The sequence below is a fragment of the Gymnoscopelus microlampas genome (assembly GCF_963454915.1).
Source record: "Gymnoscopelus microlampas genome assembly, chromosome: 9".
Classification (NCBI taxonomy): domain Eukaryota; kingdom Metazoa; phylum Chordata; class Actinopteri; order Myctophiformes; family Myctophidae; genus Gymnoscopelus; species Gymnoscopelus microlampas.
In genome coordinates this window covers 30,074,088-30,218,266 of record NC_139946.1, presented here as the reverse complement: position 1 = coordinate 30,218,266, position 144,179 = coordinate 30,074,088, and the positions used below count along the sequence as shown (strand labels likewise).

The 144,179-nt window shown below is 41.2% G+C and overlaps 2 protein-coding genes and 1 long non-coding RNA gene across 3 annotated transcripts; all 3 read right to left on the bottom strand.

The window, feature by feature from the left end:
• Positions 1 to 33,879: 33,879 nt before the first annotated feature.
• Positions 33,880 to 37,920, bottom strand: LOC311051999 (uncharacterized protein). The gene is made up of 5 exons (XM_084066747.1): positions 36,751 to 37,920; positions 35,475 to 35,544; positions 35,206 to 35,343; positions 34,942 to 35,095; positions 33,880 to 34,335 (listed from the first exon to the last, which is right to left on the bottom strand). The coding sequence occupies exons 1-4, from the start codon at positions 37,255 to 37,257 to the stop codon at positions 35,022 to 35,024; spliced, it is 789 nt and encodes a 262-aa protein (XP_083922873.1). The 5' UTR covers positions 37,258 to 37,920; the 3' UTR covers positions 33,880 to 34,335; positions 34,942 to 35,021.
• Positions 37,921 to 67,442: 29,522 nt separating this feature from the next.
• Positions 67,443 to 98,975, bottom strand: rhpn1 (rhophilin, Rho GTPase binding protein 1). Its single transcript, XM_084066892.1, has 16 exons — positions 98,781 to 98,975; positions 97,943 to 98,051; positions 91,397 to 91,512; positions 83,925 to 84,053; positions 80,372 to 80,447; positions 78,584 to 78,661; positions 78,010 to 78,134; positions 77,227 to 77,393; positions 76,280 to 76,467; positions 75,885 to 76,041; positions 75,542 to 75,673; positions 74,406 to 74,600; positions 73,582 to 73,658; positions 73,319 to 73,465; positions 72,726 to 72,878; positions 67,443 to 69,953 (listed from the first exon to the last, which is right to left on the bottom strand). Exons 1-16 carry the CDS (start codon positions 98,804 to 98,806, stop codon positions 69,741 to 69,743), a joined length of 2,088 nt encoding a protein of 695 aa, XP_083923018.1. The 5' UTR covers positions 98,807 to 98,975; the 3' UTR covers positions 67,443 to 69,740.
• Positions 98,976 to 135,901: 36,926 nt separating this feature from the next.
• On the bottom strand, positions 135,902 to 137,834 carry LOC311052127. The gene is made up of 4 exons (XR_014601473.1): positions 137,702 to 137,834; positions 137,292 to 137,351; positions 137,138 to 137,206; positions 135,902 to 136,922 (listed from the first exon to the last, which is right to left on the bottom strand). It is a non-coding gene; the product is annotated as an uncharacterized lncRNA (long non-coding RNA).
• Between the last annotated feature and the right edge of the window lie 6,345 nt (positions 137,835 to 144,179).

Genomic DNA, 144,179 nt, shown 5'->3' with positions numbered 1-144,179 from the left:
TCTGTCTGGATCATGTGACTCGCGGGGTTGTGTGCGAGTATGAAAAGGCATGGGCAGTGGGGGGAAGGGATATAATAATGATATCAATATAAATTCAATACAAATTAAAAGGTCCCCAGCATGATAGTCTCTCTCATAGACAGCAAGATATTTTTGCATCTATAGACTGGTCCCATAGACTCTATGGGACCAGCCCTCTACCTTCTGTTTTGCAAACCATACAATATAAACATTGGTTGCTGTTTTAATTTGCATCAAGTAATAGTCTGATCCAGTGCCTATAAAACTTTTCCAACCTGTTCCTGATGAGTGTTTGTACTTCTCCCAGCCTGTCAGACTACAGTATATATTACATCCTGGATTGGCAGAAAATTGGGGGAGTGTCTTCCTTGGCCAACTCCAAGCATGCACAAAAAGGTTGTCGCTGATTGGTCCAGGAGTTTGTCAGATCATTCTTGAACACACAGAGACAGACACTGACACAGGATGAAAACTCCATCCCCGGTTTCGACTGGCAGAGATAACAAGATGACTGGAGTTAAAACAGGATAAAAGAGAAAATGGCTTGTGTTTTTGGGTTCCAAGACAGAAAAACAAAACAGCTTGGCTACTTTTTGCAGTAGCCTATGTTATTGCTGGCATATCCACCATGGACTATAGAAAACATATCTACCATGCTGCTTCTGAAATAATTAAGTTTTCTTCTAAAAATTATCGTCTGTGGAAGGTAAACACAGCAGCACTCTTCAACATAAGGTCAACACACATCTCAGAACATTTACGGCCAGAATAGTCTGGCAGTGTGTGCGCGTGCGCGCGAGTGCATGCGTGTGCGTGCGTACTGTGTATGCAAGGGGCTGCACAGTGGAATACACATGGGTCGATTTATGCATGGTGAAGAGGAGGGGGGAGCATTAGTGACTCAGGACCACAGCCTTATTACCTTATTTATTTATCTGAAGCCTGAAGGTGTGTTAGTGGTGGAGAATCGAGATAGACAGACCCGATGACCTGGGAAATCAGATACCACTGTCCTCTAGTCATAGCAACTTTCTAGAAAAGGTTATGGTGACCCCTATTGGTCACAACATGCAAAGGCAACAGCATTCACCCAATGATTAGTAATTATTTGTTTTTTTTTAATGCCGCTTTTCTTTTTTGAATCCACCAGGCTCGACGGCTGAAGAAGAAGGCCGGAGGCTATATTTTAGTCCCTGTCCGTCCGTCCACGCGCGTCCGTGTGTGTCTGTGAACAGCTAATCTCCGGCGCGTTGGACCGATGAAACGCGTGAAACTTTGCACACACACTCCCAATAGGCCAAGGCAGAACCGCTGCCCCAAATTTTAAAATCAACCTAATGGTGGCGCTAATAGGGTCCTTCACATTTTAGCCTATAGCTCTTGAACCGTATGTTGTACAATCAAACATTATTTTTTCCCTAGAATTTGTCCTATTTCTGTAGCCTCTGGGCCGATGATGTGCATGACTGCCGAGTTTACCAGACTCTGGTCAACAAACCAATAAGTGTATACATTCCGACAGATACAGAGATCTCCACATATGGGCACAAATACGACACAGACAGATGGGTACTCTGACAACGGCTACAATGGGGATTACCAGATGAGGAATTGTTCCCGGTTAGACCGGTTCCTGGTCGACACCTATCTCCCCAATTAGGAAACACCCATAGCATCAACAGCGTTGTAAACATCACCAGTGTCGTAAAATTGTGCATCACAGACCAGGGGCCCGTTTCACAAAGGCAGAATTAAATCATCCTGGATGTAAGATAGATCCAGGTTTGACCAAGTCTACTCAGTGCAGCCTGTTTTTTCCACCACGACCAAGCCAAGCCAGGCTGACAAGGAGCGATTAGGACTAGGTTGAGCCAGACTTGGTCAAGCGAAGCTGAATGCGTGTTCACATCTTCCCCAGTGACCATGAGGTCGAGCACAGATTTATTCAACAGCCCGCAAGTTCAATCACAGATTTACTGATCCAGAAATGGAGAACAAGAGTTTACAAGCTTTTAAAATAAATACTGCTGGAAATACTGCTGCTGTAATAAAACAGAGAGAATACTTGGGGCACAATGGTGGATAGATTGAATGTGTAAATACCCCCAAAATATAGGCTACATATAGGCTACCGCTGCTTTTAACTTAAACTTCGTCATATAAATAAATAAATACATAAGTATTCATATTTAGGCCACAGAAATGTGATTCTCCTCACTTGAACCCCAGCAAACCTATTCTGGGGAACATTCACCAAAAAAAATTAAGAGACTGTGTCTCAATGTGTTTTTACTGGTTAAATAAAGGTTAAATAAAATAAAATAAAATAAAAAATAGCCGATCTATAAGCTCACAAAGCATCACGTTTCAACACACTGTGAGCTTGTAGATCGGCTAGAACGGCTGTAGGTGTAAAGTGATAAAAGTACATTTGTATGGTGAGTTTTACTAATCAAAGAGGGTTTAAGTGGTATGCATGCAATTCAAATTATATTGAATTGCTTGCTTTGAAAAATCTAATCAAAGTACTAACAATCAAGTTCTGAAGATCAAGCCTAGTTTTGTATAAATCTATTTGAATAGATCACTCTGACATGCACAGTCCAAACATACAGTAGTTCATTAAATTCAAGTGACATCTCCGCGACGCTCAATAATTGCACTTACTGTAGCCTACAGGCACGCATCCATAAGCGTCTCCACGTGTTCATAAGTCAATTCAAAAGTAATCCAATAACTCATCAGGATAGATCAATAAAGAATCCATAGTCCAGGAAATAATCTGATAGAAACTAATCCACAACTCGGCTCATTGGTAGATATTGCTGTGTGTAATAATCTCCAGTGATTGTGCCATGCATAATATATTCCACAGATAGGTCTAGGCTAGGCCTAGCAAAATAGATTGCCAAAAAAATCAAACATTTCAAATATTCAAAGCTTAAAGGTCATTCACACCAAGCACTACAACACCAATTATAACTATCATTCACCATTATCTGTTGTACTTGTGGTCTGAACGCTGCCATACACTTTTTAAAAGGACATCTTTAATTATTGTAACCCAGGTCCAGAAAATGGGTTAAAATGGATTGATTCACCCTTTACAATAAATAGATGAATATAATGGGTTAAATCATCCTTCAATATAAATAAATAACTTAAAAGGTCCTCAAGTGACAATTAATTAATTCAGTCATATTCCCTCACTACAATAAAAGATGCACAGAAAACCCCTAAAATGAGTTCATCCAACCATTTCATCAAATCAGCTTGATTGACAGCAATCTGTGGCGGCCCAATCAGATGAGAGACACCACCCCAAACCTGTCTGCACAAGACCCTGTTGCCTGTGTGAGCAGAGACAGCAGGTGGAACTAGTCCAGTCAATAAGAGTGAGATCAGAGAGTAGCCACTTCAGAAAACTTCAGCCTGTGAACCCTCTCGTTTTCTCTTGCACCAGAAAACTTAAGTTTAAAGGGATTGTAGGCAACATTAAGCCTAAATTTCAGCCACTATATAATGATGCTGGGGTGTTTTCCTGCATTGAAAACAGTCCTATTTCTGAAATCCGTATTTTCCCTACTGTTTATGTTTATGTTACGTTTGTCCGGGTCGTAAATTAACGCACGCATGTGCGCGTCCGTGCCCGTGTGAACTTTTTACTTTCGGTTTTAAAACGCTCTCTTTGAGGCACAGAATTTACTTTAAAAAAATCGTTTGGATAGAATTTTGTTGTTTAACTTCATATATGTGGTCAATTTATCATGAAAGAGCCTATTTAAAAATAAAAATTCAGAGAACCGTAGGGGCGGGCAGTTCCGCGAATTGTATCCGCATAAGGCAACCTATTTTGGGCATGACCCATTTAAAAAGTCCCCCCTGCGTCACCCCCTGGTGGTCGGGGAAAATAACTGCTGGAGGGGCGGTGTTTGACAACAGTTTTTTTCTTTGATTATGTCTGAACTCGCCTACAATCCCTAAGAAAACTTTAGAATGATAATGTCCGTTGTGTACATCAAAGCACAGCATTAATGACTTAAACCTGTTGTGCAACATCGAGTCATGTAGACAGTACTGATGTGCTGATGATGCTGATTTCATTTGCAAACCTTGGTGAGTGACAAACAGTGTCTGGATGCATTAGCTGCTAGGTGGCTAACATGTGCTAAGAGTGAAGTCCCAGCACTGCTGGTGACTAGGCTGTTTGTTCAATTTAGAATTGAGTAGTGAAACAGTTTGTTTTGTGTTAAAGGTAGGGTAAGTGATTTACTTTGGTTAAAATGAGTGTTAAATAGCTATATTCTGATAGTACTCGTTGCTATAGAGTGTTTGTTCAGTAAAAGGAGTCTCATAGGAGTCTCATGTCTCTTAATAAAACAGAAAAGGTATTTTCAGTGCTCTCTCCTGATAGGCTTAAAATGTGTCACCTACCTGAAAATGTACTATATTCTGTTTACTAAAGAGCTGGAGAGACCCCTGTGAGCGAACAAACGCTCTGTAGCAATGATTACTATCAGAATATAGTACTTTAACCTTTTTAACAAAAAAGAAAAATACCCCAAAATATCACTTACCCTACCTAAGTTAATAAACGCTTTTGCACCAAGTGTATTATAATTTCATTTGATCAAAAGAATGTGTTCTCAATATCACTCATATTTATTTGCAGTGTCTCACTCACATGGTTATTTTTGGGACCCTGCGACCCTGCCATTGAAATGTGAGTGTAAGTGATATAGCATCATCGGTGAGAGGAAGATTTATTGTATTTTGTTTTATCTGTTGTTTAATTGTTATATTAATGTGAATTTGAATGGTTGAATGTACTGTATTTATTGCCAATAAGTATTTGAATTGAAACCTTATGCAATATTGTGTATACAGTGGTATTGTTTTAGACATTAACACAGAGATGCCTCTGGCCTTGCTTTAGAGAGAGAACATGCAAACTCCACACAGAGGCATTTTGCCAACCCCACCTAGGGTATGGGCACTGATTACACGGAGGAGAGAACATGCCCCCAGCGCTCACCGACTGTGCCACCATGCCCCCAGTCTTTGAAAGTATTGAAAAATGTTGCAATTTCTTGGTTGCAAAAGGTTGTGCAAATTATTAACCTGTATGTGAAGCACTACATTTTCAGTGAAATTATGTTTCAAACACTTCAGTGCTGGTCCCTCCTTATTTCTCTACACTTTTTTCTTCTTCTGCCGTTTTTTGCAGTTCTGGCTTAACCGTGCAGTCACTTTTTATGAAACTCTAGTAGTGCGTCATGGAAAACGGTCAAGAAATGAATCTCAGTCATTCGTCAAAGGGTGGCGCTATAGCACTCAATTGAAAATGCTAACTTTGAACTGATATACCTCACGCCCTGTTTGAGCTATCGCCATGAAACTTTTACACACATGCGTCTCCCAGTGGCGCCGGAGCCTGTTTAATTAAAGGACAATTTGTCCCCCCAACTTTTCAGTCCAGCCCAAAAAAAAAGAAGTTTTTAGCGGTGCCAGCCGCTCTACCTTTGACTATGTCCGTCCGTATGTCCGTATGTCCGTTTGTCCGTTTGTCCGTTTGAGCACGGGCTTTAAACAGCTATAACTCCAGTTCGCAGCATGCCAGCAAGTCCAAATTTGGTATGTGGACTTTGACCACCAATAGGGACGAGCATTGATTGCTGAAGCCCCGCCCCGCCCTATTATAGCGCCACCAGGAGGCCACTGGCTTTAAACAGCTATAACTCCAGTTTGCAGCATGCCACCAAGTCCAAATTTGGTATGTGGACTTACACCACCAATAGGGACGAGCATTAATTGCTGAAGCCCCGCCCCGCCCTATTATAGCGCCACCAGGAGGCCACTCATCAAAGGCACCGCTTCCTTCACACAGGGTGCGATTTTTTTTAAATTATTAGCGGTGCCAACCGCTCTAAGCTTGACTTTGTCCGTCCGTATGTCCGTTTGAGCACGGGCTTTAAACAGCTATAACTCCAGTTCGCAGCATGCCAGCAAGTCCAAATTTGGTATGTGGACTTAGACCACCAATAGGGACGAGCATTGACTGCTGAAGCCCCGCCCCGCCCTATTATAGCGCCACCAGGAGGCCACTGGCTTTAAACAGCTATAACTCCAGTTTGCAGCATGCCACCAAGTCCAAATTTGGTATGTGGACTTACACCACCAATAGGGACGAGCATTAATTGCTTAAGCCCCGCCCCGCCCTATTATAGCGCCACCAGGAGGCCACTCATCAAAGGCACCGCTTCCTTCACACAGGGTGTGATATTTTTTATAAATAATAAAATCAGTCCAGTCCCCCGCACCTCGCAACCACCGCGCGCGCGAGGCGAACCGAATTAACCGAAATAACCGCATTATTTCAGTATTTTGAAAAACACTTAAAGGGACATTTCGCCGATTTTGCATTTAACCCATATTTTTATGTCTAGGACCCATAAACATGATCCTGGTGTGTTTTTTGTGTTTTGTCTGTGTTTTTAGATTTTTATCCATGAGACATGCAACGATGACGTCAAATGACGCCTTCGTTGCATGTCTCACCTTATGTCCGCGCTACATGACTGCAGGTGACTACAGGTGTAGTTCAAATCCAAACCAACCCCCATAGCTCAAAGGACCGTCCCCGAAGGTGTCGCCCTAACATTTTGTTCAACCTTCTTTCCCCACTCGGCCACTCCCATTAGCTGCGACCGATGCTGCTGCTCATGCAGCCTGCGGGCAGCCCCCCCGCCTAAGTCGCAAGCTTCTTCCATTTGGCGAAGTCAGGTTACCCCGCGCCGGGGATTATAGACAGAACAGAAAACAGCCCAAACTGCGCATTTGTTCGCGCGGACCGGCATGCTTTGGTTTTGTTCGGATGGAATACCAAAACTCAGAAGACAGTTCACTGGCAGTCAATGACTGGCTGGTGGCTGCTATTTATGTTATCAAATCACTACATAAGGTTTGCCCTAAATGGCGAGATATTAACAAGGGAAGGATGATTTAAAAAATCATTATGTGTGGATTGGCCTTGATGTCTGTATAAGAAATGACTTTGTACAGGTGGAAAACTTTAGTTAAATGTGCAGAGTGACGCATTACTTTACCTGAGTTACATCTTCTGATAGTTGAAATAATAATCCTGTTTAGTGTTTCATAAGCACAAGCGTGAAAGATTCCAAATACAGCGTGGAGCGACGGCACTGGTAAACAAACACTGTTGAAAGGTTAGGATCACAATACCAAGGATTCGACAGTTATGTCACTACTATGCTACACGGAAGTAGAACGGCATAAAGATTCCAAGGATTTATCAGTGATGTGACATCACTAACGAATCCTTGGGACATGAAGGATGAGATGGACGCTTCTGACTTCCAGTGTTGCCAGGTATTGACAGAAATAAGAAACCATGTCTATGAAAACAAGCCCAAAAGAAGATAAATAGCCCAAGAGCACTTTAAACCTAGACAGTCCAGGGGCCAACACTGATATTTTCACAAATTGGTACCACCTAAGGTGACCGTAAAGTTTTTGTATTTTTGTCTTCCTACATGTCTCTAGTTTATATGTTTGTATGATAACCCTTCCAATCTTGTAGCTTAATGGAAGTTATCACTACCTACCCCTATAGGAAAATGTGATGTATGTGAATCATTTATGACTTACTTACTTACTTTTTGGAAAGCAATGGTCGTATAAACAGTTGGCCCTAGGGTCATTTTACCAGTAGAATCCATTTCTGCTGAGGACATTTTGGTATTGTGCATATTTAATGAGATAATTTGCATATTTGAACACATTTGTGGAAATAAATACATGATAAATACAATTACAGCTAGATACTAGATACAAAAGTGTGATATATATGTGAGAAAAAAGTAATGGAGATACGTCTGTGACCTACTGGCAATGTGCACAAGCAATTTGGTGCGGATCGGCCCAATGGTTTGCGAGATTAGCTAGGACAAACTGCTACAAACTGTAGTTGTAATAGCTGAGAGGGAATATGTAAAACATAAAGATTGTGCAATTAGTGACAAGTTTTAGATTTTTGGCATGGTGTTAGTTGAGGGTGTAAGGTTTTCAAAAAACACCACATACAAGTTGGGCTGGCCCACTAGTGGCCGGTATGTATGCAGAAACTCCAATATTAGACGGGTCAGTATGGTTGAACCCCAAATAATTGATAAAAAAATATTTTTTCAATGGATTATGTTACTATTGGGCATACTAAACAATCTAGGAAATGTTAAATTCCAGAAAGGCGCCATTTTCAAGATGGCGTCCACGACGGCTGCCGGGAGCTTAAAATGGCTATATCTCAATTACTATTCAACTTAAAAAGGTGGTTTTGATGTCTAACCCTAGCTCAAGGAATGCAACTGAATCTGTGAAATTACCAACAGTTAATTATTTATAGCCAAATCCAAGGTGGCGTCCCAAGGTGGTTCTACTAAATTACTCAAAAACAACAAATTAACCTTTCTTATTTTTATTTTGTTATTGAAAATGAACATTATAACTCAAATTCAATATAGTCAAGTAGAGGTAAATGTTTTTGGAAGCATATTTCTATTACTAACCACAAAGTCATCAAGTAATCCAGTAAGCCAGGCCATTATGCAGTAAGCACTTGTGTTATGCAGTCACTATTTATCATCATTCTCTGACTCCTCTGGAAGAAACTATCGTGGAATCGTCACATTCCTAAAGTTGACACAGTCCACAGACAAGTAGTGCAATTCAGAGAAGTTGTGTCCAAAGACCAGCTGATGGCAGTTTTAAAGTGTATAACATGGACCATTTAAAATAAATCCTCAGACATATCAAGTGTTCTCAGGGGATATTCATCCATGCTGTGACTGGTTGCGACACAATTTCTCAGATTTTTGGTTTTTGCAAAAAGACTGCTTTCCATAAGCTTGTAAAAGTTGACCCTCCTTCGGTCTAGGGTGGTCATAGCTGATGGGTAGAGAGTCCCCCCGGGAAACTTTAAGTCACAGGTTTGATTCCTGGCCCCAGCTATGTGTTGAGTTGTCCATGAGCAAGACACTTAACCCCTAACTGCTCCCCAGAACCAGTCCCGGCAGCCATCGGCTGGGTGAAGCTGAAATCAATAATGAATGCTGCTCCAGAAGCATTCATTCAAGATCATTCATTGTAATCTGCACTGCTTACAAGACACCCTGCTGCTTTTGTAGAATATATGGACAACCATGTAGGCCTACTACTATCTGTGGACTGTGTCAACTTGAGGAATGTCTCAATTCCACATAAAAAAGGAGTCAGAGGATGATGATGAATACAAGCTCCTATAATGGGCTTGTACCTGCTTACTGGATTACTTGACAACAGTGTGGTTATTTAAGTAATTTTGTAAGTAAGTAATAGATATATCTTATCTTACTTTACCCTTTCTAAGTTGAATAGTAATATAACCATTATAAGCTCCATCGTGGACGGCGTCTTGAAAATGACGCCTTTCTGGTTTTTACATTTACCTAGATTGTTAGTATGCTATTTAGCATGCCCAATAGTAACATAATCCATTGAAAAAAGATGTTTGAATCAATTATTTGGGGGTTCAACCATACTGACCCGTCTATTATTGGAGCTTCTGCATACAGGCCACTAGTGGGCCAGCCCAACTTGTATGCGTGTTTTTTGAAAACCTTACACCCTCAACTAACACCATGCCAAAAATCTAAAACTTGTCACTAATTGCCCAATCTTTATGATGTTTTACATATTCCCTGTCAGCTATTACAACTGCAGTTTGTAGCAGTTTGTCCTAACTAATCTCGCAAACCATTGGGCCGATCCGCACCAAATTGCTTGTGCACATTGCCAGTAGGTCACAGACGTATCTCCACTATTTTTTTCTCACATATATATCACACCTTTTGAAGTATCTAGCTGTAATTGTATACATCATGTATTTACATTTACATACATCACATTTTCCTATAGGGGTAGGTAGTGATAACTGCCATTAAGCTACAAGATTGGAAGGGTTATCATACCAAAATATAAACTAGAGACATGTAGGAAGACAAAAATACAAACACTTTACGGTCACCTTAGGTGGTACAAAAATCTGGCTTGGCCCACTGGACTAAATTATAATTTCAGATGGGGGTCCGTGGAAAAATACATGAACATGTTTGAGAACCACTGGTTTAAACAACAATCAAAACATTTGGATACAAGCCCAAATATCAACTACATTTTAGAAATCAGCCGCTTATAATAAGCAGACATGGCAACACTGTCGAACACTGGTACACATGTTGTGTGTTGTTGTTGAAGATCACACCCACATGCAGCCTCCACGCCCCACAAGGAGGGGCAGTGCACCAAAGCATTATGGTCATTGTAGTATTGCAGCAGCCCAGACAAACCCTATAGTCCATGGGCCCAGGTCAGAATTTTCACTAATCAGGGACACTCAAGGTGGCAAATTCTAGTTTGGTATTTTGAAAAGGTCTATATCCCTAGATAATATTTCAACATGATAACCCTTCCCAAGTAGTAGCTTAGTCCTAGTTATCAGCCTTCAATGACACCAACCATAGATCCAAAGAATGAAAAAATCGCCTAACCTTTTTTGAATAGAACATGTCATACAGAGGGAAAAAAACATTATTCAATCTCTTACATTCACTTATTTAACCACATGAACCCTAGCATGCCTATTCTGGGGCAAACATTCAGCAAATGGCATGTCTACAAGCTCACAACACTTCACGTTGTGATACGATGTGAACAGCATTTTCACTAATCGGGGTCACTCAAGTGCAACATTTTGCAAAATCTAGTTTTGTATTTTGAATAGGTCTATATCCCTAGATGATATTTGATCATGATAGCCTTTCCCAAGTGGTAGCTCAGTCACAGTTATCAGTCTTCAAAGACACCAACCATATACTCAAATAATGAAGAAAGCGTGCCACTTTTTTTGAACAGAACATGTGATACAGAGGGGGGGGGGGGGGGGGGGGAGAATAATTTTCTCTCTTTCATTCACTTTAATAATAATAAAATAATAATAATAATAGTAGCTTGAATGTATATGGCACCTTTCAAAAACAATGAACAACCAACAGCCAAACTAACAAAACAACAAACAACTATATGCCATAAGCCTGAGAGAATAGGTGTCTTTTCAAGACACACAGCCTTAAGAGTCCAGTGTTGCATGAGCATGGAGCAGGAGCATGACCAATCCCTATTGGGAGAGAGTTCCACAGGGTGGGGCCTGCCACACTGAAGGCTCTGTCCCCGACAGAGCCTTCAGAACAAGGTTCAGAACATGGTTCACTTGTTTGCCTTAGGGACAGAGAGGAGGTCCAAGTCTGTGGACCACAGGGTCCGTGACAGAGTCGGTTTATGGAGTAGGCTTGAGAGGTACTTTAATCAATGATCATCATCACCACCATCATCATCATCATAACTGTCATACCAATATCAATTCTTCATCGTCATCATTATCATCATCATAATCAATCAGTTCCACTTCATATTCCTCCTCTTCCTTCTGATTGCTGCAGGTTTGTAGCTTGCACATTTCTGTGCACTTTAATTTGTTGGCAAGGCAGGAAAAGTCTGGAAGCTTGCAGGTCCGTACACACTTGCAGGCCATAGGTTCCAGGACAGCCATTGGTGCTGAGGCTGACAGGCTGGTGGTAAATGCTAAATGGTGCATTTATATAGCGTTTTTATCCAAATCGCTTTACATAGATTGTACATTACATTCACCCACCGATGGCGGAGGAAACCATGCAAGGCACCAAACTGCTCAGAGAAATTAGGGGTTCAATGTCTTGCTCAAGGACACTTCGACACTAACTCTGGGGGAGCCCGGGATCGAACTAGGAACCTTGCGGTTTCCAGTTCACTCTACCCAGCCACTTTACCCCTGAGCCACTGCCGCCCCATGGTGGTGCATGTGTAGTGGGCTGTTCATGTGAAACAGTGCAAGAGAGTTGTCATAGTCTCCAATGACACACACACACCTTCACATTACTGCTATACTACACCCCATATACTTACTTCCAAGCACTGAGGATGAAGGAGATCTGGCAGCAGTATGGCACTGGTGAGAAGCGGCGCATTCTCCCACTGCATCAAGCAGTCTCTCATCTTGGAGCACCACTAGCCAAGACAGTGATCAAGGCACACATCCTGACTGGAGATGACTGCATGAGTAAGGTGGGGACCAAACATGCAGATATGGCTTTTGACCCAGTGCAATATCTGACAATCTTTGGAGAGGCAGACACCTTGACCGAACAAGACACCGCGTTGACAGAGAAGTACTTGGTGCGTGTCTGGGCAGGGTCCAGTTCAAGTACAACATTTGATGACCTCAGGGTAGAAAACTATACCTGTGCCAGTGCTGGAATGGATGCTCTCCCTCCCACAAGTAGTGTGATCAGAGGTAGTCTGGGACCAGACGAATCTGCGAGTGCAAAAAGAAATTGCACTCTGGGATTTGGGTCTGGCACCGCTCCATAGAGAATCCATTTCCTGTCCCAGAAGACGTGGGGCACCAATCAGGGCCCAGTATTCGAATATGGGCGACTGTAATTGGTAGTTGGTTGTAGGTCTAACCAATTGCGTCGAGGGACATTGTTTTGATCCCGCCCCTTGGGAAACAAAACGTCCTCATGGAAGCACCAGACTCATATCCACACAGTGATATAGTCTAGCTACGCCAGGCTAGATCAGAGGCCACATCCAAGGTGTCTTTCTGGCGCATAAGGCTTGCGACCTGTTGCGACAGCCAAGGAACCTCAGGCAAGACTAGCACCAATGGAACATGGATGGGAGGAGCACTTTGGTACACTCCTGCCATCTAAGTGTCTGAAGGCCTTACCACCAAGTCTGCTCACAGCATGCAAGTATACAGGCAAGTGTGACACTCGCCGATGTGGGTGCCGTGCTGCTGGAGTTCCATGCATCATATTCTGCCATGGAAACATTTAAAATCCATCCTGTAAAAGTCCATCACACTAACCAGCATGCACACATATAGTGCACTTTGAGAGGAATTGTTATTTGATTTTGAGTTACGATTTTATTTGTATGTCTTTTGTTAGAAATAAAACAAATCATTATTGGAAAAAAAATACGATGAAAGTTATTGAGTAATTGAGTTAAAAATTGCATACATATTTTTATTTTTATTACATATTTCAATGACAAGATGCTCCTTAATGGTCAAAACAATATCAGAAAGGAATTATAAATGCCAGAATTAGTTTAATTAGTCTTATTACACCTGTTTTTAGTCCTAACAATGGCCATGTTATGGCCAAGGTCTTCGAAATAGCAAGATGACCTTGACCATGACCTTTCAAGGTCAACATCACCCAAAGTGGTCATAACAGAAATGAATTCCCCACCCCACAATTAGTCAACATGGAGGTATTGCATGTGTATATACACTCAGAAACAAAAAAAGTTGGATTTTCATCATCTGTAGGTGATGGCGGCCATTTTTGATTTGGCCATTGCGCCATTCGTGGCACTATGGCGGATGAGAACTAGGGATGGGCAATATTATCGATTTCGCGATATATCGCGATATTTTATCTCGCGATACTGTATCGATATTCCAGTATCGATATCGCGATTTTTTTTTTTTTTTTGCTTTTTCAGACACAGGTTTTATGAAAAACATTCAAAAAACCTATCACAGATCTGCAGCTACCCAATATGTAGTGTATATATAAACAATATGTAGTTGTGATATATGTATATATCGCAATATATCGCAGTATATCGCAATATATTGCAATATATCGCAATATATCACAATATATCGCAATATATCGCAATATATCGCAATATCGTGATACGACCCAAGTATCGGGATACGTATCGCAATATAATCGTATCGTGACCCAAGTATCGTGATACGTATCGTATCGTGAGATTGTTGCCAATACCCATCCCTAATGAGAACCTCTGTGATTTTTCATGTCTAGGTACCCATTGACTCAGTTCAAGTGAGAAATTCTCCTAACACCAAATCGCGAACGGTTCTATTGGCCAGGTACAGAACTACTGTGCAGATAATGTGGGGAGATAATGGCAAAAACATGAATGTCCTAAAAAAGTATTAAAGCTACTCATTTGAAAAGGTTATCATGTTTCAAAGTACTTATATGGACCCTACAAACAAAATGGTGCCAAAGAGATTTTGCCACCTTACGTGTCCCTGACTTCTCGTCTGGCCCATGGACTACTAGTCAAACACACAGATTTCATTATTTTTCTGGCCATAGGGTGCAAATTTTAAATTGTTCTGCCTCACCTCATGCAGGCTACATTTCAATTGCAAAAAACAAGACTGCATCAATTAATGCACGAGCAATTTTTATAGATAACATGAAATGCTTATTTGAGAGTTTTTGTATGACATGTATGACATGTATGTGAAAATAGCCGATTTACAAGCTCACAACGTTTTGGATAGCAACGTTTTGTGAGCTTGTAGATCGGCTACTTTCACTAGTTTAGGTTCAGAGGAGACATACAATTTCTCCATTGGTAAATGGTTTGTGAACCCGATCTTAGTGTTAGTGAAACAGGGGCTTGGTTCATGACAGAAGGCAAGAGTTTGTGATCTTCAACAGACACCATCAGGCTGGACAAAGCTATACGTAGCTCAATTGGCAGTGTGGCAGCCTGTGAGTCTTAAGGTCAAGGGTTTGATTCCTGTCTCTGGCCATGGGTTGAAGTGTCCATGAGTGAGGTTCTTAACCCTGGATTGCTCCCATGTATGCAGCGATGACCGGGCCCTCACATCAGGATCTCCATATATGGGCATAAACAGGGCATGGACAGTCAGATATAGAGATATATATATTGATTTTTCGCTACCTCTCTCCGTCTCTCTCTCTCTCTCTCTCTCTCTCTCTCTCTCTCTCCCCCTCCGTCTCTCTCCCTCTCTCTCCCCCTCCCTCTTCCTCTCCCTCTCTCTCTCTCTCTCTCTCTCTCTCTCTCTCTCTCTCTCTCCCTCCGTCTCTCTCTCTCTCTCCCTCCCTCGCGAGAACCCGAGACAAACGGTACCGATTCCAAACCGGACCTATTTCGGGGGTCGGGCTAACCTGACAACCTCTATTATATACCCATATATAGACATCTGGAAAGTCGGCAGTTCTAGAAAACAAAATTTCCGACAGACTCGACACCAGGCACCACTATCCCTCAGGTCCTCGGTGACACGTGCGCCGAGTTTGAAGTCCATGGGACCGACATTTCTTGAGATACGAGAACTTCAGTCACACTCGACACCGGCATGCCCATGTATGTGTATATAGGTCGGATCAGCGTTTCTGAACAACCAGATCTCCATATTGCCTATATATATATATATATAGGGATATCGGTCAAGATCAGCGGTCCTGGACAACAGCGTATGAGACAGACTTCAAGCCAAGTTTGAAGTGAGTCAGTTCGGATGCATTGATGGCAGAACCAACATCAGCGTGCGCGTGCGTCACCGTCGACCCGAGGGAATGCCGTGCAATAGGCGTTTGTACAGAAACACAGACCCGACTGATATGCCCATATATGGGTATACCCATAAATGGATGGACGGCAATACATCAAAGTGCCCAAATATGGAGATTCAATGACATCTCTCTACACTCTACTAGACATAGCACTGACATCATAGATGTCTGACATCACAGACTGGCCTCCAATAAAATACATCACATACAAAATAAGACTCATTCTTTTACAGAGCAGTTTTGTGGCAGATCAGATTATATTTAGTGTGTTGGTGGTCTGTAAAATGTTGCAATGGACAGTGAAGGTGAGACAAGGATCAGATAATGGACGTATTCAAGCTGCAGTAGCAGTGGGGCACAAGGTGTACTCCTTTGGAGGTTTTGATACGCAACCTCATATGGATCCGATGAATGTGTACATCTTCAACACACTGTCTCTGCAATGGATGAAGTTACCTCCAGTGACAAGGAAGAGGAAGAAAGGAGAATGTCACCTTGATGCTCCTTGCTTTTGCAATGAGCACACTGCGGTGTTGATAGAACATATCATCTACATCTGGGGGGGATATCATGCACGTTATGAGCTGTGCAATAATGGGCTTTTTGCATTTGATGTCACCACCCACAAATGGTTCAAGCCCAAGGTTACTGGTACTATTCCAGAGGGGAGGGCCTGCCACTCAGCCTGTGTCTTGGGGAAGGTCATGTTTATCCATGGAGGATACACCGAGCAGGATAACCAGGATATAGCCACTAATCACATGTACAAGTTGGACACCACCACAATGGTCTGGTCCTTAATTGACACCAGAGACACTCCACCACCTGCTTCAATTGGGCACTCTGCCACCATCATCGGGACAAAGATGTTTGTATTTGGGGGTTGGGAGGGCCTGCAGTGCTACAACAACATCAGAGTGTTTGACACAGAGACCGACTGCTGGCTGAGCACACCTTCTGCACAGCCTCTTCCAGAAGGACGCCTTAAGCATTCAGCCTTTGTCTACAATGGAGAGCTGTACATATTTGGTGGCGGGAACCTGGATGCCGGCGGCAAGGAGCATACCTTCAATGATTCGTGGAAATTCAATCCAGAGGCCTTTTCCTGGAAGAAGGTTGAGCCTAAGGGGAATGGCATGTTAAAGATGGTTTATGCATGCTGTTGTATGGTGGGAGATTGTATCATCTTCTTTGGAGGATTCTATGCAGACTACCTGTATATCTTAGACTTAAGTCCTAGTCTGAAAACATTATGCAAACTAGCAGTTATTCAGTACGGTCTGGAGCAGTCTGAACTCCCACACGACATCAGGTGGGAACTGGCAGCCATGACTGATTTAAAATATAAAAAATATAAAAAAATATATTAAACCAAACAGATCTGTCGGATTTTTCATATACCATCATGAACATTTGTAAACAACAAAATATAATATAAATATATGTAATTTACAAATAACATGATTGCAGTATAAAAATACAAATCTACAACATGATTGATGATACTGTGACGGCCCTGCCCCTCTGCCTCACTGTAGGCTAGCCGGCAGCCTTGGTTATTGCCAGAGTGGAGCAGGCCGTCAGGCCAACTTGCTACACCTGGGGTTATGGGTGTGGCAGAGTATATAAGGTCCTCTCCTTGAAACCTTTGGATCTCTCTCCATATCCTCTCTAGAGCCTGTCTTGAGTGCCACCTGGCCTGAGTGGGCTCAGCCCTTTTGTTTAGTTTTGCACTTTCTATACAACACGCACACAGCACACTCCACACATTCACACACTGCATACATAACTGACTACTGACTTATTCACACCTCATTCCATTCATTTTGTTTATTGCTTTATTTCTTAAGTTATAGTCAAATAAATATAAATTAAAATGTTTGCATCATGTGTGGACTCCCTTATTTTGCCATGTAACCCTAGTGCATGACAAAATGGGGGCTCGTCTTAAAGTTCATTTGGTTTGAATTTGGAAACTCCAGTGAAATTTGGAAATTTTGTTTTGTTGGGAGTTTCACACATGAGTTTGGTCTTGATTTCCTGAGAGTTGAAAATGGAGCAGCATTTTGGCCCCAGAGAGCAGATTATCAGGTAAGTGTTGGAACTTGGGTGTTACAGGGGTAGGTTGGGGTAGTTTTTTTTAGGAACAAATCCCTGAGAGACTGGTGCCGAAAGGGTATCAGTTTTTTTTCTTCTTTAATATACCCTTAGTGTGGTGGTGTGTAGCGGCAGATTCTGAGGGTCACAATAGGTGGCTGGAGGGGAGAAATCCTCATGCTCAGTGGCCGACCGTAGGCTTGATCTAGGTAGGTAGATAGGACAAATTAGGTAGATTAGGGTGGGGTTTGTTCCACTTGGTTAAACTGCCCTATACTTGCCTTGTACCTCATAGCCCCAACACTATACTTTTGGTAATCTGCATACAAACATGAGTTCCGTCCAAGATTTTGTTAAATCTACATCAGTGGAGCTGTTGGACCTGTGTACCAAGGAACAGTTACTGTTGATAGCCGCTCAATATGAAATTCCAGTGACAGAAAAGCTCAAAGCACCTATGAAGGACAGTCTAAGGAGAGGTTTAGTGGCGAAGGGGATCCTTCAGCCAGTTGAGGAGAAAGTTGAGGAGGAAGATGATGAGGAAGATGAGGCTAAGGAGGAATCTGGTTTAGGTTTTAAGCAACAAAGGGAGCTTTTGGTTTTGAAGCAGCAACATGTGTTGGAGTTGGAAAAACTTAAACAAAGAACTGAGATTACCAGGTTAGAGTTGGAGTACAAGAAATTAGAGTTGATCCAACAGGGCAAATTGTCAGCAGCATCACTGAGCACTGACAAAGGATCAGCTAAAGCTTGTGCACATGGTTCATCTTTTGATATTGGCACTAATCTGAAGCTACTTCCAAAGTTTAATGAGAAGGATCCGGATACCTTCTTTTTATTATTTGAGAGGGTAGCAGATGCAAGAAATTGGCCAAATGAAGATTGTGCTTGAATGTTACAGTGTGTACTGACCGGTAAAGCACAGGAAGCGTTTGCTGCTTTGAGTCCTATTGATTGTAGGAATTATGAGAAGGTGAAATCTGCAGTGCTTAAAATATATGAGCTTGTGCCAGAGGCATATAGACAGCGGTTCCGTAGCTGGAGGAAACGTGATGGTCAGTCTCATGTTGAGTTTGTGCGAGATTTTTAACTACACAGTTTTCTCGTTGGTGTTCATCGTCAGAGGTCAATACATTTGAAGAACTGTTTAACCTGGTGGTCTTGGAGCAATTCAAAAACACTGTACCTTGTAATGTTGCCACATACATAACTGAGAACAAGGTAAAGACTCCAGGTGAAGCAGCAGTCTTGGGTGACGAGTACATGTTGGTTCACAAAAGCAACTTCAGTGGTCAGAGCACACACAAAAGTTACAGGGATACATTTTCTCATGTAACAAGTGGTTCTGAGTTCCATGGCCACAAGGCTGACCATGGAGTGACACCAAGCATGCAGGAGAACTCAGTTGGTGTTTGTCATTACTGCAAAGGTAATGGACATTGGAAAAATGAATGTCCAGTTCTCAGATCTAAAGAAAATGTCTCCACCTCACAGATTAGACCTGCTGCATTGGCCAATTCACTCAGGCCAATTGCGTTGCCTCAGCAGAGTACGCTCTTGCAGCCGTGGATGAATGGGTATCTACCATTCTATGAGTCTATGAGATGCTGTCCAAGATCAATTGCGCTAAGGCCACAGGCCTGGATGGAATAGCTCCTCTCTTTTTAAGGGATGCTGCATTGCAGATAGCGCCCAGTATCACGCACATCTTCAACCTATCAATTGAACAGGGTGTCTTCCCCCATGACCTAAAAAAGGCCAAAATACTCCCCCTGTACAAAAAAGGAGCCAAAAATGACCCCGGTAACTATAGACCGGTGTCAGTTTTGGGTTCAGTGTCAAAAATATTTGAGAGGGTAATCAATGACCAACTAAACGAGTACTTAAATAGGAACAATCTAATGTACAAACTGCAATCAGGCTTTAGAAAGTCATACTCAACTGACACATGCTTACTATTCTTAACGGAACAAATTAGGAAAGAGGTTGATAGTGGGAAGCTGTGTGGAATGGTACTACTGGACTTACGGAGAGCATTCGACACGGTGAACCACAGTAGACTTCTCAACAAGCTTGAGGCCCTGGGGGCAGACAGGGCAGCATGCAAATGGTTTCAATCCTACCTAACGGACCGCGAACAGAGGGTAGAGGTAAATGGTATTTTGTCAGATTCAAGCTTCATGAAATGTGGTGTTCCACAGGGAAGCATTCTAGGCCCAGCACTGTTTTTGGTATACGTGAATGATATGACAGACGCCTGTAACTGTGATTTGTTCTTGTATGCTGATGATTCTGCTTTGCTGATGTCCCATAAGGAACAATCCACACTGGAGAGTTCCCTGAGTGAGGAATTGACAAAGGTTAATTCCTGGCTTATAGATAATAAGTTATCTTTACACACAGGGAAGTCGGAATCTATTCTATTTGGTTCTAAAATCAAATTAGGAAAGAGCCCTGATTTCAAGGTCAAATTAAATTCTGACTTCATTGAAGCTAAATCATCGGTGAAATACCTGGGTTGTATCTTGGAGGGTAACCTAGATGGCCGAAATATGGCCAGCAAGGTACTGAGCAAAGTCTCCGGACTGACTAAATTTCTGGCAAGAACAGCAAGGTACTTGGATAGGGAGACAAAACAGGTGGTAGCCAATTCTCTTATTATGTGCCATTTTGATTTTGCTTGTACATCTTGGTTCGAGGGCTTATTGAAATCCCTCAAATCAAAGCTACAGTCAGCTCAGAATAGACTGATCAGGGTCATTCTAGGGTTAGGACCCAGATCCCATATAGGTAGGAACCAGTTTAGAGAACTCAACTGGCTCCCAGTAGAATCCAGGGTAATCATGGCCAGATTGACCATGGTTCATAAGATAATATATGGAGAGGTCCCCATATTTTTAAAGACATGTTTTACTCAGAGAAGTGAAGTACACCATTTTTTCACCAGAGCCAGTGTAGCAGACGTGAGCCTTCCGGCTTTTAAAAGTAAAGTAGGCAGGGAATCATTTACTTACATAGGAGCCACACAGTGGAATGACCTCGAAAACAGTGTCAAACTGACAACAAATCTGAGGACTTTTAAATACAAAACTAAATCATGTCTATTAGAAAAGGTTCCCCTATAGAGGGTCATTAGACTAGGAAAGATAAGGTAGCACTTGTTTGTGTACTGTGTATGTTACTTGTGTTCCTGTATTGTTTGTATGTAAGTACAGTGAATGTTACTTGTGTTTTGTATTGTTGTGTAATGTGTACTGTGTCTGTACTGTGTATGTCACTTGTGTCTATGTAGCGTTACGTTAGTTACATGTGTTGTATTGTAAAGTATTTTTAACGTATTGATTGTTAATTGTAAGAGGACCTCAACGGAAATAAGTCTCAGGACTTTCTTGTGTTATCCTCGAACTGCGGTGACCATGTGGTGATGGCTTTTCAAATAAATCAAATCAAAAAATCAAATTCATCTCGGAGGGGTTCTTAGCGGTCAAAGGAAGCAACAAAAGAGTGCCAGTAAAGGGTAACCGCCTTCCATTCCGACATCTCACTACTCCGACTAGTGGCTTCCGCGTGCGGTTAGGGTTAGGGTTAGGGTTAGGTATAGGGTTCGTTAACGTCGGAAAGGAGACATGTCGGAAAGGCGACATGTAACCCCAGTAAAGGTACTGCGAGACTGTGGTACACTAGATTCATTTGTGAGAGCCTCTGTGTTGCCTTTTTCATCTGAAACAGACACGGGAGAGACTATTTTAATTCAAGGAATGGGAATGGGTGTTTTTCCAGTTCCAGTTCATAAAATGTCTCTCGTTTCAGATTTGTTGAGTGGAGAAGTTCACATGGGGGTGCGGCCAGAGTTGCCAGTTGAAGGTGTCGACATAATTCTTGGTAACGATCTCTGTGGAGAGCGAGTGTGGGCAGATCAGGTACCAAATATGATCACTCGAAAATGATCACTCGAAAATGGCCTGGGTCAGTTCGGAAGAAATGTTTGTCAAACGGAAAAAATAAACAAGTTCAAACAAAGCGACAGGTGACAAATCCATGTTACTCAAGTCAAACTGTTGGTAAAGGGGGAAATGTTTATGAGACCATTGCTTTCCAAAAAGTATTGTCTAGAAGTCATATAAATGATTCACATACATCACATTTTCCTATAGGGGTAGGTAGTGATAACTGCCATTAAGCTACAAGATTGGAAGGGTTATCATACCAAAATATAAACTAGAGACATGTAGGAAGACAAAAATACAAAAACTTTACGGTCACCTTAGGTGGTACAAAAATCTGGCTTGGCCCACTGGACTAAATTATAATTTCAGATGGGGGTCCGTGGAAAAATACATGAACATGTTTGAGAACCACTGGTTTAAACAACAATCAAAACATTTGGATACAAGCCCAAATATCAACTACATTTTAGAAATCAGCCGCTTATAATAAGCAGACATGGCAACACTGTCGAACACTGGTACACATGTTGTGTGTTGTTGTTGAAGATCACACCCACATGCAGCCTCCACGCCCCACAAGGAGGGGCAGTGCACCAAAGCATTATGGTCATTGTAGTATTGCAGCAGCCCAGACAAACCCTAGTCAAACACACAGATTTCATTATTTTTCTGGCCATAGGGTGCAAATTTTAAATTGTTCTGCCTCACCTCATGCAGGCTACATTTCAATTGCAAAAAACAAGACTGCATCAATTAATGCACGAGCAATTTTTATAGATAACATGAAATGCTTATTTGAGAGTTTTTGTATGACATGTATGACATGTATGTGAAAATAGCCGATTTACAAGCTCACAACGTTTTGGATAGCAACGTTTTGTGAGCTTGTAGATCGGCTACTTTCACTAGTTTAGGTTCAGAGGAGACATACAATTTCTCCATTGGTAAATGGTTTGTGAACCCGATCTTAGTGTTAGTGAAACAGGGGCTTGGTTCATGACAGAAGGCAAGAGTTTATGATCTTCAACAGACACCATCAGGCTGGACAAAGCTATACGTAGCTCAATTGGCAGTGTGGCAGCCTGTGAGTCTTAAGGTCAAGGGTTTGATTCCTGTCTCTGGCCATGGGTTGAAGTGTCCATGAGTGAGGTTCTTAACCCTGGATTGCTCCCATGTATGCAGCGATGACCGGGCCCTCACATCAGGATCTCCATATATGGGCATAAACAGGGCATGGACAGTCAGATATAGAGATATATATATTGATTTTTCGCTACCTCTCTCCGTCTCTCTCTCTCTCTCTCTCTCTCTCTCTCTCTCTCTCCCTCCCCCTCCGTCTCTCTCCCTCTCTCTCCCCCTCCCTCTTCCTCTCCCTCTCTCTCTCTCTCTCTCTCTCTCTCTCTCTCTCTCTCCCTCCGTCTCTCTCTCTCTCTCCCTCCCTCGCGAGAACCCGAGACAAACGGTACCGATTCCAAACCGGACCTATTTCGGGGGTCGGGCTAACCTGACAACCTCTATTATATACCCATATATAGACATCTGGAAAGTCGGCAGTTCTAGAAAACAAAATTTCCGACAGACTCGACACCAGGCACCACTATCCCTCAGGTCCTCGGTGACACGTGCTCCGAGTTTGAAGTCCATGGGACCGACATTTCTTGAGATACGAGAACTTCAGTCACACTCGACACCGGCATGCCCATGTATGTGTATATAGGTCGGATCAGCGTTTCTGAACAACCAGATCTCCATATTGCCTATATATATATATATAGGGATATCGGTCAAGATCAGCGGTCCTGGACAACAGCGTATGAGACAGACTTCAAGCCAAGTTTGAAGTGAGTCAGTTCGGATGCATTGATGGCAGAACCAACATCAGCGTGCGCGTGCGTCACCGTCGACCCGAGGGAATGCCGTGCAATAGGCGTTTGTACAGAAACACAGACCCGACTGATATGCCCATATATGGGTATACCCATAAATGGATGGACGGCAATACATCAAAGTGCCCAAATATGGAGATTCAATGACATCTCTCTACACTCTACTAGACATAGCACTGACATCATAGATGTCTGACATCACAGACTGGCCTCCAATAAAATACATCACATACAAAATAAGACTCATTCTTTTACAGAGCAGTTTTGTGGCAGATCAGATTATATTTAGTGTGTTGGTGGTCTGTAAAATGTTGCAATGGACAGTGAAGGTGAGACAAGGATCAGATAATGGACGTATTCAAGCTGCAGTAGCAGTGGGGCACAAGGTGTACTCCTTTGGAGGTTTTGATACGCAACCTCATATGGATCCGATGAATGTGTACATCTTCAACACACTGTCTCTGCAATGGATGAAGTTACCTCCAGTGACAAGGAAGAGGAAGAAAGGAGAATGTCACCTTGATGCTCCTTGCTTTTGCAATGAGCACACTGCGGTGTTGATAGAACATATCATCTACATCTGGGGGGGATATCATGCACGTTATGAGCTGTGCAATAATGGGCTTTTTGCATTTGATGTCACCACCCACAAATGGTTCAAGCCCAAGGTTACTGGTACTATTCCAGAGGGGAGGGCCTGCCACTCAGCCTGTGTCTTGGGGAAGGTCATGTTTATCCATGGAGGATACACCGAGCAGGATAACCAGGATATAGCCACTAATCACATGTACAAGTTGGACACCACCACAATGGTCTGGTCCTTAATTGACACCAGAGACACTCCACCACCTGCTTCAATTGGGCACTCTGCCACCATCATCGGGACAAAGATGTTTGTATTTGGGGGTTGGGAGGGCCTGCAGTGCTACAACAACATCAGAGTGTTTGACACAGAGACCGACTGCTGGCTGAGCACACCTTCTGCACAGCCTCTTCCAGAAGGACGCCTTAAGCATTCAGCCTTTGTCTACAATGGAGAGCTGTACATATTTGGTGGCGGGAACCTGGATGCCGGCGGCAAGGAGCATACCTTCAATGATTCGTGGAAATTCAATCCAGAGGCCGTTTCCTGGAAGAAGGTTGAGCCTAAGGGGAATGGCATGTTAAAGATGGTTTATGCATGCTGTTGTATGGTGGGAGATTGTATCATCTTCTTTGGAGGATTCTATGCAGACTACCTGTATATCTTAGACTTAAGTCCTAGTCTGAAAACATTATGCAAACTAGCAGTTATTCAGTACGGTCTGGAGCAGTCTGAACTCCCACACGACATCAGGTGGGAACTGGCAGCCATGACTGATTTAAAATATAAAAAATATAAAAAAATATATTAAACCAAACAGATCTGTCGGATTTTTCATATACCATCATGAACATTTGTAAACAACAAAATATAATATAAATATATGTAATTTACAAATAACATGATTGCAGTATAAAAATACAAATCTACAACATGATTGATGATACTGTGACGGCCCTGCCCCTCTGCCTCACTGTAGGCTAGCCGGCAGCCTTGGTTATTGCCAGAGTGGAGCAGGCCGTCAGGCCAACTTGCTACACCTGGGGTTATGGGTGTGGCAGAGTATATAAGGTCCTCTCCTTGAAACCTTTGGATCTCTCTCCATATCCTCTCTAGAGCCTGTCTTGAGTGCCACCTGGCCTGAGTGGGCTCAGCCCTTTTGTTTAGTTTTGCACTTTCTATACAACACGCACACAGCACACTCCACACATTCACACACTGCATACATAACTGACTACTGACTTATTCACACCTCATTCCATTCATTTTGTTTATTGCTTTATTTCTTAAGTTATAGTCAAATAAATATAAATTAAAATGTTTGCATCATGTGTGGACTCCCTTATTTTGCCATGTAACCCTAGTGCATGACAAAATGGGGGCTCGTCTTAAAGTTCATTTGGTTTGAATTTGGAAACTCCAGTGAAATTTGGAAATTTTGTTTTGTTGGGAGTTTCACACATGAGTTTGGTCTTGATTTCCTGAGAGTTGAAAATGGAGCAGCATTTTGGCCCCAGAGAGCAGATTATCAGGTAAGTGTTGGAACTTGGGTGTTACAGGGGTAGGTTGGGGTATTTTTTTTTAGGAACAAATCCCTGAGAGACTGGTGCCGAAAGGGTATCAGTTTTTTTTCTTCTTTAATATACCCTTAGTGTGGTGGTGTGTAGCGGCAGATTCTGAGGGTCACAATAGGTGGCTGGAGGGGAGAAATCCTCATGCTCAGTGGCCGACCGTAGGCTTGATCTAGGTAGGTAGATAGGACAAATTAGGTAGATTAGGGTGGGGTTTGTTCCACTTGGTTAAACTGCCCTATACTTGCCTTGTACCTTATAGCCCCAACACTATACTTTTGGTAATCTGCATACAAACATGAGTTCCGTCCAAGATTTTGTTAAATCTACATCAGTGGAGCTGTTGGACCTGTGTACCAAGGAACAGTTACTGTTGATAGCCGCTCAATATGAAATTCCAGTGACAGAAAAGCTCAAAGCACCTATGAAGGACAGTCTAAGGAGAGGTTTAGTGGCGAAGGGGATCCTTCAGCCAGTTGAGGAGAAAGTTGAGGAGGAAGATGATGAGGAAGATGAGGCTAAGGAGGAATCTGGTTTAGGTTTTAAGCAACAAAGGGAGCTTTTGGTTTTGAAGCAGCAACATGTGTTGGAGTTGGAAAAACTTAAACAAAGAACTGAGATTACCAGGTTAGAGTTGGAGTACAAGAAATTAGAGTTGATCCAACAGGGCAAATTGTCAGCAGCATCACTGAGCACTGACAAAGGATCAGCTAAAGCTTGTGCACATGGTTCATCTTTTGATATTGGCACTAATCTGAAGCTACTTCCAAAGTTTAATGAGAAGGATCCGGATACCTTCTTTTTATTATTTGAGAGGGTAGCAGATGCAAGAAATTGGCCAAATGAAGATTGTGCTTGAATGTTACAGTGTGTACTGACCGGTAAAGCACAGGAAGCGTTTGCTGCTTTGAGTCCTATTGATTGTAGGAATTATGAGAAGGTGAAATCTGCAGTGCTTAAAATATATGAGCTTGTGCCAGAGGCATATAGACAGCGGTTCCGTAGCTGGAGGAAACGTGATGGTCAGTCTCATGTTGAGTTTGTGCGAGATTTTTAACTACACAGTTTTCTCGTTGGTGTTCATCGTCAGAGGTCAATACATTTGAAGAACTGTTTAACCTGGTGGTCTTGGAGCAATTCAAAAACACTGTACCTTGTAATGTTGCCACATACATAACTGAGAACAAGGTAAAGACTCCAGGTGAAGCAGCAGTCTTGGGTGACGAGTACACGTTGGTTCACAAAAGCAACTTCAGTGGTCAGAGCACACACAAAAGTTACAGGGATACATTTTCTCATGTAACAAGTGGTTCTGAGTTCCATGGCCACAAGGCTGACCATGGAGTGACACCAAGCATGCAGGAGAACTCAGTTGGTGTTTGTCATTACTGCAAAGGTAATGGACATTGGAAAAATGAATGTCCAGTTCTCAGATCTAAAGAAAATGTCTCCACCTCACAGATTAGACCTGCTGCATTGGCCAATTCACTCAGGCCAATTGCGTTGCCTCAGCAGAGTACGCTCTTGCAGCCGTGGATGAATGGGTATCTACCATTCTATGAGTCTATGAGATGCTGTCCAAGATCAATTGCGCTAAGGCCACAGGCCTGGATGGAATAGCTCCTCTCTTTTTAAGGGATGCTGCATTGCAGATAGCGCCCAGTATCACGCACATCTTCAACCTATCAATTGAACAGGGTGTCTTCCCCCATGACCTAAAAAAGGCCAAAATACTCCCCCTGTACAAAAAAGGAGCCAAAAATGACCCCGGTAACTATAGACCGGTGTCAGTTTTGGGTTCAGTGTCAAAAATATTTGAGAGGGTAATCAATGACCAACTAAACGAGTACTTAAATAGGAACAATCTAATGTACAAACTGCAATCAGGCTTTAGAAAGTCATACTCAACTGACACATGCTTACTATTCTTAACGGAACAAATTAGGAAAGAGGTTGATAGTGGGAAGCTGTGTGGAATGGTACTACTGGACTTACGGAGAGCATTCGACACGGTGAACCACAGTAGACTTCTCAACAAGCTTGAGGCCCTGGGGGCAGACAGGGCAGCATGCAAATGGTTTCAATCCTACCTAACGGACCGCGAACAGAGGGTAGAGGTAAATGGTATTTTGTCAGATTCAAGCTTCATGAAATGTGGTGTTCCACAGGGAAGCATTCTAGGCCCAGCACTGTTTTTGGTATACGTGAATGATATGACAGACGCCTGTAACTGTGATTTGTTCTTGTATGCTGATGATTCTGCTCTGCTGATGTCCCATAAGGAACAATCCACACTGGAGAGTTCCCTGAGTGAGGAATTGACAAAGGTTAATTCCTGGCTTATAGATAATAAGTTATCTTTACACACAGGGAAGTCGGAATCTATTCTATTTGGTTCTAAAATCAAATTAGGAAAGAGCCCTGATTTCAAGGTCAAATTAAATTCTGACTTCATTGAAGCTAAATCATCGGTGAAATACCTGGGTTGTATCTTGGAGGGTAACCTAGATGGCCGAAATATGGCCAGCAAGGTACTGAGCAAAGTCTCCGGACTGACTAAATTTCTGGCAAGAACAGCAAGGTACTTGGATAGGGAGACAAAACAGGTGGTAGCCAATTCTCTTATTATGTGCCATTTTGATTTTGCTTGTACATCTTGGTTCGAGGGCTTATTGAAATCCCTCAAATCAAAGCTACAGTCAGCTCAGAATAGACTGATCAGGGTCATTCTAGGGTTAGGACCCAGATCCCATATAGGTAGGAACCAGTTTAGAGAACTCAACTGGCTCCCAGTAGAATCCAGGGTAATCATGGCCAGATTGACCATGGTTCATAAGATAATATATGGAGAGGTCCCCATATTTTTAAAGACATGTTTTACTCAGAGAAGTGAAGTACACCATTTTTTCACCAGAGCCAGTGTAGCAGACGTGAGCCTTCCGGCTTTTAAAAGTAAAGTAGGCAGGGAATCATTTACTTACATAGGAGCCACACAGTGGAATGACCTCGAAAACAGTGTCAAACTGACAACAAATCTGAGGACTTTTAAATACAAAACTAAATCATGTCTATTAGAAAAGGTTCCCCTATAGAGGGTCATTAGACTAGGAAAGATAAGGTAGCACTTGTTTGTGTACTGTGTATGTTACTTGTGTTCCTGTATTGTTTGTATGTAAGTACAGTGAATGTTACTTGTGTTTTGTATTGTTGTGTAATGTGTACTGTGTCTGTACTGTGTATGTCACTTGTGTCTATGTAGCGTTACGTTAGTTACATGTGTTGTATTGTAAAGTATTTTTAACGTATTGATTGTTAATTGTAAGAGGACCTCAACGGAAATAAGTCTCAGGACTTTCTTGTGTTATCCTCGAACTGCGGTGACCATGTGGTGATGGCTTTTCAAATAAATCAAATCAAAAAATCAAATTCATCTCGGAGGGGTTCTTAGCGGTCAAAGGAAGCAACAAAAGAGTGCCAGTAAAGGGTAACCGCCTTCCATTCCGACATCTCACTACTCCGACTAGTGGCTTCCGCGTGCGGTTAGGGTTAGGGTTAGGGTTAGGTATAGGGTTCGTTAACGTCGGAAAGGAGACATGTCGGAAAGGCGACATGTAACCCCAGTAAAGGTACTGCGAGACTGTGGTACACTAGATTCATTTGTGAGAGCCTCTGTGTTGCCTTTTTCATCTGAAACAGACACGGGAGAGACTATTTTAATTCAAGGAATGGGAATGGGTGTTTTTCCAGTTCCAGTTCATAAAATGTCTCTCGTTTCAGATTTGTTGAGTGGAGAAGTTCACATGGGGGTGCGGCCAGAGTTGCCAGTTGAAGGTGTCGACATAATTCTTGGTAACGATCTCTGTGGAGAGCGAGTGTGGGCAGATCAGGTACCAAATATGATCACTCGAAAATGATCACTCGAAAATGGCCTGGGTCAGTTCGGAAGAAATGTTTGTCAAACGGAAAAAATAAACAAGTTCAAACAAAGCGACAGGTGACAAATCCATGTTACTCAAGTCAAACTGTTGGTAAAGGGGGAAATGGGGGAACTATAAATGCTTCTCTTTGTACAGCCAGAGTGGCTAGGTCCTTTCCTACAACAGTTACACCAGAAGAGGGTGCAACTTCTGAGTTCACCTTACAAGGTCGGTTGAACAGTTCTCAATGCTTGACAAATCACAATACACTGACATCCGTTCATCAGAGGCTGATGCGATGGGCTTTTTTGCAGCCACAGTTTGAATATTTGCCATACCAAAAGGGTTTGAAAACATGATCGTAGATGTTTTGTGTTCTGTTGTTCATCCTATGGTTGTTTCCTTTTCACTATAGACTGTCCTGTCTCTGGTTCTCTTAATTCGCTCCTGGTACCAAGGTTGCTGAGGCTGGGGGCAGGATGGTGTGGCAAAGTGAAGGAGGTAACAGGTATTCATAGGTATTGAGCATACAGGGCACATGTTGTTATTTTGGTAAGGGTTACTTATGGAAATTTGTAGTTGTGGGCTGTAGGGGCATTGTTATATGATGGCTATTTAAGAAAATGTGTTTGTTGTTTGTATTGGTTATTAATTATTTTTTGTTTTGTAGATAATGTGGTGGAACCCCATTCTTAAGGGGGGGGGGTGTGACGGCCCTGCCCCTCTGCCTCACTGTAGGCTAGCCGGCAGCCTTGGTGATTGCCAGAGTGGAGCAGGCCATCAGGCCAACTTGCTACACCTGGGGTTATGGGTGTGGCAGAGTATATAAGGTCCTCTCCTTGAAACCTTTGGATCTCTCTCCATATCCTCTCTAGAGCCTGTCTTGAGTGCCACCTGGCCTGAGTGGGCTCAGCCCTTTTGTTTAGTTTTGCACTTTCTATACAACACGCACACAGCACACTCCACACATTCACACACTGCATACATAACTGACTACTGACTTATTCACACCTCATTCCATTCATTTTGTTTATTGCTTTATTTCTTAAGTTATAGTCAAATAAATATAAATTTAAATGTTTGCATCATGTGTGGACTCCCTTCTTTTGCCATGTAACCCTAGTGCATGACAATACTAATAATAATTAGCCAACATAGTTGACATATTAGATTTTACAGGATGTCAAATCCATAGAGCAACCAAGCAAACAGGGAATAGAGAAGAAAATAATAATAATAATAATAAATCAAACTAAAGTTATCATGGGACATTATTTGACCAGGTCAATCAGAATGTTTAAACTTATAAATACAAATATTTGATAAGTGTTGATCTGGAAGACAGTAAATAGTTTTAGCTTTTTGAAAAGTGGAGCAGAGTGGTCAAGTCGTTTTGAAAAAGTAACAGTTCTGGCAAATGTTTTCTGAAGTAGATAAATACTGTGCTGGTAGGAATCATATGTACTGGCCCAGACAATATTGTAGTATGTTAAGTGTGGATACATCAAGCTATAATATAATGTAAGCAGACAGTTCTGATTGACCAGGCCACTAATTTTCCCGATGACACCAAGCGATCTAGATACTTTGTTGCAAACGAGATGTATGTGTTCTTTCCAGCTGAGTTTCTTGTCTACTAACTCCATGCCTTTGTTGGCCTCAGACAAGAGGGAATGAAATTTGGTGTGTGTTATGATCAAATTGGTGTCATTAGCAAAAAGTATGGGAAGTAGCTTGGAGCAAACGGAAAGTAAATCATTAATATAAATAAGAAATAGCAAAGGACCCAAAATCGAACCCTGGGGGACTCCAGACAATAATGTTGCCTGATACTATGCCATTTACTGAAACATATTGTTCCCGATCAAATACATACCTCTGAAGCCATTTAAAAATGTGTTCATGAAAACCATAGTACTTCAATTTTATATATGATGATATTTGAAGTATATCATAAGTGTCAAAGGCCTTAGATAAATCTAGGAATATATAACTAGGGCAAACTTATTCTTATCCCTGGCTGTATATATTTGATCAACAAGTTGTAATAATGCCATGTAAGAGCAATGTTACTTTCTGAAACCGTACAGATGTTCAGATTTTCCAGATGTAACGAAATGTGTTTGTAGACTAGTTTCTCCAAGAAAAACAGAGCAAAATTGATATTGGTCAATAGTTAAAGCAACCAGGATACCCAGATTTAAAAAGAGGAATTATTTTAGCAACTTTCATACCGTGAGAACTATACCATATTCCATGGATTTAGCACAGTTAGTGGTGTTACAATGAAAGAGCTCTCTTTGACCAAAGAAGCACTGATTTCATCATTTAGTTTTTAAGGTCAGCTTTCTAGTGCCTCAGAAACATTAAGTGGCGTAAACCGCCCAACAGCAGGAAAACAACCAGACAAGTAATCAAGTGGACTTTGCTCAATCTACTTAATTTGGCTGCCTACATGTAGATAGTGAGGCACCCACATTGGCAAACAAATCATTAAAACCACATGAGATGTCATACGGATCATTCAAAAGTTTTCTGTCACTCACAAAATGTGAAGGGAGTGCAGAGGTTACCTTCTTTCTATTAAGAAGTTGATTGATGATGTTCCAGGTTGAAAAAAATGTATTAGCAGATTCTTGACATTTTTGGGTGTAGTAATTTTTTTTAGCTGTATGGAGTAAATACATATTTTACAGAGTTAAATAGTGATGGATTAGATAAATATTTTTTATATTGTGGGCGAGAGGGTGGACAACCAGTTTATCATGTCGCAGGTATGCAATGTCGTTTACCACTGCAAAGGGACTTTCCAGAACCGCCGATTCCCCCGATATGACCATATACTGTAAGGGTATGCCCATATATGGCCATATACTGATAACATCAGCAATCTCCATATAAGGGCATAAGAGGGACACATACAGAGATATCCATATATGGGCACAAACAGGACACAGACAGACTAGACAGACGGTTGCAATGGGTATAACGGGTATTGTATAACAGGGTGGGGCATGCATTCGCTATTTGCATCGTTCCCATCTTGCATCATTCCCGAGTTGGCCGTTACCCAACGGGCACCTGTCTATACATGCAATGTGCCACCTGTTAATGTTCTGCAGTGGCTAAATATGCATATAGCACAACGAAAATGTTAATGATTACCGATTAGCCTTTGAGGGGCACTTTGGATGGTGTAGCTGTATTCAAGAGGGTTCAATTTTGCCCCCCCCTTTTATTCACTCTTTGTGTTAATAATATTGCACTCCCCTCTCCGCACTGGGATATCCATTTTTATGCAGACAACACAATTTTATACAGTATTGCCCCAACGCTGGAAGTGGCCAGTGGCCACTGCAAATTTGCAGACTGCCTTCAATAGGTTTCAATGGGCTCTAATTAACTTTAAGCTTGTTTTAAACTCCTACAAAACAAAATGCATGGTATTTACTAGGTCTCCAAATATAAATCCCTTTACTGGTATTTACACTCTTACAGCTCACAGCTAATTCATAAAACTATAGGAACAGATGACAAACTGGGTTCAAAAACGGTTCATGACGTACACTGTAACGAATTGGACTGTAGAATTTACAGTTAATAGCTGGCAGCACAGTTGCCAATAAAGTACTGTAATAGCTACTGTAGTTACTGTAAAAAAGAACTACAGTAAATCTAAGTAAAAAAGAACTGCAGTAAATCAGAGTATAAGTGTTTTGCAGTTTGTTACTGTAAAAACGAATTACAGTAAATTACAGTATACATTTTTACAGTTCGTTGCTGTAATTTAAATTACAAGAAGTTATTGTAAAATCCATTTACAGCTACTTACTGGCAACTTTTGCTGCCAGTAATAGCTGTAAATACTTAATACAATTTATTATTGTAGATTTGTTTTACAGTTATTTCATTGTTAAATGCAAATTCGTGTTCAATCCAATTAATCAGTGCATTAAATTCTCTTCAACGGTTAGATAAAAGCCAGAGTCATATTTGCAATAAAACATTTATTAAACATTTTTACATTAAGATTGTTTACCTGTAAAACCATCAATATTACAAGTGCAAACTTCTTTTTTTTTCTCTGTCAGGGGTCAGTAATGATTCTCTTAATTGCATGCTTCTTTAGAAGGCCGTAGGACATACCCATGTAACCATACAGACATACACGTACCGTACACATGCAGACATGGATTATGACACTATCTCACACATCATGTGACATTTCTGTCTGCATTACAATAATCACATATCCAGAGGCCATACTGGTACGCCTAACACCCCCCACCACGCGCACAGACACACACGCATATGGGGGCCCTGATCCAGAAAAGGTTGAGAACCACTGAGATTTTAAACATGAACCTCCCCAGCCAATCAAGTCAGCGGCAGGCAAGCCAGATCCAGACACAGTATTGACAGTGCTGTTAGCCACTGTCAATGCTGTGTACTGGCACCCACAATCTAGCTCACCCACCGCTAGCCCGGCCAGCTGAAAAGGTTGAGAACCACTGAAAACATGAAACGTACATGAACAGCAAAATGTCACATGTCAGATACACTGTGCAAAGATAAAAGTGCAAACTTTTGCAAACTTTGTGCAAACATCCAACAGGAGAAATGGACGTGGAACCAAAAACATGGAGGTAGTCTTGAGGCATCAAACAAAAACAAAGGCAAATGGCAAAAACCTCTGTTAAGGAGATGGCATATGTCAAAATCCATTCAGGAAGGAGGTCTTAACCAGCAGGTATCCATGGAACACAAGGTTGGAAATCAGCAACATCTGTTAGGGCACAAAAAAGAACACTATAAGTATTGAATGCTGATTATGAGGTGCAGGTGGGAAACAAGCAGAGAAGCTCAGGTATCTACAGGGCTGAGAATTGGGGACAGTTGTGGGAATGGGTGGGGCAGGTGATGAGGAAAGGTGTGGACAGTTAGATGGCAGGTCTGGGGAGGTAATTGGCCTTGGGAGTAGTGACATCCAGAAACTGCCCTGTGATCCTTTCTTCTTACATTAGTTGACTTTCCCTTTTCTGAACAACACCTAGTAGGTATTGCTTTTGCACAACTACTTACACAGGAGATGACAGCCAAAGAAGTCAATAAGTGCACACCATATTCACTTACTAAAGATGTATTTGAAGAAACATGTTTCGGTTAACTATGAAGGTCAGCTAATCGAAACCTTTCTTAAAGAAATAAATACAAATAAAGTGTAACTGAAGACAGTGTTCTAGACCACTTTACTTCTGAACAACTCCTAAATTATAAAACTGTACTGCTTTATTGTGTGTAAAATATGACCTAAGATGGCAAAGCAACATATTAAGAATTTCATTCATATAGTGGGCAAGAGAATGGTCCAAATTCTTTGCACATGACTTACACTCAAAGCCAATTGAAGTCCCATCAGTCGCTTCAGGAGGGAGGCGACGGGAGGACAGACCGAATTGTTCCTCTTCTCTCTCACCTTCCCACTTTTTTGGCCGCGCAGCTTGGTTGTTTTGGTGCCAGTGGTTGGGTTGATCCCAATGAAACATCTGCAATCACAAATCACATACTCTATGTAAAAGGTGCTCTCACAGCTGCTCTACAAGAGAGCACATATTTCGAGTTACACATGATAGTTCTACTTCAAGCAGAAAGGTACCTTTGTATGAACTCCAGAGTGTAGCAGGCGTGCCTCTGGTACATAGAGCTGCCATTCCAGCCAGGAAGTTGGTTTGTGGAGCCACAACGACCTGCCCCTCAATGCTCAGCATCCACTGATTGGCTGTGATAACATCACCTAAACATAATTAGACATATGGTTTGCATGTTAACAGTGTTTGTCTGTTGCTTTCCACATACTAAAACATGTCCTCCATTAGTATTAGTATCTGCAATGCTTTAAAACAGATTAGAAACTGTATACACTACCTAGGACAATTAGACGCGGAGAGTCTGGAAGGTTCATTGTCCTTTCGACATCTGCTGCTGTCGCCAACACCTAAAAGACAGAAAACATATATGTAGTCAGGGTAACAGCTTCAACTTGGGCATAACACAAGTTTACAGGTGTACAAGACTGAAATTATCTTTTGTACAAGCTACCCACACATTAATAATTGTATTAATAAGAAAAAAAATGCCAAACAACAAAACAGAATTCAAGTATCAAATGAAACTAAAAGATATACCAAAATTAAATACAAAATAAAGACATCGTCAGACTCATGTGCAAGTAAAGACAACACGTAGCAGCAGATATAAAAGTGGGTGAGAATGGAGTGCATCTACAGTATAGTCACATAAAATGACAGTGCTGCTGCGAGGGCACGGTAGCGCCTGCAGTCGGTAGCGCTGTCACCTCACAGCTAGAAGGTCCTGGGCTCGATTCCCGCCGGGGACGCTGTGGGCGTGTCTTCTCCTCCGCGTCATCAGCGCCCATACCCTAGGTGGGATTGGCGAAAGGGCCTACTCTGTGTGGAGTTTGCATGTTCTCCCCGTGTCTCTCAGGGTACTTAATACCCTCACAAAAACATGCACTAATGCTGGTGGCTATACCGCCTCCCCCATGACAGCCGGGGCGCCTGATGGAGGGGAAAGGAACTGGTTGGAATAACGTGTTCCTTGCACACGCTACGTCCAGGGAAACTCCCCCCTATCAGGTGACAACAAGGTCAGTTGGCTCTCATGCATTGAAGGAGGCATGAGCTCGGCCCTGGCCTCCCTAGGCTGGTGAGGGGAGTCTAGTGCCCAGGATCACTTAGAAAATTGGCACCGGGTGGAAAATAAGGGTTACAAAATTGTGGGATAAAAATTAAAGTAAAAACAAAACATGACAGTGCTGTGCCAGTATAAAATGACACAGCATCTAAAGGCTGGTTTATACTTAGTTGCACATCAGTGTCATGCACCAAAAATAGCAGATCTACACGCTCAGAATGCATCACAATGCACACGTTCTGAGCTTATAGATCAGCTATTTTCAGCGTTCAATACTGACATGCAACTAAGTATAATTGAGACGTAAGCAGGGGCTCAGCACCTGTTCAGCAGCCTGACAACCTTGCTGTGGAAACTGTCCCTGAAGGTCAGTTCATTCAGCATTTAATGCTGCGATATCGCCTGCCTGACTGTAGCAGAGTGGGCTGATTGTGAAATACACAATATAAATGTCAAAAGCTTTAAACTATAATAATTTCATACTCACATCTGCCTGCAAAATGAGTCCATCTAGGTCTTCCTTGAAGTGTGCCATCAGCAGTAGGATCACACATGGTGATGGGTCACAGTTTTCTTCATGGTCGTACTTCACCAGGATGCGCTTGACCTCATCAGCATTAGACTTCTGCTGGAAAAACCGAAGGATCAGCTTCCCTTTTTCGTGCATAGCCTGCTCCATTTTATCCAGGATGCCACTGTCTGTGAGTAATTGGAAATGGCTGTACAGCAACTTTGGTGTGAACAGATATGGCCACTCATTCTTCAGCTCAGAAATCGAAGGAGATGGGCTGGCATTGATGTTTTTTCTTTGTAGGTAGTAGGTTTCTTGCATTAACTGAGTCAAATGTCCTCTCTCTGCCCCATTTGGCTCCTTGGTGCTGTACATGTCTTTCATTTCCCTCTGCTTCTCTTTGAGACTCTCTTCAGTTTCATCAGGTGGACAGTCAGGCTGCCATCTCACACAGCCATATTGGTCAGCTGGTCCTTTTGCCATGTCTGCAAGTGAATTTGAGCTCTTCGTTTTCAAGTCTCACCTATACAGAGATCATAAGCAGTCTCACAAGAGGAGTGTTACAGACCAACACATTGGCACAACACTGATTTGTCAGATTGAATTTTGTCAGATCACATTTACAATCTTAAGAATTTCCTTAATCATTTGAAAGGCCATATATTAGAGGGCAGGAAAACAACATGTCCTTTTTCCCTGCAGAGAATGCATTTGATAAATATTTGATCTATTGTCCGGCAAAATGTTAAGTGTCAGATACACTGCCAGTATCTTGTGTTTTTTTCGGCCTGATCCTAGCAGATTGGCGACCTCAAAAGCATCTTGATAAAGGATCAAGGCAAACGATGATGTTTCACTTTTAAATAAGACATTGTCAGTAGTATTCTGTCCATCCCATACATCCATGAACACATCACGAGTAGAAAGGCGAGAATGGGCCTTTTCATACTGCTGTTTGAAACACTCGTTTTCAAACAGGGACGTTAGAGTTTCTTTTATTGGCACATACAAAGCATTCTTTTCCTGACAAATTTGTATAGATACAAGGGGAGAGGTTGAACATAATTGAAGCTGTTTTTAAACACTGACTTACGACGCTGATCTGTACGCAAAATGTTGTTGGCCTTTTTTAATATGTCATCTTTTGCAAGCTCTTCAATTACATCTGTAATCGTCATGTCAGGCACCCCAAGCACGGACAATTTCTCTTTAAGCTTTGAAAAGAGATGTGACTGAACAACATCATGAATGTCTTGGACCTCTTCAATTATAGTCTGAATAACTGACGCTGGTAAAAGTAGCTTAGCCTGAAGCTTCAAATAAAACAAAGACAAGTTCTTTAAAAAGAGGTCTTTATCTACACTATCATAAAGTTCACCGGTCTCAGGCTGTTCATCACTCTCAGTGAGAGAAGTGGAGGGCTGACTCTCAGTTTGCGATGGGTTTTCACACTGTGCTAGTTGGGATGGGTGTTGAAACATTGCCTCATCATGTAGATGCTCAGCTGAACTGTTTTTGTGTGTCCTCGAAACATGAGATGAAAATGTGGATTTCACACCAAATGTTTTCTCACAACCCCTAAAAGGACATGTTATTTTCCTGCCCTCTTGAATATGGCCTTTCAAATGATTAAGGAAATTCTTAAGATTTGTAAAGGTGATCTGACAAAATTCAATCTGACAAATCAGTGTTGTGCCAATGTGTTGGTCTGTAACACTCCTCCTGTGAGACTGCTTATGATCTCAGTATAGGTGAGACTTGAAGGCTGCAAATGTTCTGAATGCACGGGTACAATCAGGTGCACCACAGGTAAAAAGGAAGTTTGGCGCATTACTGTGAAATAAAACCTACTATGGTTTTACTCTCGTGGGCACACTGTTTGCAGAAAAACATTTCTGGGTCTCTGAAGAGATTTGTTTTTTCCTAGTGGTTTCACCTTTTCACTTCTTCTTGACCAGTCTTTGCACTGCGCACTTTCAGCATCTGTAACAGTAGAAAGTAAAAACATTATAAGACATTATTTGTGCCATCGACAGTAAATTAAAATGTAATATTAACTCATCAGATTGCTCATAATTCATTCAGTTATTCTGATGAACTCAATGCAGAACTGACTAATGAACTCATGTTATATCTGTCTGTATATATATATATATATATATATATATATATATATATATATGTACTGTATGTGTGTATATCTGTCTGTCTCTTATATTTCATCATGATTTGTGTGCATGGGGATCTCATTTTAAACAAGCTTAGTGCTTTATGAGTTTTCCAGTTTAGTAGACCTTGTATTGTGAATTTGTACTTCCATGTACTGTTATGTACTGTCATGTACTGTTCTCATCTCTTACTAAATAAAGTACATCAATCAATCAATCAAAATCAGTGGTTCTTAAACATTTTCGTGTCAAGGACCCCTAATTAGTATGCACTTGGCCAAGGACTCGAGACACATTTTGTTCACTTGGTTTAACAGCTGATCTACATGCTCACAACACAACACATGCAATGCACTGTGAGCTTGTAGATCTGCTATTTTCAAAAGCAAATGTATAGGGTTTAAGTTGTTAAACTGATTTTGATGCTATTTGCTAATGTAGCTGGGGACCACCTGAACCCCCCCATGACCCCTGGGGGTCTCTGGTTTCCACTTTGAGAACCACTGTTATGCATTACCTGCTTTTGTTAGCTACTGTGTGCAAAGCAAAACAAACAAAAAAAAACGGATTACCAAATTTGTCTGCACACTAAAATCCTCAATAATATAATTCTCTTTAAGGATCCACTGGTACCATTTGTACTTCTCTATTAATTAAATTATTTTACTTTGTACTGTAGGCTCAAAACAAGATTCATAGATAAACTAATTACAGTCAAAACAAACGTGGCGTCACCAAGGGATATGTGGCCAACATTAGCTCTCCTTTAAGAGCTAATGTTACTAACTAACACGTTGAATCACATTTTAACGTTTTAGGATTCCTGGTCGCATTGTAACATCATCCATTTATATTAAATCGTACAAACACATGCTTTCCATGTAAAAGCGGTTGATATACCGTTAGTCCTGAAACATGACCGTCATATCATGACGTTTTCTACATTTACAACCCGTACATCTACATCAACGTTCAGATTTAAAATATAAAGCGCTTACCCCAAAGCCACGGATGTTACAATTTGAATCGGGGGGGGGGGGGTGTAAGTATCCGTACCTTCTGTATTGTTCAATAAAAATCATTTTAATCCCATCGGTGGCCATTTTCTCCGAGTTTTCTGCATGCTTTCAACTACGCGACCATCGGTTGGGAGGTGTATTACATTATACACATGCATTAAAACTATAAGAAAATGGCCACCGATCGGATTAAAATACGTTTTATCGAACAATACGTAAGATGCGGGTACTTAGACACACCCGATTAAAATTGTAACATTCGTGGCCGTGGGGTAAGCACTTTATAGTTGAAGTATGAACATTTATGTTGATGTACGCGTTGAAAGTGCAAAAAACAGGTTGAAGTTCCGGCCATGAGGCTCGTGAAAAGACGAGCGTCGTGTGAACCATGGCTAAAACACGGTCGTGCACGGTTACATGAACGTGTTAGTTCATGTAACAGTGCACGACCGTGTTTGTATAACATTTTAATTCCATAAACTAATTAAACTTACCTGTTATTTAGTACAGAAAGCACCACGGGTTGACAAACAAATCTCTCAGCCGAGAGCCGTTACTCTGCCTCCCGGGGTCTGTGCTTCAAAACTAACAAGCTCCGCCTTGTGCATGAAGGATGTCTGCGGTTCTCAACCTGTGGGTCGAGACCCCCAGGGCGGTCCCCACATATTGGTGGGGGTCTCCAGATAACAGTGAAGTCATCGATCCAGTTTAGAGGACCTTGTATTGTATTGTATTGTGAATTGTACTTCCATGTACTTTTACCATGTCTTTCTAAATAAAGTATTCAATCAATCAATCAAAGTGACATTTTAAGTAACCATTTCAATACCTTAAAAAATAAAAATAAATCAAAGAAAAAGACCATTGCTGCATTACAATAATCAACAAACTATACTATAAAAACTGGTCAAACATTGGCCAAATTGTCAAATAATATAAGAAAGAGAAGGAAAAAAAAAATAGCTGATCTGCAATAAGAAGTTATAGATCTTTGAAATAGTTCAAAGTTAAGCTTTTCTCACATTTTTCAAAAATATTTTTTTTAAATTAAAAAACATGTTTTCAGACTCAAAAGAGGACGCTGAATCGAATAGGCTAGGTCTGGATTTTGTATGACCCTTATAAAGTGGTTTAAACAAGCGTTAAAGTTTCATAAACTTGGAAGCTTTTTTCACAAACATATTATTATTATTATTATTTTATTTTGACCCTTCCACCCTCTTATTTAGATGATTTTGAGTCGAACGGTAGGTTACACAATTGTCTAGAATTGTTTAATAGGGAAGTTATAGATTTTTGAAATAGTTCAAAGTTTAGCTTTTCTCACATTTTTTAAAAATATTTTATTTTTAAATTTAAAAACACTTTTTCTGACTCAGAAAAGGACGCTGAATTGAATGGAATAGGTCTCGATTTTCTAGGACCTTGGGAAATACAAAAGCTCACCAAAAAGATTGGACGTTGACTTTTGTCACAAAATTTAGCACAAAATCTGGAACTAATCGCTCCAGATATTTTTTTAAAATCTAAAACTTCTCTCCATCCATATTGAGAGTAAGCAGGATATTTTGGCACCAGCCCTGATTTTTTTTGACACTGATAAAGCTCAAAGGTCAGCGAAAAGACTGCAAAGGTCAACCCTCGTTACATTTTTAGAAATTGTATTTTTCTTCGAGACTCTGGTTTTAGACAAATATGATGACGCTGATTCCAAATATTTACGTTTTATTTTTCTCGGAAAACAGGAAGTGCCTCAAAAGGCCACTTCCTAGTTGGTTTTAGGGTGTTCCAGGCCCGTGATTTCCCCGATATATTTTTTTCCTAAATCTACACGTAAAATAATGCCAAAAGTCGAAATGATCAAACCCTGATATGAAATCATGATTTAATTATCCTTTAATTGGCTATGGTTACGGCTTCGCTATCTTGCTCAATATCTCGAATACGATAAGGACTTAGGGTCCACTTTTTGGATATGTTGTAGAGCTGGCTGAGACGCACGCATGGATGTCTTGTTTGTCCCAGTATGGCACTTTTTTTTTTTTTAGTTTGTCCTTTGGTATGGTCTTAAGGTTTAAGACTCTATGAGCCTTCCGAAAGTGTAGAAGGTCAACTTAGGAGTGTCGTACCGTGACAAACAAGACATCCACGTGTGCGCCTTAGCGAGCTGTACAACATATCCAAAAGGCGGATTCTAAAGATGTATAGTTATTGAGATATATCACTTTATTGCACGTAATAACTTGACATTGGACCCTAGGCAATTAAGGAGAACGGTATGGCCGTGTGTCAGGAGAGTTATATGTTCGCGTTCGGGGTGACGCGCTGGCCCAGAATTTGGTGTTCAATTTCATTTTTAATCCTTTCAAACAGTTAAATGCATTTTTTAGTGCATAAACAAGAAGTTGTAGGATAAAATTAATTATGATGATGATGACTGATAATGATGATGATGTTCACATCATGTAAAGCACTTTATGATTTCCAAAAATGTAAAGTGTGGTATAAATAAATGATATTATTATGAATATGTATACTTTACATATTACTGTAAAACTACATTCTACAGTTAGAATATAACCTGACTGTAATTCTTACAATATGTTACTGTGGAAAAATGCAGTAAGTTTCTGTAATGATTTTTTTTCCCATGATGCATTGCAAAATACAGTTAAACATTGTAAAATGACAGAACAGTAAATTACTGTACATTTTTACTGTAGAATATAACCTGACTGTAATTTCTACATTATGTTACTGTGGAAAAATGCAGTAACTTTCTGTAATGATTTTTTCCCATGATGCATTGCAAAATGCAGTTAAACATTGTAAAATGACAGAACAATAAGTTACTGTAATTTTTTACTGTAGAAATTACAGAAAAGTGTTACAGTGTACGTCATACAGTAAGTCATGTACTCTACCTAGTCTCTTCACTATTTCACAAAGTACAAATGCTGCACAAAACACCAACTGTTTTCACTTGTCTAATCCATATTTTGTCTAACTGCATTGTTTGCAGCTCATGGAATTTTGCCTTGCAGTTTATTACTTCAGTATACTTAACCCTATATACTTCATTGACCAGTTACTGAAAGTAGCTGACCTGAACGTTCACAACCAGTGGTGTAAAGTAGCTAAGTACATTTACTCAAGTACTGTACTTAAGTACAATTTTGAGGTATTTTTACTTTTCCGGAGTATTTCTAATTTTTAGTACTTTTACTTCTAGTCTATTACATCTCATGGGCAAATATTATACTTTTACTCTATTACAATTATTTGAAAACTTTAGTTACTTTGCAGATATAAATGATTACATTATAAAACATACCACTTTAGCCCTATTTTATACCTAGGCTATTTGAAAATAGCCGATCTACAAGCTCACAACGCGTCGCCTTTTAGTACTCTTACTTTTGGTACTTTAAGTACATTTTGATACCAATACTTTTGTACTTTTACTCAAGTAAATTTTTAATTCCGGACTTGTACTTGTAAGAGACTACTTCAACATTGCAGTATTGATACTTTTACTAAAGTAAAACATTTGAGTACTTTTTCCACCACTGTTCACAACAGCCACCTTGCAATGCGTGGTGCACTTGTAGATTAACTATTTGTGCCGATTTCTCGTATTATGACATGCCCAGGATAGGGATGCCAGGGTTCATGTGATTAATAAAACTTTCTTTTCACTGTATTATTTCACAGGTCAATTACCAATGTGACACAATTGTTGCTGGAATAAGCCACCCATGCTGGGAACAGATATAGACATGTTTTGTCATGGCAACAGTAGAGAGGCATAACAAATACTGATAATCCAGGTTGTTTCACACACACACACACACACACACACACACACACACACACACACACACACACACACACACACACACACACACACACACACACACACACACACACACTATATATCAGTGCTGATCCTCCCACCATATATAGTATATGCCTTCTGAAAGAACAAATAGATGGTTTTAGAGCCCAGTGTCGCTTTATATAACCCTGATAAAACAAGTATTTCTTTATGTACTATTGTTTCAAAACATGGGCTATAACAGACAAAACGTAGACCCAGATGAAAAGAAACAATCCTTTTTTTCATAAATCCATCAAAAATAAAAAGGACCAGAGGATTATCAGTATCACCATTAACCAATTATGCCATATTTTGTACTTGGTCGTATGATGGTTTCGGAAAGCGAATATAGCTGATCTACAAGCTCACAACAGATAGAATCTGCCATTATTGAAACATTTTGAATGAAAAAGGTTAAGGAAAATGTTGCATTATGTTCCACATGCCCTGGTTTAAAATGGTTAAATATATCAGGGACAGGAATGTGCATTGTGTTAATGGAGTTAATGGAGTAATGGAGTGTTAACAGGACAAAGTTTTTCTTTTTAGTTAAATAGAATACCTTTTAAACGAAAGGAGTAAGTGCTGCATGGATCAGTGGCTCTATAGACAGGTGCTCTTTGGTGGCACAGGTAAGAACATTTGACAAAAAAAATCCAATTAGTTCTGCTTGACTCCCAAGTGGTGTGGACTGCTGATTTGCAAGAAAAGAAAATGCACTCTGTCTTTAATGAAAGAAATTCAATATTTTTATTTTGAGCAAGGCCAACAGCATGACCAACGCGTGTCGGCCCTAATAGGTCTTCATCAGACCTGATTGTCCTATTAACAATTAATCTAAAAAAAAATAAAGATTCCAAAACCTCAGCCACATGTTTGACATATGACATCAATAATGTCACTATATTTTAAAAAACACTACTGTTTGACCAATCAGGTAACTGCATTTAATTATTTCCAGTGTAATTTGTAACTTGGCTATTAAACCATAAACATGCAATAACCTCATTTGGAAGAACCACTTTAGTCAACACAAAAATATTTATTTCAAGATAGAGTACAAAACATTAACACTGTCTAGAATATAGATTACCTGAGAGCTATCAAGCCTTATTGGTATAACATAACTTAAAATAAACCATTTATAAATGAAGGGAAGGAGTCAACTTAATGGATTTTTAAACTGTGCAAAACAAACACACTAGGAAGGTGGTTGTGAAGGTTGATGCTACCAAGCTTAGTTGTTTTGATGTGGAATGTCCTGATAGTGACTACATGCTGCTCCCTACTGGACAGAGTGCAAACTACTCTTGCTATTTCAATTAACAGGTTTTTCTTGACAGTATTTCAGCATCATATGGTGTATTGTGCAGCCCTACTCAACAATGTCTCAAAGTAAAATACACAAACCAACTTAGAAAAATAGATTGTGGTATCTGAACTCCACTTTTTAAACATTAAGCTATTTCAGCAGGTCTTATGCACACTGCATTGTCAATAACTGCAAATAAGCGTAACGGTGAACATTCTTTACCCCCATATATAATAAACAACCCAATTTGTTCTGTGATAAATAAAGCATACTATTTGAATTCACACAATTCATTTGCTTTGTTTTGGCATTCGATGTATGTTCGCATAAAAGGAATTTGACTGTTCCATGGATCTTTCCTCTTCAAAGAATCAATACAGTCATGTAAGCCCTAATAACCGGTGATAGAGACATCTTATCTTACACAAATAAAGGACCACTGGCTACTGTTTTACAGGCCGTCGGTGATGACTATGTGTGGTTTGACCAAGGATGATGGGGTCCCTAGGGGCTCCAGCAAGACAATAAGCTTCATCCACCATAAGGCCCTCGGCTCGCAAGGTCCTCAGTGCCGTTGCACAGGGCTGCCTTCCAAACTTCCTCATCGCGCCAATTAGAGTGGTGTCCTGGTGAGGAAGAGAGGGTAATGGATTTGTTAACTGGAGGTAGAGGTATGAGGAATTTTAAATGTTGGGTTTTAGCAGGAACACCTAGGCATGGCCCTGAGTGTGACCACAAGAAGCATGCAAGTGTTAGGTTTAAATGATGTACGCTATATTAAAAGAAATGAGCAGGTCATGAGGGCAAACTCTATGGCCAAAAAGCTACAGAAAGATTCTGTAAGGAAGTGAAGGTGGTTAATAACAGTAAGATGCCAATGCCTTCTAGTATAGATGGCACTACTGGGTCCGAAAATATTGTTGAGCTGTGGAGAAGACACTATGAAAACATTTTTAACTGTGTCAAGAGTGAGGTTTCCCACAGTGATTATCAGATCTGATGAGGTGAGCTATGCCATTGAGAAATTGGTGTTTAACAAAGCATGTGGCCATGATCTGATAACAGCAGAACATATGAAGCATGCTAGCCATAGAGTTTCAGTGCTGCTTGCTACAGTATGTGTTTTTTTTTTTCAGAGTTGTTGATGCATGGCATATTGCCTGATCAATGTTATCTGTCCTGTTAGTGCCAGTAGTCAAAAACAAAACTGGTAAATTAACTAGCATAGAAAATGATGGACCAATTGCACTGGCGAGCATCTTGTCCAAGGTACTAGAATGTGTCCTTATGGAAAGGCTCAATGAATACATAGCAACCACTGACAATCAATTTGGTTTTAAGAAAAAACATGTCACTGATTTATGTATTTATCCACTCAAGGAAATTGTCAGTCAGTACAGAAGATGCAATAGTACCATATTTATGTATTTCCTTGATGCTTCCCACCCATTTGATCTTATCAATCATGTTAAGTTTTTAAAGTTACAAGAGCGAGGTGTCCCCTTGTATTTAAGGATCTTGCAGTTCTGGTACTCTCACCAAACTATGCAAGCTAGGTAGGGAATGAGTACGTCCACACCTTTTCTAGTGTCCAATGGAGTACGCCAGGGCGGAATTCTCTCGCCAGTACTCTTCAATTTGTACTTGGATGATTTATCAAAACAGTTCAATGAGTGTAAAACTGGTTGCATGGTGGGGGATAACCTTATTAATCATATGATTAATAAGGTTATCCCTGTCCTTACAGTGCTGATGTACAGCAGCTACTCAGTGGCTCTGTTTTTATATGGACCTATTGTGTCTGAAATAAAGTTTATACAAGCAACTTAAAAACTGTCTGAGGGGCTCACACAAGCCTGAGTAGACGATAAAATGACCAAAACATTTTTTTTAAAGTGAAATATCCCTTTAACTCTGAGGGTCCCTGGACCCCAAAATGAGAACCACTGAGAGCCACATGTCCAAAACCCTCTGGATCATGACTGGTTGCCTGAAACTCACCCGTTTAAGCCACCTGCCAGTCCTATTCCCGAATGGGATGATTGTCCTCCCATGAGGACGAGGGTCTTCTCTTGCCTAATAATATTATAATTGAAAACATAGTTTACATTTTCTATCTAGAAGTACATTTTTTTTAAATATCAATTCATTGCTTATTGAAATGTACAACATTTAGCTACTTTGTCCAACATGGTGTATACATTACATTATGCTACTTCAGACCAATACAAAACATGTCAAATTTAACATTGAGGTGCCCACAATGTTTAGGTAAATATGGGTGGGGGCTGAGTATAGGTAGCCTAGAGTATAGGCATTCTATGAGGAAAAGGGACAAACCTGGGACCAGTTGCAACAGAAACTCTTTCAACTGTTTTATTTGCATATGTTATTTATAACAAATCAAAAGTCCTAAGAAATCTCAGTGTTGTAATGTATTGAAAAATGCTAAAATAGGTAATGTTGCAATTTATCATTGGCATCTATATTTGTGCTAGTGCAAAGGGTTGTGCAAATTATCAACCGAATGTGAAGCACTGCATTTTCAGTTTGAAAGTGAAATTATGTTATTGACCTACCGGAATTCTGTCAGCCACCGGCAGAGGCACCCTGTCAAGGACTGGTGGGCTGGCTGGTGCTGGTCTGTATATACACAGCAGGATAAAATACATCACACACATGACTATAATAATATAATCAATTTCAATGCATTGCTTATTGAAATGTACAACATTTCTAAAGAAATGGTCAAATATGGTGACATTTTTAATTCCCGCAATTTCAAGGACCCATGTAACCGTTCCATTTGATTCCAGTTCTACACTCAGAGTTGTAGTCCACTTAGGGTCACTATGAGAACCACTGATGTAACCCCCCCCCGCTCCAAGCGAAAACAATATACCTTCCCTTCCTGTCACTCACATTTGTCCATCTGTCTTGTCTGTCTGTCTTCCCCAGGCTGGGTTCAGGGGTAGGGAAATGGAGAGGTTGGGGAAAGGGCTAGGGTTAGGGTTAGGGTTAGGGTTAGGGATAGGGATAGGGTTAGGGTAAGGGTCATTAAGGATAGGGTAGGAAGGGACGAAATATTTTCCTCTTGTGAGTCTCTGTAAAATGATGTGGAAATTAACAATGTTTATTTTTTTCACATTTTAATTTTAATGTAAACATTTTCAAAGTATCAATACTGCAATGTAGAAATGTACTTAAAATACCAAAAGTAGGAAGTACTCATTATGCAGAAGGTCCTATTTCACAAGTTGTCAATGTATAACATGTTTTAAAAAACTTTGGAAAATAGCAGATCAAGCTACAAGCTCACAATGCGTTGCATCGTGAGCTTGTAGATCTGCTATTTTGATGATGATGGCTCAGGTCACCAGTTGTCTAAAATCACCTTTGATGATCACATTATAATATGGATGGATTTTCTTTGAGCCTGATGAGGTATACCTTTTTTATACATAGTAACCTGTAAATGTACCTTGCTTTCAAATAAAATACACCTTCATGTGGTTGACTTAGTGGTTACTTGGTAGATTTTGATTATTACAAAACATACAGTACGTACCCTATATACATTTCGGCCATTTGAAAATAGTCGATCTACAAGCTCACATTTTATACATTTGAAAGGTTACTCTTTATCAGTGGTGTAAAGTAACTAAGTATATTTACTCAAGTACTGTACTTATAAGTACACTTTTGAGGATGTTTTACTTTACTGGAGTATTTCCTCATTTACATTTTGTACTTTTACTCCACTACAATTATTTGACAGCTTTAGTTACTAGTTACTTCGCTGAGTTAGAATATTATCACAAAACATACATTAAACGTAGGGTAAGTGATTTTCTTTGGTTAAAATAAGTGTTAAATAGCTCTATATTCTGATAGTACTCATTGCTATAGAGTGTTTGTTCAGTAAAAGGAGTCTCCTTGTCTCTCCAGCTCTTTATGAAACAGAAAATGTATTTTTGTTTCAGTTTCAGTTTCTTTTCCAATTTTATCCAATCAGGATAGAGAACTCAATCAGGATATAGATTAAACAAGTGAAATTGGAAGCGATGACACTAAGCAGGCAAAATTGGAACTGGAACACTATACAAATGAAGCTTAAAAATGGGTACTTTCTCCTGATTGGCTGAGATTTTGACACCTACAGGAAAATGTATTTTCTGTTTATTGAAGAGCTGGAGAGACGGGGAGACTCCTGTTACTGAACAAACACTCTATATGATTACTATCATAATATAGTATTTTAACCTTTTAACAAAATACTTTTTGTTTTAACCAAAAAATATCACTTACCCTACCTTTAACCACCTCAGCCCTATATATATATTTCGGCCATTTGAAAATAGCAGATCTACAAGCTCACAATGCATGGCATTGTGAGCTTGTTGCAATGTGAGCTTATGCATTCTGCATAAAGAGTACTTTCTACTTTTGGTACTTTAAGTACATTTTGAAAGTAATGACACGGTACACTGTTTACATTGTAACATAGAATAGTAGTGGAATAACATTAACTTTACAATATTTGTCTCTGAGATGTAGTGGAGTAGAAGTAAAAGTACTGAAAATTGGAACTAGCCTACTCCAGTAAAGTAAAACAATACCTCAAAATTAAGTACAGTACTTTAATCGTCTTTGATTGTTTGTCATCTCTCTCTTGCTAGCTATAACAAAGTCGTTAACGGTCGTCTGTCGACTGTCATGGATGAACTTCAACCTGGTGTTTGTACTTTCTCCCTTTTTGGCCCGTACATCTACATAAACGTTCAGATGTCAAATATAAAGTTCTTATTCCATGACCACGGATGTTAGAATTATGTACGGGCCTTCAAGAAGTACCCGTATCTTACGTATTGTTGAATAAAAAGCATTTTAATCCGATTGTTGGCCATTTTCTCATCGAGTTATAATGTATCAGATGGCGTTAACCATCCTAACCGCTAGGATTTCGTAGTTGAAAACATATGGCAAAAATACTAATAAAATGTCCAACAATGAAATTAAAATACTTTTTATTCACCAATACGGCCCGTACATATTTGTAACATCCGTGGCCATGGCATAAGCACTTTATATTTGAAAACTGAACGTTTATATAGATGTACAAGCCAAAAAGAGAGAGAGGGTGCAAACAGTAGCTTGAAGTTCATTCATGACTGTCATGATAAGGATCCACCTGTCAGAAACCATATATCTCAATTATTTATCTAATTTTGTTGGTCTCTACACCAAATCCTTTGATCAAAAATAGTGGATCTACATGCAAGCTCACAACAGTTGCGTTCCGTCGTGATCTTGTAGATCTTAAAATGTTGCCCCAAGAATAATACGTTAACTATGTAAATAAACTAACGTAAATAAACTAACGTACGGTACCCTAATTTCAAACTTCCTATCAAAGTTATTAAATATACAGACAGCATGTTGTTTTAAGGCATAATCAGTCTATATTTTGGTGTTAAGAGTAAAAGATAATATAATCTAGATACATCACTTACCACCATTTTCAAACTAGACAAAGTTTTTAATTCAAATTAACGTCCTTCAACGCAGTTGAACGCACTAGATTAGAATTTCCAACTGACCACAGGGTGGCGCCAATTCTCCATCGAAATCGATGGACAGTTAGTTGCATTTTGTGTTGCTAAACTCCACAAAACGAAATTATGTTACAGAACTTTAAAAACATAAGTGTTTTTTTTGTGTGGACACATTTAAGACATAAAAAATATATATACAATTATTCAAAAAATAATAATATTCAGATTTGTTTTCTTAAAAAGGTTAAAGTACTATATTCTGATATTCTATGTAAATATAACCCATTTAATATTAATGTGATATTAACTGTTCATCTTTTTTGTGTATATCTGTAGGTTTCATTATTCTGAAAATATAAGCCATGTGCAGCAAGGTTAATGGTTGTAGAAAGTACAAACTTTTTCCCATTAAATTGCCTGAAACTCCTAACAGGTTTTTGGGGGAACCATTTTGGCCTCCACACTTAGTGATTTTTTCGGATTATACTTCGTTTCGGTAGTGACACAATGGTGTCACTACCGAAACGATTTTTTTTTACTGAGTCCAGAGCTCGATGAATGTTAGGGACCAAAAAAAAAGTCACTACAAAGTACTACCAATTAACTTTTAAAACGTACTCCTAACAGGTTTTTGGGGGAACAATTTTGGTCTCCATACTTAGTGATTTTTTCGGATTTAACTTCGTTTCGGTAGTGACCAACTTTCATTTCGGTAGATGGTGAAAAAAATAATTTACTAAGTCCAGAGCTCGATGAATGTTAGGGACCCAAAAAAAAGTGACTACAAAGTACTACCAATCAACTCTAAATTGCCTGAAACGTACTCCTAACAGGTTTTTGGGGGAACAATTTTGGCCTCCACACTTATAGTGGGGGCCCTTAGGGATATTTTCGTTCACTTTTGTCTACAAGCGCCAAATTTGGCACAGGTGTAGCTCAGGGCATACTTAAATGATTTGGCTAGGGCGCCCGCGCCGGTGACCTTTGGGGTCGCCACAGCGGCCGATCCAATATGGCCGCCACTTGTAATAGCTTTTGTCTCTAACATTTGAAACAGATGAGCTACAAATGTAAACTTGGTGTCTATTTCATGTGTTTTGACAATTAGAAATGTGTTGGAATGCTCTTTTTTATTTTTGGGTGTGTCTAGACCCCTAATTTGCATAATTCCAAGTGGAGTTTTGCTATTCTGAAGACATTGGACGTAACTTGGCCATTGTTATGAGTAAAATCTGGTGCAATAGGTCTAATTCAACTAATTCTGACATGCATGATTCCTTTCTGATGTTCATATGAAATGTCAGGGGTGGGGAGGGGGGGCTGTGGTTGTGACATGTTGAAGACATTGGTTTCGCTTAAAGGGCTCTTTGGCTACTTGCGGGGGAGGCCACGTGGAGGCTGTCTTCTTCTCTCCCTTTTTTCTTTTTTTTTGTGGGGGGGGGGGGGGGGGGGGGGTTGGGGTTGTTGTTGTTTTTGTTCCACAATAACTAGACAAAAGCTGCACCAAGTGTGCGCATCCAGGTTAGTGTGCTGGACCCTCATTGTTGGTGCATGCACCCTCACATCCACACAATGAGGTGCAACAGACCCCAGATTTAAAGCACTTGAAGCGCCCGCTACAAGACTTCTTGCACTCGCAGCGGAGAAGGATGGCACAGGCTGTACTGGCATCTGGCAGATGGGTCCAGTATGGTTCCCAAGCCTTTGTTGTCGAGCTGTTCCATCCCCACATTCCAAAATTGGGAATATTCAGTTTGACGGAGGTTGCCTGACTCCAATAAAAACTGGCCTGCAGCAGTGCCCTTTTTACATGCTGAGTCAGTGCAGCTTGGGTGGGAGGAAGGTTCTCAAGGGACTTTGTACCATTTGAGAAAAGCCGCTGTCTGGCCTCATCTACACTACTGCAGCCACAGCTCTTACTGTACATGATGACAACCATACGCTCCAGACGTTGCATATGAACAGGATCAGAGTTGATCTTCTCAGGCTCCAAGGTGAGGGCAACCAAGGTGTCTGTGAGATCTGGTGTTGCCTCCCAAGCTGCCCATGCACTCTTTTTCCCATGGCCAAGGAAGGCTGATGTAGTATCACATCCTGTCAGTGCATGGAAGAGAGGCAATGCCAGTGACTTCTGAGGACCCATTGCATTGCGGATTTCATGGACAGGAATGTCTCGGTAGCTTTTTCCAAAGCCAAAGCCAATCCAAAGATCTGTGATCTTTAATGAATCAAAAAAGTGGATTGCAAGAATGACAACATCACTATCAACCGTACGGACAAAAGCCTTTTTATGGCCCCAGCATGGGCCAAGTGCAGAACCATTCTCGTGTCTGCTTCAGGATGGTTACAAGGCTTAAGTGTAGACAAATTGAATCCAGGCCTGTTGCAGAGAACATCATCATTAATTGTACACAGCAGTAGTTTACCCTGCATGTCATCCTTCGTGAGCTCGACACTTACAAGTCCAAACAGTTCTTTCTTATTGTCTTCATTTTTCAGGAACTCACTGTTCCAATTACGCTTTGGAATAGGAGTTCTGCCATCCCCTATTTTAGTTCTTTTCCCCATTCCTTGGCGTTGGTGAGTTTGTGCTTTTAGGTTCTCCTCTGGATATGTGTCAAACACAATATCCAAGCGCTCAACAGAGTCATGGCTCATGTATGACCTAACAAACCCTGCAATATTGGTGTTTATGTATTCATTGAATGTATTTGCAGCGAGGGGCCGGACCATTTGGGCCATTACTGCTCCATCAAGCACAACTACAGTGGCCTTCTTAGCTGCTGCTATGCAGACTTTTTGGACATTCAAGCATTCAAGTATGTCCACCTTTGTGCCACAGCGTAAAAGCCCTTGGTTGGAAATGCTGGGTGGCTCTCTCTGGTTTTCATACTTGAAGAACTCTGCCATGTCTGCATCAGGCCTCGATTGAAGGGAAAGGAATAGTTGGGTGATGAGATTCATGTTTTTCTTCTGAATGCTGTTATTGCGTTTGGCTTTTCGGTCTGGTCGATTTGCAAAAGTCAAGATTTTTGTCCGTGGAATGGGCTTTGTGGCCTTCTCAAGTCGCTCCTCTACATAAGCTAAATGTAGGGCTATAGCAACTTTGTGAACGGTTGTGAGTGATTCAGATACTTCTGTTTCCACAATTTCCTGCGTGTCAAGTGCTGTGAGGTCATGATCTACTGATAGAAAAGGATTCCTGTGACTTTCCATAATGGCTGTGAAGGATTTGACATCTTTCATGAACTTGACCTGCAAGCTACGTGCCTCTTCATGATGAGAAGTTGAGGATGGTGAGCTGATGTTACTATACACAGCTTCAAACTCTTGCACCAACCTGGCACTGTCTGCAAGCATGAATAGTGTGAGAGCTTCAGGCTTTTCATAGAGTCCAGCTGCTCCACCATAGGACTGCAGAATTCTGTTTGACTGCTCATGTGATTGATCCTTTGCAATCAAGCTGAACTTGTGTTCTGAACGTTGCACTACAAAGTTAAAGTGCTCTAGATACATTTAATCATAAATCTGATCATTCCAGTAGGTTTCTGATGCTCAAAAAACCTAAAATACTTTGCCAAAAGTATCAAAAGTTAAGGTACACCTAATTTTGTACATGGCCGCCATCTTGGAAATATGCTAATTAGGTGTCCAGACACACCCAATCATAAAGATGATTTTTCCATCATATTTCTAATTGTCAAAAAACATGAATTAGACACCAAGTTAGGATTTGTAGCTCATCTGGTTCAAATGTAGAGGCAAAAGCGTGTTCAGGTGGTGGCCATATTGGATCAGCCGATGTGGCGACCCCAAAGGTCACCGGCGCGGGCGCCCTAGCCAAATCATTTAAGTATGCCCTGAGCTACACCTTTGCCAAATTTGGCGCTTTTAGACAAAAGTGAACGAACATACCCTAAAATCTCCCTAAGGGCCCCCACTATTAGTGATTTTTTCGGATTTAACTTCGTTTCGGTAGTGACACAATGGTGTCACTACCGAAACGAAAAGATTTTTTACTAAGTCCAGAGCTCTATGAATTTTAGGGACCAAAAAAAAAGTCACTACAAAGTACTACCAATCAACTTTAAATTGCCTGAAACGTACTCCTAACAGGTTTTTGGGGGAACAATTTTGGCCTCCATTCTTAGTGATTTTTTCGGATTTAACTTCGTATCTGTAGTGACCAACTTTCGAGCTCTGGACTTAGTAAATGTATTTTTTCACCAAGAACCTTGGCCTTGAGTCTTGGGACTCAAGGCCCAAAAGGGATATTTGATGTCTCCGCGGGAGTAATTGGTTTCGACTCAAGACTCTTTTGGGTCTTGAGTCTTGGGGGGAAAAAAAATGCACTAGTTAGATTTCAACCGGGAACCTCCTGGTTGCAAGTCCTGTATCTAAACCATTGCACCACAGAGGTCCTTACCTATTATGTTGACTTGCGTGTAATTTTCTGAAAGATTATATAAAGGTAAAAGCCCCAGGTAAAAGTTATAAAGATGTCCTTGTGGGATTTGAACTCAGGACCTTCAGTATGTAAGGCCTGAATCTTAACCACTGCTCCACCATGGTATATATTTTCTATGGTCTCTTGCACGGTCTTCCGTGAAAGATAAGGTGCAAGATTCTAGTATTGGTTGGAAACCTGTCCTGGTTGGATTTGAACAGGTAACCTTCTGGTTGCAAGTCCTGTATCTAAACCACTGCACCACAGAGGTTCTGACTTTTTCTGATAACTTAGCCTGGCAAAGTTTGTACCCTCTTCCCTTTAAATATCCATTGCCATTGACAATGTATTGGGCGCTTAAAGTTAAATATTTCAAAAACTACAAATCATTTCAAAGTAAAACATCTCAAGGATGCATGTCCACAGTAAGGGGGAATTGTTGTACTGTGAATGGAGTTTCTAGGTGAACGTGTTTTTTTGAGGTCCCAAAATCTTCCATCGACCTCCATTATAAATCTCTGAACTTTTAAAGGAGTACTATCTAAAACAATGAAATATTTCAAAGATTCCTTTTCAGGCAAAAATGTCCATATTAGGATGAACATTTTAAAGTTTGAATGGGGTTTCTATTCTATATATGACAATTTGCAGTTCACCTTCTTTTGGGTCTTGAGTCGAACAAATTACTCCCGCGGAGTCATCAAATTTCTCTTTTTGGCCTTGAGTCTTGGGACTCAAAGCCCAAAAGAGAAATTTGATGTCTCCGCGGGAGTAATTTGTTCGACTCAAGACTCTTTTGGGTCTTGAGTCTTGGGAAAGAAAAAAAAAGGCTCGCTATTTGGATTTGAACCGGGAACCTTCTGGTTGCAAGTCCTGTTTCTAAACCACTACACCACAGAGGTCCTTACCTGTTCTGTTGACTTGCGTGGAATTTACTGAAAGATTATATAAAGGTAAAAGCCCCAGGTAAAAGTTATAAAGATGTCCTTGCGGGATTTGAACTCAGAACCTTCAGTATGCAAGGCCTGAATCTTAACCACTGCTCCACCATGGTATATACTTTCTATGGTCTCTTGCACGCTCTTCAGTTCAAAGATCAGATAAAGGTGCAAGATTCAGGTATTGGTTGGAAACCTGTCCTTGTTGGATTTGAACCGGTAACCTTCTGGTTGCAAGTCCTGTATCTAAACCACTGCACCACAGAGATTCTGACTTCTTATGATAACTTAGGCTAGAAAACTTTGTACCCTCTTCCCTTTAAATATCCATTGCCATTGACAATGTATTGGGCGCTTAAAGTTAAATATTTCAAAAACTACAAATCATTTCAAAGTAAAACATCTCAAGGATGCATGTCCACAGTAAGGGTGATTTTTTGTACTGTGAATGGAGTTTCTAGGTGAAAGTGTTTTTTTGAGGTCCCAAAACCTTCCATCCGCCTCCATTATAAATCTCTGAACTTTTAAAGGAGTACAGTTCTAAAACTATGCAACATTTCAAAGATTCCTTTTCAGGCAAACATGTCCACAGTAAGATGAACATTTTAAAGTATGAATGAGGTTACTAGGCGTAAGTATGTAGTTGTAGGCCTGCCTTTAAATGTCCATTGCCGCATCGACAATACATGGGGCGCTTAAAGTTAAATATCTCCAAAACTACAAATGATTTTAAAAAAAAGTTTCTCAAGCATGCATGTCCACAGTAAGGTGGATTTTTTTAACTGTGAATGGAGTTTCTAGGTGAAAGTGTTTTTTAAGGTCCCAAAACCTTCCATCGACCTCCATTATAAATCTCTGAACTTTTAAAGGAGTACTATTCTAAAACAATGAAACATTTCAAAGATTCCTTTTCAGGCAAAAATGTCCATATTAGGATGAACATTTTAAAGTTTGAATGGGGTTTCTATTCTATATATGACATTTTGCAGTTCACCTTCTTTTGGTTCTTGAGTCGAACAAATTACTCCCGCGGAGACATCAAATTTCTCTTTTTGGCCTTGAGTCTTGGGACTCAAAGCCCAAAAGAGAAATTTGATGTCTCCGCGGGAGTAATTTGTTCGACTCAAGACTCTTTTGGGTCTTGAGTCTTGGGAAAGAAAAAAAAGGATCGCCTGTTGGATTTGAACCGGGAACCTTCTGGTTGCAAGTCCTGTTTCTAAACCACTGCACCACAGAGATCCGTACCTGTTCTGTTGACTTGCGTGGAATTTACTGAAAGATTATATAAAGGTAAAAGCCCCAGGTAAAAGTTAGAAAGATGTCCATGCGAGATTTGAACTCAGGACCTTCAGTATGCAAGGCCTGAATCTCAACCACTGCTCCACCATGGTATATACTTTCTATGGTCTCTTGCACGCTCTTCAGTGAAAGATCAGATAAAGGTGCAAGATTCAGGTATTGGTTGGAAACCTGTCCTGGTTGGATTTGAACTGGAAACCTTCTTGTTGCAAGTCCTGTATCTAAACCACTGCACCACAGAGGTTCTGACTTCTTATGATAACTTAGGCTGGCAAAGTTTGTACCCTCTTCCCTTTAAATATCCATTGCCATTGACAATGTATTGGGCGCTTAAAGTTAAATATTTCAAAAACTACAAATCATTTCAAAGTAAAACATCTCAAGGATGCATGTCCACAGTAAGGGTGATTTTTTGTACTGTGAATGGAGTTTCTAGGTGAAAGTGTTTTTTTGAGGTCCCAAAACCTTCCATCCGCCTCCATTATAAATCTCTGAACTTTTAAAGGAGTACTATTCTAAAACAATGAAACATTTCAAAGATTCCTTTTCAGGCAAAAATGTCCATATTAGGATGAACATTTTAAAGTTTGAATGGGGTTTCTATTCTATATATGACATTTTGCAGTTCACCTTCTTTTGGTTCTTGAGTCGAACAAATTACTCCCGCGGAGACATCAAATTTCTCTTTTTGGCCTTGAGTCTTGGGACTCAAAGCCCAAAAGAGAAATTTGATGTCTCCGCGGGAGTAATTTGTTCGACTCAAGACTCTTTTGGGTCTTGAGTCTTGGGAAAGAAAAAAAAAGGTTCACCAGTTGGAGTTGAACCAGGAACCTTCTGGATGCAAGTCCTGTTTCTAAACCACTACACCACAGAGATCCATACCTGTTCTGTTGACTTGCGTGGAATTTACTGAAAGATTATATAAAGGTGAAAGCCCCAGGTAAAAGTTAGAAAGATGTCCATGCGGGATTTGAACTCAGGACCTTCAGTATGCAAGGCCTGAATCTTAACCACTGCTCCACCATGGTATATATTTTCTATGGTCTCTTGCACGCTCTTCAGTTCAAAGATCAGATAAAGGTGCAAGATTCAGGTATTGGTTGGAAACCTGTCCTTGTTGGATTTGGACCGGTAACCTTCTGGTTGCAAGTCCTGTATCTAAACCACTGCACCACAGAGGTTTTGACTTCTTATGATAACTTAGGCTGGCAAAGTTTGTACCCTCTTCCCTTTAAATATCCATTGCCATTGACAATGTATTGGGCGCTTAAAGTTAAATATTTCAAAAACTACAAATCATTTCAAAGTAAAACATCTCAAGGATGCATGTCCACAGTAAGGGTGATTTTTTGTACTGTGAATGGAGTTTCTAGGTGAAAGTGTTTTTTTGAGGTCCCAAAACCTTCCATCCGCCTCCATTATAAATCTCTGAACTTTTAAAGGAGTACAGTTCTAAAACTATGCAACATTTCAAAGATTCCTTTTCAGGCAAACATGTCCACAGTAAGATGAACATTTTAAAGTATGAATGAGGTTACTAGGCGTAAGTATGTAGTTGTAGGCCTGCCTTTAAATGTCCATTGCCGCATCGACAATACATGGGGCGCTTAAAGTTAAATATCTCCAAAACTACAAATGATTTTTAAAAAAAGTTTCTCAAGCATGCATGTCCACAGTAAGGTGGAATTTTTTAACTGTGAATGGAGTTTCTAGGTGAAAGTGTTTTTTAAGGTCCCAAAACCTTCCATCGACCTCCATTATAAATCTCTGAACTTTTAAAGGAGTACTATTCTAAAACAATGAAACATTTCAAAGATTCCTTTTCAGGCAAAAATGTCCATATTAGGATGAACATTTTAAAGTTTGAATGGGGTTTCTATTCTATATATGACATTTTGCAGTTCACCCTCTTTTGGTTCTTGAGTCGAACAAATTACTCCCACGGAGACATCAAATTTCTCTTTTTGGCCTTGAGTCTTGGGACTCAAAGCCCAAAAGAGAAATTTGATGTCTCCGCGGGAGTAATTTGTTCGACTCAAGACTCTTTTGGGTCTTGAGTCTTGGGAAAGAAAAAAAAAGGCTCGCTATTTGGATTTGAACCGGGAACCTTCTGGTTGCAAGTCCTGTTTCTAAACCACTACACCACAGAGGTCCGTACCTGTTCTGTTGACTTATGTGGAATTTACTGAAAGATTATATAAAGGTAAAAGCCCCAGGTAAAAGTTAGAAAGATGTCCATGCGGGATTTGAACTCAGGACCTTCAGTATGCAAGGCCTGAATCTTAACCACTGCTCCACCATGGTATATACTTTCTATGGTCTCTTGCACGGTCTTCAGTTCAAAGATCAGATAAAGGTGCAAGATTCAGGCATTGGTTGGAAACCTGTCCTTGTTGGATTTGAACCGGTAACCTTCTGGATGCAAGTCCTGTATCTAAACCACTGCACCACAGAGGTTTTGACTTCTTATGATAACTTAGGCTGGCAAAGTTTGTACCCTCTTCCCTTTAAATATCCATTGCCATTGACAATGTATTGGGCGCTTAAAGTTAAATATTTCAAAAACTACAAATCATTTCAAAGTAAAACATCTCAAGGATGCATGTCCACAGTAAGGGTGATTTTTTGTACTGTGAATGAAGTTTCTAGGTGAAAGTGTTTTTTTGAGGTCCCAAAACCTTCCATCCGCCTCCATTATAAATCTCTGAACTTTTAAAGGAGTACAGTTCTAAAACTATGCAACATTTCAAAGATTCCTTTTCAGGCAAACATGTCCACAGTAAGATGAACATTTTAAAGTATGAATGAGGTTACTAGGCGTAAGTATGTAGTTGTAGGCCTGCCTTTAAATGTCCATTGCCGCATCGACAATACATGGGGCGCTTAAAGTTAAATATCTCCAAAACTACAAATGATTTTTAAAAAAAGTTTCTCAAGCATGCATGTCCACAGTAAGGTGGAATTTTTTAACTGTGAATGGAGTTTCTAGGTGAAAGTGTTTTTTAAGGTCCCAAAACCTTCCATCCGCCTCCATTCTAAATCTCTGAACTTTTAAAGGAGTACAATTCTAAAACTATGCAACATTTCAAAGATCTCTTTTCAGGCAAACATTTCCACAGTAAGATGAACATTTTAAAGTATGAATGAGGTTACTAGGCGTAAGTATGTAGTTGTAGGCCTGCCTTTAAATGTCCATTGCCGCATTGACAATACATGGGGCGCTTAAAGTTAAATATCTCCAAAACTACAAATGATTAAAAAAAAAAAATCTCAAGCATGCATGTCTACAGTAAGCTGGATTTTTAGCGGTGCCAGCCGCTCTACACTTGACTATGTCCGTCCGTATGTCCGTTTGTCCGTTTGTCCGTTTGTCCGTTTGTCCGTTTGTCCGTTATGTCCGTTTGAGCACGGGCTTTAAACAGCTATAACTCCAGTTCGCAGCATGCCAGCAAGTCCAAATTTGGTATGTGGACTTACACCACCAATAGGGACGAGCATTGATTGCTGAAGCCCCGCCCCACCCTATTATAGCGCCACCAGGAGGCCACTGGCTTTAAACAGCGCTTCACACAGCTATAACTCCAGTTCGCATGCCAGCAAGTCCAAATTTGGTATGTGGACCTACACCACCAATAGGGACGAGCATTGATTGCTGAAGCCCCGCCCCGCCCTATTATAGCGCCACCAGGAGGCCACTCATCAAAGGCACCGCTTCCTTCACACAGGGTGCGATTTTTTGAACTGTGAATGGAGTTTCTAGGTGAACGTGTTTTTTTGAGGTCCCAAAATCTTCCATCGACCTCCATTATAAATCTCTGAACTTTTAAAGGAGTACTATTCTAAAACAATGAAACATTTCAAAGATCCCTTTTCAGGCAAAAATGTCCATATTAGGATGAACATTTTAAAGTTTGAATGGGGTTTCTATTCTATATATGACATTTTGCAGTTCACCTTCTTTTGGGTCTTGAGTCGAACAAATTACTCCCGCGGAGACATCAAATTTCTCTTTTTGGCCTTGAGTCTTGGGACTCAAAGCCCAAAAGAGAAATTTGATGTCTCCGCGGGAGTAATTTGTTCGACTCAAGACTCTTTTGGGTCTTGAGTCTTGGGAAAGAAAAAAAAAGGCTCGCTATTTGTATTTGAACCGGGAACCTTCTGGTTGCAAGTCCTGTTTCTAAACCACTACACCACAGAGGTCCGTACCTGTTCTGTTGACTTGCGTGGAATTTACTGAAAGATTATATAAAGGTAAAAGCCCCAGGTAAAAGTTAGAAAGATGTCCATGCGGGATTTGAACTCAGGACCTTCAGTATGCAAGGCCTGAATCTTAACCACTGCTCCACCATGGTATGTACTTTCTATGGTCTCTTGCACGCTCTTCAGTTCAAAGATCAGATAAAGGTGCAAGATTCAGGTATTGGTTGGAAACCTGTCCTTGTTGGATTTGGACCGGTAACCTTCTGGTTGCAAGTCCTGTATCTAAACCACTGCACCACAGAGGTTTTGACTTCTTATGATAACTTAGGCTGGCAAAGTTTGTACCCTCTTCCCTTTAAATATCCATTGCCATTGACAATGTATTGGGCGCTTAAAGTTAAATATTTCAAAAACTACAAATCATTTCAAAGTAAAACATCTCAAGGATGCATGTCCACAGTAAGGGTGATTTTTTGTACTGTGAATGGAGTTTCTAGGTGAAAGTGTTTTTTTGAGGTCCCAAAACCTTCCATCCGCCTCCATTATAAATCTCTGAACTTTTAAAGGAGTACAGTTCTAAAACTATGCAACATTTCAAAGATTCCTTTTCAGGCAAACATGTCCACAGTAAGATGAACATTTTAAAGTATGAATGAGGTTACTAGGCGTAAGTATGTAGTTGTAGGCCTGCCTTTAAATGTCCATTGCCGCATCGACAATACATGGGGCGCTTAAAGTTAAATATCTCCAAAACTACAAATTATTTTAAAAAAAAGTTTCTCAAGCATGCATGTCCACAGTAAGGTGGAATTTTTTAACTGTGAATGGAGTTTCTAGGTGAAAGTGTTTTTTAAGGTCCCAAAACCTTCCATCGACCTCCATTATAAATCTCTGAACTTTTAAAGGAGTACTATTCTAAAACAATGAAACATTTCAAAGATTCCTTTTCAGGCAAAAATGTCCATATTAGGATGAACATTTTAAAGTTTGAATGGGGTTTCTATTCTATATATGACATTTTGCAGTTCACCTTCTTTTGGTTCTTGAGTCGAACAAATTACTCCCACGGAGACATCAAATTTCTCTTTTTGGCCTTGAGTCTTGGGACTCAAAGCCCAAAAGAGAAATTTGATGTCTCCGCGGGAGTAATTTGTTCGACTCAAGACTCTTTTGGGTCTTGAGTCTTGGGAAAGAAAAAAAAAGGCTCGCTATTTGGATTTGAACCGGGAACCTTCTGGTTGCAAGTCCTGTTTCTAAACCACTACACCACAGAGGTCCGTACCTGTTCTGTTGACTTATGTGGAATTTACTGAAAGATTATATAAAGGTAAAAGCCCCAGGTAAAAGTTAGAAAGATGTCCATGCGGGATTCGAACTCAGGACCTTCAGTATGCAAGGCCTGAATCTTAACCACTGCTCCACCATGGTATGTACTTTCTATGGTCTCTTGCACGCTCTTCAGTTCAAAGATCAGATAAAGGTGCAAGATTCAGGTATTGGTTGGAAACCTGTCCTTGTTGGATTTGGACCGGTAACCTTCTGGTTGCAAGTCCTGTATCTAAACCACTGCACCACAGAGGTTTTGACTTCTTATGATAACTTAGGCTGGCAAAGTTTGTACCCTCTTCCCTTTAAATATCCATTGCCATTGACAATGTATTGGGCGCTTAAAGTTAAATATTTCAAAAACTACAAATCATTTCAAAGTAAAACATCTCAAGGATGCATGTCCACAGTAAGGGTGATTTTTTGTACTGTGAATGGAGTTTCTAGGTGAAAGTGTTTTTTTGAGGTCCCAAAACCTTCCATCCGCCTCCATTATAAATCTCTGAACTTTTAAAGGAGTACAGTTCTAAAACTATGCAACATTTCAAAGATTCCTTTTCAGGCAAACATGTCCACAGTAAGATGAACATTTTAAAGTATGAATGAGGTTACTAGGCGTAAGTATGTAGTTGTAGGCCTGCCTTTAAATGTCCATTGCCGCATCGACAATACATGGAGCGCTTAAAGTTAAATATCTCCAAAACTACAAATTATTTTTAAAAAAAGTTTCTCAAGCATGCATGTCCACAGTAAGGTGGAATTTTTTAACTGTGAATGGAGTTTCTAGGTGAAAGTGTTTTTTAAGGTCCCAAAACCTTCCATCGACCTCCATTATAAATCTCTGAACTTTTAAAGGAGTACTATTCTAAAACAATGAAACATTTCAAAGATTCCTTTTCAGGCAAAAATGTCCATATTAGGATGAACATTTTAAAGTTTGAATGGGGTTTCTATTCTATATATGACATTTTGCAGTTCACCTTCTTTTGGTTCTTGAGTCGAACAAATTACTCCCACGGAGACATCAAATTTCTCTTTTTGGCCTTGAGTCTTGGGACTCAAAGCCCAAAAGAGAAATTTGATGTCTCCGCGGGAGTAATTTGTTCGACTCAAGACTCTTTTGGGTCTTGAGTCTTGGGAAAGAAAAAAAAAGGCTCGCTATTTGGATTTGAACCGGGAACCTTCTGGTTGCAAGTCCTGTTTCTAAACCACTACACCACAGAGGTCCGTACCTGTTCTGTTGACTTATGTGGAATTTACTGAAAGATTATATAAAGGTAAAAGCCCCAGGTAAAAGTTAGAAAGATGTCCATGCGGGATTTGAACTCAGGACCTTCAGTATGCAAGGCCTGAATCTTAACCACTGCTCCACCATGGTATATACTTTCTATGGTCTCTTGCACGGTCTTCAGTTCAAAGATCAGATAAAGGTGCAAGATTCAGGCATTGGTTGGAAACCTGTCCTTGTTGGATTTGAACCGGTAACCTTCTGGATGCAAGTCCTGTATCTAAACCACTGCACCACAGAGGTTTTGACTTCTTATGATAACTTAGGCTGGCAAAGTTTGTACCCTCTTCCCTTTAAATATCCATTGCCATTGACAATGTATTGGGCGCTTAAAGTTAAATATTTCAAAAACTACAAATCATTTCAAAGTAAAACATCTCAAGGATGCATGTCCACAGTAAGGGTGATTTTTTGTACTGTGAATGGAGTTTCTAGGTGAAAGTGTTTTTTTGAGGTCCCAAAACCTTCCATCCGCCTCCATTATAAATCTCTGAACTTTTAAAGGAGTACAGTTCTAAAACTATGCAACATTTCAAAGATTCCTTTTCAGGCAAACATGTCCACAGTAAGATGAACATTTTAAAGTATGAATGAGGTTACTAGGCGTAAGTATGTAGTTGTAGGCCTGCCTTTAAATGTCCATTGCCGCATCGACAATACATGGGGCGCTTAAAGTTAAATATCTCCAAACTACAAATGATTTAAAAAAAAAAGTTTCTCAAGCATGCATGTCCACAGTAAGGTGGAATTTTTGAACTGTGAATGGAGTTTCTAGGTGAAAGTGTTTTTTAAGGTCCCAAAACCTTCCATCCGCCTCCATTCTAAATCTCTGAACTTTTAAAGGAGTACAATTCTAAAACTATGCAACATTTCAAAGATTCCTTTTCAGGCAAACATGTCCACAGTAAGATGAACATTTTAAAGTATGAATGAGGTTACTAGGCGTAAGTATGTAGTTGTAGGCCTGCCTTTAAATGTCCATTGCTGCATCGACAATACATGGGGCGCTTAAAGTTAAATATCTCCAAAACTACAAATGATTTTTTTTTTTAAATCTCAAGCATGCATGTCCACAGTAAGGTGGATTTTTTGAACTGTGAATGGAGTTTCTAGGTGAACGTGTTTTTTTGAGGTCCCAAAATCTTCCATCGACCTCCATTATAAATCTCTGAACTTTTAAAGGAGTACTATTCTAAAACAATGAAACATTTCAAAGATCCCTTTTCAGGCAAAAATGTCCATATTAGGATGAACATTTTAAAGTATGAATGAGGTTACTAGGCGTAAGTATGTAGTTGTAAGCCTGCCTTTAAATGTCCATTGCCGCATTAACAATGCATGGGGCGCTTAAAGTTAAATATCTCCAAAACTACAAATGATTTCAAAGAAAGCATGCATGTCCACAGTAAGGTGGATTTTTTGAACTGTGAATGGAGTTTCTAGGTGAAAGTGTTTTTTTGAGGTCCCAAAACCTTCCATCCGCCTCCATTATAAATCTCTGAACTTTTAACAAATTAAGCCCTCTTTTAAGCCCTTAACAAAAATATTGAAAACTAGAAAAAGTGCTCCTCGGAGCACAGGTCTCCGCCAGGTCAGGTAAGCTATTGTGGCCTCCTGGTGACGCTATAATAGGCCAATGTGAAAAGGGTGCCATTTGTTCTTAGGCCTTGCACAATAATTGGACACTGCATTCATGATTTTAGGCATTTTGTTAAAAACATTGGTTTTGCTAAATTAGACCTGCTGGTGGTGCTATAACAGGCCAATGTTAAAAGGGTGGCATTTGTTCCTCAACATAGTGTGAATGTGCGTGCAAAGTTTGAGCGCAATTGGACGGTGCGTTCATGATTTGCGGAATTTTGTTCAAAACAAGGTAATAATGCAAACTTTAGATGTCAATCTTAGCCAATCAGTACGGAATATGAAAAATCAAACACATCCGTCGTGATCACATGACTATAGAGATCATGTGTACCGATTTGCGTGAAATTTGGATAAAATTGGAAGGAGTAGTGTAAAATAATGTGTTTTACACATTAGCCTCCTGGTGGCGCTATAAAAGGCAGATGTGAAAAATGCAGGGCAAAGGTTTTTCCTTGACCTCTAGGGAGTGTGCATACAAAGTTTTACACAGATCGGTGCAATTATAGGTAAAAACACGAGTCGGCCTGTTATAGCGCCACCAACAGATCGGTGCAATTATAGGTAAAAACACGAGTCGGCCTGTTATAGCGCCACCATGAGGCTGATTTGAAAATTTTCAATGGTAGTTCTTCCTCGGCCTAATGGGAATGAGTGTGCAAAATTTCACGGAAATTGCATGCTGTGTTCATGATTTGAGGCATTTTGTTCAAAACGGAGCACTCCTGCAAACTTTGGAAGACATTTTTAGCCAATCAGGATGGAATATGAGAAATCTGAAAGACCCGTTTAATTTAATGACTATAGAGATACTGTGTACCAATTTGCGTGATTTTTGGACAAAATGTGTAGGAGTACTGTCAAAAAATATGTTTTGCACAAATCGGCCTCCTGGTGGCGCTATAAAAGGCCCATGAGAAAGGTTCTGAATTAGCATCCAGGGAGTGTGTGTGCACAGTTTCGCTGCGATCAAGACAACGGTGCCAGAGATTAGCTGGTCACAGACGGACGGACACACACGGACACACGGACGGACGGACGGGGTGGAAAAGATACTCTCTCGAGACAATTATATTTTTGTTTTGTTCCATTTTTGCTTTGGCAATGGAGAGAGGGAGAGGGAGAGTGAGACCCCCTCTTTAAACAAAGAGTGAATTTGGATGTCAAAGGAAATGGCCAGTCTCCTGCTGGGTCTTTGTCTGGCAGAGGAATGGTAAATCACTGATTTCCAAATGTATATAGACAAATTCCACAGTAAACATTTTCAACTGTAAATTTCCAATGACGTACAAAAACACAAGCAAACTGCGAGTTTACTAAGCAACTGCAATTGCCCAAAGTTGCCCATTAATGCCTCTTTTCATGCAGTGATATTTCAGTCAGATTTCTCATATACCATTATAAATGCCTTCCAAAGCTTGGCAGTAGACAAGCCAGGCCTGACGAAGACCTGCGCTCAGAGGAGCGTACTTTTCTAGTTCTTTTTTTTCTTTTGTTTTTGTGGGGAAACAAGTAATGTGTACAATCCCTGATGAAGAGTAATCAGAGATGGTCAAACTTTCAGAAATAAGGGATACAATTGGAGATGAGAAAAGTACAAGGAAGAGAAAAAATACTTTATCACCTCATCATATCTTTCAGTAACACAATTAACAAAAAGTACATTCACTTAATCACTTGCAGTGAAAAAAAAAAGTAGTGACTTAAAAAAAACACGGTCCACCATGGCACAACAAGTTATACAAATTTCCAGAACAAAATGTAATTTCAATACACATGGCATTATTTTTGACTTGGTCCAAACAAGAGTAGAATATGCTACAATTTAATAATTCTAGCTGTATCAAAATCTTACAAAGACAATAAAGGTTAGACAATGTTAGCTAGAAACAACCTTTTTTCTTTTGCTGGACAACAGCCTAAAATACATTTCCCACTCTGAGCTAATAAAAAGAGTGGCAGGACTTAACCTCTCCCATTCTCTGAGAACTATCAGAACCATGGCAGACATCATGACAATACAAAACTGTAAAGAACAATGCAACATTGTCATCATTTTCAAGCCTAATTCATACTTCATCGTACGACTAGTGCTGTTAGCTGAAAATAACTTCATAGTTACGGATCAGTTATTTTTGGTAAACAACTTTGTCATACGACAAAGTATGAATTAGGCTAGGCTTTCCCACGGCCCCTCACTAACACATTTTGTTATGAAGACACAAAACGTTTAATTGCGAGTGTTGAATGTTACATTTTTCGCCATTGTCACTGAACGCCAACATCATTCAAGAGAATCGATTCTCGATAAGTCACAGTGCATTAGCAAGTAGAAAACTACACAACACGAGTAGAAAATACAAAAACTAAAACTAAAATAAACCAAAAAACATATCAAACAACTGTGCCTTGCGGGTAGTCTCATCTCAAACAGGTGACACACATAAAGAAAACAAGGTCACACCCAAAATACTGAATTTGAGGACGGAATCCAACATTATTTGTTATTTGTCAGTTATATAATGATATCATTATACGTAAGCAAGTAACTGTTGCACGTGGCCATGACATCAATAATCCAAAATTCATAGAATGAGCCACAGAGACCGTAATGGATTAAGGGTACGATTAGTACTGGCTCATGAAAAATTACGCAATATTTGTATACTGTATACAATTGAAGGGTGAACACATATGTTATTTTAGCTTTCTGCCATCAGTTCCTATTGCATACAGCCAGGAACCACACAAGCACCAGTGGGTGAAGTCAAGATTACAACTGGGAGTGAGACACATTACTCTCAGAGTGAGAGTAATGTGTTACTCTTTAGCATTCTCTTTAATTCAGGAAACAAAACAAAAAAGTTAGGATCATACGTGGCATCTTGCTCAGAGATTCAGGCACACCTTTTTGATCCTCCTCTCTCAGGAGACTGTATGACTGGCTACCATAACCACTTTCAACCTGGTGTCCTTATTTTGGGTGTTATTTATAGGCATTCTTTCATAAATAGCAGAACTACAAGCTCACAATGTGTCACGATGTGATGTGCTGTGAGCTTGTAGGTTTAAAAAAAAATGGGGCTTAAGTGGTTAAAGCTGAACGTCATAGTCTAGTAGTGTACAGTGTTTTGAGTAACGCCATCTTCAATGTCCAAGAGAAGAGTTTGCATCTGAAAATTCTGAACAGCTTCCTGTAGGTTGAAAGACCCGCTCTCTTACATAATCAATTCCAGCGATGGAGGTTCTGAATCACAAGTCAGCGTGTCTGGATTTTGACTGAGAACAAGTCCAGGGAAGCATCTTTTTGGCTGGGCTGTAACGGAAGTCAGAGGTTGGTCCGTGGTTGGTCAATTCATGTCTATTTTTGGCCTTAGGGGGGCAATCCTTTAGCACTTTTCGATAGTCGCGCACCAGATGTTAGATATCTATCAAATCGACTGACTAATGCGAGACTACCTCCTTTGGACCAATTTTGTTGTAAGCCAGTCATTAAGGTTCTAGCTCCATGTCACATTTTAAGTAGCTACTTTTTGTATAGAAATGTTAGAAAATGGCGCTTTCAGTAATCCCTGAAAAATTATAGGCACACATCTGCCATCATGTTGTTGATGGTTGAATCTGTGGCGGGTGTTGTATTTGGCTTGCATTTGTAGGATCATCAGGCAGGGACAAAAAAAAAAAAGATGGGCACCTTGATTAGACAATAAATCAAGGAAGAATCCAAAACTTAAGACATAAATATCCCTTTTTCCACTGCCTTGAAAACAAGCGTGTTTGGTCAAATGCAAAGCCACCCATGGTCCATTGTATTCCATAGTCTTGTTCAGCGTGGACTCTCTAAATCCTTTCCCTGAGTGCTTCCTCTGCGAGGTGACCCATCGTGCGTCAGGTCAGTACATTGACTCGGTGTCTCGGATGGTTCCAAAGGACAAGCTGAAAGTGCTTCCTAGTCTCTTGGTGACCCCGCCCCCTTCCCGGTTCTTCTTCCGGTTCCAGTTGAGCAGCGAGGCGGAGCTTTGTCCCTTGGCTCCGGCGGCCAGCATGTGTTGCCGAGTGTTCTCTTTGTCACCACTGTGTGAGAGCATCACTGACCTCCTGTCCACCTGTCCACACACACACACACACACACACACACACACACACACACACACACACACACACACACACACACACACACACACACACACACACACACACACACACACACACACACACTATCGTTACTATCGTGCTTCAATGTTACAGTACATATTTTAGGCATTTACTGTAGGTGGTGCTCTCTCTCTAAAACTTGCATCATGTGCAACCAATAAGCTTCAATTCGGTGGTGACCAACATTACAAGGCATTTCGGTTGGCTCACAAGCATTCTAATGAGTGCCGAATATCTCCCAATAACAGAACTCACATATAAATGTATCATTTTACCTTATTATACCTGTAGCACCTGCTATGAACCACAGACTGATAAAAAGCAACAGTTTGGTAAGGGGTGAATATTTAAACGACGTTGTTCAATCTGATGGCTATATTTTAAAATGTAGCCCCCCGAGACCCCAGCCGCGCGCGGGGCTGTAGAGCTGTGAGGGCGCGCTTATTTTGGGGTACCAAAATGGTGGGATAGAACTGTCCAAAAGTTAAAAAAAAAAAAATGTGAAAAAATGTTTATATTTATTTTTAACTTGGTGGTCCGCGGACCCCCTGGTGGTCCGTGGACCCCCTGTGAGTGTTGGGACCCCCGGGGACCCCCCTGGAACATGGCGGATCCCTTCGGCTTTTTTTTTTAATTTTTCATGAACGTCCTTGCTTGTTTGACAGCTCCTTAAAGTTGGGGTACCCACCATAACCTTGGTTAAAAAAAAATAAAAAAAAAATCTAAATTTAATTCTGTTTTAAGTAGCATGTGAGGGGTCAAACTAGGGTGTTTTTATGATTCTAAATCCATTGCAATCATTTGTTTTGCACCAAAACCACTCCTCCTTGGGTTAAAAACGGCCATAGCCGTGTATACTTTTTGTGTAAAAAGCCCATTGAGATTGGGCCATTTTTAGCCCAAGGAGTGGTTTTGGTGATAAACAAATGATTGCAATGGATTCAGAATCATAAAAACACCCTAGTTTGACACCTCACATGCTACTTAAAACAGAATTAAATTTTGTTGTTTTTTTGGGGGGATTTTTTTTAACCAAGGTTATGGTGGGTACCCCAACTTTAAGGAGCTGTCAAAAATTCTCCTAGGGATACTGCATATCAGTCTTTGTGAGATGTGTTACTAGACACCTTTACAAACACATTGGTGAAGATTTTTTTTGGTAAGGAATTTATTCCAAGACTTTTTTAATATCCCCTGACTACTCTTACAAATAAGGACCAGTATGCTCTAGAAAAGGAAAGGAATGAAGCTACTACTAAACAAACGTTATTTAATTAGCTTGCATCATCATTGTCTTGACATCCAATCATAAATATTGATAATGAAACTGTGGTATAAAATGATACAATCGAGGTCACTGTTCGATATTGGCAGTTGTGTGTTGATCTACAAACGCAGCACACAAGTGCCAATATCTCACGGTTTAGCACTCGCTCTCATCTTGTGTAGTATTGCTCTAGTAGCACAAGATCAGACACGGTGAACCATATTAATACCAGTTGCCATAATTAGAAATGTAACTTAGAGAGGAAGTAAATGCAGTAGGTTAGGTTTGATCCATTTGTAACTGTAACAGTGTACAAATGGAACCATATACTCTAAGAGTTAAATCAACAGTATATTGGTTAGGTCAGGTTAGCCAGGATTTATACTGATGTTGACCCAACGTGCGATAGATGCCACCAGGCAGGCTCCAGCTAATCTTTTTCATATGATTGGACCTGTCCTTCCTTACATTCTTATTGGTCATCTTTATTTGACAATATTTTGTAGTTACAGTTGCCCATAGATCTCTTTGGCGTTCTTCCTGAGACCATTTCTCTGCTCTCTTGCTTTTGTGACTGTTGGCGAGATGCCTTATTCTGACCCAGTGGAAGAAAACATATCCACCCTCCCATTCCCGCTGGATTTGTGATATACAGTACTGTACTTTTTAAAATTTGAGAAAATTAAATACACATTGTGTGGCTCTATCTCAAAATTCTATAAAGCGTGGCAGCCTTTTCTATCGCACATTGACAATCTTGCGCTTGAGCCCCCAACGAAACCCGAATGAGTCTGTAACCTGCATGTATGGCAGTAGCCAGTCTGTTATGTAATAAACCCTTGGTGTATACCTGCTTATCACCTCACTGACATGTATAATTGCTTTCAATGACCATGCCTATGCTTAACTCAATGTGGCGTTTATGGACCATGGACTGTTTTCTATATACATTTTATTGGAGATTTTACATTGTGTATTTGTTTTGTTTTCTGTTGTTTTCTTTGTGTGTGTTGTTTGTTTGTTTAGTTTTTGCTGTTGTTTATACCTTATTCAATTTATCTTTTTTCTTGACTGCTTTGAGATACTTTGTTGTTTTTTTTCTTCAGTGATGACTATATGACCTGTGAGTATGTTAAAAAATCACACCCTGTGTGAAGGTAGCGGCGCCTTTGATACATTATGTCATCGATATGTGTTCTATACCTATAGAGCAGGATCCGCTCTATACCTTTAGGTATGGACCTTTAGATAAAGACCTTTAGGTATTGACGGGTCTGACCAATCAGAACGTTGACGGGTCTGACCAATCAGAACGTTGAAGGTGAACACGGACAAAGTCAGGTATAGAGCAGGATCCGCTCTATACCTAAAGGTATAGAGCGGCTAGCGCCGCTAAAAATGAAATTCAATGAAAAGAACGTTAAAAAAAAAAAAAAAAAAAACAGTATATTGTTACCTGTATGTCATGTGAGTGCAGTGTGACGACACCTAGCTGCACTCCTCTGTCACTGCAGCTCTTCAGTATTTGGACCACCTCTGCATGTTTAGCCCACTTACAGTCCTGACCGTCCACTGCCACGATGTAGTCTCCTTCCCTCAGCCCTGCCTCCTAAACAGACATATTCAGAAAAGATATAATTACATTTTGTGTTTTTATTTTCTGTCCTGTCTATCGAGTCTGTACGTATGCACGTCTGTATGTTTGCACGGTATGTGTGTGTGTGTGTGTGTGTGTGCGTGCAGCACCCTGGATTTGAACCCTGGCCTCCTGCGTCGAAAACCAAACACCTACTGCTCAACTAAAGGGGAAATTCCCCTGGCCAGGAGAGATACAGTATTAGGCTTATGAGCTTCAGGCAGGACTAGTCTGTTACATTCACCCACTCTTGATGTAGGTAGGTAGGGCTACTCCATTACTCCATTGTGTTTGTACGCTTGCATGTTTGTACGCGTGTGTGCGTGCGTGTGTGTGTGTGTGTGTGTGTGTGTGTGCAAAAAGGAAGCATTAGGATGTTAAGCTGTATATAAGTGGAGAGGGTTCTCTCTCACCGCGGCACAGCCTCCAGGCACCACCCCTGCCACCAGAACAGGAGAATCTCCTCTGAGCGTGAGGCCCAGGCCGCCGTCCCGTCTCTGGAGGCAAATATCACGAACCGGGCCCCACCTCGCCCGTGCACAAAACACAGACAGAGGACCCTGCGACAGAAGGAGAGAACGCCATCCTTATCTTCGCTATGGAGAGAGCTGCATTCACATGCATCAGAATTCACCATCACAATATTGGACTAAATGTTTGAAGCAGTGTCTCTCACCAGTCTTTGGAAGATGTCAGTGACTTGGACGGTGGAGAAGTTGGGCGATGTGATGTCTGGTTTCTGCTGGGTTTGAGCTGTCAACAGGAGACAACGTGATCACTTACTGTTTTAGCATGGAGTCATACATGTTCTGTCCCATTAAAGCTGCAATCCATAACTTTATTAGTGAATATGAGTGAGTATGTTTATATAATATAACTAGTACATATGCAGTTGTTCGAGGAGATCTCCCTGCACTTTGAGATATTTAGATCCTGTGCTCAGGTAGGACCACTACTGGTTGAAAAGAGGTGTGAAGGTATGAAGTATGAAGCTCAAAATGTAATGATGTCCAAAAGGGCTTTTCATCTTGGCTCAGCAGTAGAAATTTTGGCACTCACGACAGACACCCAGGTTCAACCCTGGGTAGAACATAAATCTTACGGATAGCAGCTTTAACATCAAGCTCCTCAACATGATATAGTTATAATAAAAAAAATATATAATTATATATATTTTTTTGCAGTGTATCCTTGAACAACGTAATGTTCTCCGCATAACTTCCTTTTAATATTCTGTTCGTTTATTTATTTGGCCGCTGTTTGTGTAAATTAAGACATGAATAACATGGAGGTACAGTGCTGAATTGTGTGATCAAGGATGTGTAGACTAGAGAACGTGATGATATTCAGAACTACTTTGACATACTCATATGACCGTGTCACTTGCAGACAAGAGCCGATCTACAATCTTTCACCGCATCGCAATGCAGTGCGTTTTGAGCTTCTAGATGAGTACCATCAACATGTCTATTCAGAACACGCTCTACACAGGACACTCACACTGGATTTCTGGCGCATCTGCGATCTCATCAAAGTCGTCCTCTCTGTCCAGCTCAGAGTACTTGTCCAGAGAGCGTCTGTGCGTCAGGGACAGCACGTCCTGCAAAATATCCATCTTCCGTAGGATCTTACACAGGCTGTGGACACGCATGGCCTCCTCGTGACGTATCACAGCACGCCGCAAGTGAGCTTTACCTGCACACGTGCACACACACATTACACAGAAACATGATCTACCATTAGCCATCTTAAATATCTCTGTTTTGACACTTAATGACAATGTCAGGCGTGGGCCTGATATTCTCAACATGTTCTTATGTAACAATGTGGTGTACATTTATAGAGGGAATGGCTGGATCAGAGCATGTGCTCTGGGCTGGATATATATTTTTTGTCCTAGTCTGATGCAACAACACAAATGGCTCAGTGTTGTGCCCGTCGATGTCAAAGTTGTTAAAATGATGAGAAACAGCTATTTACAACGTTTTCTTTAGGCATTCATCGATATAATGTATGTTTGCAATGTATGAGACGGAAGACGATAATACTGACCATTACCTCAACAAATACATAACAATATGTAATCTGTTTTCATCTTTTCTTTTATTTGATTGAAAATCTAAATGAGGTTAATGTCATTGGATGTTTGTTAGTAATCAGTAATGCAGGTGGTGATAATCATTACTGCTCTCTCAATGCCAATTTCAATACATTTTCTATTAAACTAGTGGGGTGGAGAGGAATCACAACCGGGTGTCTTTTAAATCACACATGCCTGTGCTGGCCTGTTTGAATCCCGCCTTCCTCTTGTTCCTGCACATGACCTGATACTGTTTCAACAGAGACACTGAAGTGAAGTGGATGGTCCACTCTCAAAAATGTCCCAGTACCATTTTAACTACTTCAACAGCTATTCCCTATATACTTTGTTTGACCGGGGTCCCCCAGGGATCTATACTTGGCCCCCCTCTTTTTTTCCCTCTACACCAAATATTTGCAGATCTTCTCTGAATGTTCTCTTCTTACAACATGCCCAGAATAGGCTAGGGTTCATGGTTAAAACTAAGAGCGTAAAGTGCGTTTTAATTTAGTTACAAATGAACGCTATGTGTGAGTGTGTGTGTGCGTGTATTGACCTAGTCTTCGTCTGGCCTCTGGATCTCGTAGGACAGTGCAGAGTGGCGGTCCTGCAGGAACATTGACGTGGAACTGCAGAAAGGCCTTCTGGGCCTCTTCGTCACAGTCCTCTTCCTCCTCCTCACCACAATCTACACAGCAACACACACAATTGTTTTTTTTTTATTTAGCAAAAGATCTACTTTGTTTCTACACATGCCCAAAAAATGTAGCTACGTACATTGACACAATATTATTCAGTAACACGCCATAACTTTTCCTTCCAGTCGCTCCCACCCATTCCTGCATCCCTGTGACATTTAGGTTTATTTTTATGCAGACAAACTCTGTGCATGTACTCACCTTTGTTGTCACAGAGTGCGATGGCAGCGTAGTAGTGGGACAGGGCACGGAAGTGTTCAGATTTTACCTGGACCATGGAGGCCCAGGAGAACGGTACGTAGTCCTTCACCAGCGGCTGGGACATAGTCTGTTGCACCAAGGAGTACACATCTGATACCTGAAGAAGACACCAACACACACCAGCAATATCATATGATATTCCTTCACACTGACATAATGTGTCAGACAATATCACATATCCAACGTGTGTGAGTGTGAGTGTGAGTGTGTGTGTGTGTGTGTGTGTGTGTGTGTGTGTGTGTGTGTGTGTGTGTGTGTGTGTGTGTGTGTGTGGGCGTGCGTGTGCGTGTGCGCGTGTGTGTGTGTGTGTGTGTGTGTGTGTGCACTGTGCTCACCCGAGCCGCCTCTTGCGCTAGGCAGAGCTGCGAGGTGAAAGGTTTGCCCTGCGCGGTGAGTGTGGCGCGCTCAAACACACACTCCTGCACCTGGGCGATCATCAACCGCACCAGCATGCAGAGGGAAGGACCACTCATGTCTAGACTGGGAGCGTTGGAGAAGTTCTCCTTCAGGTAATTGAACGCACCTGCACACACACACACACACACACACACACACACACACACACACACATATATCTCCATATTCCAACTTTTTGTGTTTGTTCGTAAATGAACGCCGTACTTGATCACACTACAGCAGGGGTGGGCAACTTTGACACACTCACTCCAGAGGGCCACATTGCATATACTGTACAGAAATGTCACACACAAATAACAAAAATATACATTTTGTATTCAATTTCAAATGCATTGGGTTATTCTTATGTTAACTTTATGAACTTAAATACAAATACATTGAACACAAAAAAAGACAATAAAAGTTTAATACTAGTCATTAAGCTACTAATATAGACTGAAGTAATTAAAGTGGGTCATGTTTGCATGTTGGGAATTGGAACAGCTGAAATCAATAATATATCAGTATTCCGATATTAACCTGCGGGCCGCATTAAGTGAAGGTGGGGGCCGCATGTGGCCCCCGGGAAGCCAGTTGCCCATGTACAGTATGCACTACAGCGTCACACAAAAGCCTCAAAAGTAGCAGATCCACAAGCTCAAAACGCGGACAGAAGTGAAGCGTTTCGAGCTTGTAGATCAGCTACTTTTGCTACTTTTGAATTTGAATCCTGAAAAGTAACAGTTTTGGACATGATGAGGTTTCCACCCGACAGCGACGATATGCAAATAGATGCAGTTGCACTGCATGTACGCTGTTGTGCGCTTGCGGAAAATAGCCGATCTACTAGCTCACACTTATAAAATCAGGCTTATAAAAAAGGTACCTGCAGCTCTCTGAAAGGCGTCTATTGCCCGGTCGATGCCGGCGGTGGCAGAGCGGTCCTGCCGCGCTCCGATCTGCGTGTACAGAGCGCCGATGTTGAACAGCACGCTGCCCTTCTCGAAGGCCAAGGCACGCTGGCACGATGGCACGCCAGTCAGGGAGTCATACCTGAGGAGAGGGGCACACGTGGAGGTCATCATTGTAATCTGTGCGTGCAACTGAGGGGCACTGGTGGGTCGTCATCTGCATTTTGTTATCATCTCCTGATCAACACTTTGAGTATGTGCATAAATTATGCATTCTTGAATAGCTACAGGAGTGGAAATTAACACCATACTGAATATTATTCAGTATGGATTTATAATAATTTATTTTAAATTATTATAAATGGCGGTGAAAGGGTGTAGTCATTTGTATAAAATCTTCAGCTATTTTGCTATCCTTCTGATCAACACTTGAATAGCTTGAATAGCTTCAAGTGTGGAAATATTCAACATATTCAGGTTTGCTTTATAAGAAAAAAAAATGTAAGTCAGAAAAAGTCCAATGTATAACCAGGTTGATTATACTTACATCCTGAGTGTCATCATAGTTAAATGAATGCCAATGAAATAAGTAAAAAGATGCACATGCTGCATTCAGAATGGATCTTTAGGCGAGTGTGTGCATGTCTATGTGTCTGTGTGCGTGTGTGTGCGTGCGCGCGTATGTGTGTCTGCGTGTCTGTGTGTGTGCGTGCGTGTGTGTGTGTGTGTGTGTGTGTGTGCGTGTGCATGTGTCTGACCAGTGGAAGTGCACTCCCAGGTTCCGGTGTGGGGGGAAGAAGCGCTGGTCCAGGTAAAACAGCTGGTTGTAGTATTCTATCAACAGCTCTAGACCAGCCTGGTTACGACTGGGAGTCCGCATGGCCTGAACACAACAACAGCAACAATAGAACATGAACATTTATACAGCACAACAACAACAGGCTTCCGACTGATATCATTATATCGAGTTATAGATGAGAAGCAACGTGGAAATACACAGACTAAGGATGCTGAGTTTGCTGACACTTGCAAATTAGTTTTGAAAAACATCGGTTGTTACTGATTGTTTGCCATTTACACCGCCACTAACTTTGTGTGTATACTGTGGCATGTCTGTGTGTCACCTTACCTCTCAAAAAACAGCAGTTGTCAGTAGTACTAGCTGTCTGCCAGTAAGTCTGCCGTTGTTTGTTTTCACACAAGATCCCAATATGTGTTATCCACAGCCTATTTTATCATGCTTTCATTGTTATCACACTCCAGTGCCCCACTGTAGCAAACGCTGAACCAGATAAATATTTAATGTGTCGATGTGCGTTTGTTAGCCCTCACCTGTCTGAGCTCCATCAGTTCTTTGATCTCCTTGTCGTAGAGAGAGCCGTCCTCTCCGTAGTGCTCGCAGATGAAATCCTGCAGAGGAGACAGGACGTCAAAGTGATGCACATCCTTTCACTGTTTGCCCACTGATCGGGACGTTTGTGACAAATGGCTGGCTTTTATTTTTTAAAGATAGGGCAATACTTTTAACTGTATAAAGGAGCATATTTCCTCTTAGACAAACAATCAGCAACCCAATAATGAAGCCAATGGTATTTTCTCCAAATATTATAGAGGTCAGTAGGGCTGTCACGATTACAAATTTAAGATGACGATTAATTGTCACTCAAATAATTGCGATTACCGATTTAATTGTGTTTTTGCATTGAACATTGGAGCATGATGAATAAAAACAAAAAAAAATGTTTTCCTTTATAAGCTTCTTTATAAGCTTTCCTTCATAAGCTTAAAATATACAAAGAAAATACTGACATATTTAATAATTTTCAAAATAGCAGAAATAGCCGATCTACAAGCTTACAACGCATCACGCATTGTAAGCTTGTATATCAGCTATTTCTGCTATATTTTTCAAACGATTATGCAAAAATAATTGCGATTGTCTCAAATAATTGCGATTAGGCGATTATGTAATAATTGCGATTAGGCGATTATGTAATAATTGTGACAGGCGTCATTACGATTCCCTTGTCCAAGGGCACGGCAAGCATCAGTCAAGAAACATTACCGGCAAGCAAAAGAAAGATTCTTAGGTAAAGGGGGCACTTTCCCTTTTATGTACTTCGAGGTAATTCATTGAATTCCATTCAATTCAATCAGTACAGTATGAAAAATCTACTTGCAGAGATTTGAATGAGATATGTAATCCAACACACAACATTGTAACTGCAAGTTACACAACTAGGTTGATTAACTAGCCGAAAATAGTCCCTGGGGAAAAACTTGATTTATATATCATCAGAATCAGAAATAATCCTTTACTTTACACAAAGTTCATGCATATTCAAAGATATCCAGCACCTGTAAGAACCGTGTTTTTAAGGTTTAATCAAGTTGAGGAGCGCTTGAATTATCCTCTAAATCCTTTCAGTCAGTAATCTGACATCCTACTCTAGTCCTTTCAGTAATCTGACATCCAACTCCTAACACGCAGAGACACGCAACACATGAAGAATCGAGTCATTATTTGATGGGGCTGTCCTGACCTGTCACCCGTGTCGTGCTTCAATGATCAGTCAGCAATTTGACAAAGCCGTGGGAAACCGTTGGCTTTGTTTCCATTCCAGTCTCTGCTCGACAGCATTTTCACTGACTTAGAACAGCACACTTTGGCAGCAGGCCTTTTGCAAACTATAAATCTAACCTGGAGGCACATTACGCCGACTATAAAAGGTTTATAACTGATGAAATGCGTTGCCGTGATTATTCACTTGTGCAGGGAAGAGACCTGTCAACACTTAATCTAACTATCCTGGACCTTAACCCAACTGAAAGTAGCTTTGCAGCACTACGGTTATATTGGACGGATCAGGGGAGGACTTATTACGTTAGCTCATGTTAAGGTCATGACTTTATCCAGTTAGTAAAAGGTGTTGGTAAAGAGATGTGGTTTACAAAAACACACACACACACACACACACACACACACACACACACACACACACACACACACACACACACACACACACACACACACACACACACACTTGAGTAGCTGTTTGTGATTACTTGGGCATTTTAATGTATTCAGATAATTTGATGACAGATGCACTCTCTCCTCACCTGAATAGAGACTGTGAAGTCCACTTCCTTTGTTTCTTTCAAGCCGAGGGGGATCATGGGAACATTGACTCCCTCGCTGTGAGTCAAGCAAAATGTAAACATAAACACATGCCGTGCAGGATACTTCACCTTCATATTGTAAATTACACACATTAAACACATTACTTCCACAAAATTAAAGGCTGACATTTTTCGGACAGTACATGAGCAGTCTGGTATATACTGTAGATGTACAGTATGTTCTACAATTTAGAATGTTCTGCAATTACATTACATTACATTACATTACATTACAGTCATTTAGCAGACGCTTTTATCCAAAGCGACTTACAATAAGTGCAATCAACAAAGGTAGGGAACGAAAGCTACTAATCACCAGAGGTTATAAGTGCATTTTCTGCAATAACAAGCAACCAAGAGCATACCTAGCGCTAAGGTAAAAGTGCAATATATCAGCTACCTATTTCCTTAAACAGATGAGACAAAGTAGTCAAATGAGCAGGAGCTAAAAACAAATACCTGCAATGTGTGTCTGTACAGTAGTGTACATGTGCTTTGTCAGTAGTATGAGATGTGTCTACTGGTGGCTTGTCACAGCACCATATGCAGTGCCACTAGCAAAACACGAGGCTGTTATTTTTTCATCAAAGGTCATGTGCAGTTGCACATGACCTCCAAAACAAGATATTCTTCTGTTCTGCTGAATGCCTGACTCACGTATCAACTTACCACAGACAAAAAGAAAGTCCTATTCAAAATGACAAAATCTTAAAGAGGGATGCATGTAGCCCTAGGCGGATTTAGTGGTTTGATTCCAGTTCAGGTTACAAAATTACAGCACAGTAAAACATGGCAGGCTGCATAAGATTGACCTTATAGTATTTTGTGATGTAATCAACACAGCTGCAGCTAATAAGATTATGGGTGTGGTTAGATATTAGGTGGGTGAATATGCAAGCATTGACCGTGGCACACTCATGGCTCTGGGCACACAAGTCTAACAACCCATTATACATTTGAATAGCTGCAGCTGCATTGCTTACTAGTCTGCCTTGTTTTCAATCTGTAGTTTTTAACCTGAACTGGAAAACAAACAACAAATCAGCCTAGGGTTTCATGGCCCTTTCATGCGGGGGGGCAACAATTTGTCCTCTTGAGTTGTATTGAGTTGTATTGTGCTCTCAAAGATCTATGATCTATGTGAGCAAATAGCAGCGTTTGAAAAAAACATTCCAAATTTCCCCTTGGCGTAAACGGTACTGTAAATGGACCACATTTATATAGCGCGTTTTCAAGTCTTTCCGACCGCTTCACTTGCGCTTCACAATGTACTTCACATTCACACACCAAAACGGTGGGATACCTTCTAACAATGCTGCTACAATGCGGTACACATTCAAGGCACCAACCTGCTCAGCCAGAGCAGTTAAGAGGTTCAGTGTCTTGCTCAAGGACACTTTGACAGGCATCTACTGTATGAGGCGACAGGATCGAACTGGGAACCTTCTGTCTCCCAGACGGCTACCTCCTGAGCCACTGCCGCCCCAGGATGTCATCCTGGGAAGAATTAGCATGGGAGGGGTAGGCCACATTTCTAGTGTAGCTATAGCTACAGTCATTTATAACTTGTTTGAGATGTGACTGAAGGAAGGAAAATGACAAGTAAAAATCTAGTCATTGGAAGTGTGCTGTTGTTGGAGGACAGCAAAAAAATAAGTATTAAATCCAGAGTTATCTGGTTGGTTTAAGATTCATGCTAATAGCTAAAGACTAATTACGTAAGAAAATACTCGTTCTTTAAGAACGTGATCCATCCTCCAAATATGGCTGCCATATTCAATTAAAAATAACAAACTGAAAATAGAAAGATAACCTATTTTCTTTCAATCTGGTGTCCTTATTTTGTCATCAATACAACTGTCAACAATTTGTAAAAAAATATATAAATATATATATATATATATATATATATATATATATATACATAGATATAGATATAGATATAGATATAGATATAGATATAGATATAGATATAGATATAGATATAGATATAGATATATATATAGATATAGATATTAATAATAGTGAAAAAAGTCAAGCTTGTAGCTCGGCTATATTTGTTAATCGTACGTCAGTATATAGGATTAACCACTTAAACCCTCTAGTCTTAGTGAACCGTCTTGAGTTAAAACCCTGCTCAGACCACTTTTTTCCATCTACACCAAATCTCATCGCATTTTGAGCCTGTAGACCTGCTATTTTTGGCCAAAGAGATTTGGTGTAGATGGGGAAAAAAGCGGTTACACAATATTGTGCTGGTCAGACTCCACCTTAGCCCGTAGCACTTGCCCTAGCCTTGCTGACCATGCGGTCTTATGCAGAGGTTAAAATGTAATTTAGATAGCATATTATTTAGACAGATGTTAGGTTAATTTGTTTATTTCTTTTACCTGGCATCCTATAGTGTCTATAGTTTCAATGCACAGACTTTTTATTATATTGTTTAGACTGATGCTAGGTTCTTGGTTTACCTATGATCCTAGATTACTATGAGGCACTACACTGTCTCTCTGCATTTAACTATGTGTTTACCTTGCTTAATATAAGTCACTCTGGATAAAGAGTGTCTGCTAAATGCCAAAATTGTATAAAACATCCATCCAGAGTCTCTACCATCTGTCCCCAAACCCACAAGGCCTGTTGCTCTGCCCTTCATCCCTCTAATAAGCCAAAGCCCGGCATTAACCCTCACACTCCCAAAGACACACACACACACACACACACACACACACACACACACACACACACACACACACACACACACACACACACACACACACACACACACACACACACACACACACACAATTAATGATGCTCTAATCAGGGGATTTGACCAACTTGTGAACCTGAGCTGCAGAGGGAAAATCTCCTATATGCCTGGCTAAAACACGTGCACAGTAAGGAAAATAGCAGATCTACAAGCTTACAATGTGACACGTTGTGAGCTTGCAGCTCTGCTACTCTGCGCAATGAAGAATAAATCACACTTTTGGACACAATGATCAATGCCACGTGCATTGACTACCTGTTGACTATGTTTTATTTTCTGTATCTGTCCTGTGTTTCATAACTGGGGCAATGCCATGACAACTCAATTTCCCCCTGTGGGATCAATAAAGGTCTGTCTGTCTGTCATCCATTTATCTATCTATACACACACACACACACACACACACACACACACACACACACACACACACACACACACACACACACACACACACACACACACACACACACACACACACACACACACACACACACACACACACACACACACGAGTGCACATATGCACACCATACTTGTGCACACATGTGGCGTAATGTGGTGTAAAGTAGAAAGCAAAAAGCAATGGGCGCTTGTTTTCTCTAATTATGGCACTCGTCAGGCTAAAGAGGGTGGCCTGGAATGCCAAGTCCAAATAGTAATGAGGCAAAAGACTAGTGTGTGTGTGTGTGTGTGTGTGTGCGTGCGTGCGTGCGTGTGTACCTCTCGGTCTGGTAGACCTCCATGTTGCTGTTGAGCTCCTCCAGCTCCTCTTTGAGCAGCTGCAGGTTGGAGTTGACGAAGCTCAGCTCCAGAGCCACGGTCTCCTTCACCTTGTTGTTGGTGGTCGCCCTGCAACACAACACACATTACTTTACTTTATGTGCACGGGACAAGTACAGAGAAACATTGACTGACTGTTTGCATATGTACAGTATATAGCCATAAGGTAATTTCCAACAGCAGTCCCTTGATGGACATAGTTTTAAACAACAGGAGAAACAGCCCTCCTCGACAGGCCTCCATGACAACAACAGCCATCCATGACAGCACACAAACCGAAATACAATTAGCACCAAACATGTATGACATGAACCCAAATACATAAATGATAATATTTTGGTGTCATTACTCATGATTACATTTCTGCCCAAATTGACTTGACTGTAGTAGCAAATGTTTTAATATCCTGAATGTGCTTTAGACTCGTAGGTAGAGCGCTCGGGTGGCACAGTGGTAAAGTGCCTGCCCACCACCGCGGAGGCTGGGTGGGCAGCCTCCGCGGTGGGGCAGCCTTCCCTCTCCCGTGTGCGGGATATAGAGGGCCGGAAGGGTGATATTTGTCACTGCACATACTCCTATGGGCTGGGGCAGCAGGGAGTGTTGGGCGGGAGGAGTAGTACGAAGGCTACGTTGGGGCTCCTCACTGGCAGGTGTGTCAGTAGGATTCAACACACACATCTGTGTAGGGAGGAATTAAATGGCATAATGACTAAATTAGGGAGAAAAAGAGGTAAAACGCCAGAGGGTTATGCTGCAGTCTGCCTTCAGCTAGTCCAACTGTGTTTGCAAATGTATTCACTAGCCTAGAACAGAAACATTATCTCCACATGTGCTTTCATTGTGATGGATCCAGATACCAGACCACAGAAAATGTAACAAAAACTATACAAACAAAACTTTTAATTACCTCACATAATCACATTTGTCATTTTAGTTCCCCGCTCTCAGCAAGCTCCAGGTGCTATGCTAGCTGTCGTCTGCCTCACAACTTTTCTAACACATATTTAGCATGCTAGCAGAATAAAACAAGACAGTAACAGCATGGCTTCCCTGTGCAATCTATAGCTATTGGATAAAGCACTTAATCAATCACTGTAGGCCAATCTGTAGCTATTGTTGGATAAAGCTCTTCATCAATTACTGTAGCCCTGAGGCCAGAAGTGAGTAAGCAGAGTTCTGCAGGTTTCAGGCAAAATGATGTGCTCATTAAATAGAAAATGTAAACGTGTTGTGACGTAAGAAAATTTCGGAACTTTGCCACATACAGTAGGTAAATGCTCCATTTCCCTTTAGGTACAGTGTCATTAAAAATGTGTCTTATAATCTTATTTTATGGATGATCATTATTATGGCTAGTTTGATAAAGACTAATTTGTACTAGGTTCTTGGTTTACCTATGGTCCTAGATTACTGAGGCACTACACACTCTCTCTGCATTTGATGTATGTGTTTACCTTGCTCTAGATAAGTCGCTCTAGATAGATAAATGCCTAAATTGTAAATTATGCTAATAATGCTGCTGGATTTAAATGAGCATTTCCTAAACATAGCCATAGGTCGTCTTAACTACTTCAGCCTTAACTACTTCCGCCTTATATACTATGTTGTGCAACAAATAGCAAGCTCACAACGCATCGTTGTGAGCTTGTAGATCCACAATTTTCTTTTACATTTTTGTAAATGTTAGAAAATGTTGCCTATGATGACATGCCCAATAAAGGGACACAAGATTGAAAGTGGGTTAATCTTCAAAAAAAAAAGTACTTTCTACAAACCACAAACAAGAAGCCACACAAACAACCTTTTGGTGGAGACCTCTCGCTCTCATTTATTCACGCCCTCTCTTCCGTCACTCCATTCACTGCTCTTCTAAACAAAGGAGAGTGGTGTGTAAAGCTTATGTTGTTGCGGTATGCATGTGTGTGTGTGTGTGTGTGTGTGTGTGTGTGTGTGTGTGTGTGTGTGTGTGTGTGTGTGTGTGTCTAGGGGGTCTGATGTTAACACACGTTCCTGTAAATCTTGAGGCACTGCTAGGTTGTCACGGTAGCTGGTGCTATGCTATACACTGGCCAGGGTAATCCCCGTGGTTACGCAATCACAGACAATCACTGATTGATTGATTGATTGAATATTTTATTAGGCAAAAGAATGTAAAACAACACATTTACATTTAAATTACTTTGTCTAACAGGTCCGTTCATAAAAGTCCTTGCGGACTTGTTTCCAATGAGGGCCTTGGTATTCAATTCATAGACATATAGACATAGACATATATAGTGGCACCACTGGAGCCTTGATATGACGGGCTTCTGAGCCTGATGTATGTAGGTAGGTGTGTGTGTGTGTGTGTGTGTGTGTGTGTGTGTGTGTGTGTGTGTGTGTGTGTGTGTGTGTGTGTGTGTGTGTGTGTGTGTGTGTGTGTGTGTGTGTGTGTGTGTGTGTGTGTGTGTGTGTGTGTGTGTGTGTGTGTGTGTGTGTGTGTGTACTTTTACAACTATACTTGTGGGGACCAAATGTCCCCACAAGTATTGAAAAACTTCAGAAATTTCAGGTTGGGGTTAGGGTTAGTATTAGGCATTCAGAGATTGGGATTAGGGGGTTAGGGTTAGTGTTAAGCATTCAGATATTGGGATTAGGGAGTTAGGGTTAATATTAGGCATTCAGAGGTTGGGATTAGCCCCTGGTACTCCCCCCTAGGACCCCTGGGCGTCCCCGGACCCCACTTTGAGAACCAATGGTCTACTCAGACCCCATGTATTTCCAGGATAAAAGGTAGTTATTCTAAGAGCGAAATGCCCCACAATAGCGAGTGCCCGCGACGACCAGCCGATGGTCTGCTAGTCGACTAAGCGCCGTCCGAGTTATGTACCGATAGGGACAGAATAGTAAATATTATTGGTGAGGACTGCGTCTGCCCCACTGACTGCGTTTGCCCCAACTGCCACTCAAAGTGACTACTGGCCAATCACAGTGCGTCTCAACTTCCGGGTACACAAACGCACTACATTCCCAAAGCTGGCAACTCACAGAGGAGAGGGAGTCAGTGTAACAGAGCAGATTAGGAAACCAAGGGTTTAGATAGGAAACCAAGGGTTAGATATTGACTGCTGGGGCTTTCACCATGAGATTTTTGACAAATACTCATCAGTAATTATTTAATAATGAAGTTGGTAAGGCAAAGAATATAACAGCTTGAACAGTCAGGTAAATTCAGAGAATTACCGTACATCATTTTATGTAATGCAGCCTTTAAAACCAGAAGACAACACTTATGCCATATCACGATATTACCATATCCAAAATCCAACACCTAACCCTAAACTTAACTCTCACCACTACACCTTCGTCTAACCTTAAACCTTGGCCTAATGTTCCGCCCAAAGGTCTTTACACGGGGAGCGTGACAAATAAACGTTCCGGGTTGACACAAACATTCCGGGTTGACACAAACATTGTCACTTTATCACACACACACACACACACACACACACACACACACACACACACACACACACACACACACACACACACACACACACACACACACACACACACACACACACACACACACACACACACACACACACACACACACACACACACACACACACACACACACACACACAGGAACAGTCCTCACTTCCCACAATAATCCTCATCTTTCTACTGTATGTTTTTGAAGACATTTGGTCCTCATATGGTCCTCACAAGATGTACCAGAGCGAGCACACACACCTCTCTGGGGTCAGGCCAAGGACAATCTGATTAGTCAGCTTAAAAAAGGCCTGCCAAATATCCCCTTTACACATACACACACTGCACAACACACTGCCAACACACACTGTCCAGGGGAAAGAAATTATGTGTGGACTTTGCTGAGAGGGGAAGAAAAAGCGCCAGATAACCAGAAAATGACCCCTTTCTGTTAAAGAGTTGTTTTTTTATATGAACTAGCGCGTGTCAGCAACCAGACCCAGATTAGTTAGTTGAGTAGCAACAGATAACACCACCCCCAGTTACAAAATGACGTCTTCATCAGCCAATCACAAGCTCTGATGATTTACACCCCCCCCCCCCCCCTTTCAACCCAAGTCTCATTAGAGTTCTATACTCCCCTCGACCCAGTTCCACAGAGATGTTTATGTTTTTTGTATGTGTGTGTGTGTGTGTGTGTGTGTGTGTGTGTGTGTGTGTGTGTGTGTGTGTGTGTGTGTGTGTGTGTGAGAGTGTGAGTGAGAGACAGAGAATGAGAGAGGGGCAGAAGGAAAGTGGGAAACAAAGAGAGTGTAACAGAAAGACCTCTTCTCTCTCAACACCAAATCTCTTCCCAAAAATAGCCAATGTACAAGCTCTCAACGCGTCGAGTCGCGACACGTGAGCTTGAGGTTGAGCTTGTAGATCTGATATGTCTGCAGAATATTCACCCCAGAATAGGGACGCTAGGGTTCATGAGGTTAAAAAATAAGGGATCTGACAATTCTAGACCAATAATAACCAAGGATGAGGTTCCCATGGCTCCGTATGGGAACAACAGGAAGACACAAAGCCTGTTGATTAGAGGCAGGCCTGTGCGGGGGGCCTCTTTGTCTGCCCCCCCCCCCCCCCCGCTGTCCCAATAGAAGGGGAGGCGTGACTGCGAGTGTGCGTGTGAGAGAGAGAAAGATTGTTTTATTTCCCCTAAACTGAGTCATGGATCTTTCCGAGAGATGGGACCAAGTGAAACAAACATAGCCGGGGGAACGAAAAAGGTCCACAACCCCCTCCCTGATTCAACAATGAGCCTGCAGATATATTGTTTGATTTCCTCCTCCATGAGTAAACTCTTCTTCAAACTTAATAAGGTGCACAGCCAAACAAGTGTGTGGGTGGTATGTGTGTGGGCGTGTGTGTGTGTGTGTGTGTGTGTGTGGGTGTGTGTGTGTGTGTGTGTGTGTGTGTGTGTGTGTGTGGGCGGGCGTGTGTGTGTGCGTGTGTGTGTGTGTGTGTGTGTGCGTGATGTGGGCCCCTGGGGATCGGCTGTCATGTAATTAGAGGCGCTGTTGTTTTCTGTGTTGATATATTAGATCCTGACACAGCAACAGTCATAGTAGTAGTGAGTCACATGTCCACTAACGCCTCTCTTACTCGGATGAACGTAGAGAGAGAGAGAGAGAGAGAGAGAGAGAGAGAGAGAGAGAGAGAGAGAGAGAGAGAGAGAGAGAGAGAGAGAGAGAGAGAGACTGGAAATTGTTTCCCTGCTTTGACGTGTGATGGGCAAGGTTCCAGTCCCAACACACTCAGCTGGACTTGTAGCAAACAAGCTGTACGGCAGATAATTGCACTACTGCAACTCGGTGCAATGACCATCACACACATACATCCTGAACTGCAACAGGTGCTGGACAGAGTTTGAAACAGCAGGATGGGGTTAAGCCCGCTAAGCAGACTGTGTGCCGCTCCAAAGGCGTCATTTATTAACACCAGATACATGACGTTTGCAGCTAACGTGATCTTCATCAGAACTACAGACATACAGACTGAGACGGAGAGACAGAGGAGCTGCCGCTGGACTTGGGGGATAAAGATGACGCTGATGTTTTTGGAGCGAAGGCTTTGATGTTCCAGCCCCTTCGGGTTTTTTTATTTTTTATTCCTTTCTCTCCGCTAGTAAAACTGTTAACTGTGTGAGTGACAGCTGGCTGCGTTGACGCAAGGCCAGTGGAGTTATGCAAACTGCAGCAGGGCTGGCTATGTTTCGTGTATGTCAGATCAGACGCTGTATGGAAAGTATTAACAGGAAAAACACAGCTGTCTACACTCAACACACGCACACACAAACACACAGCACAAGCTAAGCAAAATAGATGCATACAGGCAAAACACTTATGAATAAAAACTAGTACAGAGTAGACACAGACACACAAGTGACACATATACACAACTATTACACAGACACATACGAGCAGAAAGAGACAGACACATACACAATGAAACACAAACAGTGTCATAAAACTGGGCGGTGCTGGGGGGGTGAACCCTGACCTTTTCCCACCATGGGACTGGGGGTTTGTTGGTTCATCAGACTCATCCTCTGCCACCAAGAGTGTCACAATAACACAGGGCTCTAGCACATGATGACAACGCTGTCACACACAGCAAATAATAAAAACAAGACACACGGCAGGGTGGAGAACTCAATGAGACTGTCATGTATCCTACTACTATAATTGACAAAAGCTCCGAAGTTCGTCCGGGATTCGCAAGCACAGGATCACTCCACATGCCTTCAAGACCTGTCACAGACTGTTGATCAGAGCTCTGGCTATTATTTAGGCATCTTACCCCACCATGATCAGTGATCAGACTCTCGGCTTGATTGATTTTCTGATTTGCCTATCAGACCCTCAGCCTGATCTGGCAGGTTGCCATAGCAACCAGATACAGGAAGTCTGACTTCTTTTGACCTCAAGAAAGGCTTTCTATTTGACAGCAGGTGGGTCGTGAGGTTGGGAGGTTGGGAGGTTGGGACTAGAAGTGGCCCAAACCTCTAGTTCCTATAATTAATAACTGATTGATTTACGCGCAACAAAGCCGTTTTTAGGCCATTCCACACCAATGCAACTACTTGCAACTGCCATTTGGCGATAATGAGTGCATGTAGTTGCAGTTGCAAGGAGTTGCATCGGTGTGGACTGGCCTTAAACGGGAGGCTTCTCACGTCTTCTGTGGTGTCAACCTTTGATCTAGTCTGCTTTGACTCGTTACAACCTCTAGTTGATATTTCTGACAACAACAAAAAACCTTGATCATAATGCATCTAGGTTCCTTAAAGCTTAAAACAGCTTAGAACAGCTTCCTTAACTTAATAAAGAGGAACACATACTGAGGGCTGTACAACTACAAATACAGTAGTTCCTGCCAAACCCATCTGATTGGTCCAACAGGTATACCAGCTGTGTTTACTATCCTGTAAAAACGAGCCATGCTTTATGAAAAAAAGAGAACTGTTGCTATGCTGACTTACTCAACAACAGCTAGCTCACTGCCCTGTGTCCCATTTTGGTTACCTATGCAGCGGACAGATGCAGACAATTGCAGACAAAACTTGATTTACTCAATATTTTAGCACTTTTAGGTAAAGATTTAGACATATGCCTGCTGTCTAGTTTAGTCTACTGTGTGTGAATGCCATTGTACACGTTCTGGCAATAATGCAACATTTAAAATGCAGTTTTATATAAGGCTTGTCGCTGTATCACAGGCCAACAATTCCTTTGGTGTGTAACTCATACTTGGCAGTAAAGTATTAGACTCCTCTGTGTACTTGCAGAGTTGCCAACAGCAGTCGGCACTGGCCAGACACCATACATCAGACGCTTGGGTCCCGACAGCCGGGAGCGAACCCTCGGTTTAATATACTCCGGCCGTCTCACCTGAAGAGGTTCTCGGCACCAGCTCTCATGCGCATCTCCTTGTTGATCTGCTGGTTGATGCGGGCCCGTCGATGCTGCAGCCTACTGCGCTGAGTCTGGGCAAAAGGGTCACATCCCTGGATACAGTGAGAGAGAGAGAGAGAGAAGAGACAGAGAGAGGAATTACCGCAGAATCCAAAACAGTGCCGCGTGTGTCTCTACGTGCACTGCTCCGTCAGTCATCACAGTGAGTATATTGTGCAGACAGATTCTGAAACAGCTAGCCTATGTTTTCACAGATGTGAATACTGCACAGTATGTCTGTGCTTATGACTGGCTCAGACTGGCAGCGTGTTAAATGTAGGACTACTAAAATTATTAAAGAATCATTTATACAAACAAAAAACACACAAAAATATATATATTTATGGAAGTTTATGGAACGTTGTCATCTGTTGCCGTTACTAGTCATGGCTGCCAATTCCCATCTGATGTCGTGTGGGAGTCCAGACTGATCCAGACCATACTTAATAACTGTTAGTTTGCATAACGTCTTCAGACTGGGATTTAATTCTAAGATGTACAGGCCATCCACTGGAACAGGTGTGTATATATATCTGTATCCTCCAAAGAGGATGATACGGTCTCCCAAAATGCAACAGCACATCCGAGACATCCTACACGGGCTTTTCCCCTTGGACTCAACCTCCTTCCAGGAGAAGGTCTCTGGATTGAATTTCCAAAAATCATTGATGATCTGGTTCCAGTTGTCGCCACCAATTATGTACAGCTCTCCATTGTAGGCAAAGGCTGAATGACACATGCGTCCTTCTGGCAGAAGCTGTGCAGAAGGCATGCTCTGCCAGCAGTTGGTCTCTGTGTCAAACACTCTAATGTTGTCGTAAAGGTCCTCATCCTCCGCTACGCCCCCAAATACAAACATCTTTGTCCCAATGATAGTGGCAGAGTGACTTGATGAAGCAGGTGTGCCTCTGGTGTTAATTAAAGACCAGACCATTGTGGTAGTGTCCAACTTGTAAATATCATTAGGCCGTGGCCGTATAAGCTGGGTGTATCCTCCACAGATATACATGACCTTCCCCAAAACACAGGCTGAGTGGTTGTACCTCGCCTCTGGAACAATCCCGGAAATCTTGGGCTTGAACCACCTGTGGGTGTCAACATCAAATGCATAAAGCACATTGCAAAACTTCCTTGTGTAGCAGTCCTGCCATGTAGTAACACCCCCCCAGATGTAGATGACATCTTCCACTGGCACAGCTGTGTGGCTGTAGCGCATAGATGGAACCTCAAGGGGATGTTCTCCTCTTCCATTGGTCACTGTGGGTAACTTCATCCAGTGCAAAGACACTGTATTGAAGATGTGCACCTGAATCTGATCCAAGTTGTACATGGACCCTCCAAAGGAGTACACCTTGTGCCCGACTGCCACAGCAGCGTGACCGGCTGTCTCTGGTCCTCCCTTCTCTTTGGTCACCGTCCAGTGCAACATTGTTCCCTCTATTATTCTATTTGTATGTCTATCTACGTGTCTGGGTAACTCAGTCGGTAGAGCACTCGCCTTTGGACAACAAGGTTCTGGGTTTGATCCCAGCCCGGGCACCAACAACTTAGTGCGAGTTGCACGACCTGGCTAACTACTAAGACGTGCGGTAAGTACTGGGATCTGATGGTAGGTGTTGCGCTCCACCTCAGTAATCCATCTCCGAGGGGTCTAGTGCATTAAAAAAGAGGTAGGGACCCTTGTTCCTGGCCCGAAACAGACAGAAGGCCACTCAGACCTACTTACTTGTCTCGCTAAAACCCAGTCTGTCTTTATGCCTTATCACTCTCTACGTCGTCTCTCTCTTCCCTCTGCAACTCTCTCCTTCCACCCAACACCACCTAATATAGGCTGACCAGAGCTCAGGTCTGACGTCACACACAACACAAACCTTTGCCATGCATGCCTACTGTATCATAAACCGTTCAGCTGATGTGATGACGTGACAACACATGTACAGGGCTGTCATGATTACAAATTAAAGTTGACGAGTAATTGTCACAAATAATTGCCATTAATTATTTAATTGTGTTTTTGGCATTGAACATTGGAACATATGAAAACAATAAAAAAATCTGTTTGGTTTTTAGGCTTCGCAATCACAAATGACACAGGTCAGATATGACAAATAACTTATGTATACAGAAAGAAATTACTGACATTTTTTAATATAATTTCCAAAGATTTTTTGTTTGTAGATCTGCTATTTCTGCAATTTTTGTAAAAAGTTTCAAAATGTATGAAAATGTTTCAACATGGAAACGATTATGCAATATAATTGCGATTATCTCAAATGATTGCGATTAGGCGATTATGTAATAATTGTGACAGGCCTACACATGTGTTGCAGTCTGCATTTTCCTTGCTGTCACATGGCTCTGTATCTGCAGCTCAAGGTGTCACAGACACCTCAGTATAGACCAGTACACTAGCACTAAGCCCAGGGGCGTCACGCCCATTCACTGTGCGTACGACGCGACACCCTCACTCTCACAGATCCGTGACTTCATACCCCCCACTTTTTGTCTGGCTGTTTTTCTTTTTTTCCCGTTCCATAACATAAAACTGCTGATTTCATCCCAATAGCGTGAAGCAGTTTCAACTAGGCTACCGGGCTACTTCTATTTCCAGTAGTATTTCAAAATAAAAGGTGTGTTGAATTATAACATTCCAAGTATAGATTTAAAAAAAACTCTTATTTTGAAATGCACATCGTTTTGAAAGGAACCAGATTTCTGGGGGCCGCTTGACCAACGTCAAGCCTACGTTCTCAAACAGTCAAACTCCATGTTTAGCTTGAGTAAAAAGTAAACAACACACGGATGTGGGACATTATGGAATATAAAGACTTTGGGGCAAAAGTTCATATTTACCACCATGCTCTCTGAAACCAAGACAATGTGGGCCTATGGAACAAAAGTGTGTTCTCTTTTGTCATCTTTGTAGACGGTGAGTAAGTAATTAATCTAATGCTGACGGTGGTGGAAAGTAACTAAGTACATGTACTCAAGTACTGTACTTGAGTATAATTTTAAGGTCTTTTTTTACTTGACTGGAGTATTCCAATTTGCAATACTTTTACTTCTATTCCAATACATCTCAGAGGCAATTATACTTTTACTCCATTACAATTATTTAAAAACTTTAGTCACTATACTAGTTGCTTTGTAGATTTTAATTATTATGACAAAACATACATAAACCACTTCAGCCCTATTTAAACTTTGGCTATTTGAAAATAGCCGATCTACAAGCTCACAAGCGATTCGACACGTTGTGAGCTATTTTCAAAATAGTTTAATACATTTGATTTTAGTCATGGACCCCCATCTGAAAATGTTTTGTGCCAGGGACCCCCAGAAGAGAACATTTGTCTTAAAAAATCAAAAGTATAAAAACAATGTTGAAATACTGCACAAAAATAGCAGATGTACAAGCTTGCATCACGGGTGAACTGGTTTTAGAGTATTTAGTATTGTACAGTATTATCAAATTGGACAGTATAGCTCTGTTTTCATCATGTCTATCAGGGTTGCAGCCATGGGTGGGCCTGGGTGGGCCGTGGCCCACCTACATAGAAAGCTGGCCCACCCAATCGATTTTGCAAAAATATATATATATATATATTTTAATTAATTTCAAATGTTTTGATAATAAATCAGTAAAATCAGGCAAAAATAAGAATTAAATAACATAACCCTAACCTAACCCTAACCCTAAAACCAAAATAAAGTAGCCAAAAACAAAAAAAAGAAGTATCAAAATCCGCCCAAAAACGCTTCGCGCACATGAATGCGTCCACCAAAAGTCCACCCCCCACCTTCTGAGAGCCTGTGACGCCCCTGACTAAGCCCCATCATATTGTGCACATTTCAATCTATCTACTACTGGTGTACTGATCTCACGCAAATGGATGTCACAGACAGTCAAACGTCCCATGTCCATTTAAAGTGATGCCAAATGCTAACACACTGTGAACCCCAATAAGTTAGCAGAAATTCAAAAATAAATTAGCAATCGGTTGCCTTAAACATTTTAAAAGGTGACTTTTTTTTTTTATACCATTTTTCAAAAACATACATTTTTAAGGTCTAAAACATGCTTGAAACGCTTTAGCTTAAAGCTGCACTATGTAACTTTCCTCTTCTACCCCGGATTTGAACCCGGTTTCCTGACATTTCTACCATTGAGCCTGCCTGCTTGCTCAGGGGTAAATTGAATCTTGACCATCAGGTCTAAATTCATGTCAGATCCTGTTAGGTGAGACATGACCTTTGACACAATTCTAAATGTCTCAATAGAAGAGCAGGGAGACAAAATACAACCACCCCAATGGTATAAATTATATAGTATTAACATAATCTACCATACAATTTGGTCAAAATTACATTTTATTCAGTAAAACAGTTACATCGTGCCAGTATAAAACACCACTCAAAGCATTTTCTGATTATTTTCATTTCTGTGTGAAATACCTAGCAGACTGTTCTGGCAGGTGGGGGAGCGGTTGAGAGAGTTTGCTACTAATCTCCGCCTCTCCCCCACCTTCCCCCTCCCCTTTCCAGAACTGATCGTGACATCCCATTCTAGCATGAAACCATAGTTACGGTGAAGCCCCGCCTTCTGAGCACTGGCTGTGAAGCAAAACAATCTTTAGAATAGACTACACTACAGACATGAGTTAGTTATACACTTGACAGGACATAGGAAACGTTCCAGTCCAGGGGCCAGATATATCAAGGGTGTGAAAACATTTACACAAAGATTGGGATTTAATCAAAGAAAACGTGAGAAGTTGCACACCTCTCCACATATTGGTGAGGAGAGATCATCCAGGAACAAGTATAAATGCGATGTGTTCCTACACTCAGTGCCATAGTCTGTGTTCTCTTGAGTACAATTAGCTCAGGTTTCCAGAAGTGGCATATCGTGTCCTGTTCTTCACTTTCCCATAGCTTCATTTGATTTTGTTTGGCAGCAGATTTGAACTGGAAACACATGGTGTCACACAGTATGTGTTTCCGGATCAGATAAGAATTCACTACTTTACTGCCTATTATTACCTGTTGCCTATCCACTTCGTGCCTCGTGGCACATAAGGCCTACTGACTAATATATTTACGTGGAATAGAAACTTCTCTTCGGTTCAATGCACCTTTTCCCTGCTGGTGCAAATAATTGTGAACGAATTGGCAATACATTTCTCTGAAAAACATTGATGTCTCTCTAGACGTTATGTGCTGGCCCAGTGGAGAGAGTACTTCATACTACAGTATGAAGGGCAGACAGCTCATAATCCATACATGTACAGCATTCTTATTATGATACCCATGTTTTTTACACACATTTTAATCCGTCCCTTCTGCTCCTCCAGTAACTGTGGCACTTGCTTTGTGGTCAGTGTGTTGACCTCTTCTCCATTCCCACCACCATATACAGTATATATACACATTTAACTAAATTAGTTCACCAGTCACTCATTCTACAGTAATGTTGTTTCGACTTTAACATTAATGTTTAACAACAAAATGACTCAATCAAGTCAGGGGCCCTCATCTGAACAGCCGTAACTTCTAAGTCCCACGTCTTTCAGTCTCATCACGGAAAGAGTAGACCTCATGCCATGGTGACAGCAACAGCCACCGCCCGGGCCATGTACGTGGCTGACTACTGTCAACGGACTGCTCTCTAAAATCCCATCAGTTCATCATAGAGTAAACCACCCGCCTCATGCTCACAAGGTAAACAACTGTACTGTAACATGATGGATGGAGTGGGCCATATCGTAAACACGCCGCAGGCATACTCCCTTCTCCTCACCCCCCACCATCACCAAAACCACCACCCCCGCCCCTGTCCCTGTCTGCCAACTTGCGCTGCCCCACACTTCTCGCCGTTTCACTCCTTTATCTTTCTCCTTCTCTCTCACCCAGCTAAGGTGTTTGTCTAGCAAGCGCATGTCCAGTAATCCTCAGAGTGCCTGGGTGGATTATAGGTGCTGGCAGCTCCCCACCGGGATGGGTGTTGGGTGGTGTTGGGTGGAAGGATGCACTCCACCATGCATGCTGACTACATCATGGTTGGGTGTGTGTGTGTGTGTGTGTGTGTGTGTGTGTGTGTGTGTGTGTGTGTGTGTGTGTGTGTGTGTGTGTGTGTGTGTGTGTGTGTGTGTGTGCTGGGGGGGAGAAGACACCACCTTTGGGTGCTGGTGTCTTGACTTGGTGTCGTGACTTGATTAGATCTCATGTTGGATGTGCGACAGTGCGTGTCTGTATCTCTGTGTGTACAGGCATAGTTTTGCATTATATATGTTGGTGTGTGTTGGTGTGTGCGGTTAAGGTATATAGCTACAGTATTGCATGCCCTTACAGGTCTGTAACTATGAAAGTGTACAAATGGAACCAAATGAAACCATTCGGTTCCATCCATTTGTACACTCTCCCCCCGAGTGACATTAACACTGTAGTCGTGGCCCGTGGGTCTCCACTCTCCAGGTGTCTCACCTTTCGGATGCTCCCGCTGTGGCTGATCTCCTCCGTGGATAAAGCTGAAGGCATCTCGTCGTCCGAGACGGCTGCCTCTGACAGGGACTCCTCTGTCTCCTCCTCATCTCTGCAGAGAGCAAAATGTTGATGGTGTAATAATTGTGCAACAACACCTGATTAAAAATAAGTGACACCACCGAGCCGCCTGGTCTGGTTTAATATGAACTGGTCAAAAGCGACTCTACTATGACTTGAAAAGAAATGTGCATAATAAATCGTTGCTATATGTTTGCCCAGTGGTGTAAAGTAACTAAGTAAATATACTTGTACTGTATGTACTGTACTTAAGTAAACATTTTTGGTACTTTTACTTTACTGGAGTATTTCCAATTTTCGATACTTCTACTCCACATCTCAAGAGGCAAATATTGCTCCACTAAAATTATTTGAAAACTTTAGTTGCTAGTTACTTTGTAGATTTGGATTATGATTACAAAACACACTGACCAACCACTTCAGCCTATATATTTCGGCCATTTAAAAATAGGAGATCTACAAGCTCATATTTTCAAAAGATTTTGTACATATTTTTAACTTGTTAAATGGGACATTATGCACAATGAGTACTTTTACCATTGGCACTTTAAGTATATTTTGATGCCGATACTTTCGTACTTCTACCCAAGTACATTTTGAATACGGGACTTCTACTTGTAACAGTCAGAGTATATCTGTATTGCAGTATTGATACTTTTACTTGAGTAAAACATGTGAGTACTTCTTCCATCACTGTAAATCGTCCCTATTAATATGTTTGCCTCTGTTCGGACCCTAAATAATAGGATCGACCACTTGCCTTATTGTCGCAGGTTGCTCCTCCATCGTGCATAAAGTACAGATTGGCTGTACGTTCTAACCCGGGGCTACATGTCGTAGACAACCTCATGCACCGACTCTGAAGAGTGGAAGATGCACACACACACACACACACACACACACACACAGTTCCAGAAGGCAGATGATGGGAACATACAGAGAAGTTAGGCTCAAATGTTCTGCTATTCATTACATGATAGGCTACCTCCTCCTCCTCCTCCTCCGCTTGCTGTCTGCAACTTGTGAACAGTGTTGCCAGGTTTTGCGAGAGAAACTAGCAACCAGGTATAGGAAATCAAGCTCAAAAGAAGCGACTGCCGACTGGGTCACACACTTAACATCGCCTTTTTGAAAATAGCCAATCTACAAGCTCACAACGCGTCGCAATCGCATCGAGCTTGTAGATCTGCTATTTCCATAGACATCTTGGAGGGGAAAGTGCAAAATGTGAAATATTTTTGTTGAAACATTATTCTAACAACATGAATCTTGTGTATGGGAGTCTGACAAACACATATTCTGGGGGTCCTTGACATGAAAATGTTTGAGAACCACTGGTTTAAACAACATTAGGAAACAAGCCCAAATAAGCAACTACACTTTAGAAACAAACAAGTCAAAAGAAAATCCGCAACCTGCAAGCAAATTCCAATATTTTCAAGCAACTTTACAGAAAAACAAGCCCAAAGTCGCTTATACTAAGCGGACATGGCAACACTTGAATGTGTACACTCTCTGTGAACATTTTCTAGGAGGCGGGCTGCTAAAGTCAAAGCCACCCAATCAGATCGCAGTCTACGTGAGCGACGCTGCTAACAACCAATCGCAAAAAGGATTATCCGAGAGTGACAGACATACGTGACCAATTACAAGTCTTATGAAAGTAACCCCTCCTACTCCACTCCAGCACTGGCCGTTTCCATGGCAACGTCAGGGCTGTGGCTCGCGTGCGTGCGTGCGCGCGTGCGTGTGTGTGTGTGTGTGTGTGTGTGTGTGTGTGTGTGTGTGTGTGTGTGTGTGTGTGTGTGTGTGTGTGTGTGTGTGTGTGTGTGTGTGTGTGTGTGTGTGTGTGTGTGTGTGTGTGTGTGTGTGTGTGTGTGTGTGTGTGTGTGTGAGAGAGAGAGAGAGAGCGTCCTGTCTGTGTATTGTCAAAGAAATTCAGAGGGTCCGCCTCCTCTCCCCTCCCCGCCGGGGTGGGCCGTAGGAAAATACTAACAACAGATTATTATTGGGGGCTAGACCAGTGGTTCTCAACCTGTGGGTCGGGAGCCCCGGGGGGGTCCCCATATGATTTTGGAGGGGTCCCGGGTGACAGTGAAGTGACAATTTAAGCCTTTTTAATAGCTCCAAAAAGAGAGAAAAAGAAAGAAAGAAAGAAAAGAAAAAGACCATTACTGCATCAAAAGTAATCAACAAACTATACTATAAAAACTGGTCAAATTTGGCAAAATTGTTCAATAATATAAGAAAGAGGCAAAACATTTTTCACAATATTTATCTGTGGAAGTTGAACCTAGTCAAACTATCAACAAATTGAATACCTCAACTATACATTCCAAGTGCTTTAGGGTGGGGGGTCCCGTCCCCTCCCCAGTTCAAATATGATTATTTTGGGGGGGTCACGACCTGCAAAGGTTGAGAACAACTTTTATATTAAATACACTTTAAGTGATTTAACTGAGTGAGAATTACAAGTGGATAAAGGCTACCAATATTATGCACAATTCCCATTGCTGAGAAAAGTGTTTTACCCTTTGTCTTGTCTGCTGTAGCCTATTGTCAATTGCAAACTTTGTTTTTTTATCTTTATTCTTACTTTTTATTTTATTTTCATCATATGAAAATAAAAGTATTATCATTGTTATTATCTTGTTGTTAAATTGTATTGTTGTTATTAACACAGTGCGGAACATATACCACATAATCGTGTGTGTGTGTGTGTGTGTGTGTGTGTGTGTGTGTGTGTGTGTGTGTGTGTGTGTGTGTGTGTGTGTGTGTGTGTGTGTGTGTGTGTGTGTGTGTGTGTGTGATACATATATCTGTATAATGTGAACCTGCAGAATATGGTTTCAAATATAAATGATAGTTTCAGAATCCCACCACTAGGTGGCAGCTAAAGGCCACATTCAAAGCCAGATTCTACTTTCCTTACTATAACAATAATTTGTTTTAATCATTTCAAGATCTTTAATTATCTTAGTATATTTTCTTATTCTTCTTATTTTTGTCATCATAATTATTTTATTTGACCAATAGGCCTACATTTATCTGTCTCTATGAACATACTCTTGTCTCAATATCAAGCAGTCCAATTAAAGTGGAGAACTCGTGCAACCATCATTATTCTATTGCAACAGATGTCTATTTACTACTACTATTTAGTACTGAGTTGAGTTGAGTTGAGTGAGGCCAAGAGTATCATCAAAGGTCCTAGTCAGTAGTCACCCCAGCAATGGACTGTTCTGTTCACTCTGTAACCATCTGGCAAAGGTTACAGGACTCAGGAGCATCAGCAGCAGGCCACATGGCTACTGAACTAAACAAAAAAACAAAAACAAAAAAACAAAGGACTGTAAAAGGACTACAGTTTGCAGATACTGAATACAGATGTTATAGTATTCTGTATAGCCATTTCATACACACAAAATACACATATAGGTTGTATACTGTAAAGTATATTGTATATAAACATAATGTGTATTGCTCAGAGACACTTCAACAAAAAGACTGGGGCTGGGGGGGCGAACCGAGGACCTTCTGTTTCCCAGGTGGCCTCTCTACCCATTCAGTTATGGCCACCCTATGGATATTTTGCTTGTTATTATCATTTCTATATTATCCCTATCCCTATTCTTATTATCACTTTTATTATTTAACTTATCTATCTTATTGTGGAAGTACAATAAACAGATAGTTGCATGTGGATCTCGTTGCTTCACCCTGGTGTGATACAGTTTCTTAATGGATGGCAGTGGAGTGGACATGAACCACACAGCAATGTCCACAATATGCTGGAGCTTGTCCTTGGAACATGAACAGGCAGCCGGGGCTGTATCTAGCTACTGCCTATTACACTCTGTCGTACGACGGATAGCAGATCTATCTGTACAAGCTCACAACGCATCATGCCACAGTGTGAGCTTGTAAATCAGCTATTTTTCGGCATGGGACACTGTACAGTATGTACACTGTACGCCAAAGTATAAATCAGACGTATGATAAAGATAGAGATATCTACATCCAAAATTGGCCAGAAGGTTGGCTGACAGACATCAAGGTCCCCAGGATATTGTTTCTTTCACAAGGTGGCATCATCTCCTCATTTTTTGCAGTATTCAGGTTCAGGTTGTCAGTGACTTTCTGAGACATGAGTTCAGTCATCTCTGTCCTGAACATGGATTGGAGGAGTGAGGAGTGTACGATAATAGCAAAAGTCAATTCCCAAGTGGTTCGATGGACAGGAGGCCGGATGCACAGTCATTGGTGTATTCATTGCCTACAGAAAATAGGGTTGGAGTGGCACAGCACACATCCTTGTGGTGTACCTGTGCCACACAAACTGCCCTCAATCTGTCAGGAAGTCCCAGAGCCATCTGCAGCTTGAGGGGACAGCGTACACAGTTTGCCATGGAGCAGGTCCAGAATGACTGTGTTGTGCCAGAATAAACAGGATGCTAGAATAGAAATGAATTGTGTACAGGTGTTAAGAGAAAAGTCAATATTGCATAAATCATTGATTGATTAGTTTGCACCGAATGCAATTTGGAGGGGTTCATTATTGTGTCTGCGTGACATAATTAAGGTAAGTACCACCAGGCACTCAAAGGTGTTCATCGTGACTTAGATCACACCTGGCTTGAAGAAGTCACCTGGCCTGAAGTCACTCAGGCAGGTAACCTCATTCCTCTGTGAAAGTGGATGAGCTGAAGCAGTCATGGCCTTATAGGGGAACAGGGTGGGCAAACATGCCAGTGAACACTGGGACCAGCTGCTCCACACAATGTATGAGCCTTCAGTTCAGACTCCTGCGGAGGCCAGAGACATTAAGGTCAGACACCAGTGTTTAAGGACTTTTGGAAGAAGTGCTTTATGATCACAAATCTACACTAACTACAAATCTATAGTTATAGTGCTAATTCTTTGGAAAGAAAACAATCTGACGGTCATGTTAAAGAGGTTAAAAAGTTAAAATCCACGATAATGTAACTTGTGTAATGATATTTGCGTGTTGGATTATGATTATTCCTAAACATCTTTGGAAGTCTCTGCAAGTCGAATTGAATTTAAATGAATGGTATCCAGTGGCTTCCTCAAAATTCAAACAAACCATGTTAAATTACTGTTAGTAAATGGTCGGCATAATGTCAAACCACCACTTTCAACCCTGCATCCCTATTTCAACCTGATCTACAAGCAATGGGTTGTGATCTTGTAGATCAGCTATTTATCGTACAAGACTGTATATAGAGCCTTATGTTGTTAAGCCTTGTGGTTAGAGTGTCCGAGACTGGGAGGTCGGGGTCTGATCCCCGGCCGGGTCATATCAAAGACTTTAAAAATGGGACCCAATGTGTCCCTGCTTGGCACTCAGCCTCATGGCTTGGCAAGGCTTACTTATTATTGTAAGTTGTTAAAATGTGCTGCTGTGTCAGAAGAATAGCAATGAATTTGAGCTTTTAAACAATTACTGTGCTCTCAAGCAATCAAGTACACATTTAAACACACAAGCACATGTTTTAAGCTTGTCATTCATTGAACATTTCTGATTAAAGTGAATAAAATGCTTACAGTTCTGTGGGGAAAACAAAACAAAATATTACAACAGTTGTTGTCATCCTGAATAATGCTGGCAGGTAGTGGGTGTTTCCCCACTAAAGCCAACATGAAAGCTATCAGACTATCTATTGTCTATTTCATCGCACACCGGTTTAATCTAATTTAGGCATAGGTTTTTGTGAGGTTATGGTTAGGTTTAAGGTTAGGTTTAGGCATAGTTTTTGTGAGGTTAAGGTTGGGGTTAAGGTGAATTGTTGCAAAAGAAGTTGGACACAAGGAAGAACAAGGAAGAACTTGGCCACACCACATGGGTGCGGTGCCACGGTCAAGTGAAACTTCTCCCTTGTGCCCAGAGAGCATGAAGGTATACCTAATCCAACGTTTTGATGATGTTTGTGACCAAAGTGTTGGCTTGCAAACTGTAATCACCATTCTTCTTCTTCTTCTTCTTCTTCTTCTTCTTCTTCTTCTTCTTCTTCCCTGCCGCTGTTAAGACTACATAAGGGACATTTATTTGGAATGTGTCGAACCAAAAACTAAGTATTATTAGTCATGATCCCTGCTGCTTAAAATGAACAATGTCTTACTTTTGTTGCATTTTTATTGCATTTCATTAAAATTTTGCAATTAAAAGATGAATCTCCTAACTTAATTAACTATGGACAAGTGTGTGCATGTATACTGTACACACATAAACAGACTTCCAAAGGTCACAAAGCAACTGCGATCACATGTGGTTATGATGGGTTGACAGTTCTAGGGCAGTTTTTGTTGTTGTAGGACTCCATTAGGGCTTTAGTATTTCCAAGAGGAGAAACACATCTGACATTAAGATGATATTTTAAGAGAGCTTTCAAAGCAAAAGGACAAACCATTTAAAAAGTAAAACCTTCAATAACTGGTTGGTTTCTGCCCATTACTGTACATGTGACAGTTAAATTAAGGATATTTTTTGATTAATGTTTCTGTATGTCCTTGTAACAAAGGTGTTTGAAACGTAAAAACATTCTGGATTGACATTTTTGAGCATTCGTTTATTGGTGTGTGCCAAATTCTGACAATACAAAAGTGGAAATGTGAGTACTTTGTCCTCCATTGATTAGAATTTTTGGATGTGCTACCTTTTGGGGATTTTTTAAATTCCTATTTTTTATATGTAGGCCTACACTGGATTTTGGGTCTAGCACTCTAACACTCTAGAAAACTCAATGTTGATGTGCAACCTCTTTTCCTTATTTAATTATCTAATTATTGATTAACAATTTACATTATTTTTCATTTATTTTTGAAAATGCAAACAACAAACACACACACAAAAGCCATCTCCAAATTAATTTAATATAAGATTACAAAGGACAGTATCCACACAGTGACAGCATTAATATTGTTTTCTGATGCACATTTTGAACCATCCCACTCGTGTTGCTCTACAATGAATGGAATAATTCCCTAAAGTACTGTAGAACACTGCTGGTATGTCCTGCTAGCCACCTGTCTCTTCTTGCAAAGCCCTTGAGATAAATACTGTAGTCTAATTTCCACTATATCTCACAAATCACCACTCCAATGTATCCCTCTCCAAAATCTGTAACAGTGTCTCTGGCAGGAATGAAAATAATGTATAAACAAAATGTTCAAGCTACTGTAAGTCAACAGCCTTTACACTATTTAATAAGAATGTATTACGTTGTCAATTGAGTGTCATCCGTGCAAGTTGTTTTAGGATATATTGTTTTACTTGTGTACACTACCCTTGCTTTTCATCAATTTTGTATCCCAGCATGCTGACAGTGATGGTAGCAAGCAAAGCATGCACTGAAAAAAATCCTTTTGTTGTAGCTTTGAATGGTACCACAGACTCACCAGTAACACATAGCCCTTGACAGTGAGGTAATTAAGGTAAACAAAAGCTTTATTCAAAGCCATATTTTATACCTTGTCGTACGACGGCAAAAATAGCCGTGTACCGAAAATAGCTCATCTATGAGCTCACTGCTATTTTTCAAATTGTTTGGAACATTTCCATCTATAATGACATGCCCAAAATAGGGATGCCAAGTTGAAAATGGTTAAAGGAGGAGAGACATCTATTTTACAGGTTCTTTTTTTTAACCACAGATGTGTAGCAACAACATATATCTATTAAAATATATATAACTTATATGAGAAATAACTTTTATGTTAAAGCAATGCTGAAATTACTCTTATTACTTTCACATTAATAATGGCTTTTAGAGACTTTACTCTTTTCTTTTTTAAAGTGAACTCAGTGATTTGAGGTGATTTGTCACTTTTGCACATTCAGCTACAAACATGAACATACACAATGCACTTTAATCATTATGTAATCAAATGTCTAAGATATTTTGTATTCTTCATTAACTACAGCATTTCTATAAAAAACTATAACATAAGATGCTACTACTGTACATTGTGAGGTGCTGCTTTACGTTACGCTAGAAGCAATGTTAAGCATTTTCAGGAACAAGACAGTGTGCAGATGTTTGTTTGTTTTCCCTATGACAATATAAGATGTTGCATGGTATACTGAGATTGAACATGTATTGTTTGTAGATGAGTGATTAGGTTACAGTACACTACTGTACTGTACAGCATGTGTGTCACATTAACAGAGTGCAATGGTGAGTTTTCCTTAGAGGCTTAACATGAAGAACCTGCCCCAAAGACAGCATGATGGTGAAAAACAACAATTTAACAAAATCAATTCAACTGCTCTTTCCACAAAAGGAAGAAAAAGCCACCTTTCTACTTGCCGAATATTAGCATTTGATGCTTCAAATATTCCATCAGTGGTTTTGAGGCGTTTCAAAACAAATTTGTCCTTCTTTGCCCATTACCTCACAGGTACCACCACACGCCTGCAAGTCATGAATAGTGGATAGAGGTTCAGTTCGTGACAGGATGGTCAATCCACTTGCACAAGAAACACAAGCAAATTATGCTTCTTCTTTTCTCGGGGTAGACTCAACAGTGTTGCTGCAGCGCACATTAAGTACCAGCGTGCGTGTCAGGAGGCTGTAACGTCTCATCTATGGTGACTACCAGCTCCGCCGATTGGGTAGAGCTCAGGCAGTTGATGTGGTTCAGGGCTATGAAGTTCATCTCCACCAAACGTGGCCTTTCACCTATCTCGCTCATCTCGTTCATGCTGTTAGTGATGCAGTTTATGTCACTCTGGCTCCGGTTGGTGACTCGACGGGATCCAGTAACCCAACCTGAAGGGTAGACAGAGTGACGTTAGGCTGTTCATTTAGTGTTTATTAAACAAAGCCACCTTACTTAAATGATTCATCACTGTTCTAGTAAAGAAATACAGGTATTTACCGATACTCATCATAAGTAATGTATGTACAGTAGCACAATGGTTTGGGGGTAAGTGGGAAGACACACACACACACACACACACACACACACACACACACACACACACACACACACACACACACACACACACACACACACACACACACACACACACACACACACACACACACACACACACACACACACACACACACACACACACAGCTGAGCAGCAAGCCAAGCCCATTGTTCGTGACATTAACAGAATACGACTGTAAAACTTCATCTGATCCAATGTTTTTTTTTTGTGGGTTCAGCCTTCATAATTCCATTAGAGGCAAAACACCATAAAATTGTTTCTGGGGGAGATGTCTGCCACACACCAAAGCCCATCATGTGCGGTGGAGCCAGCTCAATTGGGACACATCAATCATTGTTGTGTGAAATAGTGCACAGAGATTAAGGCTGACAGAAAGTGTGAGGAACAGACAGCAGGAGGAGTGCATGGCAGAATTCCTCAACATGCTTATTCGCTCGTGGACCGGACCCACACAACTGATACATTGCCAGATTGCACAGTGCCCAGTCTCAGCTGGTAATACAGCAAGCAATACAGCAAAATCCCTGCACTGCATGAAACAAGACTAAAGTGATGATGAATGTTGATAACAATGATGATGATGATGATGATGATGATAATGGTGACGATGATGATGAAAATGGTGATGATGTCAACGGTGACGATGACGATAATTACGGTGACAATGACGATGATGATAAAACGGGAATATATTTATTTTATGATACACAGTATACAATTGAAGTTTAATTCCTTCCTGATACTCTACTACTGATAGAGTATCTAAGATACTGCCATCTTAATGATAAAGTACGGCTTTGACATTGCTCATGTCTTTATCATCGTAGACAGCATGTCTAGACTGCAGACATGCTGTTTGGTGTTTGCAGCTTGTCAGAAGAGTGGCCCATCAGGAGATTTGAGACTTGTGTTTCCGGGCAGCCCCTGGGAGGAGGAAACAGTCACACCGCATGACCCTACACACACACACTCCTCACATTTACACCTCCACAACATGCATGCCCAGGGACCGAGGCGCGCGTGATTGTACCGCGTGCACGAATGTGTGTGCATGTGTATCCAATTGCATGTGCATGAGCATAATCGGTCTGTTTGTGCGCATACTGTACGTGCGTGTGCGTGTGCGTGTGCGTGTGCGTGTGCGTGTGCGCGTGTGTGTGTGCACGCGTGTGTGCGCGCGCGCGTGTGCGTGTGTGTGTGTGTGTGTGTGTGTGTGTTAACTGAGGCATGAGGCCTACAGTCAGGTAAGGGAGGCAGACAGATGAGTTCTAGCAGAGGACCAGAGGAGCACGTCTCTGCGGCCAGCTAAGTGCTGCAGGCTCTGTTCCACATTTTTACCTGGTTCAGTGCTCCCTCCACCATCTCCTTCTGCAACAGTGGCTCCTGCCCTGCCTCCACCTGCACCACGAGACAACAGGGATTTTAGGCTCGCTCCACAAGAGAGACGAGCTCCACATCTCGTTTACTCCATAATGGCAGAGACAAAAGTTACACAGTTACACAGTTACACAGTCCATAGTGTTAGTTTGACTCAGAAAGTGTGTATACTGTGTACCTACATAAAGTCAGACTGAAGTTGAAGATAAGCATTAGACATGAAGGTCACATGTGCAATTTGTTCTACAAAATTGTCATAGTTTCAAGGACCCCCAGGTTGGTATGCATTAGGCCACGGACCCCCTTAACTCTGAGAGTGTACAAATAGTTATTATCAACTATCAATTATTTAGCTGGGGACACCCTGGAAACTTTGAGAGCCACTGACATAATGCACCATTGCAATTTCTGTGTCAAATCTGTTATTCACTCGTCTTCATATTGACATTAACCTGATTCAGATTTTAACTCGCATGAGTATTTGGTCCTTTTCTCATAAAATGTAAAATGGCATTCTATTCATTATAATTTAAAAAAAAGCAGTGTGCTCTTGCTCTAAATATCCATTTGGCCATTCCACACACAGAAAAGCATTCTTTGTCGATACTATATTGATTTCTCTGTCACAAGGTCACAGACTTATATGTGTGAGCTACTGTACATTCTGATGAAAACTGCTGTGTGTATGGCATGCAAGGTGTCACCTTGCATACACAGAGTGATTTTCATCAGAATCTTACCTTGAAGGTGATAGCTGTCGCTGTGGGTGGTAGAAAGGATTCCACTAATTATATTAATTTATAGGTTATTCAAGGATATGATCCATGGTTGCTTTGTCTGCAGTTTCACAGTTGCTTCTGCTTTCAAACAATCCCTTCATTAACAATGAGATGGAAGCATATGCTAAGACAGACACACACACACACACACACACGCACACGCACACGCACACGCACACACACACACACACACACACACACACACACACACACACACACACATACACACACACACGCACACACACACACCATGCATGCACGCACACACACACACACACACACACACATGCACACATGACACACACACGCATGCACCCACCCACACAAACAGACAGACAGACAGACAGACAGACAGACAGACAGACAGACAGAGACAGGACCCACATACCGACGAGGTCATGAACAAGATCTTTGACCAGGTGTCCTACAATGGCATACGCCACCGCGACCACCACCAGGGCAGCCACTACCAGGTACAGCACTGCTTTGGGAAGGGGGATGGGGACGGGGTCCCGGCCAGGCGTCCTGCTGTCGTCCGTGTACAAAAGGTCACTCTCCGAGTAGGAATACTGAAAGACGTGCTCCATGCCAGAGGTATGGTTGGGGTCCAGAGGGGGGTGGCTGGCCGGCTGCAGCGCTGTCACCACGGTGGTCGTGACAGCCTCCGGTCTGTCTATGCCCTGGTTGACGAAGCCAGTGGTTTTGTTAATCAGAGGCAATATTTGGGATAGGAAATAGCTCCAGTCTTTTATATCACTGGTGTTGCATAAAAACATGATTTGTTGAGAGTACCACAACTGGGCTTGAAACAGCTGTGACGTTTGATCGTGTGGTTATTATTTGATATCCATTTTCGAGAAATTGATGCGGGTATAGAAAATGCACCGGACTCTCAAAAGTTATTGTTCTCGCTGGTTGCGTTTTTTTGTTGTTGATACATCCAACAGGTTCCCTTACATCCCAAAACGTCCGTCCATCAACAGCTCATTTGTGCTTCTAAAACTTACCTTGCTTTAATTAGGCTATAGAGAAAGCCTACGTTATTAAATGATCAGGCTTTTACGCACGAGTAAACGTTGACTTTGTGGATGCTTTGGTAGTTCCATGCAAAAAGATTAAAATCCTTTGATACATGTCGCTCATCCTTCTTTGACAGAACAAGTCAGAAACTGTCTCTAAGCATTTTCCTCACGACCTAAAACACGTGTGCGAAACTGGCTCTGCGTGAGCATCTCTAGCTTGCGTGATACTGTGAAACCGAATTATCGTTCTTCCCGTAATGATGACGCTGATAATTATACCGAACCACAAAGAAAAGGAGAAAAAAAAGAAAAAGAAAAAAAAAAGTACCAATCGAGCTGTAAAAGAAAGCTCACAGAGTAGGCTGTGCACGGAGGATGGTCCAGCCGAGGGAGTCACGACGTGCGTGCAACACCGGCATGAACAACAATCCAGTCCTGCTGCACTGTGCGCTGTCCAGTGCTGAAATACTTTTAGACAGATAATATGGGCCGCCTGCTCGCCCTTTACTTCTTACCTCAGATGGTGAAATGCTCGAGAAATACTACGGAATGGGGTAAGTTCATTTATTCGTTCCTGTAGGCCTATTTAACTAGATTGACTTGTTTGGGAAAGTTTAGAGCTCACGAATGAACAAGTCGAGAGTAGCTTATTGACGTGACCTTGACTTAGCAAAATGAGTCCAATGAACTTTGTGAAATGATGGCGCTCTCTGTGCAGAGTTAACTAGTGGTTGCAGATCACTGCATGAGAATAACCAAAATAAACGTGAATTGTGTGTAAAGACCTCAGTCAGTTGATACTATTCTGACTAACCTGAAATAAAATGTAAATGATCGTTTATTATAATTTACAGCTATTCAGTGTCTTGACAATTTTGGGTGAAACCAATGCAAAATTGTTCATAATAATAATGACATGCACACTCCCACCTGGGTTCCTTGGATTATGATGCATCTCTCCATAAAAATACGACAGTATACATTGCACTGATCAGAGCAATGGTCACTGACTTATGGCCAAGTGTTAAACACCCCCCATATGTGCGCAATTTAGGTTTTATGGTGTGACTATTCTCATGCCAGACCCCTGAATAGTGTTTGTGCCAGCTTTGGTGCAATGGAACATAGGTGTGCCTGCATGTGGCCCCTTGGGACCCTTGGGGGTCCTGTGGCCCCAGGTGGCTATTGTCATGGCAGACCCCTGAACAGTGTTTGTGCCAAGTCTGGTGCATCGGAGCAACGGTGCGCCTCGCAAGTTTGGATGTTACGTTTGTTATGTCCACCGTCCACTCACCGCCTACACATTAGCCAATTTCTATCTACTAGATTTTCAGGCCTTCAAATCCAGTTCTATATTGCGCTGATCAGAGCAATGGTCACAGAGTTATGGCCATTTGAAATGTTAAACACTGCTGTAGTGCCCCATGTGTGTGTGTGTGTGTGTGTGTGTGTGTGTGTGTGTGTGTGTGTGTGTGTGTGTGTGTGTGTGTGTGTGTGTGTGTGTGTGTGTGTGTGTGTGTGTGTGTGTGTGTGTGTGTGTGTGACTACTACTAGTAGGTTACACCACTGGAATTAAGGAAAATGTAATACAATTAGAAAGCTATTATCACCCTGTACAGAAACCATCTCGTCGGATCAAGTCATACAGATAGTGGTCTTCTCCACAAGGTTGCTCATTCATTAAGGTAATGAGAAACCTTGTGGAAAGGACCACTATCTCTCTCACACACACACACACACACACACACACACACACACACACACACACACACACACACACACACACACACACACACACACACACACACACACACACACACACACACACACACACACACACACACACACACACACACACACACACACACACTCACTCATGCACGTCACTTACCACTGGTGACTCCTTCCTTCAAAAGACCTATCCAGCCACCTCATTATTATCTGAGATGGGAAAAAGACGACAACTCGAACCCCCTTACCAAAACCTGGTCTTACTCATTATGAATAGGGGAGTTAATGATTTTAGGAGCCACGTTGTTTTTCAATTAATATGCATTTAACTATAGCTGCAAACTGCAATGACGACCTAATTTATTGGCTGTTTGCTCACAGAAAGTCAGACTGTGTGCCGCAGTATGTGAAGACAGCCCCTTCATCGCTTCATCGGTTTAACCTTGAAGGTCCAGCATTCTGCCAGTACTGAAAATGTTCCCTGATGGATGGAGTATACTTTTCATATAAATAATCATTTCAAACCTTGCGCGTTCATCACGTACTTATCCTGTGTAAATGTGTTGCCGTTTTTGTGTAAATGCCTGTATTGGCAGGGGTAGGGGTATTCATAAAAAATCTTTCCACTGGAGTTCAGCGAGTCTACTACTACTACCACGACTACTACTAGTACCACTACTACTACCTACCACCACTTCTAGCTACTACTAACTAGCTACTACAACTACTACCACTTCTACTACTGCTGCAGCTGCTACAACTACTTTGATATGACTTTTGCGTGCATCCCAGATCTCAAATCAAATGATGAATACTTCCATGCCTAACACCCCCCACCCCCTTATTATTATTATTCTTTTCTTCAAGTTCTGTAGAGCTAGTCACGCCATGTCCCTCTTCCCTCTTTTCCAGGGAAAAATGAACTTGACTCAATTAAGATCACTTCACTGGTTTCAAAGGCCGATTCTGATTAAATGTATTGGAGTCACTGACCCTTACATAAAATGTGGCATCCAATGATTCACTCTGTGTGCCATCGCGGCTTTCAACTGTGAAACTGGACCAACTATGCAGGACAGACACATTTCAACATTAGTCGGCAGCAATCTTGAAATTAAGTCTTTCACATTTCAGGGACATCGGTGTGGTCTTCAAATGAAACATTAATCAGTTGCCTTTGGGGCACTGTCTATTTGTCCAGACTTGAAAGAGAATATGGTGTTTGATACAGCACTGATTGGCTGTGATATAGCTCTGATTGACAGTCTGTTTCATTATCAGCAGAACAGCCATGCTTAATCTTAAAACATCATTTATTCTCAAACGTGATGCGTAAACATGTTTTGGTCTTTAATTGGTTTTGAAAATACCCAAAGTAGTAATAAGCTGTAATGCAAAGTTGACATACTACTGACATGATTGACATGATACTGACCATGTTACTGACCATGGACCATGATACTGACATGATACTGATGATGATACCGACATGATACTGACATGATACCAACATGATACTGACCATGTTACTGACCATGATGCTGACATGATATTGATACTGATTATTACAATGTAACACTTTCTCAACAATATGAGCTGTTATTACATTATTAGGGTCTGCATAGGTTCTTAATGTAACATATTATTATGCAAAAATACGTTATTAAGTGGGGGCGGCAGTGGCTCAGGGGTAGAGTGGCCGGTAGATGGCCTTCAATCCCGGGCTACCCCAGAGTTAGTGCCGAAGTGTCCTTGAGCAAGATGCTGAACCCCGAATTGCTCCCGATGAGCAGATTGGCCTTGCATGGTTTCCTCCGCCATTGGTGTATGAATGTGTGTGTGAATGGGTGAATGTAATGCACAATCTATGTAAAGCGCTTTGGATAAAAGCTCTATATAAATGCACCATTTACCATTTACATATTCGCTCATGATTACATTATAAGTTCATTATTTCATTATGAGCTTTTTTTTACATTTAGATTATTACATTATGAAATATTAGAGTTGCTAGAACCCTACATACTAGTATTTTTCCGGGCCCGTCAGGTGTCTTGGAATGCCTCTTTCCATATGGTGCATGTGTGATTAAACTTTCACAGAGAGACATATTTTGCATAACTCTGCACTGGACTCAGACTCGGACGGACAGACGTTGTTGGACCAATCAGTGTGTAACTTTGCACGCACACTCCCAGTAGTCCTAGGAAGAAGCTCTGCCCCACATTTTTCAAATAGGCCTCATGGTGGCGCTATAGCAGGCCACTTCCCGTTTTGGCCTTATAATAAAAAAAAATCCCCTGGATTCCTTGGCTAATGGACACAACCATTTCCGCCTGACAAAACATTCCACCATTTTGCATTTTCTTCTTCACACTTTTTGCTACTACTCCTACATATTTTGTCCAATACTTACACAAAACAGTACACATTATCTTTGCACTCATGTGATCAAGATTTATCAGTGAGACATTTCATATTCTGTTCCATTTGGCTATAACTGCCTTCCAAAATGTATGGCCCCTGGGTAGGCAACTAGGCCTTGCGTAGACCTGCACTCTGAATAGCGCACGTTTCTAGTTCATTTTTTATTTTCCGCCTATATGGCCAACATTTTTTTTAGATTAAAATGGTTAACAGGACTTTTCTGGAAAAAGGGAGAGTTATTTTAGTCTGGTAATCCACTGGAAATATGAGAGTGGTTTATGCAAAATTCCAAATCCCCTGAAAACTGCTAATTTTCCCTCGTGATTATGAGCACCTCTGCTGTGAGTTCAGGTCAGATCAAATACTGCAGTCTATATAATTTAGTTGAGCGTGCCACACCTACAATCTGAATCCTGAATTGAATCTGAATCTTGAATCTTGAACCCCCAAAAAGGGTAAATTCTATGATTGATAGAGAAAGATACAAAAGATGAGTGGAAAAGTGAGAGAAAGAGTACAGAAAGAGAGAGACAGACAGACAAAGGAAGAGTAGAGAGTAACATCTCCCATGGTTAATCAGCCAGCATTGTGATGGTATGAGAGGAAAGGCATTCTGCTCGGATCCTGCCACATAACAAACAGTCACTGCCTGTGTGGTTCTGGCTTATCTGCCTGATGAAAATTACCCCTTTCTCTGGACTCATGTACTTTAATCAGATATGAACCGAGTCAGAGAAATGCTTCATTCCGCCTCATTTTGCTCATCCTTTCGCTGTACCACGACTCCCCCTTTCATCTTCCCCTTTTTAAAAAGTTTTTTTTGTATAGCAAGTTGCTGATCTATTAGTTCTCCCTGTTTGTTTGTTTTTTCTTTCTTTTTTTTATAATTTCCTATATCTCAGAGGGTCAGAGGATTCTGCCCCATCTCACTCTGCCCTCTTTTCCAGAGGAAAATGAACATGACTCAATTTAGATCACATCACCAGTTTCAAAGGCCAACTCTGAGAAGATGTATTGGAGTCACTGACCCTTAAATAACTCATGGCATCCAATGATTCACTCTGTATGCCATCGTGACTTTCAACAGTGCAACCAACTGGGGCATTCATGTGGTGCAGGGGGAAAGTACCTGACCATCCCCGTGGAGACTGGGGTTTGATTCCTCTGCAGTGAGATGGCACGAGTGGTTCGGTATCAAGATTATAGCTTCCGGGTGAAGGTACTGAAATATCCAGCCAAAGATGATGACCACTCTCGCTGGCCCGATGGCACCAGCATGTTCCCAAGGTCGCCGGCAAGAGCAGCCAGTGGGGAGCAGTGATACTCTGTTTTCCCTCATACTGCACCCCCATTGCCAATGATAGCCACGTATCCTTGTAATGGGAAATATGAAGTTGTTCATTTGTATACTAATTTATTTCATTTGCAGTATATTGCTTGTTAGGGTTCCATACTATTCTGACGCGTCTAGCTAGAGTGTGAGTTAACACCTTGGCCTGAAGGCCTGTCTTGGTTCAATCAAGCCTTTTGATCAATGGCCTCAGGCGATTATTTTGTTCTTACCAAGGAGCCGGCTGGTTAGTTTGTGACTGTAACAACACTTCTACTAATTATCACAAATATATAACCTAAAATATGAGTATTGCTATAAAAGGATATTTTACACACAGACACACAGACTTGTAAACAATATAGTTGTTGATACAGCTTTGCCTTCACTTACTTACAGAGAAGTAGATCTGCTTGTGTGTGTGTGTGTGTGTGTGTGTGTGTGTGTGTGTGTGTGTGTGTGTGTGTGTGCGTGCGCGCGTGCGTGCGTGCGTGCGTGCGTGCGTGCGTGCGTGTGTGTGTGAGTGTGTGCGTGAGCTCTCTAATTTTCAAAACTGTAGGATACCTGAGATAACAGATCTGTTTGTACTTTAAATCTCTGTTTTCCAAGGCCAGGAGCTCACACATTTCTATCGGACTACCCTTCCAAACGTTGAAATACCAGAGATTAGGCCGTAAGAACGAAAATCTGAACATTTGTGGCAAATGCCTTGTTGACTTATTTTTTGAATCAACATAAAACACGTTGAGAAGACAAACAATCAATATTTATGCAGGCTCACATTTGCTATTAGATTGAAACAGTTTAAACCCTCCATCTGATCTTGTATTGTTGATCTCTTCTACGATAATGCCGCTGCAGAGTCCTTTTGTAAAATATCAGATTTGTCACCACAGCAGTGGTAAGTGCAGTTCCATGGCACAATTGTTGCATCTGGTTGTTGCTGCTAGCAAGCTAGCTTGCTGTCGTCTGTTCATTCTTCTCAAAAGTTTTTTTTCTTCTTTACTTTTTGGAGTCATCACAGGATTGGCCATGGAAGGCTGTGCTGAGACGAGAGAGAGGGAGGGTGGCGCTCATTGTTGCCGCTACAACAAGGGTTGTCTAGTCTGACTATGAGATGAGGAAGGGCAGGGGTAGTTTATGTTATGAAGACCCTCTCATAAATCATTTGACCTGTCAAAAGTTAAGAGTCATAAATCACTCACTACCTGTCAATCAAACATACATGCACGTGTGTGAACTCGCATGCACTTGCATGTGGGGGGTATTTAATGTACTAGTTACTGAGAATGAGAGGGAAAGTGGGAGAAAAAGAGAAGGGGGGCAAGAGAGAGACAGAGAGGGACAGAGAGTAAAGCCTGATTTATACTTAACAACACATTGACTGCCAGAGTTTATTCATAATTTACTGCCCCCCCCCCCCTCCAGGCTCAAACAGTCAAAACAACATAAACCGGATGTGACGTCTTCGACAATCTCTGATCGGCCTAAAAGCGATGTGATACACGACGACGATGACTGATCGTCACCCGGACCAAAGAAAATAGAAGTGGAGCTATCCGTTTGTATTTTATACCGTGTGAAAAAACGTATTTTAGCCGCATTAGTGCATTTTTCAAGCTAAAACCGGAAACGGAAATCACTGAAATTGCTTCCGGGTGAAGCGGAAGTGACTCGAAAATGATCTCGGAATGTATAAATAAAACAGCGTGATCGACTATTAACTAAATTAAACATTAGGACGCAGATCTGCGTCCCTGGCAGCGGATGTGTTAAATGTGCCGGTGTCACAAAAAAAATAGCAGATCAACAAGGTGCTATTCTTTGCGTTGCGTAACGTTGTGAGCTTGTACATTGGCTATTGTCTGTGCGCGACACTGTGCACAACCAAGTATAACTCAGGGTGAAAAGAGCATCGTCTCCCCTGGATAATGAGCCAGGATTGTGACGAGACGAGAGGAGAGGACAGGCGTTCTAAAGCTCAGACCCTGCCGCCTAACAAACAATCACTGCCACTGTGAGGTTCTGGCTTATCTGACTGCCTTATGAAAATTACCTCTTGCCCGGACTCATGTACTTTAATCAGATATGACCTGAGCCAGACAAATGCTTGATTCCACCTCTCTGCTCATCCATTCGCTGTATCCCTAATCCCCTGCTACCCCCCTCCCTCTACCCTTCACCCTCCACCAGGGTCAATTAAGCTCTTTTGTGTCACACCTCTCTTACCCCCCACACCCCTGCACCATTATTCATGACAGATTGAAAGTCATCTTCTCTCGCTAAGACTGTCACAGTGGGAAGGGAGTCTTCTCCCTCTCTTTCTCTCATGTCTGATCCTAATCAGCTGTTTTAGGTGAGCTTGGTCCTAGGAAGTGGATTCACTTTCAATACCCCCTTAACACAGTGTCACACACACACACGCGCGCGCACGCGCACACACACACACACACACACACACACACACACACACACACACACACACACACACACACACACACACACACACACACACACACACACACACACACACACACACACACACACACACACACACACACACACACACACACACACACACACACACAACACACACACACAAAACCCTCCATGACTGACCTAGAAAGTGGAGTGTGAATGAGTGTAATGTCTCGCAGATCATTTAATATTCGCAGCTATCCCTGTTTCCCCTTTTATATTCAAACACATGCAATCTCCGGACCAAATAGAGGTACTTATACAGTACTGTATGTAATCATCTCACTTGATAGTGAAGAGAATCCTGTCATTCTTTAGAGTAATGACATGATACTGACCATGATACTACTGACCATGATACTGACCTTTATACTGACCATGATACTGACATGGTACTGACATGGTACTGACATGGTACTGATATGATACTGACCGTGATACTGACATGGTACTGACCATGTTACTGACATCATCTCTGACATTCAAATTTGAGGTAGATTGATTCAATTACAACGGAGCTGTTAAGACCAGTGGTGGGAAGTACTCAAGTACTGTACAATGTTGAGGGTACTTTTACTTTACTGGAGTATTTCCAATTTTCAATACTTTTACTTCTACTCCATTACATCTCAGAGGCAAATATTGTACTTTTTATTCCACTGCAATTATTTAAAAACTTTAGTTACTAGTTACTTTGTAGAATTTGATTATCATTACAACACATACATTTACCACTTCAGCCCTATTTACACTTTGCCTATTTGAAAATAGCTGATCTACAACCTCACAACAAGTAGCGATGCATAATGAGTACTTTTACTTTTGGTACTTTAAGTATGTTTTGATACCAATACTTTTGTACTTTTACTCAAGTAAATTTTGATTACCAAACTTTTACTTGTAACGGAGTGTTTCTGCATTGCAGTATTGATACAAATATTGGTAAAATATTTGAGTACTTTTCCCACCACTGGTTAAGACCGATTGTCACGTGAGTCTTTATCTATTTGTCAGCCATTTCCTCAATCCCCTCGAATAGCGTTTGACAAACTAAAGAGTCTGTGGCTCAAACAGCAAACCAAGTGTGTGCCTAATTTACCTGATATCACATTGATTGATTGCATTTGCTCTAAAACTACATCTGCAGATTTTTTTTTCTTTCTTTCTTTATACAATGGTGCTTAGAATCTGGACACTTATCAAAAGTTATATCATGAAATGGCCCCAGCTTGAGTTTATATTTGGATTTATGGCTGCAGTGTTGTGCTGCTCTTCCACATTTTATTGTCCCCAGACTCCCCCACCCAAGGTTATGCGACTAGTAAATTCCTGATCAGACTGGCAGGTACAGGGAATTTCCCGGGTATTAATCACAGGAGAGCTGAGGGAGCTACAATACGTGACAGCTTCTCACTTCTCCCTTTGGAGGACTTGTGAAGCTGTACACAGTAAAATCCTCAGTGTTAATTTAACTGAGAGTGTTTGCAAACACGCTCTGAGTTACAAATGGATGAATTAACATTGAGGATTTTACTGTGTATGAAGCAACCCTGTGAGGGTCTGTTTGATGTTTTAGTCAAAACCTGTTTCAGTAATTTCATTCTGGTCAATCTTTTTTAACAGCATGACAGTCATGTGCGTCACTGCCTCTATCAGGACACATAAAAGGAAAAGTCCATGGTCAATTTAAAGGCACCCCTTTTCAACTTGAAATCCTTCAGTATGTGTTGGTGTGACTGTGAGTCATGAATGAAATATAGAGTTATGCTTTCACGCTTCACTGGAGTTCCGTTAAAAGACCACACCTGCGTCAATACATTACATTTTCTATGTATACCTTTGCCCATCTATCTTACAAAAACAAACCAGATCATTTCCCTGTTAAATGCTTTATTTTTGGCTGGACTGCAAGAGTGGCCCAGCCCCTATAAAGTAAACATGAATGTCTCTGCCTGGATTGGATTCCATATTCACCAGTATATAAAGTATTATTTTGTTATTCATCTGCTGCAAATAGTCAGTATGGAATGTTTCTTAAACAACAACAAAATAAAACATTTCAAGGATGTGAAATTGCTTTTAATAATATGAAATATATAAATCATCAACACTACCTTTGATAATACAGTATGTTATTTTCTTTGGGTATGTGAATGACCTGATAGCAATATATATAACTATAATAATATAATTGATTTGACACCTATCAACCAGCATCTAGTTAAATTAATTTACAAACGCACAGCCAAAAACTCTTTGATAATTACAATTGACCAACACTATTAATATAGAGAAAACCCCTTTTAAAACTAGGTACAACCTCAACCTGTTCCTGGTGTCTGCTTGCCCATCAGGCTCACTGCTGTCACTGCTATGACACCTACATTTCCCTCCAGGGATCAATAAAGGTTTATCTTATCTTTTCCAACATGTTGACACCATAATGTTTTTATTTTTGCTAGCGAAAGGCAACCACATTCTGACCTCAAATTGAAAAAATAAATAAATGAATCAGTCACTTGAGCACAGCAGACCACAATTCAATACAAACTACTGATCGATAGTAAAATGATTATGCTATATTTATTTATTTATTAATAAATATGAATCTATATGGAGATCATTAAGTCAAATGGACTTCACCCCATCAATGATGACAATGAATGAATGATGACTTATCTTTATACATAATGGCAGACTCAAGTTTCCACCATCCATGAAACCAGAAAACAAGCTGGAGCTAGTGTAGCAGTGCATTCTGGTAATTCAAGGAACTGAGAGCAGGCTGGGCTATATGGATGGAAATGGCCAGTATCTCAGCCTTTTTTAAATGTTTTGGAAATCTCAAAGCTGATTTTGTTTTTTATATCTATACAAATCGAATCATGTGGATCTCTCCACAGGGGAATGGCATGGCCCCGATGTGGATCTCGGACTTCATGTGGTCAGCCTGTCGTCAACGTATATCTTTTTTCGGCTAATTCCAATCTGGGGCCGCCACAGCTGATCATCTGTTTCCATCTGTTTCTGTTTTCTCCTTCTTCCTCTGTCACTCCAGCCACCTGTATGTCCTCTATTACCACATCCATAAACCTCCTCTTTGGCCTTCTGAGCACCCTGTGCTACAGTATGACAACATAGTGAATACAAAGACACGACACAGCTCTGTATCGCTCTTGTCCATCTGTAGTATACTTCTCCAACATCGTCCATATCGCCTCTGTTGGGTGGAAACCTCATATGTCCAAAACTGTTACTTTTCAGGATGAAAATTGAAAATCAGCCAAAGTAGCAGATTGCGTTTTGAGCTTGTAGATCTACTACTTTTGATACTATTGTGTGAGGCTGTAGTATGACCAAGTAGGGCATTAATTTACGAAAAAACACAAATAAGAGGTTTCTGTCCGACAGCAACGACATAGCCCACAGTACGACAAGCAGAAAACACGTTGCTTCGCGCCTCATTAGCGGCTAGCCCAGCCTTGCCGGAGTTATTGCACTGACAACTCGTCGCTTAGCAACGTGTCACTCAACAATGTGTCGCTAAGCAACGTGTCGCTCAGCAACGTGTCGCTCAGCAACGTGTCAATCAGTGTGTACAGATTTTGGTAACCAGCATTGGCTGGGTTATTGCGTGGCTGACTTGGGCTCAATTTCTCCCTCTCTCCCTCAGTCCTTCTGTCCCTACCCCTCTCTTTCTCCTGCACCCTCTCTCTCGCTCACAATGGAGACATACTGTAGTTAGCAATAGATGCCAAAAAAATGAAAAAAGGCCCTAAAAGTCCAATCTTAATACTTCCTGTCAAACTAAAATGTTAGATTATAAGGTACAAGATACAAACAGGACACTAAAATATGTATCTGAAAAGTTTTTAGGTGAGCAATAATAGTAACATAAACTTGATTCAACACTGCCTTGTTGCCGGGCATGACGCACTGTGAGTGTGTCGCACGTCGTTGCATTTAGATCTCATAGCCCGAGGGGACAGGATGGTCAGCTGAACGTGTTGCGCTGACTGATTCAGTCAGTGAACGACCTGCCCCCACCACTCATTGTGTTTGGCTGAATCATGTGCTACATTTACATAAATCTGGTTTCATAATCACCAAAAACACCATAATCCCCACCATACCGCCTGGGGAGTGCACAAGTGCACAAACAAACAAACACGCACGCACACGCACGCACACGCACACGCACACACACACACACACACACACACACACACACACACACACACACACACACACACACACACACACACACACACACACACACACACACACACACACACACACACACACACACACACACACACACACCATGCTGTCTAGTTTACTAATTGGGTGGATTTTATTTTACAATGGGAAAATGTATCCCCCTGATTCTGAGGGCCATTCTGAACCAGGTCAGCTTTAAACTGCTGCTTTGTTTTCCTCTAGCTACTCTGGAGGTAAATAAGACATATTGGCCCTCATTTATCAATGAAACGTAGAAACCAGCACAGATCCAAATATTATCACAATATTGTGCACAACCCGCAGACCAGAATAATGTCTGCCATGTACAGTAGAGTCCAAGCAGTGAAGCCTGGCGAGGCGACAACACATTCCACCATGGCCAGGCTGTGCGTACTTTGGCACACTGTAATCTGGGCACACCTGACACCTGAACTCCTGTCTCTTTTGCAAGTGGTATTATGAGGTATTCTTGGAGGCGATAATCGTTGTCAACTAGTATGCATCACACCAAAATGTATAAAAAGTATAACATAGAGACAAGATGTAAACACAATATAATTGCATCAGTACTTTTTTTATGAACTGTGTTGCAGTGGAATAGACAATCGTTACCAAATGTATGCGGCTAGTTGTGCCCAGTGAAACAAGTGACTCATAATAGGCGCTTCATTTTTACTCTGTGCATGGCACCAGTTGAGCTCTAATGCTGACATATTTGGTATAGCTGGTTTTACCTGAGGGCATATGTTAATATGGGATTGTGTTTACCATGATTGAATACTGCTTGGCAAAAAAGGTCATACTGGCTGTTAAAAATGGAATCAATCATTTATGAGACCCTCTGAGGGTTTGAGTTGGAAAGTAAGATACTTTCCAGGCCCATTGCAACTCAAAACACGGCCCTGTTCGGCTCTAGTTTCTTTTTTATGAACATCGTAGACATAAACAAGGCAGCCTTTACAGCCTTGCATGCGTGCTATCATTCCAGTAATGTCTACCCCTTTACTTTTTAGAACCTTGACATTAAATTGCATAGTGATTAAAATGTCCATGATGCAATAAATCGTTGTTGATAAAGACTGATGGCGATGGTCACTGCTTCAACAGGATAGCATAGGCAGTTAAAGAATAGGTGGATCCTTTAAAATATTGAGCACTCTCTGTGACCCGCATTATATACTTTAGTTCAGTGGTTCTCAAAGGGGTCCTTGAGGGGGATTCAGGGGGTCCCCAGCTAAATGACAGATTTTTTTGATTGATTGATTGAATACTTTATTAACGGGTTGTACAGAGGTATGGTTTACAATGATTGTTAAAAGGATAACACATAGGGGCTTGTTTCCATTGTGGTCCTGACATGCGTATTCAATTCATAGCAATGGGGGTCGCTGGGCCTACAGTATAGTATACCAAACTGGGGGTCCTTGAAATTAAAAAGTTTGAGAACCACTGCTGTAGTTAGAAGAGTAGAGTCTGCCATGGATGGCAGTGTCATTGTTTGTTTGTTTGTTTGTTTGTTTGTTTTGATTGCTTCCCTGCTTCCGCACTTAATTCTATATTCTTCTTCTCCCCGAATCTAAGACTAAATGCATTAACAGGATGAATTTATAATTCCCCCAACATCCCTGATAAACAACACAAAAATGTGAGCATGGCCCATAATTACACTACCTATGTGTGTCTGAGTGACTGCAGGGCAGCAGGTGTGAGCTGATAAGAACCTGGGACCGGAGCCAGTCGACACAAAAGTTGGGTTTAATTCTCGTTATCTTTATCCTCTTTCCTGTCGAGCAAGTATACCAGCCCTAATACCTTAAACACATCAAAGCAGATATCCATATTCAAGAGAAGATTGATCTCAAAATCCACATCTACGAGCTCAATATCCAAAATGAAAAAGATTAATTTGTGGCAGTGAATCATGGTTATATTTTTCTATATTTTAACTGTTGGGTGACTACATTGTTCAGAGAACTTTTTCTTTCTTCAACTCCAATCATCTTGGTGGTTCTGTACTTCCTTTAAGCCGTCATTTTCTATATTAGCTCTACAACTGAGTTTTTGCACACGGTAAAATCCTGAGTGTGAATTTAACTCTCAGATAAAAATGGACCCACTCTCTAGTCTACAGCAAATTAACACTCAGGATTTTACGGTGTCGGCTGTTCTTGTACACCCATGTACCTCTGCTCCAGGGAGGGCTCGTGCTGTCACCGGTGCCAGGTGGGCTCTTTGTGTGGAGCCAGGTGACAGTTGGCACGGGCCACCACCCTGTCCACCTTTGAACTTTAGTGTCCCTTGCTAACACCTCCAACCTTTTGCCAGCTGAACGCACTGTACTGATTGAGCAGCCAAAACACACTTAGTCACCAGTCATAACTGGGAGTGAGTCTATAATTCATTTTGATGGCAAATGTTATTAGATTCTCCAGATGAAGACAGTCTGTTTCCATCCACTGTCGGATGGAAACATTGTACATGGGTATGTCCGAAACCATTACTTTACAGGACATTGGGGTAAAAAAGCTGTGTGGATCCAATTTTATTAATTAGCCACAAGCTCTTGTTAATACTTTTCATTATAGCGAAATATTTATAAAACCCATAGAAAGACTTGACCACTTTCATAATAGTGTTTTTTGGTCTATTGTAAGTCTTTAGTCTTTAGTGAGCTTGTAGGTTGGCTATTTTCACAACTTTTGCATGACATTGTTATAGGACCAAAAAAAAACACATAAAAAGATGAAACTTGAAACAAGGTTTCAGTCCAACATTGACGTTACGATCTGTTTCAATACAAAACGGCCACACTACAGATGTACAAATTAGCCTATTTAAAAACAAAGCAATCTAGAGGTATGCGTACTTGAGCCGCAGCACCCTGGCTCTGGTGGACAAAATGTGACATACATAATAACAGAGAAACAGACATAGAGTACAGCTATGATTACAATAGCGCTACTGTATGTGCAATGAGCAAATATTTTTCAACAGGAAACATGGTTGTTGACTGCTTTTAAACCTGTGGCTTTTCAGTCTTTACTACTGTCCTCATGAGTCATCGCGGGAGCTCTCATGCAAAAGTCTGAAGTAGGGTCGCACGCAAAAGTTCATGTTTGTCCCCCCAAATTCAATAGAGATGTACACAGGACTCCATTTGCTCAATTTTATGAGCATGCATGTTGCATTCAGGTGCCGTTCTGTCCTTGGGGCTGACACAAGGAAGGAACGTGATTTTAATTGAACGTTAATGGGGAACCACCCTTTTTACACAGCACAGTTCCCCCCCTCCAGTAAGTTCCCAAAGGGTTCTCCAGAGGGCTGGAGCTAATTACCATCAGCTGTGAGCAATAAACAGACACTGTCAATGCCTCATGTTCGGATGCCTCTATAGCAGGGAGCTTCTCCAGAGGCACATCACATCTGGTACAGGGAGCACCCTGGGCAAGCATAATGATCCAAAGCAGTTGTGATGAACTAAGCTGCAGCGTGAAGGGATGTGGTCATTCTTCTTGTGGACCCCAGGAAGAGTAGCTAATGTTCTGCAATGCATCAGCTAATCTCTCAAGAACAGATTCTGAGCTGCAGAGGGTGCTGTTTTTTCCTTTTTTTTTTTGACGATGGGTTCCCACTTCCCAGATTGTGCATCAGCTAATGGGGATCATAATCCAGTGGTTCTCAAAGTACTGTTCGGCAACCCCCACGGGTCCTTGGGAAGGTTCCAGGGGATCCCCGGGAAAATTTGTCATCACATCAAAATCTGTTTAACCGCTTCAAATACCGCTTGAGATAGCCGATCTACCTGCAACACATTGTGAGCATGTAGAGCTGCAATTTCAAACAAGAAATCTTGAAAAAGTAAATAACATTTGAAATAATTGTGATGTTTGAAACATTTTAACAACACAAATATTATGGGGATCTCGGGCACAAAATATTTTCCGATGGTGGTCTGCAGCCAAATATAAAAACAGACAGACAGACAGACAGACAGACAGACAGACAGACAGACAGACAGACAGACACAAACACACACACACACACACACACACACACACACACACACACTCACTCTTATAGGCGGGTAGTAGCGAGAGGAGAGAGACATCCAATCCAATCCACTCTATTTATATATCACATTTTACAACACAAAGTTGCCTGACGTCACTGTACTGACATGTGTGTCAAACATTGAAAATAACAGAGTCAGTGGTAATCTGCATTGTTGGCCAACCCTTCATGTTTTGTGTGACTTCAGACCAGCTCGATCAGTTAGAGAAGGGGGGGGGGGGGTGGACAGAGAGAGAGAGAGAGAGAGAGAGAGAGAGAGAGAGAGAGAGAGAGAGAGAGAGAGAGAGAGAGAGCGAGAGACAGAGAGAGAGGGTGAGAGTGATACTGACCATGATACTTGATACTAACCATGATACAGATACTGACACGATACTGACATGATACTGACCATGATATTGACCATGATACTGACCATGATACTGACATGATACTGACATGATACTGACCATGATACTGACCATGATACTGACATGATACTGACATGATACTGACCATGATACTGACATGATACTGACCATGATACTGACATGATACTGACCATATACTGACCATGATACTGACCATGATACTGACATGATACTGACCATATAATGACCATGATACTGACCATGATACTGACATAATACTGACCATGATACTGACCATGATACTGACCATTATACTGACATGATACTATTTCACCCATCCAATAACCCCAACAATGCCAGGCAAGCTGATAATGTGGTGTTAAAGGGCAGCCTTTTCTGCTTGTAAATAAATAAAACAAAAAACCAAAGGACCATTGTCATGGTCCTGTCATAAAATGAAGGCCATTATAGACTGTAGCTTGCAAGCGAGTTATGAGTTCCAAATAATGCCCAGCTTGCCTTCTCACAAACCCCTGCAAATCACAAAATATCTTTATAGCTTGTAATAGTACGACAGAGGAACAGAGTGCATTTGGATGTCCACCAAGCACACGTTGTGCTGCAAAAATGTACGTATATTTATTTTAAAATGTGAACCAACCACTGCAAATGAAGATTTTATAGAATGTATTGAAATGGTGTGTGCGTGCGTGCGTGTCTGTTAGCATTTTCATTGACCTCCATTCCTGAGGGAGTAAAAAAAAATCTAAATGTTCAGCAGCTACTGTACACTGTTAGAATATATAATAAACCTATATATTCCCCCACAGGTACTGTGAGAACTCTGACGTGTAAGATAGTTGTTCATAAATCTTCTTAAGCCTCAACTTTCTTAGCAAGTTTGGTTTGCTAGTCAAACTTCTGTTTCTTTTTCTCTGAGTTCCAGCATGCGCTCAGCATAAAACTTCTCTCTCCTGTCTTTTTGCAAGGTCTTTGTGCTTTGCCTTGCTGGACAAGATTAACAGTGTTTATAACCAGGTACGCATAATCACTTCAATGTTTGTTGTTTCACAGTTGCATGAAAAAACATATAGTTTATCAGAAAGTAAAAAGGGTTTTAGTACAAGTCATGTCTTAAAGGACAACTTTGTTTTTTTACAACCAAGGTTTATATTTTAGCTTGTAATTAAAGTAAATAAAAGATGAGTGTTATTTTTTTTTCATTTACTGCTTTCTATAGTTTCAGCATCTTTCGCGATCTTTTTTACAGTGGGCGGGGGCATTCTGTCCGGTGGCTAAATATGTATTTTTTTACACAATAAAAAAGGTACGGTGGTCTTTGATGGCCAGATGTGAGTTTTTGGGGGCTAGAAGAGCTACTGTAAATAATAATAAATAAATCGCCAGGTTATTGTGTAAAAAAAGACATATTTAGCCACTGGACAGAATGCCCCCGCCCACTGTAAAAAAGACCGCGAAAATTGCTAAAACTATAGAAAGCAGTAAATTTAAAAAAATGAACACTCATCTTGTATTTACTTTAATTGCAATCTAAAACATAAACCTTGGTTGTAAAAAAACAAAGTTGTCCTTTAAAGATGTAAAGACTCTTTAGTCTTATCAATCCTTTCCTTCTTGGCATGATAAATGTAAACAGTAAAGTCCTAAGTGTTATTTATTTTAAAGAGGTGGTGCCATGGTTTTGCACTTTTTCTGTTTTTCCTGTGTCTATGAGGTTGATAGAACTTCATTTTATGGTGTTTTATGTCTTCTCTGACTATTTTGAGTTTCTACCTGGAGGCTGAAACCTTATTGAGGGTCAAACGTGCCAATAGAAAAACAGCCCTTTAGTGACATAAAAATATACCCTCCCCTCATTATCATAACACAACAGGTGTGGGCATGAGGAGGAGGAGGGACTAGGACAGGTGGGTGGTGCTAAGGTGGTGGAGGGGGTGAGAACCAGGTATACTTAATGAACTGGAGGCTTGTCCACATAAAAAAATAATTTTAACAATTTCTGTATACTTTTTTGAAAAAAATCTTCCTCCTAGTATAACCATAATACCTGATGATTATGTTTTAGGGGGGGGGGGATCACTGAATCAATCCGTCCGTCCGTCCGTGCGTGCGTGTGTGCAGCCAATGGCGTAAAACTGTACACTCCCTGGAGGCCAGAGAAGAACCTCTGCCCTAAATCTTTCACATCGGTCTGTTATAGCGCCACCAGGAGGCTGTTTGTCCAAACATCGCCTTGGATTCTCACTCTTCATATAGGCCCCGACCACTTGTGCCAGATTACATTTTCTGCCATTTTATGTTTTCTTCAAAACACACATTTTGCAACTACTCCTACAGATTTTGTCCAAAACTCACACAAACAGGTACACATTGTCTCTGGGGTCATGTGATCACGATGTGATCAAGTGGCTATGACTGCCTTCCAAAGTTTGTGGGCCCTGGGTAAGCAACCCGGCCTGGTGGAAACCTGTGCTCTGAGGAGCACACTTTTCTAGTTTTGTCTCAAGTCAATCCTTTCCTTCTCCTGGCAGGAGAACGGTAGATGTACAACGTAAAATCAGGGTGAGTGAGTGGCTATGTATGACCTTTCTGTTCGTCTCAGCTGATAGCAATGTCACTGTGATCAATACGGCTTTAATGCATTCCCCTTGTGCACTCGCCTGAGCGTCCACACCAAGGGTACCTGTCTCAGGGTCCACTCAGCAAAGTCATTCAGTTTCTTCAGTCAGTGCAGTCATGAATCATTAGACACTCAATCATTCCTCTGTTGTGTACGCGGCACAAGAGAGCAAAAAATTATGTCGGGAGACTCGGGACTGCTCTGACATCGTAGGTAATGGGGATCAATTTGTTTTTAATTCAATTAATTCACAATGAGAGCTGAAGCGTCAGCGAGTTCGCTGATTGTAGGCCATTCGTTCTTTGTGGACTCTTTTTATAGATTTGACACAGAAATCATTTTTTGTGTTTTGATATTTGAAGCCACTTTGGATTCTTTCAATAGTTTAAAGAGGTGGTACCATAGTTTTGCACTTTTTCTGTCTTTCATGTGTCTATGAGGTTGATAGAACTTCATTAAGCCCCCTGGTGGTGTTTTTATGGTGTGTTATGTCTTCTTTGACTATTTTGAGTTTCTTCCTGGAGGCTGAAACCTTGAGGGTCAAACGTGCCAATAGAAAAACAGCGCTTTAATGACACAGTAGAAATATACCCTCCCCCTCATTATCATAACACAACAGGTGTGGGCATGAGGAGGAGGAGGGACTAGGACAGGAGGCGGAGGGCCTGGTTCAGGTGGGAGGTGCTAAGGTGAGAACCAGGTATACTTAATGAACTGGAGGCGTGTCCACATAAAAACATAATTTTAACACTTTCTGTACACTTTTTTGAAAAAAATCTTCCTCCTAGTATAACCATAGTACCTGATGATCATGTTTAAGGGGGGGGGGGTCACTGAAAATCACGGCACCCCGTGAACCCAAGCTTGGTTTTAACAGCTGCAAATGTTTTCCAAGCATTATCAATAGCAGTTATGCGATACAAAATAATTCTGTGTTTACTGTGTTTCAAAAATAATCAGAACTACACAAAACGAGCATGAAAACTGACTTAAACCCAAGTAGACCATATAATGTGATGATACTGAAATGATATTGACCATGATACTGACCATTATACTTATATGATACTGACCATGATACTGACCATGATATACTGACATGATATTGACATGATATTGACATATTGACATGATACTGACCATGATACTGACATGATGATAGCTGAAACCAATTAGGAACTATAAAGAATGAATGCCCAGAATGACACATGCACAGAGCAAGTTCAGTCAGAAAACCGCTTCTGCTTCTGATTTTTTGAATGCTGCTCACCCTCCAACACTTCAGCTAACATGTGTTGTTTTCGATCTTCTTTTATGTTCTATGGGGGTATTAAGAAGGCCCCTCTTTGGTAGGGGAGGTGTAGAGTACACCCTCAGAGTACCTAAAAGCAGATCCTTTCATCACCAAACCAAAGAGATGTATTGTCCTGACTGGACTGAACTGCACTCTCTTTGGGGCAGCCTAATGATTTGTCTGATCTTGAGTTTGATCTTTACGTTGTTTGTGACCTTGAATTTGAACCATTTCAACCTTAAAGATAATAATCTCTTCAGGGCAGCGGCTGATCATTTTCATCATGTTTCATAAATATCTACCCACCCGTTCTCGATTTTGACCTTGATTTTGACCTTAACATTTGACTTTCGACCCAAAAGTGAATCATCTCTTTAGGCGGCCTAATGATCATTCAAGATTTAAGATCAATATTTTTTATTGTTAATAACCCGTATACTGCATTCACAGTGAATCAGGACAAATTAAAAATGTCCTAATGTCTTATTTTCACTGAAGATTCTGCATATGCGTTGTTCTTCCTTTGATCTTGCATCTCCATCCTTCATTTTGAGATATCAGCCGTCATTTATGTTCCAAATGGCCATGGAGTTTTAAACACAGAGGCTGCCTCTGCACACAGGCTGTCATGGCCATGGGTGGGGGGCTTTTAGTGTTTTCAGAGCTTGTTGTTCCTCTTTATCCTGATCTGGTCTGGTCGTTCATAAACATAATTGTCCGGGGACAGTTGCTATTTAGCAGCCTACTGCCAGTGGCTCTGTGGCTACGGAGCCACTTGCCATGTGGCAGTATCTGAAACAGTCAGTGGATGGGATAGATTGGGTCTTTGCCTGCAGGCTTTACTGACACAACGTCTGTCTTATAAGTCTTTGATGGAGGGAAGCATACATCCACTGATACACAGGGCTGTCTGCACAAACTAATGCAAATGCTTTGCAGTTGGTGGTCAGGACAGTTCCCACCAAGCAGGAGGATGCTCTCAATGGTGCCTCTGTAAAGGGCCCATAAACCTTGTTTCCCACAAAGTTCCATGCAAATCTGGAAATTCATTCTTGAGTCATTTTCCTAACAGACAGACCGAATGGGCTGAAAAGATAACCCCCAACGGAGTTAATAAAGAAAATGATGTCCCCCTTCCTAAGTGATCAACTAGGAGCTTTTTCTTTTTAGACCAACTTGTCTCCCCTACATTTGTGGTTTCAAAAAGATTCATGTTGGCTTTTGTGATCTTGGTTCCAACCATTCCATTATATTCCATTGCTGACTGTAATATCAGTGAGAAATTGAATTGTTTTGAATAGCCATTCCAGGCTGTCCTCTCACTGATGAAACACATTTGTTTGTTGTGTTTTCCATCTGCACAGAGATTGTCAGAGAAATGGTCTTTTCACAGCTGCCCTCTATGGTGTCCATTAAAGTCAAACTCTGTTCTCTGCAATATCATTATGGTAGACTAAGGACCGACTGGACCCCTCTGTTAATTCTGTAACTGTGCAGTGATCCCCTTAAAGCACAATGTTTCACAGTACCTTGCCATGGTGCAACTCCAAATATTGGCAAGATGCTGTATCTTTAATAGTTGCTCTGTAGATTCAAAGTTGATAGGCCTAATCATTGACTTGCATTGCACTCTCAAAGTCACACTTTTAAAAACACAAAAAGAAAATAGCTGACCTACAAGTTTGCAATGCGTCGCGATGCAACACGTTGTGAGCTTGTAGATAGGCTATTTGTTTTGCTTTTTTTTACGACGTTGTTTGATGAATTATAAAATAGGTAAGTTGTTAGTCAGACTAATCAATTTAGACGATTAGAAATAGTAAATAGTAAACTTTCTTCACGTTGATTTGTTTATATATAGTTTTTTTTTAAACACTATTTAAAAAAAACACTCTTCAAGATTATTCAATTAATTAAAATAGTAATTGATATAATAATCAATAACTTAGATAAATTAATAAACAACAGATAGTTGCAATCCTGTTATAATACCATAATTAAACACCGTGTGTGGCTGAGGGAACCGGGTGTGCACATAAATTATGCTGGATTCTGTACAGTAAAAAGAGAGGTATTCATGAGCAAGGTTACCCAGATAACCCTTGATTGTTTCCCGAGGAGATGGCCTCTACTTCTATGAACAAACACCAGTAAGGATCTGTGTCATTAATTAGATGTCATTTGAGTTAATGAGCGATGAAATGAGGACTCCCCCGCACACATACACACACACACACACCATCTGATGACCTGTGAAGCATTAGTTGGTGAGAGATGGGGCAGCTCATTACTGTATCCCTTATAGGAGAGAGAGTCATGGTGAACGGCATACAATACATTTAGCAGTGGATTATATGTAATGGATTTCTGTTGTCATAATGAGAAGCCAATTTATTTCATATAACAATGCTATTTGTCAATGTCTTTGGGAATATGGAATGGCTGTATTTGTGCTTTGCCGTGTTGTGGCTAATGTAATTGCTCCTTGTCTATCTGTGTGGGTTATTATTCTGACAATATTTGAGCTGAATGTTGGGGCAAAATATATGAGATAACATGTACTCAGAAATAACGTATGATTACTGTAAGGTCCTCCTCTCTGGGGCTAAATGTAACCCTGCTGGCTATGGATCAAATCCTGCCAAAGTCTTCTCTGCTTTTCCTCTCCAATGCTGCCTCCATACTTCTGTCACTGCTTTCCTCTTAATCTCAGCAAATAATTATTAGGGAAATGGGCGACCCACTCTTCTTTAACCATTTTGAACCTGGCGTCCCCATTTTGGGCATATCATAAGTGAATATGCTATTTGGAAAATAGCTAAAATAACACATCTAAGCTCACAACACTGTATCACGGCATGTTGTGAGCTTATAGAATGTATATATTAGCTATTTGTGCTATTTCTGTACCAAATCATTGTGCGACAAAGTATAACTAGAAAATGTGCTCCTCGGAGCACAGGTCTCCGCCAGTACTGTTCCTGATTAATCCTCTCTTACCTCACTTCAAAAGATATAAATGATCTTTTGAAGTGACATACCTATTTATAGGCCTCTATTTCATCATGCGTCTCGCTAGCCAATCAAAGCACACCCTTTCAACATATTGTCACGTGAAGCTTGACCAATGTTAGCTTGGTGGACACACGGAAGGACGAGAACGAAAACATAGTCTCCTGGCGGAGACAAAAAAGGGCTTAAGTGGTTAAAGAAAAAGAATGAGAGTTGCAGTTTGATCTAAGAGTGATATATTCCATTTGCAACTATAGTGGGTGAACATATACAGTATGTATGCATCAATCTGTACTGCCGGTACTATAATATTATATCTGACTGTCTGTTGTTATCTCTTTTTTCCTATTGAGATGGAGTTTTCGATAAGGAAAATGGTGCTTCTCTGAGGTCTTGTTATATTGCCCCTGCCATCCATTATTCAATCTAGAGAAAACACAGAGCCCACAAACTGCTGTGACACAATGACAGAGACGGACTGAAATAGCTGGTGACACAGAATAGCATGTCAGGACGGTAAAAAGTTATGGCCAATAATGTGGATTTACTTACAGCAATCGTGCTCATTTAATTTTGTTACAGTGACACTGATGAAAATAGCTGGCAACCTGCATGAGAATGACTGGCATTGCTATCGACCTCCCAGCTAGCAGTATAAACAAAATTGGATCTCTCCCTCTCTCCATATCTCTCGCTCTTCCCCTCTCATCTCTGTCTTTGTCTCCTGTGTTCTGTCTCTCTGCCTCTCTGTCTGTCCCTATGTCTGTCTGTCTGTGAAACAGGTGCTTATTAGAAGTGGCTTAGCAGAGAGGCGGTGATAACTATTACCTCATAGAAATAGCTACCTAATTCACAGATAGGCTATGATCTATTCGTCACCAAATGTCACCTCACTTTTAATGCATTTGGTGTCCGTGCGTGCGCGCGCGCGTCCATGCATGCGTTTGTCTGTACGTGCGTGCCTGTCTGTCTGTCTGTCTGCTACCCAGGAATGCCCAATTCCCAACTGTGAGAATGAGAAGAGGAATCCATCAAAAGGTGTTAATTACTTCAGGTAGTCAGCTGCTGAGTCTGGTGATGTCAATTCAACTAAAAAATTGATCTGTAAAACACTGCAAGAGAGAATTTCACCTGCGCACTTAAACTAGCACTCAGGATTTTACAGTGTAGGATCTCTATATCAAACAAACATAACATCACGTCTTCAATCATATTCCACATAAAAGAACCTCTTCTACAGGCCTACACTAAACGATAAATCAATCAAAGGTCCTATCAGTCTGTCTGCTATCACAGCCATATTGTGTCACATCATCACAACATTACATGGCCTTGATCATTGTGTCCTAAAGTGTGATTTATTCTACATTGCGCACCGGAGTCGTGCACTGAAAGTAGCAGAACTACAAGCTCACAATTTGTCACATTGTGACACATTGTGAGCTTGTAAATCTGCTATTTTCCTTGTGTGACACCTGCACGCAGCAAAGTATGAATTAAGCATCACAAGCAACATCCTTACTGTTATTCATAAGCCATCTTGGACAGATACAAGACTACAGAGAAGTTTTTAAAAAGTTTTTCCATACTAAAAGAAGTTTGAGATTGTGCTTGTCAGCACAAGGGTTACTTAATATTCCAGCATTCAGTCTTCCTCGCACCGAGGATTCCTCGGTGCATTTTGCAGATGTAACACAAACCTCTGTGTAACATAATCTGGAGTCTGTAAATATGACACAGTCCACAGGTGGTGATATTAAGCAAGCATCTAACAACCAGGTCAGTTGAACTAGTTGAAAGGAATGTATACAGTATTCAAAACACTTCCTATATAGGAAATAATGTGACTTCACTCTTTTCTGCAGTTCGCAATCCATGTGATCAGGAGTCCAGTATGGTCAGCAGAGTTGTGCTTTATAGACAACATCGTGAATTATCGTTGATCGCTGTTGCTCAGACACACTGGTGTAAATTTGTCTTAACAGCTGGGATGATAGAATGAGACAGGAAGAGACTAGATCACTAACTCTTCTCTGAGCCGAGGATCTGTGGCTATCTCACTCCAGATCTCTTTTTGCCTGGACCGGAAGGCTAGCCCTAGGGACGGGGATGACTTTGACAGATACATCACTAAGTGATGAAGTTATAGTTGGCCGTTGGTCTCAAAGTAGAAGCAAAATGAGCACAACTCCTTTAAAACAACAGTTTACCGGATGCACGGCTCCATGTGTAAAACAAAGAATTGCCAGCACTCCAAGTCCTTCTGGTACTGGTATTGTTGATTATAATTAAGGCACGGGCAAACGCAGACGCGTTTTGGCATCAAGCCTTCTTCAGCATGAGGCTGGTTGGCCTAACATCACACCAATCACAGAACAATCGTCCCTTCAGGCTATACAATGTACAATACAGCTTTGTTTACGTTTAGCGCCACGGTTAGCTCTTAAACAGTGCTGATCACAACAGGAGATAAATTGCAGCTACGGTAGTCCAGATAATACTACATCATGTATGTCATATACATTTGTAGTAACTGAGTAGTAATACTGTAATATGCCTGACTACGCCACCTCCCGCTTGTGGGGGGGGGGCAGGAGGGGGGTGCTCCTTCCATTCCGACATCTCACCACTCCGACTAGTGGCTTCCGCGTGCGGTTAGGGTTAGGTATAGGGTTCGTTAACGTCGGAAAGGTGAAATGCACCCGGCAGGAGGAACCTCTAAACCTTACACTGTTCAACTTCCCTTAAACAGGAACAATTATTTTACTAGAGGCAGTTTGTGGAAAAATATAACAACTTTATTACCATGAAATTACAAAACACATCACTGTTGTCTATTACAAACTAGCACGACAATTAAGGTCCTTAAGGCAAGGTATTTAGAATTAAAATGGCAATCTAACAGTTACCTCTCGCAGTCTAAGAGGAAGGGCGGGTCGGCCTGTGCACACAGTGAATACCAAAATAACTAGGGGAAAAGAAAAGGGGACAGGCCTGGCCTCAAAGAAATCATGCAATATAAATACAAAATTCAAATACAAAACATGTAGTGCCAGGTTATATCAATACACACCAATAAAACCAAAGGGGTCCCCAGTGCAGTCCCAAGCTGAGAGGAAAGCCGTGTGCAGCAGGGCGGACCCAGCCTTGAACAGGGTTACACGAATTAAACTGTAACAGAACAGAGGAGAGAAACAGTTAAAATATGCCAATATGGATAAATGTTAAAACCTATGCCTACAGTGTACCTTGGCTAGATGGCTCAAATAAACAAAACAAAAAGAGTAAGTTAACAGTGGAAAACAGTGGCAGTGGCCAGCCCTAGTATCACACTAAATAAAACACTATATTCAAATCATTAAAAGAACAAACAGCTTAAAACCTACTTTGTGTTGCAGTAACTGTGCACACAATGCAAGGCCAAGGCGAGGGGGGCAACCTCAACACCAGAGCTGCTGTATAAAAGAAGACAGTGATGTTACAAACTAAAATACATTAAAATCCACAAAGAGGCAATGCATAAAATGTATACTGCTTTACCCGTGTCTCCAGGTAGGGCAGACAGAACAGACACCACAGGAGGTCACTTCATTTGTAAAACTGAAATAATAAATAAATGCATTAAAATAAGATAATAAAACACAATGATGTTGGCTAAATTAAAGTGCTAAAGAGCATGGGAAGCCTCCATGTGCTCAACAGAAAATAGGCAACCAAACAAACAAAAGCCAGCAGTAGCATGTGCTCAAACAATAAGGGTTACATGTCGCCTTTCCGACGTTAACGAACCCTATACCTAACCCTAACCCTAACCGTACGCGGAAGCCACTAGTCGGAGTGGCGAGATGTCGGAATGGAAGCAAGCCCCCAACAATAAGCTAACATTAGCCGCAACAAACAAAAGGGTCGCACAAAGGAGCAGATCTACAAGGTTCCGTTTTTTGGCCTACCATGTGTTCTCCTTCTCCCTGCATGAACCATGCAGCCTACAGCAGAGACAAATGGCTCTCTACTGGGAGGAGCTAGGTTTTTATACTTCCTGGTCATGTGACTAAGTCAGGTGCAGTGGGTGCACCATTCACCTAGATTCCCACACATTTAACAAACTAACTTTGGGATACTCTGGTTGAGCGATTCAATAAACAAACTAGAAAAAGTGCTCCTCGGAGCACAGGTCTCCGCCAGGTCAGGTAGGTTTTGATTGATTGATTGAAACCTTTATTTCAGGGAAATCCATTGAGACCAGGGTCTCTTTTTCAATGGCACTGTGTACAAAAAGAGCATTTACAACAATGGTTTTATATTCATGACAAAGACAAGAAGGTACACATAAATATAATAAAATAAAAACGTTTGAAAAATATATATATTAAAACCAAATATTACACCAAACACGTGCATAGGCCTTCTTCCAATATAAGGTCAGCTAAAAATCTTTTAAAAATAGCAAAAGAAACAAGGACATCCAACTTCAGATTTTCTTGACATTCGTTCCATATATATGGAGCATACACACTGAAGAAGGCTGTATCTCCCAGTTTAATACTGGTTGTAGGCACCTTCAGCAAAATCTTATCTTGAGATCTGGTACCATGACTTGAAGTATTGGGTTCTAACAGTTCTGTCAAATACAGGGGCAGCTTGCCAAGTCGTGCCTTGTATGTAAACAGGGTGACATCATTCTGTTTTCTTTAGAGAAGCAGTGTGGGCCAGCAATTTTCTGAATTCGCCAATCAGGCTGGAATGTGAATAATCGAACAGATCCGTCTTGATTACTTGACTAAAGAGATAATATGTACCGATTTGCGTGATGTTTGGATATATTTTGAAGGAGTAATATATATATTTTTTTTTTTACATAAGTCTGGTGGCGCTATAAAAGGCAGAAAAGGCAGAAGGTTTTTTCTTGGCCTCTAGGGAGTGCACATACAAAGTTTTACACAGATCGGTGCAGTTATAGGTAAAAACACAAATTATAGCGCTGATTTGGGAATTCTTAAGTGGCATTTCTTCCTCGGCCTAGTGAGAATGTGCGTGCAAAATGTCAAGGCAATTGCATTCTGTGTTCATGATTTGAGGCATTTTGTTCAAAACGGAACACTCCTGCAAACTTTAGAAGCCATTGTTATGGCGTGTGTGTGTGTGTGTGTGTGTGTGTGTGTGTGTGTGTGTGTGTGTGTGTGTGTGTGTGTGTGTGTGCGTGTGCGTGTGTATAATCTATGTATCGAAAGGAAAGGGAGACCTTTGTTCATCCCACAGGGGAAATTAAGTGGCTGCTCAGATGGTTATGACATTGACGAGCACTCGGTGGGGAGCAGTTAGGGGTTAAGTGTGTCTTGGTCAGGGACACAGATCAGGGTCAAAGGAGGCGAACCAGTGACTTCCTGCCTACCAGACAGCCTCTCTTGAAGTCTCTTCCCAAACGCTTTAGCTCGAGACCCAAAAGCTAAATGTTATATCTCCCCGGTACATCAAGTTTTTTCTGAACATTTATAAAATTATTTTGATTTTTTCCCCAGATTTTTTATATATATATATATTTCGAAATAATAGAGGATATGCGCATGCTTAAAGTGAATGGCACATCGAGTGGCAAAGCGAGTGGCAAAGCAAGTATGCAAAGTGAGTTTAACATTGTTTAATGTTGTTTAATGCAATCAGATATGACTTTTCTGTTTGGATGCATGGGCTGTCAAGGCCAGAAAGTATTTTTTTGACACTCAGTAGGCATTCCTGCATAACTTCGGGTTTGATGATGATGTCACACGCATATCCTCTATAATGATAAAAAAAAATATCAAATGAAAAAAGGGATATTAACCTGCAACCCATAAAAATGGGTACTGTTGTGCCTCACGACACTACAGTATGTGTGAGTGTGTGAGTGTGTGCGTGCGTGAGCGCGCGTGCGTGCGTGCGCGTGCGTGCGTGCACATCTACGTGCATGCATACAGGTAAGAAGTCAGATAGTGTCAAGTGACAAGAGTGCATCCAACAGCAGGTAAAGGAAAGCACCGACCGCCGCGTGTCCTTTCGCTACACACAAAATGCAGCAGTGGCCCCTTTCATCATCGCGATCAACCCGCCGTGTTATTAATCCACATTTAAACTCATCAGCCCAATTAATAAATACAAGACATCTGATCACTGAACGGATGAGCAGACTGACACCGGATGCACTAACAACTGACAAAAAGGCGAGAATGTCTGTGGGAGGGACGAGGACACGGCATCTGGCCCTTTCACACCTCATTGAGTTGATGGAATACTAATAAAAGCCATATGACAACAGCATACTAAGTGCGCAATTAATATTCAAAAATATTCCTGCGCCGCATGTGGCAAAGACCTGTTTCAGACTCCCGCCTTGGCAAAGTGACGGGGCTGTCTCTCTGGTAAAGGGGAGACGTCCTTATTAACCTTTTTCCCAGCTCTCTCCCGCCAACGGGCCAGGCACGGCGCATGAGCAGATCAGTCCGTTTGCTGTGGGCTCTACTGGATGTACAGGGCACACGTGGAGGCCGTTTGTCCCCCAGTTTTTATGCCAACCATTCTGTCTGTAAATAAACAAGCTCATATGGAGACACAAAGCGGGGCATTTTCCTTTTTTTTAAAGCCAGAGGGGGCGGAAGTGACTAATTGATTAATTTGGCTTGGGGGCGTTGAATGATGACACTTCATACTACAAAGAAGAACCTCACAGGAAAAGGCACTAAAAGGAGGAGGCTGGCAGAGCAAAGCTTGCATCTGCTAGGGGAGCACCAGAGGAGAGATAGGAAAACACTATGGAGGGTGGTCAAAGTCATAACTTATGCAGAGGATTGCAATGGCTGAATCAATCAAAGAGACCTGCAATGAACCATTTTCTGCATCTCATGCATTTACATTTCATTTCATCCTGGCTTTGCACAGTAAAATCCTCAGTGTTAATGTATCCATTTGTAACTCTGAGAGTACACTCTCAGGGTAAAATCAACCCTGAGGATTTTACCGTGTACTTTCTCCATTCCTCTTGAATAACTCTGCAGAGCCTTTGCTGCGCATCAGCAGAGGATGGCTTTGTTTTGTAGTGTGCTGGTCCTGGGGAGAGTCTCCTGAGATGTTCGTCTCACACATTTATTATATGGCTGTGTCTCATGGGCGCGCTCCGCTACACAGACAGAAAAAGGCCCCAGACAGGCCCCCTAGCTGCAAGTGATTGTCAGCTCTGGAAATGCAGGCCAGCTTCATATCAGCACCTTCCTGGGCTGCTCTGAATAGGAGCAAGCCCATTGTTAAAGGAATACTTCACCCCCCAAATTACTATTTGTATCTGGAGATAAAATCGATCCTCCGTTCATTTGTACTATCTGTTAACGTTTTTAACCAATCACGTAGATTTCAGTCTCTGTTGGTTAAGGTTTTTGTTGGTGGTATCTTAACAGCACATCACAACCAAACAGCATTAACAGGATGTAATTGTTGGGTCATTTTCTTTCCTTTTTCAGGGTTCAAGTGTCATTTTTCTGACTCGCCTTTACGGTTGCGGTTTGGACCAAATTATTTTATTAATAGGGTAGACAGAGGCAATAATTCTGTATCCGATAGTGAGAAAAGAAAAAAGTTACCCAAGAATACACAAGTGTCTTAGCAAGTCTATTATCTTTAGTATGGTCTTGCATGAGGTTGACGGTAATATTAGATATTGAAGAGGAAGGTTTAAGGATTTTTCGATTAATTGAATAGTACACATGGACCCGAATGGAAACAAGCCATAGTGCTTTCTTGGGTTTTAATCCTTTTAGCAGACCTTGCATAGAACTGTACTTTCTGTGCTTTTTTTGCAAACTGTTAATAAAGTATTCAATCAATCAATCAATCAAATCAAGGAACCCGTTGGTGAAAAAAGTATTGAGATATCTTTAATTGTGCCTTTCCCATGATGCTTGGAGACATTAGCAGTACTTCCTGACCCATAGAAGAATTGAAGAATTGCCAGTGTGAATTGTGGGTGAGATGACTTCATACAGTAAAGTGCTGGCAGAGTGCTGTCCGTGTGTTGGATGAGACAGACTGTTGGCTGACACAATTTTCAAAAGCTTCAGCTTAATATTCTGTACTTAGAAAGCGCTGAACATTTCTAAGGAAATAAAACTGACATCCCACCTGCCCCCCACTTCCATTCCACCTTTGCAGTCATGTAACTCCTACTGAAAACTAGATTAGTTAAAGCCTATCTAGCTAGCTGCTTGGCAGAAATTGACATTCAAAAAGACATTTGAAAGATATTTTAAAATATGTTTTCATGAACAGAAATGACAAAGAGTTGACAGCTTCCTATCGTAAGGTTTGCGAGGCGCAGTTAAAGACTCTGTAGCACTAACATTCTAAGATTGTGGAAGAGTTGTCAGGGCTTGAGAGACTAATGTGTTGGAGGAGCACCAAAGCTGGTCTTCAGACTGATTACTTGCACTTTATTACTGATCAGAACAGGCTCTGGACACCTGGACAGTCGCACAGCTGCAGAGGAAAAGAAGCTATGGTTATCATGGCAATATTCATTATTTTCATAAACTGTGATTGTTGCACAACATGGTATTAAATTAATGAATTAATGAATTAATTAAAATAACATCAATTCTCCGCTTTGGCAGTCTTGTATAAAGAAAAACATCACATGGATGCAACTGGTACGTATCATCAGTGTTGTAGCCTGGGGTCGACGGGTGTTTCAGGTCTCGCAACATACACCCTCGCCCAGGTGACCCAGCCAGGGTTGATCAAGCCCCCGACTTACGTCCCAGTAGCTATACCATGGTCAGTCCTCTTTGGGCAAGACAGGGCCACTCAATCCACTTCTCCGGAACGACTCTGCCGGGGCTGGGGAGAGGAGAGGCTCTGGCACGTGGAGGGACTAGGCTCTGTTCTACTATTCCTATGAGCCACTATAAATAGAATAACTATAAAATGTATAGCTTGTAAAAGCTCTAATAAGCAATGATGGAAGTACTCTGATAAATGTTTTACTTAAGGAAAACAACAATATTAAAATACTCTGTTACAAGTAAAAGTCCTGTATTCAGTATATGAAGTGAGTAAAAGTACAATAGTATTGGCATCAAAATATACTTAAAAGTACCAAAGTAAAAGTACTAATGTTTCTACATGTATCAGATCTTTGAAAAAATAGCAGATCTACAAGCTCTACAACGCATCACATTGTGAAGCATTGTGAGCTTGTAGATCTGCTATTTTTGAAACATTTAGTATAAAATAGGGCTTTGCCTATGTGGTAGTTGTGTATCAATAATATAAATCTGCAAAGAAACTAGTAACTAAAACGGTCAAATAATTGTGGTTGAGTAAAAAGTACAATATTTGCCTCTGAGGTGTAGTGGAGTAGAAGCATAAAGTATCAAAAATGGAAATACTCAAGAAAAGTAAAGGTACCTCAAACTTAATCAAGTACAGTAGTTGAGTAAATGTAGACTTAGTTACTTTCCACCCCTGCTAATAAGCTGCTTTCATCTGCTGTCCTTAAAGGCTTTTTTGGTAATAATTCAATCTCCAGCTTGTTGCCAGTCCTTTGATGAGAAACCTTTCAAGAGATCTTCACACATGCTGAGCATCCCAAGTACTTCTCCATGGCTCTGTAAAAAAATAAAATAATGAGAGGTTTTTATGTGGCAAAAAAAAAGGTTTCCAGCATCTCCGTGTGGAGATCATTGAAAAGGGAGAACTGTTGAGCAGAGGGGTCTACTTGGCCCCCTCCTTTTTTCCCTGTACACCAAATCTTTTCACTGAAAATAGGAGATCTACAAAATCTGCTATTTTCGCTGAATGTTCAGCCAAGAATAGGGTCACTAGGGTTCATGTGTTTATGCCCTTTATCGCTTGACGAATAGCGAAATATTCGTTATTTGCTATTTCGGAAAATGTAGATGTTTAGACACCTTTGTGCTGCTTATTGCTTGCCTTGGGTGAAACGAAACAAAAACAGGTCACTAAAAGGCCTAAAAGGCCTAAAGGCGGATTTCCATTGGCATGGTACCACACCACACCACACCACACCGACCACCACAGCAGCGGTTTCCACTACAATGAAGTGGGTAGAGTGGTGTGTAAGTGGTACTAAACTGGTGCCTAAAAAGTACCCAGTCCTGGGTAGGTCTGAGCTAGGCCAAGCTGGGCCACATGCACAGGTGATTTGCATTTGTATACAGGACAGTTGGCCACTCACCTACATTCCATTGTTAGGCAAAAATTTACATTACAAATGAGTGTGAATGACCGGAGTCTGCTACTCATACATAGGATTTGAGCAGGGGTACTTTTGTGTAATGGAAACAGTAGATAATTTGAAGCGGTGCGGTTCTGGTCTGGTATATGCTGGACTGGACTGGTCTATAAGCCGTAATGGAAAAGTGAATACTACAGGCCACTACAGGC

Coding starts and splice junctions, on each gene's coding strand:
- LOC311051999 (XM_084066747.1), bottom strand. CDS start 37,257: ATGGCAAAAGGACCAGCTGACCAATATGGCTGTGTGAGATGGCAGCCT. Junction 35,545..36,750: donor GACTCATTTTGCAGGCAGAT/GTGAGTATGAAA, acceptor TCTGTCTTTTAG/GTGTTGGCGACAGCAGCAGA. Junction 35,096..35,205: donor ACTCTGGAGTTCATACAAAG/GTACCTTTCTGC, acceptor TTGTGATTGCAG/ATGTTTCATTGGGATCAACC.
- rhpn1 (XM_084066892.1), bottom strand. CDS start 98,806: ATGGAGGAGCAACCTGCGACAATAAG. Junction 77,394..78,009: donor CTGGGAGTGCACTTCCACTG/GTCAGACACATG, acceptor CCCTCTCCTCAG/GTATGACTCCCTGACTGGCG. Junction 69,954..72,725: donor TGCACTCACATGACATACAG/GTAACAATATAC, acceptor GTGTGTGGACAG/GTGGACAGGAGGTCAGTGAT.